The sequence below is a fragment of the Saccopteryx leptura genome, chromosome 9 (genome assembly GCF_036850995.1).
Source record: "Saccopteryx leptura isolate mSacLep1 chromosome 9, mSacLep1_pri_phased_curated, whole genome shotgun sequence".
Classification (NCBI taxonomy): domain Eukaryota; kingdom Metazoa; phylum Chordata; class Mammalia; order Chiroptera; family Emballonuridae; genus Saccopteryx; species Saccopteryx leptura.
The window spans coordinates 89506087-89648277 of NC_089511.1; the positions used below are offsets into that span (position 1 = coordinate 89506087).

At 46.8% G+C, this 142191-nt stretch overlaps 5 protein-coding genes across 8 annotated transcripts; 1 reads left to right on the forward strand and 4 right to left on the reverse strand.

Moving 5' to 3' along the window:
* Positions 1-13379: 13379 nt before the first annotated feature.
* Positions 13380-51087, reverse strand: ANTXRL (ANTXR like). Its single transcript, XM_066350235.1, has 13 exons — positions 50763-51087; positions 36276-36347; positions 34351-34439; positions 32589-32670; positions 32455-32488; positions 31362-31441; positions 31217-31285; positions 30820-30897; positions 25682-25777; positions 17115-17150; positions 15918-16004; positions 15031-15108; positions 13380-13640 (listed from the first exon to the last, which is right to left on the reverse strand). Exons 1-13 carry the CDS (start codon positions 50982-50984, stop codon positions 13380-13382), a joined length of 1284 nt encoding a protein of 427 aa, XP_066206332.1. The 5' UTR covers positions 50985-51087.
* Positions 50691-59463, forward strand: ZNF488 (zinc finger protein 488). Of its 3 annotated transcripts, none has more exons than XM_066349372.1 (2): positions 50691-50807; positions 58195-59463. In XM_066349372.1, the coding sequence occupies exon 2, from the start codon at positions 58356-58358 to the stop codon at positions 59328-59330; it is 975 nt and encodes a 324-aa protein (XP_066205469.1). In that variant the 5' UTR covers positions 50691-50807; positions 58195-58355; the 3' UTR covers positions 59331-59463. The 3 variants fall into 3 exon arrangements, with proteins under 3 accessions (XP_066205469.1, XP_066205468.1, XP_066205467.1); XM_066349371.1 differs by lacking the exon at positions 50691-50807 and adding an exon at positions 51101-51557; XM_066349370.1 differs by lacking the exon at positions 50691-50807 and adding an exon at positions 51101-51518.
* A 21677-nt stretch (positions 59464-81140) lies between these two features.
* RBP3 (retinol binding protein 3) lies at positions 81141-91789 on the reverse strand. 2 transcript variants are annotated; one of them, XM_066349136.1, is made up of 4 exons: positions 88624-91789; positions 86278-86468; positions 84364-84506; positions 81141-82067 (listed from the first exon to the last, which is right to left on the reverse strand). In XM_066349136.1, the coding sequence occupies exons 1-4, from the start codon at positions 91717-91719 to the stop codon at positions 81631-81633; spliced, it is 3867 nt and encodes a 1288-aa protein (XP_066205233.1). In that variant the 5' UTR covers positions 91720-91789; the 3' UTR covers positions 81141-81630. The 2 variants fall into 2 exon arrangements, with proteins under 2 accessions (XP_066205233.1, XP_066205234.1); XM_066349137.1 differs by lacking the exons at positions 81141-82067; positions 86278-86468 and having other exon boundaries at positions 84392-84506.
* Positions 91790-97058: 5269 nt separating this feature from the next.
* Positions 97059-102614, reverse strand: GDF2 (growth differentiation factor 2). Its single transcript, XM_066348692.1, has 2 exons — positions 102153-102614; positions 97059-99551 (listed from the first exon to the last, which is right to left on the reverse strand). The coding sequence occupies exons 1-2, from the start codon at positions 102496-102498 to the stop codon at positions 98605-98607; spliced, it is 1293 nt and encodes a 430-aa protein (XP_066204789.1). The 5' UTR covers positions 102499-102614; the 3' UTR covers positions 97059-98604.
* A 9565-nt stretch (positions 102615-112179) lies between these two features.
* On the reverse strand, positions 112180-123537 carry GDF10 (growth differentiation factor 10). Its single transcript, XM_066349695.1, has 3 exons — positions 122944-123537; positions 115446-116356; positions 112180-113200 (listed from the first exon to the last, which is right to left on the reverse strand). Exons 1-3 carry the CDS (start codon positions 123266-123268, stop codon positions 113009-113011), a joined length of 1428 nt encoding a protein of 475 aa, XP_066205792.1. The 5' UTR covers positions 123269-123537; the 3' UTR covers positions 112180-113008.
* Between the last annotated feature and the right edge of the window lie 18654 nt (positions 123538-142191).

The following is a 142191-nucleotide window of genomic DNA, read 5'->3' on the forward strand; positions in this document are numbered from 1 at the left end:
CAGTGCCTCACTCTGGGGCAAAGGCCCACACCACCTGCTCAACCTTCCCCCGCCCCATGGAAGCAGAATTCCATGTTTTCTGGATGGACATAAAGGTTGACATGGTGCTTTTGTGATGTGTGGTTCTGCTCAGTGCCCAGCCTATTGACAACCCCATAGGGGAGTCAGGTATTATTTGGAGGGGCAGAAAGAGGAGGTCTCCACATGTCCTTAGCTCAAACCCTCACAGGTGGGTGTTGATGTTCTTGAGAAACACTGCCTTTATGTAACCTGAAAGAGGGCAGCTGAGGTGAGTGAGATAAGGACATCACTGTGGGTGAGGAGGTCAAGGAATTAGGAGACTGAAGTGTGGTAATGGTTATCCATGTGGATGCTGAACACATTCAGTGGAAGCAAGTGTCTAAAAGGAGAAAAATGTTATATAAGATGCCAGTCCTTTGTGCACTAGGGACCTTCTAGTTACCTACTGCTGTGAAAGAAGTGACCCCCATCCTAGTGACATAAATAAGAACCATGATACTATGCCCACAGGTTCTGTGGACCAGAGATTCAGAGAGGACTGAGGGGAGATGGCTTGTCTCTGCCCCGTGGAAACAGGGGCATAGAAACGGAGTGAAAAGTGCTTCAACAACTCAGACTGGGGCTGGAAAAAGCCTTCAGAAATACCTCAACCAGTTTATTTTGACTTATTTCCTTGTTTTTGTAAGCACAAAAGAAGAATGATCTATGCTCAAAACCCTTCTCTAGTAAGTGTAAAATAAGCCTTTCAATATGTGTAACTAAAATTACAAATAATAAAGCATTGTAGTGGCACTTATTACTCTTTTTTGAGTAGTATTTAAAATAATGAGATATCGTAAGTAAATAATTTTATAATTGATGAAATTTGGTATATTCTTCCAATAGTATAGTAGGGTAAACTGGTTTTACATCCTTCATGACACTTAGTACTGTCACATTTTTATACATTTACCTATTAACTAGGTGTCTGGCTTTGGACTTATTTTGCATTCCCCTAATCACTGATGAGATTGGTCTTCTGTTCCAGAGATTTGGGGTCATTCGTTCTCCTCCTCTGTGAAGTGTTTATCCTTCCCAGTCTTTATCCATTCTCTGGTTTGGCTGTTTATATTTTTATATCAATTCTTTAAAATTCTTTACATGTTTGGGATACTAATTCCTGAACAACTATTTCAAATATCTTCTTCCAGTGTATGACTCTTTTTTTGCTCTATTTATTGCCCTGTATATAAAAAAACAAAATTCTAAATTAAAAAAAAAGAATTTGTCTCAGGGCTAATTCAGGCAGTTAGAAGAATAGTATGAGGATGCTAATTCTGCTTCTCAAGCCACATCCTGCAAAAGGGGCCCCAAGAAAATTGGCGATTGGCCCTTCTGACTTTGCCAATTGGATTAAAAAAAAAATAGGTCGGAGATGACGTCAGAGTAATGGCGGGGTAGGAAGCGATACCGATAAATCTCCCCCAAAACTCAACAAGATCTTCAACCAGAAACAGAAAAACCTATACTTGGAGCCTCCAGAAGCTTCGCAATACACCCAAAAGTATGGTCGAGTGAAAAATTGGCTAAATATATAACCAAACCCCGAAGGAAATAGGGAGTAAGAAATGCTCCGCATTCCTCACTAACCTAAACAGGGCGGCTTTCTCTAGTAACTGTGAATATAGAAACTGAGGCGGGCAAAGGGGATGAATAGATCCAGGCCGCGGCACAAACGGCCGAACCAGGCTGTGGCACAGAGATCCAAGCCGAGGAAAAACTGATCCTGTGGCAACCCGGGCAATACAAGCTAACACTCGCGCCAAACCCAAACAAAGAAAGACAAGCGGGGCGGCCATTTTACCCGGTCTCCTGGTTGGCGTGCACGCAGTTAGTGGGTGAGAGATTTCTTCCTAGGCCCCGAGAGTGGGTGCCCGTGTTGCCCCACGGAGAGGCAGGTTCAGAGGCCTTTCTGTGGGCCGAGGGCAGAGTCTCTGGGCAGCCCCAGCGCCCTGGGAAAGCCACGCACGGGAGGGAGTGAGAACTAATTCCAACGGTGGAACTTTTCCGTGCTGGAGGGGTTTCACTCAGAGGGAAACGCGGCCGGCCTCATATCCTGGTTTGCGCGCGCAGATAGTGAATGAGAGATTCCTCCGAGTGCCTCGGCAATGCGCACCCGTGTTATCGCACAGAGGGGCAGAGTCAGGGGCCTTTGTGTGGGCCAAAGCAGAATCTCGGGCCGCCCCAGCGCCTTGCAAAAGCCGCGCACGGGGACGGAGCGAGACTCAATTCCAACGCTGCAACTTTTCCCTGCGGTTAGGGGTTTCACTCAGAGCGTGAGACTGCAGCCAGTGAGTGAGAGTTTCCTCCAAGCACCCTGGAAGTGGGCGCCCGCCTGTGTTACCGGACAGAGTGGCAGACAGAGCCAGAGGTCTTTGAGTGGGCGGAAAGCCCGCCTGATTATGCTAGCAGCTCTGACTGACTGAGCCTTACCCAGAACCCTGTGCTGAGTGGAAATAGAGTGGGGAGTTGCCAGCTCTTTGAGCCTCTTATTATCCAGGCACAGGCAGCAGCAACCCCATAGCTGGATTATCAGGCTACTAATTGAGGAAGGAAAGACTAGGAGAAAGGCTCCAGGAACACGGACTCTCTCACTGTCGGAGCCTATAAATGCTAATGAGCCTCGACTGCCAACGAGACTAAAGCACAATACATGACATTGCCATAGAGACTTATCAACTGCAAACCTCTACCTGAGCGTGCCAAAGAGGCAGAACCCGGGGTACAGAGTCACCGACCAGGAAGAGGGAGAGAAAAGAAAAAGCAAGAAGATAACCTCTCAAAATCAAGAATAATCTGCAGACTTTATAACCTATCCCATTTTATTATATTTGTTCGTTTGTTTCTCTTATCTTCATTCTTGATACTTTTTTTCCTCCTCCAATTTGGCCGATTAACTCTCTGCCGGTCTTACTCTCTCCTCTCCTTGAACTACACTACCCATAAGTGTTACATCTCCCATTATCTTTTCTCTTCTCTTCCTTTCTCTCTATGAGGGTTGCACTCCAAAACCCTTAACTCTCTCTCTCTCTCTCTCTTTCTCTCTCCTTTCTTTTTTCTTCTTTTAGTGGTTCCCTCTTTTTCTCTCTCTCTCACTTTCTTTTCTCCCTCTATATTAGTTTCTTCCTTTCTCCTTTACATCTCCTCTCATTCAAACCTCAATAACAAACAAATTATCTTATCTGGGACTCAAACTTATGTTTGTGGCATTTTGGGGGGTTTTTACTTCACCTTTTTAACTCACTAGCAGTGCTCCCATCCCTGGCTCTCCATTTCATCTAGTTCTTGTTCCACTAAATACTATAGTAATTTTTTAATTTGTCCCCCCATTTTTTCGTTTTCCTCTTATTCCTCTCATCATAACTCTTAGACAACCAACAACGAAAAGCAAATCATTTTATTCTTGACCCAAATTTTTTCCTTATTTGCTTTTTGTGGGTCCATAAGCTCTTTTTTTTTTTCTTTTTTCTTTTTTTTTTTGCCCCTTTATTACTTTTCCCCAATTCAGGCCCTCCATCACAGGCATTGTTTGTTATAATTCACAGTTCACCACAAGATTTTCTCAAGAAAGAGGGGAGAGGAGAGGAGAGGAAAAAAGGAGGGGGGGAATAATTTCCTTTTTAAAAAATTTTTATTTTATTTTATTTTTCTTTATTTCATTATTAATTTTTTTAAAAAAACAACTCTTTTTGATTTTTTTATTATTTTTTTAACTTTTTATTCTTTATTAAATCTCATTAATACTATCAACAAAACCACCCTCAGATGCCATTAAGGAAGAGAAAATCGAATATCATGGATACAAAAGAAAGAGAGGTAACACAGCTAGATGAGGAAAAATCTATGGAGAAAAAATTTAATATATTGGAAACCTTGGAGCTAAATGACAGAGAATTCAAGATAGAAATCCTAAAAATCCTCCGAGATATACAAGAAAACACAGAAAGGCAATTTAGGGAGATCAGAAAACATCTCAATGAACACAAAGAATATATGTCCAAGGAAATTGAAACTATAAAAATAAATCAAACAGAGATGAAAAACTCAATTCACGAGCTGAAAAAACGAAGTAACAAGCTTAGTTAATAGAACAGGTCAGATAGAAGAGAGGATTAGTGAAATAGAAGACAAGCAACTTGAGGCACAACAGAGAGAAGAAGAAAGAGACTCAAAAATTAAAAAAAATGAGATAGCCCTACAAGAATTATCTGACTCCATCAAAAAGAATAACATAAGAATAATAGGTATAGCAGAGGGAGAAGAGAGAGAAAATGGAATGGAGAACATACTCAAACAAATAATAGATGAGAACTTCCCAAGCCTGTGGAAAGAACTAAAGCCTCAAGTTCAAGAAGCAAATAGAACTCCGAGTTTTCTTAACCCCAACAAACCTACTCCAAGGCATATCATAATGAAATTGACACAAACCAACAGGAAAGAAAAAATTCTCAAGGCAGCCAGGGAAAAGAAGAATACAACATATAAAGGAAGGCCCATTAGGTTATCATCAGATTTCTCAGCAGAAACACTACAAGCTAGAAGAGAGTGGACCCCAATATTTAAAGTCCAGAAAGAGAGGAACTTTCAGCCACGAATACTATACCCATCAAAGCTATCCTTCAAATATGAAGGAGAAATAAAAACATTCACAGATACAGAAAAGATGAGGGAATTTATCATCAGAAAACCCCCACTCCAGGAATTACTAAAGGGGGTTCTCCAATCAGATACAAAGAACAAAAAAAAAGCAGAGCCACAAGTAAAAGCTCCAAGAAGAACACAATAAAACCAAATTTAAACTGTGACAACAACAAAAAGAAAGAGGGGGAGAAGATGGAGATTAACAGTAGCAAAGGACGATGGAGTGCAAAAGTACTCACAAAATAGTTCGCTACAATGAACAGGGTAGGGACCCTTTTCATTACTCAAAGGTAACCACCATTGAAAAAACCACCACAGAAGCACATGAGATAAAAAAGATAGCAACAGAAGAAAGATGTATGGAATACAACCAAATAAAAACAAAAGATAGAAAAATGAAAGAGAAGGATCAAACAAGACACAAAACTAACAGAAAGCAAGATATAAAATGGCAATAAGGAACTCACAAGTATCAATAATTACACTAAATGTAAATGGATTAAACTCACCAATAAAAAGGCACAGAGTAGCAGAATGGATTAAAAAAGAAAATCCAACTGTATGCTGCCTACAGGAAACTCATCTAAGTAACAAGGATAAAAACAAATTCAAAGTGAAAGGCTGGAAAACAATACTCCAAGCAAATAACATCCAAAAAAAAGCAGGTGTAGCAATACTCATATCGGATAATGCTGACTACAAGACAGGAAAAGTACTCAGAGACAAAAATGGCCATTTCATAATGGCTAAGGGGACACTGAATCAAGAAGACATAACAATTCTTAATATATATGCACCAAACCAAGGAGCACCAAAATATATAAGACAGCTACTTATTGATCTTAAAACAAAAACTGACAAAAACACAATCATACTTGGAGACCTCAATAAACCGCTGACGGCTCTAGATCGGTCATCCAAACAGAGAATCAACAAAGACATAGTGGCCTTAAACAAAACACTAGAGCACCTGGATATGATAGACATCTACAGGACATTTCATCCCAAAGTGACTGAGTATACATTTTTCTCCAGTGTACATGGATCATTCTCAAGAATTGACCATATGTTGGGCCATAAAAACAACATCAGCAAATTCAGAAAAATTGAAGTTGTACCAAGCATATTTTCTGATCATAAAGCCTTGAAACTAGAATTCAACTGCAAAAAAGAGGAAAAAAATCCCACAAAAATGTGGAAACTAAACAACATACTTTTAAAAAATGAATGGGTCAAAGAAGAAATAAGTGCAGAGATCAAAAGATATATACAGACTAATGAAAATGACAATACGACATATCAGAATCTATGGGATGCAGCAAAAGCAGTAATAAGAGGGAAGTTCATATCACTTCAGGCCTATATGAACAAACAAGAGAGAGCCCAAGTGAACCACTTAACTTCACACCTTAAGGAACTAGAGAAAGAAGAACAAAGACAACCCAAAACCAGCCGAAGAAAGGAGATAATAAAAATCAGAGCAGAAATAAATGAATTAGAGAACAGAAAAACTATAGAAAAAATTAATAGAACAAGGAGCTGGTTCTTTGAAAAGATCAACAAAATTGACAAACCCCTGGCAAGACTTACCAAGGAAAAAAGAGAAAGAACTCATATAAACAAAATCCAAAATGAAAGAGGAGAAATCACCACGGACACAGTAGATATACAAAGAATTATTGTAGAATACTATGAAAAACTTTATGCCACTAAATTCAACAACCTAGAAGAAATGGATAAATTCCTAGAACATTACAACCTTCCTAGACTGAGTCAAGAAGAAGCAGAAAGCCTAAACAGGCCTATCAGTAGAGAAGAAATAGAAAAAACCATTAAAAACCTCCCCAAAAATAAAAGTCCAGGCCCTGACGGCTATACCAGCGAATTTTATCAAACATTCAAAGAAGACTTGGTTCCTATTCTACTCAAAGTCTTCCAAAAAATTGAAGAAGAAGCAATACTTCCAAACACATTTTATGAGGCCAACATAACCCTCATACCAAAACCAGGCAAGGATTGCACAAAAAAAGAAAACTACAGACCAATATCTCTAATGAATACAGATGCTAAAATACTAAACAAAATACTAGCAAATCGAATACAACAACATATTAAAAAAATAATACATCATGATCAAGTGGGATTCATCCCAGAATCTCAAGGATGGTTCAACATACGTAAAACGGTTAACATAATACACCATATCAACAAAACAAAGAACAAAAACCACATGATCTTATCAATAGACGCAGAAAAGGCTTTCGATAAAATACAACACAATTTTATGTTTAAGACTCTCAACAAAATGGGTATAGAAGGAAAATATCTGAACATGATAAAGGCCATAGATGATAAACCATCAGCTAACATCATATTAAATGGCACTAAACTGAAGGCTTTCCCCCTTAAATCAGGAACAAGACAGGGTTGTCCACTCTCTCCACTCTTATTTAATGTGGTACTAGAGGTTCTAGCCAGAGCAATCAGACAAGACAAAGAAATAAAAGGCATCCATATCGGAAAGAAGAAGTAAAGGTATCACTTTTTGCAGATGATATGATCCTATACATCGAAAACCCCAAAGAATCCACAAAAAGACTACTAGAAACAATAAGCCAATACAGTAAGGTCACAGGATACAAAATTAACATACAGAAGTCAATAGCCTTTCTATATGCCAACAATAAAACAACTGAGAACGAACTCAAAAGAATAATCCCCTTCACGATTGCAACAACAAAAAAATAAAATACTTAGAAATAAACATAACAAAGAATGTAAAGGACTTATATAATGAAAACTATAAACCATTGTTAAGGGAAAGCAAAAAAGATATAATGAGATGGAAGAATATACCTTGTTCTTGGCTAGGAAGAATAAATATAATCAAGATGGCTATATTACCCAAAGCAATATACAAATTTAATGCAATTCCCATCAAACTTCCAATGATGTTTTTTAAAGAAATAGAGCAAAAAATCATCAGATTTATATGGAACTATAAAAAACCCCGAATAGCCAAAGCAATCCTGAAGAAAAAGAATGAAGCTGGGGGCATTACAATACCTGACTTCAAACTATATTATAGGGCCACAACAATCAAAACAGCATGGTATTGGCAGAAAAATAGACACTCAGACCAATGGAACAGAATAGAAAGTCCAGAAATAAAACCACATATATATAGTCAAATAATTTTTTATAAAGGGGCCAAGAACACACAATGGAGAAAAGAAAGCCTCTTCAATAAATGGTGCTGGGAAAACTGGAAAGCCACATGCAAAAGAATGAAACTGGACTACAGTCTCTCCCCCTGTACAAAAATTAACTCAAAATGGATCAAAGATCTAAACATAAGACCTGAAACAATTAAGTACATAGAAGAAGACATAGGTACTCAACTCATGGACCTGGGTTTTAAAGAGCATTTTATGAATTTGACTCCACAGGCAAGAGAAGTGAAGGCAAAAATTAATGAATGGGACTACATCAGACTAAGAAGTTTTTGCTCAGCAAGAGAAACTGATAACAAAATAAACAGAAAGGCAACTAAATGGGAAATGATATTTTCAAACAACAGCTCAGATTAGGGCCTAATATCCAAAATATACAAAGAACTCATAAAACTCAACAACAAACAAACAAACAATCCAATAAAAAAATGGGAAGAGGATATGAATAGACACTTCTCCCAGGAAGAAATACAAATGGCCAACAGATATATGAAAAGATGCTCATCTTCTTTAGCTATTAGAGAAATGCAAATCAAAACTGCAATGAGATACCACCTCACACCTGTTCGATTAGCTGTTATTAGCAAGACAGGTAATAGCAAATGTTGGAGAGGCTGTGGAGAAAAAGGAACCCTCATACACTGTTGGTGGGAATGTAAAGTAGTACAACCATTATGGAAGAAAGTATGGTGGTTCCTCAAAAAACTGAAAATAGAACTACCTTATGACCCAGCAATCCCTCTACTGGGTATATACCCCAAAAACTCAGAAACATTGATACGTAAAGACACATGCAGCCCCATGTTTATTGCAGCATTGTTCACAGTGGCCAGGACATGGAAACAACCAAAAAGCCCATCAATAGATGACTGGATAAAGAAGATGTGGCACATATACACTATGGAATACTACTCAGCCATAAGAAATGATGACATCGGAACATTTACAGCAAAATGGTGGTATCTTGATAACATGATACGAAGCGAAATAAGTAAATCAGAAAAAACCAGGAACTGTATTATTCCATACGTAGGTGGGACATAATAGTGAAACTAAGAGACATTGATAAGAGTGTGGTGGTTACGGGGGGGAGGGGGGAATGGGAGAGGGAAGGGGGTGGGGAGGGGCACAAAGAAAACAAGATAGAAGTTGACAGAGGACAATCTGACTTTGGGTGGTGGGTATGCAACATAATTGAACGACAAGATAACCTGGACTTGTTATCTTTGAATATAAGTATCCTGATTTATTGATGTCACCCCATTAAAAAAATAAAATTATTAAAAAAAAAAAATAGGTCAGGAACGCCCTGAAATGGAACTAACAATACAAGGGTATAAATTTAAAGGACTTTTATTTAGTTTATTTTTTGGGGTTTTTTTTTTTCTATTTTTCTGATGTTGGAAACAGGGAGGCAGTCAGACAGACTCCTGCACGTGCCCGACTGGGATCCACCCAGCATTCCCACCAGGGGGCGATGCTCTGCCCATCTGGGGCACTGCTCTGTTGCAACCAGAGCCATTCTAGTGCCTGAGGCAGAGGCCACAGAGCCATCCTCAGCGCCCAGGCCAACTCTGCTCCAGTGGAGCCTTGGCTGTGGGAGGGGAAGAGAGAGACAGAGAGGAAGGAGAGGGGAAAGGGTGGAGAAGCAGATGGGCGCCTCTCCTGTGTGCCCTGGCCAGGAATTGAACCTGGGACTCCTGCACGCCATGCCGACGCTCTACCACTGAGCCAACTGGCCAGGGCACAATTTAAAGGACTTTTAGATACTGGAGCTGATGTATCTGTTATTGCTAAACTACATTGGCCTCCTTCCTGGCCCACTCATGCAGCAGCCACAGAATTACAAGGTATAGGGCAGAGTAAATCCCCTCAACAAAGTTCTAGTTTTTTACATTGGGAAGATTAAGAAGGTCATTCTGGATTTTTTAAGCCTTATGCACTGCCTGGATGGCCAGTTAATTTGTGGGGTAGAGATGTTTTGAAAAACACGGAAGTGTTGCTTGTCAGTCCTAATGGTTTAGTCAGTACTCAGATGCTTGATCGGGGATTTTTGCCCACTAAGGGACTAGGGAAAGAACAGCGAGGAATTCTCACCCCCATAGAAGTGGCACCCAATACCAGAAGGTGTGGATTAGGATATCAAAATTTAGCATAGTTGCCTTGGTAGCCCCTGCTACCCCAAAAATGCATTGTGCAGACCCAATTACTTGGAAATCAGATAATCCTGTATGGGTAGACCAATGGCCCCTTTCTCAGGAGAAACTTAGGGCAGCTGCTCGATTGGTACAAGAGCAGCTACAGCTTGGGCACATTGAACCCTCTAATAGCCATAGAATACACTTTCCTATTTTGATCTTGTCGCCTCCTTGATTATCAAGGGGCATAGGCGACCCTTACAGCTTATAGGTTTTGAACTTCAAAATTATTGTTGTTCTTTTTTCAGAGGATCAACAATAATGGCTCTGGGAAACTTCCACTAAATGGCAAATCGCCCTTGCAAATCAATGGACAACTTTATACTGAAACAGTCAACTTAAAATCAGCTCAAAGGCTAGAATTATATGCCATTATCATGGCTTTTCAGCAGTCACCATATTCCTCCTTTAATTTATATACAGACAGCAAATATTTACTTATGGTGTTTCCACTATAAAGTCTGCTGTCTTAGGGACAACTGCTGATGAACTATTTCAGCAGTTCCTCCTTCTTCAAAGACTTGTATGTCAACATAAAGCTCCATGTTTTATAGGACATACTCGAGCTCACTCCATGCTCCCTGGAGCTTTAGCACAAGGGAATGCCCTTGTTGATCAGGCTACTCAAAAGAAAATTATTTGGAGCAACCATGACAGATCGAACAATTCAGTCGCATACTATTCATCACCAGAACGCTGCAGCCCTGTGTAAACAGCTTCAACTTTCTCGAGAAGCAGCACGGCATATTGGTAAATCCTGTCCAAGGTGTCCTATACTACAATCTGTCCCTTCATTTGGAATTAACCCTCAATGACTCCTGCCAGGACAACTTTGGCAAATGGATGTTACTCATGTACCTTCATTTGGCAAACAGTCCTATGTTCACGTTACAGTGGATACCTATTCTGGATTTATAGTAACCTCTGCCAGAACAGGAGAGGCTGCTAAGCATGTTATAGCTCATTGTCTGTATGCGTTTTTCCATTATTGGATTTCCTAAACTGGTTAAACTGACAATGCTCTTGCATATGTAGCAAAAGCATTTACTGTATTTTGTCAAACCTTTCGAATTATGGGTATCTCTTACAATCATTAAAGTCAAGGTATTATTAAAGCGTACCCAGCAAATATTTTAAGGTCAATTTAAAAAAAAATTTAAAAGGGGGTAGTCATATCTTGGAACTCCTACAGGTCTACCATATCATGCTTTTTACTTAAAAATTTTAAAATTTCTTTTGAATGCTGATGAACAGGAGACGCCAAATCTTCTCCTGCAAACTTCTACCTTCTTTTATTTGATCCAGCTAATAACACTGTTTTCTCTTTTTCCAAATAGCTCCAGATATACGGAAAAGGTTTATATAGGCAGATGGGGATCCTCAAACCCCTCAGCGAGATCTTCTGAGCATGGCCTTTAAGGTACCAAGAGGCAGAAAAAGCCCAATAGAGATCAGGTGAATTACCAGCTTTTAGGATATGCCCTTAAAGGCTCCAACGCCCCAAAGAAGTATCATAGGAATCCACCTGGGTCCTGCTTCAATACTGGAAAGGAAGGTCATTGAGCTAAAGCCTGCCAGGCTTACAAGCCTCTGCTGTGAGGAAAAAGGGACACTGGAAGGTAGGCTTCCCCCTGCTCCTCTAAGGGAGGGTTCAGTCTCTTCCAGCCCTGCTCCAGCCACCTATGACCTAACCATGCCCAGAATGCTGGGGTTAGCCACTGAAGGCTTAAGGTGCCCAGGGCCGTTGGCCCCATCTATGACACTGTGGACGAGCCTAGGGTATTTCTTCCAAGAAGCAGGTAAACTGATCTCATTTGCACAAGGGCCACTTAACTATGTCTTGCCTGAATAGTCAGGTTTTTTATTCTTCCCTCGAAGATCTCTGTTGTGGGTGTTGATAGTCCTATTTTCTGCTGCTTTGTTCAATATATAGTGTTTCCTTTATTCCTCTTACCTCAATGCCCCACTCATATTTCAGGCTGGGACCTACTCTTAATTTAGAGCTCTCTCTCCACCTTTTGCTAACTTCTATTGTGAATTTACCTTTGCCACCCAGCTTAGTGTATTCCAAGGTTCTCTTTACCATGCCAAAGTTGCAGAGCTCCAGGGAAAAGCACCCTGGTCTCATCTCTCCAGGCAGAGGAGCACAGAGGCTCCATCTCCACACATGCTGCAGATGGCTTTTCCAGTCTACCTGAATCATTACCAGCTAGAAGCAGCGGTCATTGGGACTTGGACGTGAGCTGCAAAGTATAGAATTGTGACAATTCCAGTGCCATGCGGACTTTTCCTGGATGTGGACTTTTTCTGGACTCCTGCTCCATGTCACAGCTCCTAACACACTGAACTGGAGTTGGGTTGCATTCGCAGGGATTTGGAATGATATTGGTGCCAACTTGGACTTGGTGAACATGTTAAGGACACTACTCTTTTATGGATTCTTTCTGTATTGGCCAAGAGTTTGCTTAAAGGCTTTAATCACTGTAAAAAAATAAAATAAAAAAAATATATGTCTGGATAAAGATGTGGCACATATACACTATGGAATACTACTCAGCCATAAGAAATGATGACATCGGATCATCTACAACAAAATGATGGGACCTTGATAACATTATACGGAGTAAAATAAGTAAATCAGAAAAAACCAAGAACTGCATGATTCCATACATTGGTGGGAAATAAAAACGAGACTAAGAGACATGGACAAGAGTGTGGTGGTTATGGGGGGGGAGGGAAGGAGGGAGAGGGGAGGGGGAGGGGCACAAAGAAAACTAGATAGAAGGTGACAACGGAGGACAATCTGACTTTGGGTGATGAGTATGCAACATAATTGAATGACAAGATAACCTGGACATGTTTTCTTTGAATATGTGTACCCTGATTTATTGATGTCACCCCATTAAAATTAATAAAAAAAAAGACAGAGCAGAAAGAAGAAAGAAAAAAAAGCAAAATTCTTACCTTTCATATAGTTGAATTTGTGAATTTTTAAAAAACACTTTACTTTTATGTATGTTCGTAAGTCTCAGTTTTAAATCCCATCTATGAATGAAATAATAAATTCTCAGCTTTTTCTGATTTACTTTCTTTAGTATAATGTTCTCAAGGTCCATCCATGTTGTCGTAAATGGCAATACAATAGCCTCTCATTCTAAGAAGCAATAACATCTAACTCCTTTTGACTTTAAAGCAAATATTCAGTATTTGACTCAATATAGCCAGTGAAGTACAACAAGTTTTTTTTTTAATATTCTGTGGTTTTTAGGGAGGTTGGGTATGCGGGTAGGAATGAGAAGGTTGTTCTGTGCAGTGCCCGGGCAGTGGGCGGGACTAATGGCAGCATTCTGGGTGGAGGTGGGGAGCATATCTGTGTGGGGTGTTGGCACCATGAGCAGCGGCTGTTGTGGGGGAAGCTGGGCTCCTGGCTGGGTCCAAGGCAGATCTTTGGGCCACAGGGCCTTTGTGCACCTTGGGGGTCCATTAGGGTGAGGCTGAAGCACTTCCTCTGTAAGAGAGAGAAGAGAGAAGACCCCTGAGGCGTCAGTGGAATGGGCACCAGAAGGCTGTGGTCCCTTGGCTCTAGTGGGTCACGGTCAGGATCTATTAGGACTGAAGAGTGAACATTTGTGATGCCCTTCTTTTCCACGAGTGCTGGCCTCCAGGCAGGGATGCCCTTTGGGGACGTGGTTCAGGCGTCAGAAGTCTGTCCCTCCTTCTGGAGGCTGCCCCAGCGGGCTGACTCTGGACTCCCTATGCTGGAACTCATCTGCCCCGCAGACTGGGAGCCTGGGAGTCAAGGACAAGGGACCCTGCCTCCACATCTGCCCCAACATGGACGTTCCTTCTAGGAGAGTGCTGAAGGGAGGAGCCCTCTCCACAGCCCATTGATCGGGCTACAGGCCCTTCTGACAGGCGTTCTCTTTGGACCCTTTAATGAGTGACAGGCTGTGGAGGCTGCAGCACACAAAGGGACGACTCTGCCCAGAACTTCTAATGCCTATTGGCCCGTCCATGAGAACATGTGTTACCTGAATGTGGCCAGTGTAGCCCTCACTACAGACCTTGGGGCCCAAGGCCCTCCCCCCCCCCCCCCGGCCCAGTCTGTACAGTGGGCTGAGCAAGGAGAAGCAGGGTGGAAGCAGGCCTCATGGTCAAGTCCAGTCCTGCCACTCCTAGCCTTCGTGAACTGGAATACGTCACTGATCCTCTCTGTGAATCATGAAAAAACTGAAAAAGGAGATAATTAATACCTACTTGTACTGGAAGGATTAAAATAGTAAAAATATGTCAAATTCTGGGGTTACCAGCTGCCCCACGGAAGGACCAAGTGAAAAATAGCTGTGATTGTGCTTAAATGAAAAGGAGCAATATATAACAATTGGACTTCTCCAAGTTACAAGCAATGAGCTAAGGAGGAAATGTTCACTCCCTGGTCAAACCGCTGAGTGCTGGTCAGACACCATTAGAGGAGGGGATGGCACCCTGCCTGCCACCACTCCTGGCACCGTAGTGACCAACCCATGAATGCGTCAGCGGGGCTGGGAGAGCAGGCAGACCCACAGGAACGGTGTCAGTGGGGAGGGAAGATGGACTGGGAGGCCAGTAGACATTGCTGTCCTGCCCCCTTTCTGTAAGTGTGCAAATGCGAGGCAGCGCCCTAGATAAGAGTCTCCTGACCCTCTTGGGATGACCAGGTAAGGGAAATGCAGGGGTGCATGCACATCCAACATCAGACCTGAAGGCTCCCGAGTCCCCATTTCTCCACATCCTGAGCATCCTCCTTGGCAGATGCTGGGACAGAGCTCTCTGACCCACAATGCCAAAGAGCAAAGGTCAGGGGCTGAGAGGAAAGCAAGGACCCCAGTCCGTGGGGAACATCCCTACTCCCTGCTTACCATGTGTCTTGGCTGAGAGCACATCGGTGACACTTGTTTGTAGTTTTGAACAAAGTCACACAAGCTGTCCAGTTTGTCCTGAAAAGCAGATGTGGCAGTGAGGGGGCTTGGGCACGAGCGCTGCCCCCAGAGCTGGCAGCTGCCTCTGTCCCTCTGGCCGCTCCCCGCACTCTGTGTCCGGGAGCTGCTGACTCCAGTGCAGCCTCGAGCTGGGCAGGCGCCAGGCAGCTGTGTGTTTGGCAGTGTGGTGATTGAGGGTCACAGACTGTTTAGGATCTGGAGCAAATCCGTGTTTTTGGTGTGCGCGGCGAAGTTCAGGGCTCCTTTCAGGCCTCGTTTTCTCCGTCCTGTCATGCATGTCCCTGCAGGCTGGGTTCTCCTCATTGAAGAGGACCAAGCACTTCTTGGGGGAAGGACATGTCCTTCTGGCCCTCCCTTAGTGTGTCCCTCAGCGCCCCAGTTCAGAGGGTCACAAGGACAATGCCGTGAGCTCTTTTCCTCACTCTGCAAGAACAAGTACAGCCACTGGTGTTTCTGGGTATGTTTAATGGAGGTAGGAACATGGCCTAGAATATTTTTTTCTAACTCTGTTGGTTGGTTTGTGATTGAGTTTGTGTAGCTGACCAGCTCCTGCTATGACACCTAAGCCACTGTAGGAGCTCATGACATGTTCTGTGAGAACCAGAGGCGGCTGGTTGTGAGCCAGACACCAACATCCCTAAACCCAAGGGGAGGACTAGGGTGGTGCCCAGTGCTGACAGTCCAGTGACCATATATTTCACATCACACAAGCCACGCCCTGGGGGCCCAGGAGCTGGGAACAACAGCAGCCCTCCCCTCCCATACCACAGACTCGGGCCCAGCTCCCTCCCTAGGATCCTTCTCACATCCATTCTTTGTATCTTGTCTTCTTGGCACTCGCAACAAGGGACGATCACTGTGGGACATGTCTGTATGTGACATGTTTCTTGTTTCTATAAAGAGAAAACACTGTCAGCTTCCGGGTCTGGCAGCCCCTGGGTGCAGACACTTGTTATCTGTTGTCCCCACACCTCTCAGCTCTACGTGTCTCGCAAATGTTTGTGGAAGAAGCCAAGGACAAAGTAGTAGCATCTGCCCCATAACACAGTGCCCTCCATGGGAATCATAAGCAAAGTCACTTTGGTTTGCGAATACAGCTCTTCCCGGAAATACCAGGGAAGCCGGTCTGGTCATCGTGGCTTCCCTGAGGCTGCCCTTGCTGGATAAGCCCGTTCTTGGGCTGTGTAATGTAATGGAGGGCTGTCAGGGGTGTTGCATTAGCAGGTGACAGGCTGTATGTAGCTGACCCTGGCCGGTTAACTTCCCCAGATCACACTGCCACAGAACAGGGGTCACCAGGGCTGGTTGGCCTGTGTCCCTTCAGATCCGAGGACAAGGTCCTCCCTGTTCCCAGGACACAGTGCATCAGCTACAAGTACTTCTGAGGGGCCCTGACTTCACCCCCATGCTGGGTGAGGCACACCTGCTCTCCTGACCTCGTTCCCAGTGCTCCCCTGGGCTGGGTCTCCTTCTCAGCTCAGTGCAAGTCAGACCCTCGCCCTCCTCCACCCTGTGGTCTTTACAGGCCACCTCCAGCCCCTTACTCTGACAGGATCAGGGAGGACACCGAGGAAATGAAGCCCAGTGTACACCAGAGCCTGAGGGGGACCAGGTCCCTGACCTGAGCCTCCTTTTCCAAACGCTGACCTTGTCCTGGACAAGGGGCATCCCGCACAGTCCTTTGGGAACTGACCATACTTTCCCTTTTATTTGAGCAGTGACCATAGCAGTAGGTGAGACAGGCTCCCCCATGCCTCATGAAGTGATCAAGGCCCTTGGGGGGAGGGGAAGGTACTCTGGGTGAATTCTGTGAGTTGCATGTGGTCCTCAGGCCCCTCCCAGCCCGTGTGTCACACTCTTGTTTCTCCCAGCTCTCTCTGCCCAGGTAGGTGAAGCTGGGGGTGGGGGAGCAGAAATAGCCCCTTAGGTGGCAGAAGACCTCTTCGTATATGTCAGTGTGGGCATCAAGCCTGCTGACAACATCGTACCTAACCACAACTTACCTTTTCTGGTTGCACTCGTGGTGGCTCCTTAATTATCTAGAATGTTAAAGAGACGTAAGTACAGCTGGAAGGGGCAGAGGGTGATGGATGGACATGCAGACAGGGGGACCTTGCTCTGTTGCAGCAGGACAGAACAGCGGTTTGGGACAATATCTAGGTGCCCATTACTGAAGAGAGTGACCACAAGTTCCTCCTCCCCGAGCTGCAGACTCCTCAGTTATGAAAGGGGAACAGAAGCTCCCTCTGGGGTCTACAGGGACACAGTCAGACTAGAGGGCCTGGTTCCTGGTAGAACACAGCATCTGGTAGTTTTCTCTGCTGCCCACATCAATGAAGACAGAGCATAGGACCCGTCCCTTTTGTCTCCACACTTCTCCATCCTCCTGCAGCCCTCCCTGTCCTCTGAGCCCTTAGTGATAAGTCGCCCCAGCAACCCAGGGCTCTCTCTCTTCCCTGCTACCCCTGTTCCAGAAATCAGACCTGATGCCTCTTGCTGGTCTGCTCCATCCTCATCACCTCTGCCTCCACTTTCCTCACCCAGCTCTCTGGCTGTGCCCTGGAAGCCCAGCTGGCCAATGCCACTGCCTCAACCCTCCTTGCAGCTGGTCTCTGTCTTTTGGTATTGCTCTGCTTTCATTGGGCACTTGCCACAAACTAGGATGTTGACATTTTTCCTTTTTCACCCCCAGTTGGAATAAAAAGCAAGATACCAGACAATGAGCTCCTGGAAGAATGGAGGCCACTTCCTTTCTTTCCTTCTGTGTGCAGCATGGGGCCCAGCCCATCCTGGCCCTTAGTCATGACTGAAGATGCAATGACAGAAGGCACTAGAGATGTGCAGAGACCCACACTGGCTTTCAAAGGCACAGTTGCCCCGGAGGTTATGAATGCTCCCGGCCAGCGTCATTCTCCCTTTGGGTCACCTGTGCCTCGTATGGAACCACCTCTCTCACCAGCACAGGCTTCCTCTGCTGTCTCCACCTGAGTCCTTCAGAGTCCTGGCTGCTGTGAGGCAGCCTCTTTCTCAGGGGGCCTGTGCTTTTCCCCAGGGGTCAGGACAGCACATAGACTGCCTCCCTAAGGGAAGTCTGAGGAGGGGCTCCTTGGAAGCCCTGGCTGTGTCTCTGCCTGGGCATGGAGGTCAGAGTCTGTACCTCTGCCTGACATGTGATGATGATGGAGCTGATGGGAACCAGCCCATGGGCAGGGTCATGAAGTAAGAAGGCATGCTACTCTTATGGGTGGTCACAGGGCTGTGTGAACATGAGTCACTCACCCTCTTGCAACGCCAGATGCACCAGAGCAGCAAGGGGAACACGAGCAAGGGCGGGACAAAAACAATGAAATTTAGATGGCTGATAATGTGCAAGAATTGTGTGGTAGGAGGTGGGCGGTGAAGGGAGACAGGAGGCTTGGAGAGTGATGAAGTTGGAGGCCCGGGAGGTGGTGAGAGAGTTTGGGAAGCGGGTGGAGGGGGAGGCGGTCGTGGAGACAGAGGAGCAGGCAGCTTGGTAGTTTGGGAAGCGGGTGGAGGGGGAGGCGGTCGTGGAGGCAGAGGAGCAGGCAGCTTGGTAGGCAGAGAGGCAGGTGATGTGGTAGCTGGAGAGTCTGGTGGCTTACCCTGCAGAAAGCACAGAAGCCCGAGGCTCGCGGTGGGCAGGGGCAGCCCCTACCCAGTCCTGGGCCTGCAGCTGCCCGGGGCCTGCGCTCTCCCCACATGTGCCTGTGACGGGGGCTCCTGACGGCCAATGTCTCAGCCCATCCTGCTGGTTCGTGAATGGGTGTCGGGGCAAGGGAAGACAGACACGGAGGAAGGACTGTCGGTACTGTGGGAACCCTTACAGGCTGGCACTGGGCAAGGGTGCTGGCAATTAGGCACAGGAGTCCCTCCCCAGGCACACCTCCTCTCCAGCCTGACTCTCTGTTGCCCACGTCACGCTCCTGAGCAAGGTGCCAGATGACGTGAACTCTGGAAAGTGGGCACCTGAGAGCAGCCCCTCACTCCCAGTGCCTCTCCCTGAGCTGGGTTTCGGCCCGTGCTCCGTCCTGAGGCTTCCCCACCAACAGAGGGACAGGAGTCTGTGAAGTTCAGAGAGGGTCAGCAGAGAGGCCAGCTGAGGAGTGGGAGAAAGGCAGAGAGGCAGATGGAGGGTGATGGCGTCAGCTAAATGACAGCCAGTGCTCCCCAAGCAGGAGCCAGGGCCTGTGATGGTCACGAGTGGGTTCAGAGCCTTGCATGAGCTACATTAGTTCAATGGGACCACGAAGCGTAGGTCAACGCCGGTCCCGCCCTTCAGGTCCCTTGCTCCTGGACGTGGATCTGGAAGGCACGGGAGGCACAGAGGTTAGAGCACACTGCCTCCCAGCCTCCCCCACTCGCTTTAGCTGAAGTCCAGATGGACCTTGATCCCCCTGCTGCTGGACCTGGGCCAGGGGAAGTGGAAGGTGGAAGGCAGTGTTGGCAGAGCATCAGAACAGTTTCTGGAGTCTGCTTAGAGCTCTAACGTGTCTGTCCATGTGCTCCAGTGACACTTTTACACACAGAAAGCAAATGTTCTACAAGACCTGGTCGTGTGGCTGTACCCAGGTGTCTGTATGCACAAGGTTCTTCCCTTGCCTGAGTGGGGGGACAGCTCCCCAACAGAGGTCTAAGGGCTCCGAGTGGTCTGTGAGATGCTTCCCCTGTCTGCCCATGCTGCCTGCGGAACCTGCCTGGGGTCATTGTTCCCCTCTCTTGTCTCCAAGGGAGTCTCTCCTCCAGGACGGGGGCTTCGCACAGAGCCACCCTGACACTCACACAGTATTTACTGGTGATTCTCAAACTGGATAACTCGAACTTGCCACCTTTGTTGAGACTGTAATCCACAAACACCACCCTAAAGAACAGAAAGGGCTGATGGTGACTGCCAGCCTGGAGTGACACAGTTCGTGCACTCAACAGTAGCTATCCCACATCTCTCCTCGCTGCAATGGCTTTCTACATCAGGCACTGGGGACACCAGAGAGCTGACATCATGTCAGCAGAACTGCTTCTCAAGCACTGTAACGTCAGCTCTGCAAGGGAGGCTGACCAGACAGTGAGGAGCCCTGGAGGGCATTCTATGCCCTCGTGGTCATGGGCTAATGACAAGAAATGACTGATAGGTGTCACTGCCCCCACTCTTAGGTATTCACACAATACGTTGCCTTAGCTTCAAAAGGCTGCCCAAAGCAAAGGTGCCATCCCTGTGGCACATCCTTGTCCCATCCTGCCCTCCTCATCAGAGCCAGGCCACAACATGTACCTGAGCATTCTGGGTGACCTCCACCAGAGTGGTCGTGGAGGGTGCCCTGGGCATTCTTGGAGACAGATACATACTCTCCTTGCAGACATGGCATCTCATTTACTAGACACTCAGTGGGGCCCCAAATTGCCCACCTGGCTCCCAACCTGAAGCACTTACTGTGCTGGCTTCTCAAATATATGTCCAGGGCAAATTAGCTTTTCTTTTGTCACATTGAGGGCTTTCTGAGCTAAAAGAAAATCACAAGAATACTGTCAGTGGAAATATCCTTCCATCTAACACCCTGTCCCCTGCTTCTGGGGAGCAGACCTATCATTTTGGCAGGGGCTAGCTTCTCTTCTTTGCTCTCTCGGCACTGATGAGGCCTGGGCAGCGATGGTGTCTCATGCAAACAAGGCCAGCCAAGTGTCTGTCTCAGAGGTCCTCACCATTCGAAGAGTAAAGAAGGGGATCGATAATGATAACAGTGAACAGAATAAATGCCAGAGAGAAACATACTGTGACATTAAGAAACAATGGGAAGGACTGGGAATGAAGAGTGGGAAGGACAGGGAATGGACAAGGGCAGCTGCTTAGCAATGAGGGACCTGTCCTGTCTGTAAAGATACAATTTCTCTTTAGAGATACTGATGTATTATTCATGCAACACTTTGATGTCTGGGATTTCTTCAAAATAATAATGGTGAAGGTATCAACTAAACCAGATTCTTTGGGGTTTATAGATATTAATGGCACAGAGATAGCTATTTCAAGTTCATTTTGTGTTGGGGACCGCAAGCCAACAGGGTCTTTGCAGTTTAGATTTTTGGGAGACAGAGGTGTGGGGAACTGGCAGTAAGCTGACAGTCTGCACAACCCCCCACCTCACTTGCTTAGTGAAGTGGCTAAAGGCTGTTTTTTCTCACACCTCCATTATAGTTGTGGTGCTGGATTGTTTGTACTGGTCCTATCCTCCCTCAGAAGGACCTGAGGCAGTTTCCTTTTTATCCTTTGTTTTGTGAGGTTAAGATGTTATGTATGGTGGGTGTTTTCTGCACTTGGGAGAATTCTTGGGTTGCCTTAGAAATGTGACTTTGTTTTAATTATATCTTTGATTTGCTAATGACCTCACTTAGCCCTATAAATAAAGCAGGCAAGGGTGTGGAGACTCGCCTTTTGCAAGCTATCTTTTTGCATTGCAAAGAGTCCTCCCAAGCTCATCCTTTTTCTCTTTAAGTCTATTTTCTTAATTCCGGGCTATACTCACTCAGGACCTGGAATTACTAGCTGCGCTAGTTCGCAGCAATTATGCAATGTTTGCTACTTTTGTGTATTATTGGAAATTTGTACTAACAATAAGGTCTCTCTGAGGAGGCATACTGGAGCTGAAAACAGAAAAGGGAAAGCCAGGAAAGGTAGCAGGAAAGTCCCTGCAGTGGGAGCACAGGTGCCAATGTCCTGAGGTATAAACTAGCTGTACTGCTGAGTAGGACAGAAGAGAGTGAGGAGAAATGAGCAGGGCTTCGTGGCCCTGGAATAGGGTTCAAGTTTCATTCTAAGTACAATACACCTGACCACAGGCCAACCGGGTCCGGCTATGTCAGGGACACTGCAGCAACAGGAGGTGGCAGTGGACTGGATGATGTGGGTTAAAAATGAAGGGGAATCAGGACGATGTGCAGGTCTGAGCTGAGTGACCAGGAGGGTGGTGAAGCCGTGCATTGGGGCAGGGAAACCTGAGCAGGGCATTGGAGCTTTCTGTTTTTGTTTACTGTAGTTGGTGGGGTCTGGGAGGTGGCACTCCAGTGGCTCATAGCATTGGTTATGAGGCACCTTCTCATTCTGAGCCTGGTACTTTTTATATTCTTGAACTGTGGCGTAGATAAGGCTAGTCTCTACATGATGGCCATTTCTAAATGAAGCTGCATTTTTATCCACCTCAGTTTTTTTGTTTTGTTTTTTTACAGAGACAGAGACAATCAGAGAGAGGGATAGACAGGGACAGACAGACAGGAACAAAAAGAAATGAGAAGCATCAATCATTAGTTTTTTGTTGTGACACCTTAGTTGTTCTTGATTGCTTTCTCGTATGTGCCTTGACCGTGGGGCTGCAGCAGACTGAGTAACCCGTTGTTCGAGCCAGCGCCCTTGGGTACAATCTGGTGAGCTTTGCTCAAATCAGATGAGCTCCTGCTCAAGCTGGCGACCTCGGTGTCTCAAACCTGGGTCCTCCGCATCCCAGTCCAATGCTCTATCCACTGCCTCACCGCCTAGTCAGGCTCCACCTCAGTTTTTGCATTAGCCATGAAGTTATGAATTATTTTATGTCTTCAATGTTGTTGGTAAAGAAATAATCCCCAGGTACAGTTTGGAAAAGTAATATGTGTCTGAGGGTCAGATGGCTAGTATTGGAAGAAGAGATTTCAAAAGGTAAAAGATTTTCAGTACAAAGTCTACAGTCCAGAAGCAGGAAAACATGGTGATGGCTGCTACCCTACCACCTGGGCTCAGGAAACCACATTTGAATGGAAAGGAATTTCCTTTTCTTTGAATTTAGAAAAATAAACTTAACAGGTTGACATTGATCAATAAGAGTACATAGGTTTCAGGTAAACATCTCAATAGTATTTGAAATGTTGACTGTATTGTGTACCCATATCCAAAGTTAAATCACTGTCACCACATACTTGTCACTCTTTACTCGCCTCACCATTTCCTCCGCCATAATCCTATGGACATTGTAATCAATTCACTTTTGACAACCTTTACTCTAGTGCCCTTTAAATATATTTATAAAAATAAAAACATTACAGAGGAAAACGGACAGCATAAAACATACTGAAACACACAATTGCATTTTCTTGTTTTTTATGCTTCTCTAAATTTTCAAAATTTTTTATTTATATATCTTATCAGAGGGGAATGTAATTAAAAACTGACAAATTAATCCTCTTTAGTGCATCAGAACTCAACAATAATCAGCTCTGACTGGCCACTCAGGCTAACCTTAATCAGGTAGAGACCAGCATTCTGGTCCTACTTGGAGAGGAACACTGTCGATCTCCGGGGTGGCATTTAGCCCACCCACACACCACAGAGGAAGTGCCTAAACACAATTCCTGGAAGACAGGCTATGTCCCATCTCCCTTAAGATCTGTCACCTCAGGGAGATGAAGTCCCAGACTAGCATTCAGGTTACCGGGCTCTGCTTTGTACCTCTTCTTGCACCAGCTCTGACTGTAAGGAAACCTTTTAATGGCTCCTCTCTGGTTCTAAATCCACACAAAGGAGCAACCCCTGGTCTCCTTTGAGAATGAACTGCGACGTGTATAAAAGGAATTAGATGTAGTAAGTGCTCAATGAACGTTAGCTCCCCATGTGAAGGAGATCCTCAGCCTGGGCGCTGCCAGGTCTACCAGATGGCCCTGAATAAGAAGCCATGGATCACAATATAATCACATTAAATGATTGTATCAAGTACTAAAGGGGAGAAGTGAGAAGTGTTCAGAAGGTCCATCAGGACCCCAGGATTCTGTGGGAGATCATTGCTACCTCAGTGCCGCCATCATGGAGGTCTAACTGATGTCTGAGTATTTTCATTAATTTGTGTATTTCTATATTAAGACTCAAAATCTATATGTTTTGGCTAACTATGTCCTCCCAATATTAAAATTAACTTAAAAACAGACCAGAAAGAAAACAATCCAATTAAAAAATGTACAAAGAACATAAATGGACACTTCTCTAAATAGGACATACAGATGGTCAAAATATAGGAAAAGATGCTCAACATCACTAATCATCAGAGAAATGCACATTAAACCCGTAATGAGATATCCCCTCACACCTGTTAGAATGGTTATCATCAATAAATCAAAAACAAAAAGTGCTGGCGAGGATGTGGAGAAAAGGGAACCCTCCTGCACTGCTGGTGGGAATGCAGACTGGTGCAGCCATGTGGGAAGCAGTGTGGACTGTCATCAAAAATTTAAAAATGGAACTGTCTTTTGACCCAGCGATACCATTTCAGGGATTATATCTGCAGAACCCCTAACAGTAATTCAAAGATTATATGCACCCCTATGTTCATTGCAATGTTATCTACAATAGTTAAAATATGATAAATTCCAAGTGCCCATCAGTAGACGAGTGGATAAAAAAAGCTGTGGTACATTTACACAACAGAATACTTAGGCCATTAAAAAAAAGAAAAAAAAAGAAAATTTTACCCATTTTGCAGTACGGGTTTATTTTGCTAAGTGAAATAAGCCAGGCAGAGAAGACAAATAGGAAATGATCTCACTTATATGAGGACTCTAAACAGCAAAATACTGACGAAGAACATAGAAACAAAGACGGGGACACATGGAACAGAGAGACAGGTGTCAGAGCGGAGTGGTTTGCGAGGTTGGATGAAAGATGGTGAACGCATTAAGCAAAAAATAAATAATAATAAATGGACAAACAACAGAGAGACATAGACAACAGTGTGGCGATGGCGAGAGGGAAAGGGCATAGGGCTGGGTAGAGGCGAGCAAGGGGGTTAAATAAGGACAAAAAGAGACATAATCTGGGTGATAGACACACGATGTGGTGTGCAGATGGTGTGGTGAGCTGTACACTTAAAACCTGTATTGTTTTGAGAACCAATGTCACCTCAGTAAAGTCAATGAAAGTTAAAGTAAAATGAAATAAAATAAAGCCCTTTCATACATTAATGTTCTACATATCTTATTATCAAGCCTAGTTTGTACAACTATCATATTGGCCCCATTTTATAGAAGAGAAAAAAGAATCTGAGAACAGAACACTCATCTGGTCAAGGTGATGTTTCCTGTGCCAAACTGCAGGCCCCGGCCCGGCAGATGGCACGTCCTCTCAATCCAAGGTGATCACACGCTCCGGGGGAGCCAGCGGTGCACCTGCACAGACCCGGGCCCTGGAGCTGCCTCCCCTGCCCACCAGCAGGTTTGGGGGATGACTGCTCATCTCTCAGGGAACTGAGAGCCGAGGGAAGGGGGCGGCAATGCCACGGGAAGGGCAGCCCAGAACTCAGACCACCCTTGGCAGGGCACCTGCTCCTAGATGCTGCCGTGCTGCCGAGGGTTGATTATCTGCCCTCTGTGCCTATGAAAAGAGAGGTGGTCAGGCTTCCTGGCCAGTTCTTCCACATGTCCAAGCTGCCTCTGTCCTCACAGCATCCCAGTCAATGGTCAGCAAGGGCTTTGAGGGTACGGCTGGCTGAGTGAAATACAGCCTGGCCTTGGAAACTTGTCACATAAAGACACCAAGGAGGCTACTTACTGTACACCGTGGTGTTCTCCAAATTATATCTGCAAACATACTCTTCCAACTGATCTCGTCGTACGGCACTATTAAAAAACCCCAGTTGGTAGTTTTCTGCAAGAGTAACACCCAAAGGTCAGGGTGAGGAGGGGCTGAGCGCTGTGTTCCCTCTGATCTCTCTATCATGGCAGGCCACCCTCCAAAACAGAAACCCCTGGGGACTCCTATGAGGAATCCTGTGTCTGAACCACCATGTGTGCTCCACCTAAGCCAGATCCTCACCTGGTGTCCCTGGGGGTCCACAGTGAGGAGTCAGAGCTGAGCTCTGAGCACTCAGGGGTTTTCTCACCTTAGTCTCTGACTATGGAGCACATTAAGGCCCACAGGCTCAACCCCTCCACAGGGACTGAAAGGGCCGTGAGTTTCTGACCTGGAAGTCCCTGTCCCGCCAAGGGGTGTACTCAGTGCCCCCCTTACATAAATGACAAAGAGTGAGAACAAGGCAGCTGGAAGACATCCCTGCCTCCTGTCTAAGCCGAGCACCAGGCCTGGGTGCTCCAGAATAGTCCTTTTCCCTGTCATTCTGTGTGTCTGTCGCAGCCTGGGGACTCGGGGCCTGGGCTGCAGGTAGGTGAGTCAGGAAGGAGCTGGGGGCCCTGCAGAGGAGGCTCTGCCAGGGAAGCAGGAGTCCTGTCTTAGCCGAGTTCCCAGACTGCCGGTAACTACTCTTTTTCTGACTCTTCCTGGCCCCCCATGGACCTCACCCATCCACCCTGGAGTCACCAAGCCCTTCCTTCTCTCCGTGTGGATACATTGGTATGAAAGATGTAGTTGTGGGCCCTCGCCTTCCCCAGGAGGTTAGGCCCCGGGCAGGGCCACAGTGAGGGCAGTTAGCGGGCCAGCCCCTGAGGAGTTAGGCAGGAGAACCTGCAGGTCCTCCTGCTGCCAGCCCAAAGTCGCTGTGTTCCACTCTTGCCTCCTGGCTCGGGGCTGGCTCATTCCTGTCCCAGATGCTCAATTTTCCCTGGGGTAATCACTTAAAGAACAAGGCTGAGAAATGCCAGTACTACAACTTGGGCCCTGGAGTCCTGATCCCTCCTGTTTTAAGTTTTCCTGTAGCAACCCTTCAATGAAGAAAATGACTGCAAATTCTCTGCCTTAAAGAAAATCCATTCTTATGGTGCGGTGGAATCAGCATTTTAAGAGTTTAAATTTTTTTTAAAGGGACCCCCTCCCCCAATAAAGTCTCCATATTTCCCCTAACAACCATATTTCTAACTTTTTTGGAAAGTGGAAACATCTGGCACTATGGATTCATTTCTGCATTCATCCTTAGTGTTAGGGACCACCGCCTTCGTTATGTGGGCAGCTTCCCTGGCCCAGAGCCTGACTCCTCCAGGAGCCCTCACTGCAGCCAATAGTCCCAGGCTTGGCCTGGCCTGGCCCATGGCTGTCAATCACTGTATATGCCTGCTTCCCGAGGGTACCTGATGGCAGTGATCTGGCCCCAATAAGATCTTGAGCCACGTGAAATGGCATGGACGGTGTGGAGGGCACGGACGCTTTTTGCTAGAATGAAAAATGCCAGCAGATGGCGCTCTGCTGAGAAATCAGCTGTGTGGCCCATTCTTGGCGGGCTCCATATTCCCAAAGCTATGTGCCTTCTCCCATGCATGGTGGTTAATAGCACAATGCTGCTCTGGCCCATTCTGCCAGGATGAACACTCATAAGGGCCCTGCCCACCATGACAAAGGGCTCCATAGTTGCTGGGCTAGAGCAGCATGACCTGTCTCCTGGACGGCTCTTTTGCTGGCCCAGTTGGGGCCAGGCTGACTAGGTCTGCTGCCCCTTATCTTCTCAGAGCGTGTGTGCAATTGATATTTAGGGTTATGAACCGTAAAGTTGTGTTTTTTTGCGAGGCAGAATCTTAATCTAACAGACCATACAGTAATTAGATATGGTCTGAAAGAAAGTTGAGCTGCTGAGTGTGGAGAAATCAGCCTCCAGATGAAGCTAAAATAGCAAGAATAATCTTGCCACACCAAAAGACTTTGAGAAACCAAAAATGGGCTTATTTGTGCCAGATCAATGCATTGGGCTTGAGTTCCTACAAAGTGACATTCACCAATGAGTATGTACTATGTGCCATTGTTTAATGTTCTCCCTAAAGCTCACAATGATCCCTACACTAGGCATTATGATCCCAGTTTCACAGAGAAAGAATCAGGTGCTTAGAGAAGGTAGGTAGCTTCTCCGACCCCTTGTAGGCAAAGGACCAGGATATGACCTCTAGTGGCAGCTCTTCTGGGGACAAGCCCAATCTGGTACCCAGAGGCATGGTCTTCAGCTTCCCAGAGCTGAGTGCAAGCCAGAATGCTGTGGGTGGTCACAGCCTCGTTGTGAAGGGTGGGCCCAGCCTCCTCCTACAGGGATGGAGCAGGGATGTGACAAGGACGGTGGCAGCTGAGGGCAGGCCCACCTGACATCCCAGAGCACAGCCTGGGCCTGCCTTGCTCAGAAACAAGGCACACTGCCCCTCTGCCCAGATGTTCCTCCTTCCTCCCTTGTGCTCCCCAGTGCACCTCATGCCTTGTTCAAGTGCCACTTCACCTTGGCAGGCAATCCCCTCTGTCCCTAGCTGGCAGCTCTCAAGACAGTCCAGGTAACTCTGCAGTGTTGGTAAGAGGGAGGCAGGGGGTCGGCCTGGCGTGCGGGGGACCCGGGTTCGATTCCCGGCCAGGGCACATAGGAGAAGCGCCCATTTGCTTCTCCACCCCCCCCCCCTCCTTCCTCTCTGTCTCTCTCTTCCCCTCCCGCAGCCAAGGCTCCATTGGAGCAGAGATGGCCCGGGCGCTGGGGATGGCTCCTTGGCCTCTGCCCCAGGCGCTAGAGTGGCTCTGGTCGCGGCAGAGCGACGCCCCGGAGGGGCAGAGCATCGCCCCCTGGTGGGCAGAGCGTCGCCCCTGGTGGGCGTGCCGGGTGGATCCCGGTCCGGCGCATGCGGGAGTCTGTCTGACTGTCTCTCCCCGTTTCCAGCTTCAGAAAGAAAAAAAAAAAAAAAAAAAAAAAGAGGGAGGCAGGGGGAGGGTTTCAGATTTTTCAGAAAGAGGAGACTTGAAGTTAAAGAAGTTTTGCTTTTCCACAAAGCGGTTCAGTTTTCAGCTCCCAGAGCCCCAATTCCTCGCTCTATCCCTGCCTACAACTCTGACGCTACTCCCCGTACCCCCCACGAGTGACATAGAATGTCATCGTGATGAAAAGCGTCCTTCCAATTCGTTTGGGGTCCAGAGTTCTGCCTTGAGATTGTCCCCTGTGATTGTCGCAATGCGTGGCAGCTAGCCACAGGACAGCTACAGTTCACATGGGCAGAGCAGAGATGCTCGGCCCTGCTGGGCTATTTAGCTAAAGGTGTGTGGCAGGGGCCTGACACCTCAGCTCGGCCACCACTGGGGAAGCATAGCCAATGGCATCCTGACCTGCAGTTTCGCATACTGATCAGACACTAAGGCCTGCATATGTCCATGGGGCATAGTCAGAGCACTGAGACAGTCAGGCCCGTGCTGGGCTGGGCGGATAAACCAGGAGGAACAGGTAGAGACCCTAGTTGTGGCAGAGGATCTCTAACCCATTTCCATGCCTCTTACTGCAGGTGCCAGGTTCAGGAGACAGGAGGGGTTGAACAGCTGCTACCACCAGCAGGACAGGCTGTCATCCGGCTGGTCCAGGGCTCCGCCTGGGGAGCGGGGAGAGCCAAAGAGCAACAATGGGAATATCAGTGTCTGCCACTGTTGGTTAGGGCATGCCAGCTTTTAGGTCCTGTGCCAGTCACTGCAGATCCACCGGCCTCTCGCAGCGCGTCTGACGGTGGGGGACCGTTCTTTCCACTAGTCCACACGATGGATCCGGCAGAGGCGGCAGCACCCAGGTTGCCCGCCACAGGTGGAGCTCAGCTGTGCACACAGCCTACTGCACTGCAGCCTAACAGGGAGACCTAGAAGCAGAGTCAGCCACCTGGGTCTGAATCTAGCTGGGTCTAGCTGTTTGCTGTGACCGGAAAATAGTTCAGGTATCCATCCGCCTCAGCGGCTCGAGTGTCATGATGTGGACGCCTGAGTCCGCACATCCTGAGCTTGCTACACAGGGAGAGCCCTGTGCCCGGGCATGCGCAGGGGCCCCTCAGCACCCTGGTGCCCGCCCCGCCGGTGCCCGGGGGGGTGGAGTGGGGAGGCCGTCCCTGTTAAGTTCCAGTAGACGTCAGGGACAGTGCTCCCAGTAACCTGGTGAGATGTTCGCCCCGAGTATTAGTGTGGGTGATGCCTTCTGCCTGGCTCTGTTCCTCGTGTGACACTGACAAATCTTTTTCTTCATCCGTGAGATCATCATCTTTTTCCTTTCCGTTTTGCTGAAGTGGGAAATTACATTGATATTTCAAGCCAGGTATCAGGCTTGCATTTCTGGGGTGACCCCGAAGTAGTCGTGAGGCATTGTCCTTTATTTATGATGTTGGATTCCATTTGCTAGCTTTTTGTTTGTTTGTTTTTTGTGGAGTTTCTAAAACATGTTCTCTATTCTTCATTAAACTTTTGATTTGAATTCTAAATATTAATTACACTATATTTATTAGGTAATTATTTCACGATAGTGTAGGCATGTCAAGTCATTATGTGGGATACCTTAACTTATGCAGAGATCTATGTCCATTTCCTTAGAAAAACTGGAAAAAATGTAATTACTCACATACCTACTCCAAAGCCTCTGCCATTCCACCCCAAAACAAACAGCACTTACTTATGTGCACAGAAATTAATCCCATATGCCTCTCAATGTGCATACGCACCCAGAAAGACACAGCACTCATGACACGCACCCTACACGCTAAGATCACTCACACCACACTTATACACACGTAGACCACACACTCTCTCTCCACATACCAAACACCCTTCCACACACACACATGCCCACTTCTGTCTTAAATAGTGACTGTAGGTCTTACCTCTTACACAAGCATAGAAAGTCTTTTTTCCCATAACATGCACACAGGAGTTCTGCACGAGCTGAGACACAGAGCAGTGTGTCAGGGTCAGGAACAATGTCTACAGAGTCATGATGAGAAACTACTCTATTCCCTATATCACCTTGAGCTCATACTCACCGAGTTAACCAAGCCATTCATGGAGCTGTAATCATCTCTCGGATACAGTTCTTTGTTTTTTCCTACAATAATCTTCAGCTAAAAGAGGAAGCCAAGTGTTGGGACAGAGAAGATCCAAATTCCAGGAGACAGTCTCTAACTTCAGGCCATGTTAGACTCCAAGGACCAGACCCTGGTCTGGGCCAGTAGTCCAGCATCAGGGGGCAAAAGTCCTCCCACCCACAGCTTATGTATTGGATTTCATAGAACACTTGTTATTCATGACTGCAGTGGCAATCTGTTGTCCAAACACTTGGGGTGAGATAGAAATATACTCTGGGCAACCCTGAGAAAGCTGACTTTGATAATGTTCTCCAGATGGGCTCAGAGGTGACCCTTGTTACCTGTTCAGAATTACCTGGCTTCGGTCATAGTCTTTTAAACCCACACTGTAAACCTTGGCCCGCATAATTCGAGCGTTGTCAGCCTAAGAGAAAAAAGGCTTTGCAGAGAATCCACCAAATTACATGGAACAAAGAGGCATGATGGTGAACCAAACTCACTTCTCTCCTAGCTGCCTGAAGTGTCTCATGGCGCAGCAGTCCAGCTGTCAGAGTGATAATGAGGCTGACAGCCTTGTGGTCTGCAGAGGAAATAGGTAAGGGCCTGGTCAATGCAGGACCCCAGAGTGACCTGCCACACACTCCAGGGTCTCAGCACTGTCCCTCACACCTCTGTCTCCTGGGGAGAGGTTGCTCAGCCCCACACCCACACAATTCTGAGCTGCTGGAGTGCTTTGCTGCTGACTCTGGAAGGAGAGGGAGCCTTGGGCCCATTTTAGAGATGGGGAGACTGAGCCCAGCTCAGGGCTCTTCCTGTAACTCACTGTTACCAGATGGAGCAGCCATTGCCCTGAAAGACAGCTCTAGCCATTTCAGAAAACAAGGGAAACCTTGTCAGATGAGCAAAGGGAGGAGAAGCAAGACCCACTGGTGGGGAGGCTTGGGTCCCACTCCAGACTCTGCCTGTGGGCATTTCTGTAGGCATCTGCGGTTCCCGAGGCTCAGAACCCAAGGTCAGAGGCACTAGGGCTGCAGATGCCACACCCAGCTCAACGCTGTGCCCCACCAGGTCAGCACCACTTTCCTGACCACAGCTGTGACCTTACAGTCTAGATGAGCATGGTTCTGGGCTGAACACAGCCTGTCTCACTGTTGGAGACACTGTCAGAGGACAAGAGTCAGTCAAAGGGAAGAAGCTGAGCGGAGCACTAATTAGAGCCAGAACTGTGGCAGAGACAAACGTGTGATCAGTACGGGGACCCAGCTCTCTTCTCTGTGAACCTAATTCTGTCTGTTCCAAGTTCCTGGCTTTCCCTTCCTCTTTCATGCCCCCAATTGTAGGTCAAGCACCGCACATATACTGAGAGCAAGAATGTACCCACAGGACCCCATGTGGTTCTGAGAATCATCACTGGAGTGGTTTTACCCTCTGTGCACAGAGGAGGAGCCTGCAGCACACAGAACCAGCAACTTGTGCCAACATCAGTGCTAGGAAGTGAGCAAGGTGAGTCTGCATGCAGACGTCACTGAGGCCCTGCCTGGCTCTGACCCTCAGCCCCACCCTGAGTTCACTTTCCTCTGGACTCCAGCTTACCTCTGGAGTACACTTGTTGAATCTGCTCATTTGCCTGCAACCAGATAAAAGAATGTTGAGGAGGAAAGTGAAACAATCGTCATATTCTTAAGAATGTGACAGAGCGGAGTAAATAAAGCTCTGGACATATGTACCCTTTTAAATCCTTCATCCAGGTTTATGTCTCCTCCTGGCACTGTACTCTGAAGTTGGGTAAGACCTTCCCGTATTTTATTTCTGAAAAAAATTACAAAAATGGGATTACTGTAGAATGAGGAGCTGATGATTAAAATACCTCAGGCTGTCCTGGTGCCACTCTGTACTGTGCAGACCTGCCTGGACGGGAGAGGACACATCCAGCAGCACTGTGACGTCCCCTCTGTCTGTGTCATTGAAATGGACAGGACTTGTTCAGTCCTTCTCTGTCGCCAATCTGGTGAGCACCGGATAGGGCTGGGTGATACTTTGCTGGTTCCCAGGGGAAGGGTTCCCCGCTGTTTCTTCATGCCTGTCTCAGGCACACAGACCTCAGGGACCTCAGCAAGGGCTGCCATCACCGGCCATGGTCGGAGCGGGCAGCACCCATGGATGTGCAGTGTGACCCTGCACCCACAAAGTGTCGGGAGGTATTGAAGCTGCTAAGGGGCCCTCAAGTGGACATTTCTCCACAACAGGAAAGGCTGAGTTTGGAAAAGGTCATGGTGATGCCCCGTGTCCTCCTCCCTTGCCACAGACCCTGAGGTTGACAAGGTCCCCCAGCCACTCCAGCTTATGAATCTGTTACAGGAAGTAGCAAGCTGCTCAATTGGAGCACCAGGGTTCATGGCCTCCTTGTGCTCCTGATGAACATGACCATTCTGGGGCAGTGGACCCGAGCTCTGTCCACGCAGGCGGAAGGGCCGTCACCTCAGGCACCTTGGGTGCGTGGCCTGTCAGCTGCTATTAGAGCAGAGAGGAGGTCTGGGACGGGGACATGAGGGCTGTGTGCTGTGTTCAGGCTAATCCCATGTGACAGGGAGGAGCTGCACAGAAGGGAAGCTGAGCTGGGCCCTGAAGGCCGGCGTCTCACCTCAGGCAGAAGAGATACTCTGGGGTACAAGTCGGCCCAGCCGAGGGCGTGGGGAGGACTCGGACCCCGGCCAGCGGAGGCGAAGCCTGGCCCTGCCCAGCTCAGCCCAGCACTGACACCTCCTTTGCCAAGACCACACTTTGGAGGATTTTTGTTGTGTCCCCAGCACCCAGATATGCTGGAACCTCCACCCTCCCCAGCGTCCAGTGCAGGACCCAGCTCACGAGGCTCTGCTCTTTTTGTGGCTCTCAGTGGGGCTGCCAGCCCAGCCCTCCTCCCAGGCCTGCTCCTGGAAGGAGCAACAGGCTCCCGGGGCCCTCAGCAAGCACTCGGCTCTGTCGATGGTCCCTCCCTCACACAGGATTGCACACTTTTCCTTCGCCTGAGGCCTAGGCCACTCCTGACACCGTTTCCTTGAAGACTGCACTATTTCTACCCTCCCGAGTGGTCTCAGCCGGTACCCCGAGCCTCCTCACAGCTGTCCCGGTGGCGCCCTGAACCCCGTGTGCTGGGGGAGGCGGTGGTCCCCTCTTTCCCAGAGTCAGTCTTCCACCAGATCCAAGCTCAGGCCCCATTGCCACTCTCTCTGCCACCCTGAGGGCCCCTCCCTGTGGGCTTGCTTTATCCACCTGAGTCCCACTTAGGCCTCTCCCACACAAACCATAAGCACACACAAAACCTCAACTTCCCTTCCTTCTGTGAAGGGAGCTGCGGGCCGGGTTGAGCACTGGGGGGCCTCGCCCAGCCTGCACACCAGCATCCCCCACTGCAGTCTCAGGGAACCCCTCATTCCCGGCTCTCCTCTCAGCCCGGCCCACTGGGCCTGTGTTGCGCAGTTAAGCACTCACCTGTCTGAGGTGAGCTTCATGACTGTTTTCCCATGTGTGGCGTAGGTGATGAAGGAGATCCGCAGCTTTGGGCTGGGGAGGAAGCACTCCTGGTTCAAAATGATGCTAATGAGCAGCCAGAGAGCGGGTGGGGGACAGCTACCCTGCTCCCACCCCAACTCTCCCACTTTGAGACACATTTCCCAAACCCCTGGCATTCCTATAACTTTAGTGAAAGATCCTGAGAACTTGATTGTCTTTTTTTGGAACAGAGAGCCTGGCTGGCACCCTGCTGCAGTCCTGTGCTCCTAACAGCCAAAAGTCTCCCACAGTCGTACACATGCGAAACACACGCACACACACGCACACATACACACACACACACGCACACAGAGGCATGCACATGGGACATATGCCCCTAGAGACATAGACTTCTAGGGGTCCAGCATACTGGACCCTCCCATATTGTCTCTACTACTGTAAAGTTCTTTAGACCTTCAAAGCCCTTTCTTCCTCACTCGTCTTCCTCGGTCTTTTTAATCTCCAAGAAATTAATGTCGTTCTCGAGATCCATTTATTATATCCCAGTCTTCCCACTACCTGGCCTCACTCCTCATTATCTTGTAGCTAAATGTCTACCTTAAATTCTACCTCTGCACACTACAGTTCCTGGCTCTTGTTCCAAATCAAGTTAGTCACAATTAACAGACTTTTTCTATAGATTATAACTTTGATTACTTTTTTTTTCATTGTGAACTCTTTTTGTTTATTTTTCAGAAAGTTAAAAATATTTTTTTGAATTAATGTGGTGACATTAGCTAATAAAATTATATACTTTTAGGTGTACAATTCTATATTACATCTGTATTTTTTTTTTTTTTTTTTTTTTTTTTTTTTTTGCATTTTTCTGAAGTGGAAACAGGGAGAGACAGTCAGACAGACTCCCGCATGCGCCCGACTGGGATCCACCCGGCACGCCCACCATGGGGCGACGCTCTGCCCACCAGGGGGCGATGCTATGCCCATCCTGGGCGTCGCCATGTTGTGACCAGAGCCACTCTAGCGCCTGGGGCAGAGGCCACAGAGCCATCCCCAGCGCCCGGGCCATCTTTGCTCCAATGGAGCCTTGGCTGCGAGAGGGGAAGAGAGAGACAGAGAGGAAGGCGCGGCGGAGGGGTGGAGAAGCAAATGGGCGCTTCTCCTATGTGCCCTGGCCGGGAATCGAACCCGGGTCCTCCGCACGCTAGGCCGACGCTCTACCGCTGAGCCAACCGGCCAGGGCCTACATCTGTATATTTTATTGTGTGTTTATCACCCCAAGTAAGGACAACCTTCAGCATTTTGAACCCCTGGTCAATAGTCATCTGCTGCTCCCTATTGTCCACAGCAGAAAATTCGAGCCTGGCATCTGAGCCTCGATGACCTTAGTCCTAAGGTGTCCGTCCAACCTCTTCTCCCAGTCCTCCTCTGAGTTAACCTCACTCTCCAGCCAAGCTGACCACTTGCTCTACAGGAAGCCTCCAGGGTGGTCCTGTTGTCCAGAATATTTTGTTATCCTAGACTTAGTTCAAATTTCCACGTCCTGTCTGAGGTTATCCCTGGTCTTTCCAGGAGTCTTGCATTTTCCTTAAGTTGCCATGTAAGTTGTCTGCCCTTTTCCTTTGTCCCTTGCCATCATTTAACTCTGTGTTTAGTGACTTGGAAACTGGTGTTGGTGTTTCCTAATGTGTTAGGTGTTCAAGGGCAGACTGTGTCCCTTGTATCATGGCATGACCTCTGGGGAGGATCCATGAGGAGCTGCGAGACCTGGTGGAAGCAGTGTGACCAGTCCTTCCTTCCTGCTTCTGACACCGTCTGGGCTCTGTGCTCCTGACCTACCGGACTCCCACGCCCATTGAGTCTAACAGCTGTGTCCTCTGCCTGTGAGAAGAAAACCCCCAGCGTACTTTGTGTGCTTCTTCACCAGCTCTTCCACGTATTTGTATGTGTCCTCCCAGCTGTTCTTCACGCTGTCTGACCTGAAAGCAGTAAAGACCTGAGTTAGAGGGACGATGCAAATCCATGGAGTGGGCAGGTTTCTGCCTCCCTCCCGTCTGGCAGGCCCTGTAGTCGTCTCCTTTATACCTCATGTAGCTGATGCCGGGCACACACCCTCAGTGGCCTCACCAGTTCACCCTGCAGTGTCTTTCATCAATGTGAGCTAAGGGGATGGTACCCATCCGACCTGTGTGCTTGTGGGTGAGGACTTTGGTGGAAAACCTGGAAGATTGGTCATGTGGGATGGGACTGTTTGATGAGAATCAGGGAGGATGTATTGACTGAAAAATGCATTCTGATTCCGATATGTTGGCTCTCCTTTTCCTCTGCTTACTGACACCCCGATAAGGGGTCCCTGGCCTGAGGTCAGGGAGCATGGCTAGTAAGCCATTTTATTTCTCTTCTTGCTACTGATCAGTCCACAGAGCTGAGGCACTGTGGACATGAGGGGCCTTCTCCACCTCTACTGTCAGCTGTCATGGGAGGGCACAGGCATGACATTCCTGTCCTGCTCTCATCATGGCCTGACCTGCAGGCCTCTCCTGTTCCTGCCTTCAGGTCATCGTGGCCATTGCTTGCACTTGACTCCCTACATGCAGAGTGAGAAAGAGGGAGGGTGTGGGGTGAGGACCCCTCTGTCTAGGAAGGAAGCAGGTACATGAGACCTACTTGGCCAAAGTTCAGTCTTTGCAAAGCTACCTTCAGAAAGGGAAACTAAGAACACAATCTTGTTTACTATTGTTTAAAAAAATAGCCGAAAAAGAAACAGCGACTAGGAATAAATTTAAACACTATGTAAAAGGCCTGTATTTTCAAAATATAAAACAGTGAAGAAAAAATGCGTGTTCATGAATAGAAAGAATTAACATTAAACTGTCCATACTACCCAAAGCAATCTAGGGATTCAATGCAATTTCCATAAAAATACAATGATGTATTTCACAAAATGAGAAGAAATATTCCAGAAACTTTATGAAGCTACAAAATACCCTGAATAGACACAGCAGTCTTGAGAATAAAAAACTAAGTTGAAGAAACTAGGCTACATTACATAAAACTAAACTGTGAGGCCATAGTAATTTAAACAACACAAAAACGGACACAGATCAATGGAACAGAGTGGAGAGCCCAGAAATCAACCCATGCCTATTTTGTCAATTAATATTTGACAAAGGAGGCAAAAACATAAGATAGGGTACAGGTTGTCTGTTAGTAAATGGTTCTGGGAAAATTGGACAAATACAGAAAAAAATGCAAAACAAATACCCTTCTTCCACCATACACAAGAATAAATCAAAATGGATTAAACCCTTAAACATTAGACTCAAAACCATAAAAGGTATAGGGGTAAATGAGGTATGAGGCAGTAAAATCTCAAACACTTCTCATGACAATATTTTTTCTCATATATCTCCTTGGGCAAGGGGACAAAAGAAATGAACAAACTGGACTGCGTCAAACTGAAACGTTTTCGCACAGCAAAGGGAGCCACCGTCAAATGAGAAGACAGCCACTGAATGGGAGAACATATTTTGCTAATACATCTTATAAGGGGTTAACATCCAAAATTTATAAAAACTTATGAAAAACTCAACACACACAGCAAAAAATACAATTAAAAATGGGCAGAGGACCTGAATAGACATTTCTCCAAAGAGGACATACACACAGCTAATAGACATAGGAAAAGATGCATAATGTCACTAATCATCAGAGAAATGCAGATTAAAACCACAATGAGATACCACCTCACACCTGTCAGATGGTGCTCATTAACAAATCACAAACAAGTGTTGGCAAGGATGTGGAGAAAAGGAAAACTTCATGCACTGCTGGTGGGAATGCAGGTTGGTGCAGCCACTGTGGAAAGCAATGTGGAGTTATCTCAAAAAATTAAAAGTGAAACTGCCTTATGACGTAGAGATTCCACTTCTGGAAACTTATGCAAAGAAACCCAAAACAGTGGTTAAAAAGAATATATGCACACTTATATTCACTGCAGCATTGTTCATAATAGCCAAGATTAGCAAGCAGCCCGAGTGTCCTCCAGTAGAAAACTGGATAAAAGAGCTGTGGTACGTGAACACATGGAATACTACTCAGCCATCAACATAAAATCTGATCTTTTATGACAGCACGCATGGACCTAGAGAGCATTATGCTAAGTGGAATAAACCAGTGAGAGAACAACCAATACCATATGATTTTACTGACTTGTGGAGTCTAGTGAACAAAATGAACTAACAAGCAAATTAGACTCAAAGATAGAAAGTAGGCTGACAGCTGTTGGGGGTGGGGATTTGGGTGAAGGGGATGGAGAGATTGAGCAACAGATTACCCCCCCCTCCGAAAAAAGAGAAAATTTCACTTACACAAACAACAGTGAGGTGACTGCTGGGAAAATGGTGGGGGAAGATATAGGATAAATGGCGGTGGACAGAGACTTCACTTTGGGCGGGGTGGTGAACACACAATAGGTGTACAGAAATATGTTGTAGAATTGTGCACCTGAAAGCTGTTTAATTTTATTAACCAGGGTCACCCCAATAAATGCCAGTTAAAAAAGTATTTCTACCCGGTCATTTTTCATAACCGTTTTATGCCTTTACTTTCAGGGTGTGTATGTCTTTTGACATGAAGTATGTCTCTAGTAGACAGCATAAATATATTATAGGGCTTATCCATTCATATGTCTTTTGATGGGGGCATTTAATCCATCTCCAATTAAAGCAATTTCATATTGATTGGTATGTAGTTATTTTCATTGTATTATTCACATATTCGGTCTTTTTGTTCTTCCTCTTAAAGGAGTTACTTTAACATCTCTTGTAATACTGGTTTGGTAGTGATGAACTCCTTGAGCTTTTCCTTGTTTGGGAAGGTCTTTATCTTTGACTCTATATGATAGCCTTGCTGCATAGTGGATACTTGTTTATGGGTCCTTTGAATATTTATGCCAGTAAAGTTTCTTTTGAGAAATCAGCTGACAATCTTATGAGCACTTCCCTGTAGGTAACTAATTGTCTTTCTCTTGCTGTTTTTAGGGGTCTCTACCTTTAACTTCTGGCATCTTACTTACGTTATTCTTGGGTGTGGGCCTCTTTAGGTTCAATTTGTTTTGAAACTTCTGTACTTCCCGGACAGATATGTCTATTTTCTTCACCAAGTTCAGGGAGTGTATAGTCATGATTTCTTCAGATAGGTTTTCAATCACTTGTTCTCTCTTTTCTTCTTCTGGTATTCCTAGAATGCGAATGTTGTTAGGTTTGATAGTGTCCCAGAGGTCCCCTAAACTACCCTCAGCTTGTTTTCCCATTTTGCTGTTTTGATTTGATATTTTCTTCTACTTTGTCTACCAAATTGGTTTTCTTCCTCTGCTTCTTCTGTTCTTCTGTTGATCCATCCAGTCTATTTAGTATTTGAGTTATTGTATTTTTTTATTTCTGATGCATTCTTTTTATGTTTTGTACTTTTCTTCTGTTGTTGTTATTGAAGTCCTCACTGAGATCATCTATTCTTTCTTCTAAGTACACTGAGCATCATTGAAATGAATGGTTTGAACTCTGTCTCTCACAGATGGCTTGCTTCCATTTTTTTATTATTTTGTTCGGTTCTTTTTTCACCCTGTTCCTTCAGGCGGGACATATTTCTTTGTCTCCTCATTTGGGAAGTATCTCTGTGTTTCCTTCTGCGTACTAGGCAGAGCTGCTCAGTCTCTCAGTCTTGGAGGAGTGGCCTGATGTAGCAGGTGTGCTGTGGAGCCTCGTGGCACAGGCTCCTTGCTCACCTGAGCTGGGTGCTGTAGGTCTGTCCCTTGTGCGCGTTGTGTGTGCTTTACTGTTGTCATTCAGTTTGACTGCTGTTGGAACATCGGTGAGTAGGACTGTTGTAGTAATATAATGTTATAGTAATTAAATATATAGAAATATAAAAAACAAAAATGTGGAAGATACATAAAAGTAATTGATATAATATTAAAATTAATTAAGAAAATTAAATAAAGTTATGCCATCTGGATAGGAGCTAATATAGTGTGTGCAGATGTGATAAACAGACTCTGATTTTCAAGTAGGGCCCAGTTAGTGTGTGTGAAGTTATACATAGATAAAAAGTGGCTTGATGTCATAACTTTGTAAGTTAACATAAATAACAACATATTAAAAAGCGGTTAGATGTAACATTTTAGTAGATTAACATTAAAGGGGTTCCCTGTGAGGAACTCCCAAAAAGGTGGTTTGAGGTGCTAATCCTGTAGATTGACACCTGTTAGAAGGCGTTGGCCAGAAAAGGTACTAAAGCTGAGGGGCCCCCCTAATTTAGTCGCCCAGACTCCAACATGAATGTGAATTGTCTCCACGCTGCTCTGAGCTCTGACCAAAGACAGCTGAGAGGAGCACGCTGACTGGGCCCCCTTAAGCTGTACCCAGGCACACCAAAAGGATTTGTGAGTAATAAATTGCCTGTGTGATCCTTGCAACTAACTCTGTGTGTCTGTTGTGTCTTTCCTCCGGTGGCCGTTAGCATCGGCACTTATTAGTAGCATCCTCATAGCCGCCAGAGGAGTAGTCTCGGGGAGGCTGCCAGCCGCGCTGATAAGCAGAAGTGTCCCACTGCACGGGGAAGTTGAATCAGGAATGCCTCATCGACGTTGAGCTTGGGCTCTACTGGGACAAGGACTGTCCTTCAGACTGACTGGCTGTGAAGAGTGGCCATGACTATAGCAGAGAAGCTACCGTGTGTTTGAGGTGATGCCATGGAGTAGAAATTGCTTTACTGGGACTTTGTGCCTGCTGAGTCCACCCGTTCTGTGTATGGCACTAATTGGTTGGTACTCTGGTGTGGTCTGAAGCCAAACACAGGGTGGGTTGGTTGTTCTGGGGCCTCTTGGGAGACACTCTGATGCATTCCATGGTCAGTTGCTATTTGTGTCTGGCCTGGGTCCACATGGTAGGAGTTAGAAATAACCTTCCGTTGAAGGCTGCTTGTGGTGAGCTTGGAGGTGCATGACAGTGGTTTTGCTGTGAACCAAGGCCGGCTGCCAAATCACCTGAATGGAGTCACTTAGCAAGTGGCATAATGCATGCAGAAACTAGCTACTGTTTGAGGTTTGTGGACAGTAACAAGTTTTTAGAAAAGTCCAAAGCATGGCCTGAGCTTGCTGACCATTTCTGAGGAATAGTCAGTGCAAGTGCTTCTGTGGTTCCCACAAGTGGGGCAGGGTAGCGACTCAGACAATGGTGGTGTTAGCCTGGTTAGTAAAGACTCAGCTTTTTGCTGTCTGTACCCACAGGCTCTGTACAGTGACACCTCCTGGACAAATCTGCCGTTTTGTGCCTCATCAGACAGCTCAGGTCCTCCCTGCATATCTCTTGTGGTTTTTGAGCTGCTGTCCCTGCCCGACACGTGGAGTGAGTAAGTGTGGGAGCGAATGAGTTTGTGCTCAGGCCATTTAAGGAGAACACCTGGGACTCCAGCAGTCCTCCTCTTACTCAGACCAATTCCCTGCTGATTTTTACACCCAGCTGATATGGAGACTCCTCTTCCTAGCAATGGTGTGAGGTTACGACCCCTCGCTGCTCAGGGGGGACCTCTGCAGCCCAGATAGTCCTGCTGATATTTAACCAGCTCATGTGAGCATGAGACTAGTCTGTTTCATGTCTCCACCCCTCCCACCATTCTTGCTGTGACTCCTTCATCCTTAGTTATAGGGCTTCTGTTCAGCTAGAGTTCAGGTAGTTGTCGAGAGTTTTGTTGCATAACTTAGATGTAATTTTGATGTAGCCATGGAGGGAGGTGAGCACCTAGTATGCACTCTTTAATTGTTTCTAAAGCAGTGTTCCAGGTACACAGTCTATTCTTAGGTGGCTGTGTGGGGGTCAAAAGATTGCCCACAAGATACTGTCTTTTCCAAACAACTCCCAAAAAAGATAAAGTACAAAAATATTAACCACTAAACTATCTACTTTTGCCTTCCTATTATAGAGGAATTAAAGGTATTTGGATTTGTGAACATGTTCTGAGTCTATTGAATAATTTACTATGAGGAAAAGTATAATTCTAGAAGTTATGTTGTGTATTTTAAAAACTACCAATGTACAGAATTATGGTGTAAAAGTTCGTAACTACTCCCTTCTTAGTTTTCACTAGAAATTAAGATTTGAGGGTTAATAATTTTAATCAATGTATATAATTAAAACTGCTAGAAATAATAAGGAAAACAATTCTATATAAGGGGGAATAGGATATGTTTTTGGCATGAAAATATATGAGGTATGAAAATGCATCTGTGATTTTCTCCATAAGTAGAATAACTGGTTGTTTCAGAATGAGAAAGGGGGATAAAGGGCTAAAGCTAAATGAAAATAGAACACAAGAAGGTTGGGGAAGGAAAATTACATGGTAGAGTTTGCTAAAATTGAATACACTTATTATAAAGGTGATACTATAGGCTTTAATATCAATATTAAATTGCAAAGTTAACAGATAATTCTCTCTTATTTGTTAAAAAGACAAAGTTTTGTTGGACTTTTAGTCTGGTCTTTAGAGAGTATTAAAGGTTTTCCTTAGTTTTGGATAATCTACCTGGAAAGCAAATATTTTATGTCTTACTAAAATCATCCCTTGTGCTTTGTTGGGTCCTTGCTACCTGGGAGAACAAAGTCTGTATTAAAGAGCTGAGGTTTTCTGTAAGAACGAAGGTGTTTCACAACTATCCAGCTCTCTGTGTTTGCCTCAGAGCTCTTTGTCTCTTAGATTGAATATGTAACCAAGATCATACTTAATAAGGTACTTATAACTTTTGATATTATTTTACAAATTTCCCATAATCAAATTCTAAATGAAGTCTTTTGACCTTTAATGAACTTCTGAATTTTTCAGAGATTCTGGAATACCCCACAAAATTTGTTCTGTTCTTATAAAGAGAGATATTCAAGAAATTAGATTTGATATGTTAAATTACACAGTAAGCATTGTTCAGTAAGAACTAATACTAAACCTTCTTTATGTAGGTTGTTCATATGTGTTACAGAATGTTTGTAAAATTTTTAGAGCTCTAATATGGCTTATGATGTTAAAGTCATAAATTTAATTATTGTAAAAAGTTATATGTTAAAATAAATTTTCTTGTAAATTACATTGTAATGTACTCTCATTAGATTTTTAACCTTGGCCACTTTGAAGTATTCTGACATTTAAAATTAGTTACTGTTTTGCTCTAATGCAGGGATCCCCAAACTTTTTACACAGGGGGCCAGTTCACTGTCCCTCAGACCACTGGAGGGCCAGACTATAGAAAAACTATGAACAAATCCCTATGCACACTGCACATATTTTATTTTAAAGTAAAAAAACAAAACGGGAACAAATACAATATTTAAAATAAAGAACAAGTAAATTTAAATCAACAAACTGACCAGTATTTCAATGGGAACTATGCTCCTCTCACTGACCACCAATGAAAGAGGTGCCCCTTCTGGAAGTGCGGTGGGGGCCGGATAAATGGCCTCAGGGGGCTGCATGCGGCCTGCCGGCCATAGTTTGCTCTAACGTTATTGCAAAAGTCCTTATTCTTCAAAAGGATACATGGATACGACTCCGACAAGTACACAATTTTGGTAGGTTTTAGGTCATACAACTGAACTGGGTGGCAATGATCTGAACTCTACCTGCTACTTAAAGATCAGACATTGGCTTAAAATGACTTACATGAGATCAGAATGAACTGATGAGAATAATTATAATTTTCATGACTCTATTTGAAACATTTCTGGTTCTTCTATGTCTTTTCACCAGACTTAAAGAATATTTTCTTCCTTTCTTTCTTTTTTTTTTTTTCCTGTATCCTTCTGAAGCTGGAAACGGGGAGAGACAGCCAGCCAGACTCCCGCATGCGCCCGACCGGATCCACCCGGCACGCCCACCAGGGGCTACGCTCTGCCCACCAGGGGGCGATGCCCTGCCCCCCCGCCCCCCCCCCCGCCCCCTGGGGCGTCGCTCTGCTGCGACCAGAGCCACTCCAGCGCCTGGGACAGAGGCCAAGGAGCCATCCCCAGCGCCCGGGCCATCTTTGCTCCAATGGAGCCTTGGCTGCGGGAGGGGAAGAGAGAGACAGAGAGGAAGGAGGAGGGGGTGGAGAAGCAAATGGGCGCCTCTCCTATATGCCCTGGCCGGGAATCGAACCCGGGTCCCCTGAACGCCAGGCCGACGCTCCACCGCTAAGCCAACTGGCCAGGGCCTTTTTCTTCCTTTCTTTAAATTTATCCATAATTTACAGCAATTCATTAGTGGTAACATTTGTAAAGAAAAATGAAATAGTCATCAGTTTCTCTCTCAGAGCCCTCTAATATTCAGAAATTCTTACTGACTTATTTTTCTGACAATATCAGTATTGGTACAAGTTCAATAAAAATTGTTTTTTCTTGTAGCATGATAAAATTGGGAAATTTTTGGTTTGTCCTTTTAGCCTAAAATAGCTTTTAAAAATCTCATCTGAGATTATTAATGACCAGTTTTAAGTTTTACCAAGGCAGACTTCATGGTGACACCATAGCTATCACCAAAGCTTTTACAGAGAGAGCATATTCAAGAATGTACTTGATATGACTATTCTTGCTGCACTTATATAAATAATCAGGCCAAGTTTAATGAGACTAGACTTATTTTACAAACAAGTTACTCTTACTGTGATCACTTTTGCTAGATATTGGGGTAACCATAGAGAGAAAATTATGTTGTTGTGGAAAACTCTACCACACCGTAGCAGATAGCAGATTCTAGTCTTGTCACTGTCCTGAGATTTTGTTATCCTTGTGTAAGATGGACTGAAGCCTAAATTCTAGTTTCTTCCAAGATCTGGTTACAACTCTCCAAACTAATGTCTCTAATTTTCTTCCACACTTCTGACTTGACATCACTATGAAAAAAACTCTTTTCCCACCCAAAGCCCTGCAAACGGAAGCTGATGACTTAATATAAACTTCAGAGACATTCTCTACATAGGCTCCTATACAGACATGTTTTAAAACAAGGTCACCCTTAGGCCAACGGGCCTCTAGATTGCTTAGCAACCTACATACACAAACCAAAAACGAACAGCAAAGCAGCGTTTCCCAGATATCTCAACTGTTTAAGGTACAACCTTGCATATAATTCTATGAATTCTTCCCACATCATGTCTGCTAAAACCTTGCTCCTGGGTCCTGTCATTGAGTGTTCCTAACAACTTTGATCAAATGCAGCCTGGTATTACTCCTCTTTGACTGGCCCACTGCAGCCATGCTCTGGACACACGCCTCACTGATGGCCCAGCGCTGTGAAATGGACGTGTTAGGACACTTTCTGGGATGCCGCAGCACTTCCTTGCAGTTGCAGAATCCAGCAGGAGTCTGCCCTGCCCGAGGAATGGCACATGTCAAGACTGACAGTGCTCAGGGTGATGTGGACAGTCTCTGTCCTGGAGCCTGACAAGGAGTCCAGGGGACCTGAGTTGCTCACCTATCTCCTCTGGCCTCCAGTCTTCCAGTCCATGCCCTTGATATGGAGCTACAAATGCAGCCAGCTGTGGTCAGAACAGCCTGGGCTGACGCCCAGCTCTTAAAAAGCCAAAGGGCAAGGTGTGGGCTTGGGAGGATGAGAGGGCGAGAAGTAAGGTTACCCTTACCAGGAATCCACTTCAATGTTTTCCAGCAAAATTCTTTGATTGAGAACATAAAACAGAGCTTCCCCTGGCTCACTTTTGTCATGCTATTATAAGGAAATAGAACTTATTTCCTCAAGCTTTTGGGAGGCCCCAAGGGGTTAAGACATTGCCTGTCACATAATAAGTGAAACTCATATCATTTCACATGTACCTCCTATGCCCAGGGTTCTTTCTCATTCATCTCAGGGTTGAGCTATGCCCGTTCTGGTCCTAAAATTAGAGACTGGGGTTGTGGGCAGGAACGCTGTAACAGAAAGGCATGTTGGAGGACTCCTTAGGGTCACTACCACTCTCTAAAGAGACCGATCCAAAGAGGCTTAAAGTTCCCCACCAACCGCTTATCCACAAACCCAATATCCAATGGGAATCATCACCCTTTGTCTGTAAGAATGATCAACCAGTCAAGACTTGTCCAGGTATGGATTCTTGCTGTATTGGCCAAGAGTTTGCTTAAAGGCTTTAATCACTGTAAAAAAAAAAAAAAAAAAAAAAAAAAAGAAGGCTGGATGGAGAGGATGCAGTGCATGTACACCGTGGTGTACTGTTCAGCATAAGAAATGATGACATGGGATCATTTACAACAGAATGGTGGGATCTTGATAACATTGTACGGAGTGAAGTGGGTGGGTCAGAAAAAACCGGGAACTGCAGGATTCCATACATTGGTGGGACATAAGGATGAGACTAAGAGACATGGACGGGAGTGTGATGGTTACAGGGGCAGGGGGAGGAGGGAGAGGGGGAGGGGGAGGGGCACAAAGAAGACTAGATAGAAGGTGACGGAGGACAATCTGACTTTGGGTGATGGGTATGCAACATAATTGAATGACAAGATAACCTGGACATGTTTTCTTTGAACATGTGTACCCTGATTTATTGATGTCACCCCATTAAAATTAATAAAAATTTATTTATAAAAAAAAAAAGACCTGTCCAGAGCATCTTAGATGTCCCTCTGTGGAGAGTGATGATGGCCTTCTCTTCTGGTGGGCAGGGTGGCTCCCAGCTCTGCTGACTTTGCTCAGAAGCTGGTAGGCTGGTCCTCTCTCCCTCCTCCCATCTTCCTCACTTTCCCCCCAATCATTAGTCTCTCGGGAGAACCGGTGGAGCCATCGCAGTACAACATGGGATGCAGGATTGAGGCAGCCCGGGAAGTCCTAATCCTGGGGCCACCACCAGTCTATGGGTTACATAACTCCACCTATAGGAGCCGGCCCCTTCCCAGACGATTGTATGTGGAAACACCCTCCGAGTCTAAATCTCAGGATTGCTTTGAGGGTGGCAGAGGCTCAGTGACAGGCCCTGGGAACTGTCCAGAGCTCCAACGATACTACTGGCTGTCACGTCACAGTCACCATTGAGTAATAAGATGTGTTCTCAACACAGCAGAGGGCTTGAAAATGGAACCGAGGCAATCTCTCTAAGCCGACAGCCCCACCCCTCACATTCCTGCTTGGAGGGCCAGAGGTGACCGGTGCACAGCCCAACATCCCAGGGACACGCCCCCACAGGCCACACTGTTCTCAAAGGGAACACAAACTGCACCATGGGTCGCCAGGAGGTTGAAGAAACAAACAAAACACTCAGCAGCAGCAAAGGAAAGAGCTTTCTAAGTAGTGACACTGTGATGAGCCCCTATGCTCTGGGCCCAGTAAAAATTGAAGTCATTTGGGAAAAACAAACATCCCACAGTGAGCTTCTTTCTAACAACTGCTGAGAGGAAGCCCTAGCAGTCACCTGTCCCTCTAGCAGTATAGGAACACGTAGGGGGGTCACGGATCTTGGCCAAGCTGATAGAGGACTGAGAGTCATTGAAAATCCTCTGGTTTGTCTTTATTTTCTTACAGAAAAAGCAAACCCCAAAAAAACAAAAACAAGAACAACAAAAACAGAAAACCAGCTCTGAGGGCTCTAAGCCTGGGGCATCCCTTCTGCTTTGGAATAAGAAGGCCACCGGGACCTTGTTGCTTTGTTTTGACGAGACTGACCCTGCCTCTCTACTCTCAGAGGCTGGAGTCCCCTTATAGCACTTCCTGCCAGCAGTGACCCTGGGGACAACAGTGCCCAAAGGGACTCCCTAAAACAGGCCACTCACACGTCCACCAGAAAGTAGAGGTCGAAGGCACCATCGCATGTTCGGTTCTGAATGTCTCTCTGGCGTCTGTGGTAACCAGCAGTCTGGTCGAAGCCTTTCCACGCTTGTCTGAGGTGGTGCTTCACATATCTCCAGCCCAGCATGCTGCGCCTGAAGCTCCCTGCACTCAACAGGTGGGGAGGCAACACCAGCAGCAAGAAGAGCATGGGGCCCAGCACCCTGGGGTCATCAATCCCCATTTCTGGGGCTGTCACCTCAAACCCACTGGATGCCGGGCCACTTCAGGTTACTCTAGGCCACAATCTTCACTGCCTCTGCCTGCCACGGGGCCATGACCCCTCTGCCCTTTCAGCAAGGCACCCTGTGAGCCTCTGCCTGGTATCTGCCCTTTAAGCAGAGGAGGCCAGAATCTAACTTTGGAGCGAGGGCCTCTACCACCAGCTCAGCCCTTTCCCCACATCATGGAGGCAGAATGCCCTGTTGTTAAGATGGACATGAAGGTTGGCATGGTGCCTTTGTGACCTGTATCTCTGCTCAGTGTCCAGTCTATTGGCAACCCACTAGGGAGTCAGGCATCTTTGGAGGGGCAGTGAGAGGAGGCCTTCCTTTGTCCTTTGTCCTTTATCCCAAACCCTCACAGACGGTCATCAGGGTTCTCGAGAAACAACTGCCTTTTATAACCTGAAAGAGGGCAGCTGACGTGACTTAGATGAAGACTTCACCGCAGGTGAGGTGGTCAAGGAATTGGGAGACCGGAGAGCTGTCATAGTCATTCATATAGACCCGGAGGTCACCCAGGGGTGAAGGATCCAGAAGGGAACGGTCATACAAAATGCCAGTCCTTTGTGCACTAGGGACCTTCCAGGTATCTACTGTTGCAAAAGAAGTGACCCCCATCCTAGTGACATAAATAAGAACCATGATACTATGCCCACAGGTTCTGTGGACCAGAAATTCAGAGAGGACTGAGGGGAGATGGCTTGTCTCTGGCCCGTGGAAACAGGGGCATAGAAACGGAGTGAAAAGTGCTGCAACAACTCAGACTGGGGCTGTAAAAAGCCTTCAGAAATACCTCAACCAGTTTATTTTGACTTATTTTCTTGTTTTAATGATCACTGAGAGTTGTGTTAACACCAAATTGTTGGACATTGCCTCATGTAGGGGATGATGAACAAAGGGGAGGAATTGCTAAAGTATTTAAACAAGGAGGCCAGTAGGTTGATGTGGCTCTCATGCTTGGTAACGTATGCAAGCAAACCAAAAACAAACAGCAAAACAGCCTTTTCTGAATACTTCAACCATTTAAGCTGAAGTAAGCTAAAATGAAAAGTGATGTATGCTAAAAACCAGTAGTGGATTCAAATAATTTAACAACCGTTTCTCTGCCCTAATGATCGTTTTAAGTATAAAAAAATGAAATACTAAAAAGTAGTTTATTATTTCATGCATTTAATACTTAAATAAGAATAATAAGAGATATACAAAACTAGATTATAAGTTTTAAAATATTAATAAAAATATATTAAATCATATCTGAAGAAAAACAAACTCTTATTTAAGGTATATCCAGTGACAGCTTGTCACCCCCTGGTTGTTTGGCACTTTTTCTCTTTACGTTAAATGATTGTTTAGTGAAGTAACAAACACGAGGGAATGAAAATATCATATTTCATCAAAGGTATAATGAGTTTTTATGAAATAAATTTTACAAGCATAGTTCCATCAAATTTTTTTCACCTATGGACGGAATGAACATTACTATGGCATTTAGAATACGCTGTTGAACAGATGAATGTTAAAAAAGAGTAAGCAGTGGAAGAATTCAGCCAGTTTGCACAGGTTTGGCAGAACTGATACCCATTTTTTTGTTGAGGTCGTTGAACTGATTGTTAAAATGGCACTTGTAATCAGAGTTCTCTCTAAGGTTAAAATGGCACGTGTAATCAATGTGGAAAACACAAATTTACATTTCTTACTGTTTTTTAATGTTCATCTGTGCAACAGTGTATTCTAAGCACCTATAATAATGTTCATTCTATCCATAAGTGAAAAAAATTGCAAGTGAGGACACCAATCAAGAAACAATATGGAAATATCTTACATAACTGTTTTATTGTTTCTTTTCAGGTATTATTTAATATTTTTTGTTAATATTTTAAACTCTTTCTTATAACATAATCTTGTTTTGTGTACCTATTTTATTGTTATTTAAGTATTAAATGGATGAAATAATAAACTACCTTTCAGTACATCATTTTTTTATACTTAAAACGGTCATTAGAGCAGAGAACCAGTTGTTAAACTAGTTGAATCCCACTACTTCTCCAATCTAATTAATATGCTCTGCATCCCCACTGGGCTCACATGATGTGATTCACACACTTGGACGCCACTGCAACCATTCCGGTTTTCTGAGACTCTACTCCCACCTTCTCTCACTCCTCCCTACCAGGCAAAACAAAGCTCAGAGTGCTGTAAACACTGGCACGAGTGTCACACCGTCAGAAGCCCTCCCTCCCCCTGCCAGTCTTAACTTGTCCCACCCTCGTTAGGTAGTTAACTTCTCAGCACCTTTGCTTTCTATGAGGTCGCCGAACTCACCGTTATTGGACATGATGCTTTCATCTCGCAACTGAGGAGTCCTGGGTGAGGCCAAGGGCAGAGGGAAAGCTCCAGGGGACCTGGGAGGTTCTGGGGCACCACAGAGGCGCGGCTGGAGCCGCTGCTCTGCGGAGCCGGAAGGAAAGTAAGCAGCACCGATCGGGTCTTTGGGCAAAACCAGAGGATCCGCATGCACAGAACGCGGACCGCCTGGGCTGACATCCTTGGCTGTCGCCTGGGTCCCACACCGACCCAAGAAAGAAGTCGCAACTCACAGGGCGAGTGAATAGTGTTAAGTTCCGGCGCCACCCCCACGGGCAGCGGGGGCAGGACTCACCGTGGGGGCGACTGGAGCCAGGATGCGTCCTCAGTCCCACAGCTGCCGGGCACCAGGCAAAGGCCGAGGCAGCGGGGACGGCGGGCCGGGACCGCGGAGCCGAACCTCTGGAAGGGCCAGGTCCCGCCACTAGCCGGGGTGCAGGCGCGCTCAGAGTGCGGAGCTCGGGCCAGCAATCCCAGGAAGCCAGTTCAGTTTCCGCCCTCTCGGCGCGTTCACAGCCCGGCACGATCCTTGGAGAAAGCCGGGGTGGGCCCTCGGGTGGGCGTGGCCCGGGTCTTCCTCCGCGTGGCAGGAGTAGCGGGAAGGAGGGTCCCCCCACGCTCACGGCTCCCATGCCAGGTGCTACCTGGGTGGCTCGGCGCTCCGCCCGGAGGTGGCGGGACTGCAGCGCGTGCCCAGCGCCGCGGACAGCCAAGGTGATACGCACTATCTTGCCCCTAGGGATCGAGCCGCGAGTGAGTGTGGGGGTCGGGGTTTCTCCCAATTTCCACTGGCCTTTCCCAGGGTGTTTTAGTCCTGCCTTTGGCTGCCGGGTTCCTCCTTTCCCTCTGCCATCTGTTTTCTCCATCTCTCTTCTTTTTTCCCCATTGCCACCCTACCCTGTATCCCTGCCCTCTGCAGCTGTCTCCTGTTCTTTGTCTCTTTGTCTTTTCCTGTTTTTCTCTCTCATCTCTCTCACTTTCTCTGGTCTACCTCTTCTTTGCTACCCATGGCCCATATGCCCGGGCGCTTTCTCTCCCCCCTCCCCCGGCCCCGCCCCTCTCCCTTTCCCACAACAAGTCTGCCTTGGATTCTTTTCCTCCTAGGTTAACTTTTTGTTCTGCAATTCTTTTCGTCTCTTCATCCAGCCAGCCAGGTCATGCACTCACTCATCCTGAAGTGCTCCCTTGTTCGTAGCCAGGGTTGTGCTGCACTTTATGCTAATGAAGGTGCACTGTGCCAGATCCTTTCTCTGATTCTCTGCAGAGATCTGGGCATGTAACTTGTTCAGTGCCTATTGTGGGGAAAAGACTCAAACGATCAAGTTACAAATCTCTGAGTTTTCAGGGTGAACTGAAAAAGAAACACTTGGCTTTAGAGACAAGGCAGTGATTTAATTCTTTTCTTGATATTTGCCTTTAGTAATAGGCACAGACGGCACCTAATGAAGCTAAACCTTGCAAGGAGATTTATGGGATGTTGTGGCCCATGCCATCCACCCCCACTGTGTGGGGCAAGTGCAAGGCCAGGAAGGGGGGACAGACAGGTTGGATTCAGAGCTCAGTTGTGAGGAGATAAATAGGGAGGTCAAGGCTTTGCATATAAAACATTTTAGTGAGACTTAAAATAAGAAATTCACTGTATATTTTCTAAATATACTGCTCACAAAAATTAGAGAATATCTTATCGTTTCTTATTCATTTTGAAATCTCCCCTAATTTTTGTGAGCAGTGTATATACTTGCCAATGCAGCTGGTGTGTAGAAATTAACTTACATAATTAATGTTGAATAAGACATTTTATAACAATTATTTTGACATTTAAAATTAATGTTTTGTGTAGGACCCTGGTAGAAATTCTTCATCTAAAATCAAAGATTGTCTTAGACACATTCTAAATGAATAAAACTAGATAAACAAATCTGAGTCATTTTAAGGAATAAAATAGAATTTGTTAAAATTTAATTTTGTCAGAGAGACATAACTTCATTGTTTAATGATATTTTTAGGAAATATATAGCTATATGTTCAAATACACATATAATTAAGTTACACACACACTAAGTTGTAAAAAGAAAACTTGTTTGTTTGTAAAGCTATTAATTACCACCTACATTTGAAGCTTTGGGTTCTTATAAATAATTTAACCTTCAGTTTTAGTTTATTATGATTTTTAATAACTCAGTTTATTTAACTGTTTAATAAATATAGAAAAGGATATTTGTCAGTAGATAAATCACACAGAAGTGAACAGAAATAAAATATGATGGAAGAAGGTTGCGGTGTGATTATTGAAAGAATCTTTCATTTTATTATAGATCAAAGAATGTTGGACAGACTCATAAGTGTATACATGGAGCATTGATTTGGGAGACTATTTTCTTGAGTGAGCAGTCAAATTGTCTTTTAAGTTGTTTTAACCACTGACTTCTGATGTATGAGATTTCTGGGATGAGGTGGGGTGAAATGGATGCTTTTCAAATTATGTGGAATTATCATGTGTGCTTTGTTTAGATTTATTTTTCATATCCCCAGGAAGTGACCACTTCCCTTTAAAACAGATAACTACACTTTTTTATTTTGAAATATAATGCTTTGTTTTCTTTAAGTAGGCTGTTACTATCTTTTCTAGTAGATGACACTGTTGTTAGTATTGCTGCCTGGGAAATCTGATGGACATTTCCCCTGACAGCAGCCACTGGAATTAGTCTACATGGCCAAGTTAGGTCTCCAGCTGACCTCATTATGGGCCTGATGGCTGACTACATCCTGGGAATCCTGCATTTGGTTTCCTTGAATGCAGCAGGCATTGATGCTAGAGGGGTGTAGGCATAGCTGGACATGGAGCCTGTGGGAGCTGGCCTGGAAACCCTCTTATCCCCAGCTCCATGGCACCACCGGCTAGCCTCCCGGGAAGGCTAGGTAACTCTTTGATTTTTAATTTTCTCAGAGTTCCAGGGTTAAGAATATGCCTAGAAAACATGTATGTTTCTCTTTGCAGGAAAACCCAGGATCTCACAATCCATAGGTAGAAGAGGCTGATAGATGATTATCTTCTGAAACCTTCCATAAGGGTCTGAGAAGCGTCTTCAGGGTTTAGTGAACCAAAGGGTTGAAGCACAGGAAATATTTTCTGCCTTCATTTGTTTTAGCTGAAAAGGAAGGCAGACATAGGATGACTCTGGCTGGTGGTGTCACTAAATAAGGTCTAATTTCTGAGCCGCAGCTTGAAACTGCTGGAGGCTAGCTAGCTGACTCAGGGTAGGGATAGCTCAAGAAAATTAGGCCACCCAGTTGTTTGCTAACAGATCTTTCTCCTGTAAGTGGAGGGAACAGGAAGAAAGTGTACTCATTAAACACTATTGTGCACTAGACCCTGGGTGCACAAGAGTAGAGGGCAGGCAGCCATGATTTTGACTCTTACTCTTTGCATTAGTGTGTTAACAAATCGATAAACTGTGACCGCCTCATGTTTATTGAGCTAGGCTCTTTAGTACTTAAGATATAGTAATTCATCTAATCTTTACAACCAGGTAATGAAGTGGGAAGCAAGGTAATCCTTTTTTAGCAATGAGAAAACAGAGGCAGAGAGAAGATCAGCACCTTGCTAGGGTCACGTGTTTAGTAAGAGCAGAGTCAGGTTTGATCTAGGCATCTGACCCAAGAGCCTTTGCTTAATGATTACATGCAATTTTGCAGTTATGACATGGAAAAGGAAGTAATATGGGAGAATGTGGTCAGGGTTCTGCAGAGGAATGAATGATTAGAGTCTACATTCACTGTCTTGGGAATGGTAATACACAAAGAAACGTGTTTTTTTAACACCACTGGATGGGTGAGGCTTCATTTCTCAGAGTGTAGCATTTCCTGTGTTGGTCAGTAGAACCCTGGTTGGTGGCCCAGAAGAGTTGAGAACCTGAGGGAGAAGCATTCCCATGGTAGGGAAGGCTGGGTGTGATTGGACATCCTGTTGTCTTGGCAACTCAGGTTTAGGTGGCTTCAAAGGTCATCACTTAGTAATTCCCATAATCTAAGGGCTCAGCACTTGGAGAGTTTGAGATTGAAATCAGGTTCTTTTAATAGAAAGAAGATGGGTGGTACTGAAAGATGTCTACATGGCTCAGAGGGTGTGTTACTGAGTTCAGATTGAAAGATCCGAAGAGAACAAGAAAAATCCCTTCTTAGGACACACATTATAGAGAGTGATGAGGACCAGTAAATAGTGCCAGGGGGTGACATTCCAGGGTAAATTGGGCTGTTGAAGAGAGCAGAGGATAACAAAGTGTTCATTAATACTGATTGGGAACAAGAGATGCATAGACCCATTGGCTACCAGGGCAGCTGGTGTCTGTGGGAGGAGAGATGGGAAGAAATAGCTTCACTTTGCCCAGGGACAGAGAACCATCCCCCAGTTTTAAAGGATATCAGTAGGTCCAGGAAGGAAAGGAGGAGTGAGACAGTGCATGTGGTCTGTGCATGAGGTCTCCTGTACCAGAACTCACTGGCCAGGCATGGAGTGACCCCAAGGATGACATCGCATATCAGCAGAGGTCGTTTGGGAGGTGTTGGGGTAAATGAAAGAGGTGCATGTAGCCTGAAGCTGGATGAAACTTCAAAGTTGAATGATGACCCAGGAAAAAAGCCTGGGGATGTATGAATAAGAAGAGATGTGTATTCAAAGTAGGCAGGGGCCCACGGGCAACCAGCCATGTCACACATCCTTTTCCATTTTGAGAAGTTAGATTTGGTGATTGATACAGACTGAGTGGACTGAGGTTAGATTGATTTTGTAGAACATTCTTTGCACTTGCCCGAATGACTGAGGCAGGAGGTAGGTGCCCCTCAGGTAGGTGGGAGTCAGGCCAAAATTCTGAGTCAGCATATTTATTCACTCCTTTTCTTCTTCCTCCTTTTCCTGCTTCTGCTCCTTCTCATTATTATTATTTTTATATCATCTCCTTTTCTTCTTCTCCTTCTCATTATCATTATTAAGATTTGTCTTGTAGCCTTGATGGAGGGTGAAGTTGGATGGATATCTAACAGTAGGCAGAATTCAGATCCACAGTGGTCCCCCAAAGCTGTACTGCAGCATGGAGTTTAGCAACATGTTATTTGGTAGATTGAAGACACATACACTTTGGTTGAAACACACAACTTTCCTCATATGATGGTTGTGAAAATTCCATGAGGTGAGGTGATTAAGTCTCTGGAATGTAGACACTTATGCAGTCCATAAACAATGACTTTTATTCTTATACCATGAAAGATCCTAGTAGCAAATGGTCCATCCTACAGGAAGGCCACATGTCCGGAAGTTCAGTGCTGAGAAGTGGGTTATCACGTCTGTGGCTCAAGGCACTCTGGCAGCAGGATCCACATGGCAGTGGCTGGCTAAGGTTGCCTGAGCTATGAAAGTAGCCCAGTTGGGCTGTCTACAGAAGGTGTCGTGGTGCAGCAGAACCAGGGGGACAGCAAGAAGGCTCCTACCCAGGGTTGGGAAAGACATCATTATAGTTCTAAACTGTCATTATCTAGGGAACTATCAGAGAAAGAGAAAGAGAGAGAGAGAGATGGAGAGATGAGTATGCAAGTTTGTGTATGTGTATGAGTATAAGTGTATGTATATGTGTGAACATATGAGTGAGTGTATGTGCATGTGTGCGGGTAGGAATACACCGTGTGTGTGTTTCTTTGTAGAGCTCATGGAAGCCCAGTAATAGGGCTTCAAGCCAAGCAGCCACTCTGAGAAATGGAGAGAATTGGCTCCACTCCAGTTAGAGCCATGCACCGGTAGATCCGGAAAGGACTGTGAAGTAATTTAGCCCAGCCTTGGTTTATAGATAGGAAATTGAGGCTGAGAGAGCTGGGATGGTCCGTTGAGGTGTACTCACTGGCTTGGCCTGGCTGCCTCTGTCTCTTCAAGAAACCTTGGCTGGCACTAATTTGTGATGTCAGGGCATCCATTTTGAGGAATTAAGTTGTAAAGGATGTTGAGAAAGGCTCAGACTCCCCTGGAAGCAGTTTGGACTTGGCACTCACTACCAGGGGCACTATGAGTATATGTGGGTAATACAACCAAAGCAGGCTTCGATGACAGGCTGTTGGGTTTCAACCCTGGCTGTACCTCCTACTGGCAGGGAACATGGGGCAGGATGAGCAACTTAGCAAAACTCATGCCTTCCTGTCTGTGAGAAAGGGTGAAGATGGTAGAAGGTGATATGTGTGACACACCTATCACAGACTCCAGCCATTGAGATCAGAGAGGGAGGGCACGGTGCCTGGGCTTCCTGCTCCATGTGGGGCAGGAGGCAGGGCATGAGTAAGAAGCGGACATCAGCCGACGTGGTATTTATGTGTAACAAGCCTGAGAAAGCACCTGTAGAGAAGCTCACCTGTCTACTCCTCAAGGCCCTCCTGGGCCTGGGGATAACTCTTTTCTACTGATGAGAGGATGGAGCACTGCCTTGAGTGTGGCCCAGCAGTACTGCTGACCAGCTGAGGTGGGGCACTTAAAGGTAGCTTTCCCAATTCCTAGAACTTGCTGACAGGACTGATTAGGGAAAGGCAGGGATAAATATCTCCCTAGCAGGGCTGATGGCACCCTTTCCTCCCGGTGTCCCTTCACATATGGCCAGTAGGTATCTCCCTTTAAAGCCTTGGGAGCAAAATGGAAGCAGGACCACCTGAGTATGCCCAGAAGATGGGCACAGAAGACAAGTTTATAGTTGCCAAGTGAGCAGAAAAAAAGCAAGGAAATTAATGTGTGAGAACTGAGTGTTAGCATTTCCAGAGAGTAGAAACAGGAAAGACCGCATTGCTCTAAGGCAGTGGTTCTCAACCTGTGGGTCGCGACCCACAGCTTGAGAACCGCTGCTCTAAAGGTAGGACCAAATAGAGAGGTGATTACCCGCTCCCCTCTCCCCAGGCACAGCCCCAGACCCACCCTGTCTTGCCTGGGTATTTATTGCTTCACCATTATCTCTTTGGACATCTATACTTGCAGGAGCTCCTGTTCCAAAGTGCTTAAAGTTCTTGGCACTGCTGATGATTTGGCTGAGGTGGAGTGAGGGATTGGCATGCTGTGTAGCAGGAATGCACACTGCCCTAGATCAGCGTGCGAACGTGTTAAAGCTGCCCACAAAGTCAGAACTGGCTGGTGGATGTCTTATGTGCTCTGCTAACACAGCTGCTACTGCCGGGCCCTGGCAGGTATGGAGACAATGCTTGCACTGCTCTGTGCAGTCCTTCCTAATGGAGTCCTGGAGGTGAAAGCCAATGGCACAGAGTTCTGGGACAGGCTGAGTTGCAGCGTCTGTCATAGTCAGGGTTCTTTGGATGCAAACAAGGAGTGAACAGTGCCTTCTAAACTGCCTTCTGCTTCCTCTCTCTGCAGAGTCCTGTGGTCCAAGTGTGGCTGGCCCAATCATCGGGGGGAGGGGGCTGTCCAGTGTCACGACTCTTCCTTGGGCGGAGCCGTCCAGAATGCCAAAGCCCTGAAGACAGCAGCTGTTGGAGGCCCACCTTGCTCAGCTGCCCCCAGCCCTGCTAGTCAACATGGCTACTGGGAAGGGGGTTCCACGGAGTCCTTCAGCTGAAAACAGCGGGTGGCTCAGTGAACCCAAGCAAAGCTGGGGTGGCAAACCTGTCCTGCTGGAGAAAACAAACTATCTGGACTCTGAGGCTGCTGCTGGTGGGAGTGGCCAGGAGGAGGCCTGTGCAAAACTGGCACTGTCCACACCCCCAGGCAAGCTTAGACTGGGAAAGCCACTGGCCCAGAAGGTGTGCTGGGGACAGGGGCACAGTGCCTTCATAGAGGTGCCTCAGCTCAAGAAAACATGGCAGGGCAGGCAGGCTCAGGGGAAGGAGCACCATGACCTTACAGGCCAGCCTGGCTCCCAGAAGCTGACCCAGGACATCCCCAGGGAACCGGTTGACAGCGCAGTCTTCTCTGCATGGTCCAGCAGAGCCCGAAGGGAGCAGAGAAGTGCCTTCAGCAAACCAGCCAGGTGTCCATCAGGGAAACCTGGGTCAGCCTCTGTCTTCCAGGCAGGCAGAACTGCAGATGCCCTGGGGGAGCTGGTGGGACTCATCAAAGTGGTAGACATCCCTTGTTGGGGTTGCCTTTCCAATGCCAGGCTTCCAGTGGATGATTTCTGGAACCTGTCAATGCTGCCACAAACTGCCCCTCTCTGCAGTGCTGTCTTGGGTGCCCCAAAGTTGTGGCTAAGGCATGCCATGGCTCAGATACCCACACCCTTGTCATCTTCCTCTACGGCCTCTTGGGCCTTCCTGCCACCCACATCCACGTCCCTGGGTCTGCCCACCCAGAACTGGTGCGCAAAGTGCAACCTCTCCTTTCGCCTGACGTCTGATCTGGTTTTTCATATGCGGTCCCGCCACAAAAAGGAACACGCAAAGCCTGACCTATATTCTAACCCACTGAGAGAGGAGGCACTCGCATGCCCCATTTGCCATGAGTACTTCCGCGAGCGCCACCATCTCTCCCGACACATGACTTCTCACAGTTAACAGGTGGCTATGACACTCCTGAGTGCAGTGTCTGAGGTCTGGATGGGAGGCAGGAATGGCTCACTGGAGCTCCCATTATGAAGGCTGTTTGTAGTTGTCTGTAGGGCTTTCTGCATGGGAATGTATGGATGAAGAGTTTGGTCATAATTAAAAAAACAAAAACAAAAAAAATCAGTCCCTGGCTGTGATGTATCTTCAAGTAAATAAAACCGTGAAATAAAATGATGCACTTTGCATACTCAGGGTCCTGAGACCACTAGGCACAAGGTGTTACGAGAGTGGAGACCCTGCTCTTGTCACTGTTCGTTTGGATCCATACGGCGCCAAGTTTGGCACGGAAATGGGGCATTGGAGGCAGACAAAACTGGAGTTGAGACGTGGCTCCTTTTTATACTAGGCCTGACCTTGAACAAGTGGCGTTAACTGTCTGGATCTCAGTTTCTTATCGCGAAATGGAGGTAATGACACCTGTCTAGGGGACGTGTTGTCAGGGAGATGTGAAGACTGGCCAACATGCACGTGGGACAGTGTGGTCATGGTGTAAGTGATATTTAGTATCATCATCTAGAGTAGTTGGCTGTTGTTACACAACAAACTCTGGGTGGCAAAGACCCGGAGTGCCTGTGTCTCCCTAGTGGGCCTGTGGGCTAGAAGGGGAGGAGGACTCCTTGCAGCTCCACTGTCACAGCAGAGCTTGGAGGACCCTGCTCTCCCTGAGGGAGACTAGCAGTAGTCTGCAGGCCAGGCCCTTTGGGAGCTGTGTGGGGGCAGAATCTACCCTCAGAGAGACCATGCCCACATCAGGCTGAAGCGTCAAGGAGCCTCCCTCCCCTGCTGTCCCATATAGGGCAGAAAAAGGCACCTCACAAGGTTTGAACCTTAAGGCTCCACAGCACACTGACACATGATTGTTCCATCTGCATGATGTATCTAGAAGGTAAGACTTTAATTCCCCTCTACAGAAGAAACTAGACTCTGAGAGGTTAATGACTTTCCTAAGACCATGGGGACAAGAACAAGACCACAGTACCCCATCCTTCTTAGCTTACCACACACCTCCTCCCGGGCTCACATATGGAAACGAATAATTAACAGGGAGGGGGTTGTGGGGGAGGGGAGTAAAGAGGGACAAATATACTGTGACAGAAAATGATTTGACTTTGGGTGGTGGGTACACAACACAATCAACAATTCAAATGCTACAGAAATGCTTACCTGAAACCTATGTACTCTTATTGATCAGTGTCACCCCACTCATTACATTTAATTTTTTAAACAAAATTTTAAAAATAACAAAATTAAAAAAAAACAAAAACAAACTAGAACCAGGGATTGGCTTCAACTTGCACTCTGCCCTACTACACACACACATTTCTTACTCCCTTTCTCATTAGTGCTTCTCATGGTCTTGCGTACTGTTATTTTACTGGTTTGTCTTGTTTACTCTGCCTCCCATCAATAAGATGTAAGCTCCACACGGGACTTCTGCTGTTTTGTGCACTGCTGCATCCCCAGCCGCTAGAACAATGCAGGCACATACAGGTGTCCAACCAGCGTTTGTTGAAGGAATGAATGGAATGCCTCTTTCCAGCTTTGCTGCTGACAAACCTTCCACCAACTTCTCAAAAGAGCTCTGACATTTGTCCTATGGTGTGCATAGCCTTCCTCCTCTGAAGTATTGGATTGGTCCATACTTTCTGCAAAGTCACTTTGAAAGGCATACATGCATTATGCTAAGACAAAATAGAAATTTAGAACAGAGAGAGACTGCAGACTTCAGTCCATTTCCTCATTTTCCGGCAGTAAGCACTGATGTCCACTGATGAACTAACCGGCAAAGTGAGGTAGGCAAGTGGGGTGAGGGCCAGGCTATGGCTCCTGAGATATTCACGAGATCTAGGTCTGCGCGTCTTCCTGGCCTGCCACTCATGTGAGGAACAATCGCTGTGGCCTCAAATGGAACTACAGTATCATGAGCAGCAACCACAACAATCACAGGCAAGAGAGATATTTTGAAAAAACAACAACAACAACAAAAAAAACAAACCAAAATTAAATTGATTAAAGTTATGAAGAATCACTAACAAACCATCTTTGTTCAACTCAGTTTTTAAAATGAAATTCAGTTTAGTCAAAGTTGCCTTTGAAGATGGAGTTTATTGTGTCTAAGACCTATGTAAATGCAAGCTGCTTTTTTACAGACATGTGAATGGACACACTGAAAATGGCTCACAGAGGTGATGGTGTACAGCGTATGGAGGTGGCAGTTACTACTTGTCACCAGGCTGGGCTCCTGAAATCCCCTTGGCAGTTGAATCTTATTCCATTCATTCTTCTCTCCTGCCCTCCTGTATCCACTGGACAGTAGTCACTTTTACTCACGACTTTTCCCAACCACTCTCTGTCACCTTCCACACCTTTTACGGGTTGGCCGGTGATGTTGCAACAAAACATCACATCAGTAGGTATGAAATTTTTTTCTACAATTCTTGGGTAAAAACTGCCACATTTTTAAAATTCTTTATTCCAATTTAATCTTCTCTGCAGCCCAATCCATTGGCTTTGAAAAGATAGGTAATCTGTCTTTTGGAAATTCCTTTCCTGCTTCTCATGTTCAGAGAAAGTTCCCCAGCACCTCACTCCTAAGAAGGTGGCCTCTTTTGACGTCATGCCAGCTCCCCATGTTGCCTCGGTGCCTTTGCCACTATTTTCCGATGAGCTCTATCTTCTCTCCTTCACCTTCCCCCGTGACCTGGGTCTTGCTGATTTTTTTGGCAATGCCATCATTGGGCAGGTAACACAGAAACCACCAAGTCAACAAATGGAAAGGCTTGGCTCACTTCTTAGACAAGGGGAAGGAAATACCTACAGTGGCAGGGAAAATGGCTAATTATATATTCTAATAAATTATCTCCCAGCAGCCATTCAATGAAGATTTGTCAAAGTCCTCAAGATGTGCTAATGAGGTTAAAATAAGACTTTAAAAAAATTTTTCAGGTCCATTTTATTCCTCAATTTTAATTAACCTCTGTTTTGCCTTCTATCTGGAAGAGAAGTAAAACCTTGATAAGACTGAGATCCTGGATTTCAACTTCTGGTCAATTTCTAAATGTTAGGCCATGAATCCTACTCAAATGACTATATCATTATTTAATGAAAGTGAGTGAACCCCACTCAATTTGGTGGGAGAGGAGAGAAGAGAGATGAAAGGCAGTCCTGAGAAGCAGGAGCTCCTATGTTCTGGGCCAGAATCAGGACTGCATGTGAAATTAGAGGTCAACTAATTCTGTTTTTTTTTAAACACTGATGGACAAAGTGGACACACGGACTTGCTGGACCACATCAGTGGTGGTGGTGATGAGCAGAGACAGGAACCACCAGCTGGAGACCCCTAACTCTATAGACAGAGTCTCAGTCTTTGCCCAGGCCAGGTGCTGAGCTGGCACTGCCATCCTCATGCATGCTGCCCTGTTTCTTGGGGCACAGGAAGAGAACCTCTTTAGGACGAAAGGTAGCAGGAGCTGTTCCAAGGTGAACCATGCATCCTTCCTAATTTTGAGAGTCTTGAACCCCCTGGAGGCAGCAGGCTTCCCCTGTAGTGTGCTAATGTTGTAAAGTACTGTACCCCAGATTCTGAAAAGTACCATACCTCACTTCAGCTGGTTTACGTAGAGACACCAAGTCCAGATGAATTTTGAAAGGTTTTATTAAAGGAGAAGATTTATTAAATATGCCAGCCGCATATGGCTGACGCGGGGCATAGCAGACCCAAATCATGCACGCCAAGTATATTTCAGAGGCTGGTTATATTATATACCCTTTGACCACATACAGGTTGTGGGGGCATGATACCATGACATGATCATTAACAAGATTATAACATTTGTCTAGGAGATTTATAAAAAATGTTAAAACTTTCAAGGTAATAAAATCAAAGACATTCATAAACCTTTCAGTATCTATCTCTCTCCTCCTTTGCATGAGGTACACGTTAATCTCAGGATTCCAGGAAGGGAGGGAGAGCTAAAATCAGTGTAGGGTGTTATGTTTATTTTGTCTCTTATTGAAAGGGAGTTCTTCAGATAACCTTAATCTTTTCAGAGAACTTAAAACCAAATGACCCTAGTTGTCCTTGTATATTCTTTTCCCTCCATTTTCCAAAGAAAGGACAAGACAGAAAGCCTGACTTTTCCTCTTTAAAATGGCATTGCCAGATCTTCGCTATTGTGAACAATGCTGCTATAAACATGGGGGTGCATTTCTCCTTCTGGAACCATTCTATGGTGTTCTTGGGGGTATATTGCTAAAAGTGGGATAGCTGGGTCAAAAGGCAGTTCAATTTTCAATTTTTTGGGGAATCTCCATACTGTTTTCCACAGTGGCTGCACCGGTCTGCATTCCCACCAGCAGTGAAGGAAGGTTCCCTTTTCTCCACATCTTCGCCAGCACTTATTCTGTGTTGTTTTGTTGATGAGCGGCATTCTGACTGGTGTGAGGTGATATCTCATTGTGGTTTTAATTTGCATTTCTATCAATATAATGATTAGTGATGTTGAGCATTTTTTCATATGCCTATTGGCCATCTGTATGTCCTCTTTGGAGAATTGTCTATTCATTTCTTTTGCCCATTTTTGATTGGATTGTTTGTCTTTCTGGTGTTGAGATTTACAAGTTCTTTATAAATTTTGGTTATTAACCCCTTATCAGATGTACTGTCAAATATGCTCTCCCATTGTGTAGTTTGTCTTTTTATTCTGTTCTTATTGTCTTTGGCTGTGCAAAACTTTTTAGTTTGATATAGTCCCATTTGTTTATCCTGTCTTTTATTTCCCTTCCCCGTGGAGATAAATCAGCAAATATATCACTGTGAGAGATGTCGGAGAGCTTACTGTCTATGTTTTCTTCTAAGATGCTTATGTTTTTATGGCTTACATTTAAGTCTTTTATCCATTTTGAGTTTATTTTTGTGAATGGTGTAAGTTGGTGGTCTAGTTTCATTTTTTTGCAGGTTGCTGTCCAATTTTCCCAACACCATTTGTTGAAGAGGCTGTCTTTACTCCAGTGTATGCCCTTATCTCCTTTGTCAAATATCAGTTGTCCATAGAGCTGTGGGTTTATTTCTGTGTTCTCTGTTCTGTTCCATTGATCTATGTGCCTGCTCTTATGCCAGCACCAAGTTGTTTTGAGTACAATGGCCTTGTAGTATAGCTTGATATCAGGAAGTGTGATACCTCCCCCTTTATTCTTTTTTTCTTTCTTTTTTTTTTTTATTAATTTTACTAGGGTGACATCAATAAATCGGGGTACATATGTTCAAAGAAAACATGTCCAGGTTATCTTGTCAATCAATTATGTTGCATACCCATCACCCAAAGTCAGATTGTCCTCTGTCACCTTCTACCTAGTTTTCTTTGTGCCCCTCCCCCCACCCTTTCCCTTTCCCCTACCCACCGTAACCACCACACTCTTATCAATGTCTCTTAGTCTCGCTTTTATATCCCACCTACGTATGGAATAATGCAGTTCCTGGTTTTTTCTGATTTACTTATTTCACTTCGTATAATGTTATTGAGATCCCACCATTTTGCTGTAAATGATTCGATGTCATCATTTCTTAGAGCTGAGTAGTATTCCATAGTGTATATGTGCCATATCTTCTTTATCCAGTCATCTATTGACGGGCTTTTTTGGTTGTTTTCAAGTCCTGGCCACTGTGAACAATGCTGCAATGAACATGGGGCTGCATGTGTCTTTACGTATCAATGTTTCTGAGTTTTTGGGGTATATACCCAGTAGAGGGATTGCTGGGTCATAAGGTAGTTCTATTTTCAGTTTTTTGAGGAACCACCATACTTTCTTCCATAATGGTTGGATTACTTTACATTTCCACCAACAATAAATGAGGGTTCCTTTTTCTCCACAGCCTCTCCAACATTTGCTATTACCTGTCTTGTTAATAATAGCTAATCTAACAGGTGTGAGGTGGTATCTCATTGCAGTTTTGATTGCATTTACTAATAACTAAAGAAGATGAGCATCTTTTCATATATCTGTTGGCCATTTGTATTTTTTCCTGGGAGAAGTGTCTGTTCATGTCCTCTTCCCATTTTTTTATTGGATTGTTTTGTTTGTTTATTGTTGAGTTTTATGAGTTCTTTGTATATTTTGGATATTAGGTCCTTATCTGAGCAGTTGTTTGAAAATATCATTTCCCATTTAGTTGGCTGTCTGTTTATTTTGTTATCAATTTCTCATGCTGAGCAAAAACTTCTTAGTCTGATGTAGTCCCATTCATTAATTTTTGCTTTCACTTCTCTTGCCTTTGGAGTCAAATTCATAAAATGCTCTTTAAAACCAAGGTCCATGAGTTTAGAACCTATGTCTTCTTCGATGTACTTTATTGTTTCAGGTCTTATATTTAGATCTTTGATCCATTTTGAATTAATTTTAGTACAAGGGGACAAACTGTAGTCCAGTTGCATTCTTTTGCATGTAGCTTTCCAGTTTTCCCAGCACCATTTGTTGAAGAGGCTTTCTTTTCTCCATTGTGTGTTGTTGGCCCCTTTATCAAAAATTATTTGACCATATATTTGTGGTTTTATTTCTGGGCTTTCAATTCTGTTCCATTGGTCTGAGTGTCTATTTTTCTGCCAATACCATGCTGTTTTGATTGTTGTGGCCCTATAATATAGTTTGAAGGTTTGAAGTCAGGTATTGTAATGCTCCCAGCTTCATTCTTTTTCTTTAGGATTGCTTTGGCTATTCGGGGTTTTTTATAGTTCCTTATAGTTCCTTATAAATCTGATGATTTTTTGTTCCATTTCTTTAAAAAAATGTCATTGGAATTTTGATGAGAATTGCATTAAATTTGTATATTGCTTTGGGTAATATGGCCATCTTGATTATATTTATTCTTCCTAACCAAGAACAAGGAATATTCTTCCATCTCATTATATCTTTTTTTATTTCCCTTAACAATGGTTTGTAGTTTTTATTATATAAGTCCTTTACATTCTTTGTTATGTTTATTCCTAGGTATTTTATATTTTTTTGTTGCAATCGTGAAGAGGATTATTTTTTTGGGTTCGTTCTTAAATGTTTCATTGTTGGCATATAGAAAGGCTATGGACTTTTGTATGTTAATTTTGTATTCTGCGACCTTACTCTATTGGCTTATTGTTTCTAGTAGTCTTTTTGTGGATTCTTTGGGGTTTTCGATGTATAGGATCATATCATCTCCAAAAAGTGATACCTTTACTTCTTCTTTTCCGATATGGATGCCTTTTATTTCTTTGTCTTGTCTGATTGCTCTGGCTAGAACCTCTAGTACCACATTAAATAACAGTGGAGAGAGTGGACAACCCTGTCTTGTTCCTGATTTAAGGGGGAAAGCCTTCAGTTTAGTGCCATTTAATATGATGTTAGCCGATGGTTTATCATATATGGCCTTTATCATGTTGAGATATTTTCCTTCTATACCCATTTTGTTGAGAGTCTTAAACATAAAGTTATATTGTATCTTATCAAATGCCTTTTCTGCATCTATTGATAAAATCATGTGGTTTTTGTTCTTTGTTTTGTTGATATGGTGTATTACATTAACCATTTTACGTATATTGAACCATCCTTGAGATTCTGGGATGAAAACCACTTGATCATGATGTATTATCTTTTTAATATGTTGTTGTATTTGATTTGCTAGTATTTTGTTTAGTATTTTAGCAACTGTATTCATTAGAAATATTGGCCTGTAGTTTTCTTTTTTTGTGCCATCATTGCCTGGTTTTGGTATGAGGGTTATGTTGGCCTCATAAAATGTGTTTGGAAGTATTGCTTCTTCTTCAATTTTTTGGAAGACTTTGAGTAGAATAGGAACCAAGTCTTCTTTGAATGTTTGATAAAATTCACTAGTATAACCGTCTGGGCCTGGACTTTTATTTTTGGGGAGGTTTTTAATGTTTTTTTCTATTTCTTCTCTACTAATAGGTGTGTTTAGGCTTTCTGCTTCTTCTTGACTCAGTCTAGGAAGGTTGTATAGTTCTAGGAATTTATCCATTTCTTCTAGGTTGTTGAATTTAGTGGCATAAAGTTTTTCATAGTATTCTACGATAATTCTTTGTATATCTACAATGTCCATGGTGATTTCTCCTCTTTCATTTTGGATTTTGTTTATATGAGTTCTTTCTCTTTTTTCCTTGGTAAGTCTTGCCAAGGGTTTGTCAGTTTTGTTGATCTTTTGAAAGAACCAGCTCCTTGTTCTATTAATTTTTTCTATAGTTTTTCTGTTCTCTAATTCATTTATTTCTGCTCTGATTTTTATTATCTCCTTTCTTCGGCTGGTTTTGGGTTGTCTTTGTTCTTCTTTCTCTAGTTCCTTAAGGTGTGAAGTTAAATGGTTCACTTGGGCTCTCTCTTGTTTGTTCATATAGGCCTGAAGTGATATGAACTTCCCTCTTATCACTGCTTTTGCTGCATCCCATAGATTTTGATATGTCATATTGTCATTTTCATTTGTCTGTATATATCTTTTGATCTCTGTGCTTATTTCTTCTTTGACCCATTCATTTTTTAAAAGTATGTTGTTTAGTTTCCACATTTTTGTGGGATTTTTTTCCTCCTTTTTGCAGTTGAATTCTAGTTTCAAGGCATTATGATCAGAAAATATGCTTGGTACAACTTTAATTTTTCTGAATTTGCTGATGTTGTTTTTGTGGCCCAACATATGGTCAATTCTTGAGAATGATCCATGTACACTGGAGAAAAATGTATACGCTGTCATTTTGGGATGATATGCCATGTAGATGTCTATCATATCCAGGTGCTCTAGTGTTTTGTTTAAGGCCACTATATCTTTATTGATTCTCTGTTTGGATGACCGATCTAGAGCCATCAGCAGTGTATTGAGGTCTCCAGGTATGATTGTATTTTTGTCAGTTTTTGTTTTAAGGTCAATAAGTAGCTGTCTTATATATTTTGGTGCTCCTTGGTTTGGTGCTTATATATAAAGAATTGTTATGTCTTCTTGATTCAGTGTCCTCTTAACCATTATGAAATGGCCATTTTTGTCTCTGAGTACTTTTGCTTTCTTGTAGTCAGCATTATCAGATATGAGTATTGCTACGCCTGCTTTTTTTTGGATGTTATTTGCTTGGAGTATTGTTTTCCAGCCTTTCACTTTGAATTTGTTTTTATCCTTGTTGCTTAGATGAATTTCTTGTAGGCAGCATAGAGTTAGATTTTCTTTTTTAATCCGTTCTGCTACTCTGTGCCTTTTTATTGGTGAGTTTAATCCATTTACATTTAGTGTAATTATTGACAGTTGTGAGTTCCCTTTTGCCATTTTATAGATTGCTTTCTGTTAGTTTTGTGTCTTGTTTGATCCTTCTCTTTTGCTTTTCAACCTTTTGTTTTTATTTGGTTGTGTTCCATACATCTTTCCTCTGTTGCTATCTTTTTTAAGTCATGTGCTTCTGTGGTTGTTTTTTCAATGGTGGTTACCATTAAGTAATGAAAAGGGTTCCTACCCTGTTCATTGTAGTGCACTATCTTCTGAGTACTTTTGTACTCCATCGTCCTTACTGTTAATCTCCATCCTCTCCCCCCACTTTTTTTTGTTGTTGTCACAGTTTAAATTTGGCTTTATTTTGTTCTTGGTGGAGCTTTTACTTATGGTTTTGTTTTTTTTTTTTGTTCTTTTTATGTGGTCAGAAAACCCCCTTTAGTAATTCCTGGAGTGGGGATTTTCTGATGATAAATGACCTCATCTTTTCTGTATCTGTTAATGTTTTTATTTCTCCTTCATATTTGAAGGATAGCTTTGATGGGTATAGTATTCGTGGCCGAAATTTCCTCTTTTTCAGGACTTTAAATATTGGGGTCCACTCTCTTCTAGCTTGTAGAGTTTCTGTTGAGAAATCGGATGATAATCTAATGGGCCTTCCTTTATATGTTGTATTCTTCTTTTCCCTGGCTGCCTTGAGAATTTTTTCTTTGCCGTTGGTTTGTGCCCATTTCATTATGATGTGCCTTGGAGTAGGTTTGTTGGGGTTAAGAAAACTCGGAGTTCTGTTTGCTTCTTGAATTTGAGGCTTTAATTCTTTCCACAGGCTTGGGAAGTTCTCATCTATTATTTGTTTGAATATGTTCTCCATTCCATTTTCTCTCTCTTCTCCCTCTGATATACCTATTATTCTTATGTTATTCTTTCTGATGGAGTCAGATAATTCTTGTAGGGCTATCTCATTTTTTTAAATTTTTGAGTCTCTTTCTTCTTCTCTCTGTTGTGCCTCAAGTTGCTTGTCTTCTATTTCACTAATCCTACCTTCTATCTGGCCTGTTCTATTAGCTAAGCTTGTTACCTCGTTTTCCAGCTCGTGAATTGAGTTTTTATATCTGTTTGATTTGTTTTTATAGTTTCAATTTCCTTGGACATATATTCTTTGTGTTCATTGAGTTATTTTCTGAGCTCCCTAAATTGCCTTTCTGTGTTTTCTTGTATATCTCTGAGTATTTTTAGGATTTCTATTTTAAATTCTTTGTCATTTAGCTCCAAGGTTCCAATATATTATATTTTTTCTCCATAGATTTTTCCTCATCTATCTGTGTTATTTCTCTTTCTTTTGTATCCATGATATTTGATTTTCTCTTCCTTAATGGCATCTGAGGGTGGTTTTGTTGATAGTATTAATGAGATTTAATAAAGAATAAAAAGTTAAAAAATAAAAATAAAAAATAGAAAATAATTTTAAAAAATTAAAAATTGAAAATAAAAAAAATTATTTCCCCCCTCCTTTTTTCCTCTCCTCTCCTCTCCCCTCCTTCTTGAGAAAATCTTGTGGTGAATTGTGAATTATATTGTACTAAATAGAACAAACAATGGCTATAATGGAGGGCCTGAGTTGGGGAGAAGTAATAAAGGGGCATAAGAAGGGGGTATGGACCCACAAAATGCAAATAAGGAAAAAATTTGAGTCAAGAATAAAATGGTTTGCTTTTAGGTGTTGGTTGACTAAAAGATATGATGAGAGGAGTAAGAGGGAAATAGAAAAATGAGGGGAAACATTAAAAAATTACTATTGTATTTAGTGGAACAAGAACTAGTTAAAATGGAGAGCCAGGTGGGAGCACTGCTAGTGAGTTAAAAAAGCGAAGTAAAACCCCTCCCAAAATGCCACAAACATAAGTTTGAGTCCCAGATAAGATAATTTGTTCATTATTGAGTGTTGAGTGAGAGGAGACGTAAAGGAGAAAGGAAGAAACTAATATAGAGGGAGAAAAGAAAGACAGAGAGAGAGAGAGCGAAAAAAAAAAAAAGGGGAACCACTAAAAGAAGAAAAAAGTAAAAAAGGAGAGAGAGAGAGAGTTAAGGGTTTTGGAGTGCAACCCTCATAGAGAGAAAGGAAGAAGAAAGAAAAGATAATGGGAGATGTAACACTTATGGATGGTGTAGTTAAAGGAGAGGAGAGAGTAAGACCAGCAGAGAATTAAATAACCAAATTGAAAGAGGAAAAAAAATAATCAAGACATGAAGATAAGAGAAACAAATGAACAAATATAATAAAATGGGATAGGTTATAAAGTCTGTGGGTTATTCTTGATTTTGAGAGGTTATCTTCTTGCTTTTTCTTTTCTCTCCCTCTTCCTCCTCGGTGACTCTGTACCCCAGGTTTGCCCCTGTGGCACGCTCAGGTAGAGGTTTGCAGTTGATAAGTCTCTATGGCGATATCATATATTGGGCTTCAGTCTCATTGGCAGTTGAGGCTCATTAGCATTTGTAGGCTCCTACAGTGAGAGAGTCCGTGTTCCTGGAGCCTCTTTCCTAGTCTTTCCTTCCTGAATTAGTAGCCTTATAATCCAGCTATGAGGTTGCTGCTGCCTCTGCCTGGATAGTAAGAGGCTCAAAGAGCTGGCAAATCCCCACTCTATTCCCACTCAGCACAGGGCTCTGGGTAAGGCTCAGTCAGTCAGAGCTGCTAGCATAATCAGGCTGGGCTTCCGCCCACACAAAGACCTCTGACTCTGCCACACTGTCCAGTAACATGGGTGGGGTGCCCACTCCCGGGGCCCTCAGAGGAATCTCTCGCTCACTATCTGTGTGCACAGACTGGGATATGGAGCAGGCCATCTTTTACTCCAAATGAAACCCCCACCCACACGGAAAAGTTTCACCGTTGGAATTAGCTCTTGCTCCTTCCCCGTGCACGTGTTTTTCAGGGCGCTGGGAGGGCCTGAGATTCCACTTTCAGCACACACAAAAGGCCCCTGACTCTCCTCCTCTGTCCAGGAACATGGGCACCCACTCCTGAGGCGCTTGGAGGAATCTCTTGCCCACTCTCCATGTGCACCGACCAGGATATCAGGCTGGCCGTCTCACACTCTGAGAGAGACCCATGCCTGCATGGAAAAGTTCCAGCATTGGAATTAGCTCTCACTCCCTCCCCGTGCACGACTTTTTCAGGGTGCTGGGGCGGCCCGAAGATCCTGCTTTTGGCCCACACCAAGGCCTCTGACTCTGCCTCTCTGTGGGGTAACACGGGCGCCCACTCCCAGGGCTCTAGGAGGAATCTCTTGCCCACTATCTGTGCATGCCGACCAGGAGATTGGGGCAGATGGCTGCCCCACTTGTCTTTCTTTGTCTGGATTTGGTGCAAGCATTAGCTTGTACTGACTGGGTTGCTACAAGCACAGTTTTTCCTCAGCTTGGATGTCCGTGCCACAGCCTGGTTCAGCTGTTTGTGCCGCGGCCTGGATTTATTCACCCTCTTTACCCGCCTTAGTTCCTATACTCTCAGTTCCCAATGAAAGCAGCCCTATTTAGGTTAGTGAGGAAGGCAGAATGTTTCTTACTTCCTATTTCCTTCGGGGTTCGATTTTATATTTAGCCAATTTTTCACTCGACCATACCTTTGGGTGTATTGCGGAACATCTGGAGGTTCCAAGGATAGATTTTTCTGTTTCTGGTTGAAGATCTTGTTGAATTTTTGGGGAGATTTATCGGTATTGCTCCTTACCACGCCATTACTCTGATGTCATCTCCCCTTATTCTTCTTTTTTAAGATTGCTGAGGCTATTCATGTTCTCTTTTGGTTCCATATAAATTTTTGGAATATGTGATCTATATCTTTAAAGTATGTCATTGGTATTTTAATTGGTATTGCATTGAATTTATAAATTGCTTTGGGTAATATAGACATTTTAATGATGTTTATTCTTCCTAACCATAAGCATGGTATATGCTTCCACTTGTTTGTATCTTCCTTGATTTCTTTTATCAATGTTTTACAATTTTCCGAGTACAAGTCTTTAGTCTCCTTGGTTAAATGTACTCCTAAGTACTTTATTTTTTTGGTTGCAATAGTGAAGGGGATTGTTTCCTTCATTTCTCTTTCTGAATTTGGTACATATATACTATGGAATACTATGCAGCCATAAGAAATGATGACATCGGATCATTTACAATAACATGGATGGACCTTGATAACATTATACAGAGTTAAATAAGTAAATCAGAAAAAACTAAGAACTATATAAACCCATGCATAGATGGGACATAAAAATGAGAGTCAGAGACATGGACAAGAATGTGATTGTAACGGGTGGGGTGGAGGGGTGGGGAGGGGGTGAGGAAGGAGAGGGAGGGGGTAGGGGGGAGGGTAGGGGCACAAAGAAAACCAGATAGAAGATGACAAAAGACAATTTGAGCCTGGCCTGTGGTGGCGCAGTGGATAAACCTTTGGCCTGGAATGCCAAGGTTGCCGGTTTGAAACCCTGGGCTTCCCTGGTCAAGGCACATACAGCAAGCAAGCAATGAACAACTAACGTGAAGCAACTAGGAGTTGTTACTTCCCATTCCATGCTCCCATTTTCTCTCCTGTCTCTGTAAAATCAATAAAGTATTTAAAAAAAAAAAAAAAAAAGACAATTTGACTTTGGGTGAGGGGCATGCAGCGTAATCAAAGGTCAAAATAATCTGGAGATGATTTCTCGGAACATATGTACCCTGATTTATCAATGTCACTGCATTAAAATTAATAAAAATAAGATTAAAAAAATAAAATAAAATGGCATTGCCAATACTAAGTTTTACAGTTCTCTGACACCTTATCACATTCCCCACTGGCCTTATATCCTAAGTCAAATCCTTAATTTACTGAAGAGCATGAGGCTGTTGTGGAGCGATATTAACTTATAACATGTAACAGATATTTAACAGACAGCATTAATAGCAATAGGCTTCATTAAAGAAACAAATGTTACTGATCAATTTCTTATAAACTGCACAAACCTTTTTGCAATTTACATAAAAATAACTGGCTTTTATAACAATTTACTTTTAGTCAGAACTCTTAATTTTAAAATCTTTAACCTTTAGTGAAAATTAAGCTGGCTTTTGTTTTACCCTAGTTTCCCTTTTCCCCAAAGTCTGATTAAAAAGGGAGTCCTTAGTGAGTTTCTTCAGGTATTAGCCATACGTAGACCAACCAGCTTCTGGTTTGTGGTTGGAGCAAGGCATGCTGTCCTTCTCAGGGTTAACTTACAAGGACTGGTGGGGTCTGTCTCCTCTGTCCACGAGGGTGCCTCTGCTGAGGCTGCAGGCTTCAACTGGCTATTGTGGACCCAGGCTGGTATGCCTGCTACCTTAGCAGCAGTGGGAGTTGTCAGGATCATGGTGTGTGGACCTGTGCACATGAGAGTCAGTCTTTGGGTGATGTACTTCTTTACCCAGACTGAGTCCCCAGACTGAAAAGGATGTATTGGATCTCCTGGCAATGCTAGAAGTGCCTCCTGGGCAGTCTTTTGAACAGCTTTCTATGTAACCTGTTATCTCTGCAAGTACTTAAGGAAGGGGTGGTCACGTTTTCTTTACGATTTGATTTATGCATTTTACTTGCCCTGAACATTTTGGGGGTCTGTGGGCACAATGTAACTTCAAATTAGTTATTTTGCGTAGTATTCACATGCTCCTCCTTGGGACAGTGTAATACTTGCCAGGACTGCAGGGATGAGGGTGGTGGCTGAGACCCCATGTGCGTGGACTGATTCCTGGACTACGATCGGAGTGGGCACTGGTTCCTTTGTTGGATGGACATATGGATTTTGGACAATGTGAAATACCTTGATAGGGGTGGGGGTTGGCTTTGCTAGAGGTCCTCCCCCTGCCCCGGGAAGCTTTTCCTATGGCTAGAAAGAAGGTTGAGGACATTTTGCAATTTTGGCAAAGTGCTCAGAGACTGGTGAAATGTATCTTTGCAATTATTGAAACTGTATGATTTGTGCTGTTGTTGCAATTTGTGTAATGTGCTTTATTTCCTTGTGCAGGAATACCTGTGCTTTAGATTGTAAGCAAGCAAAAGGGGTGGAATGTCAGTCAAATAAGTTTGCAAATATGATCTATATGTTTGCTTGCTTATAGTTTGCATTGGGTGTGGGGGACAGGCTGTAAGCAGACAGGATCCTTATAGCCTACAGGGGTCCCCAAACTTTTTACACAGGGGGCCAGTTCACTGTCCCTCAGACTGTTGGAGGGCCGCCACATACAGTGCTCCTCTCACTGACCACCAATGAAAGAGGTGCCCCTTCTGGAAGTGCGGCAGGGGGCCGGATAAATGGCCTGAGGGGGCTGCATGTGGCCCGCGGGCCGTAGTTTGGGGATGCCTGGTAAGGTTTAGTTTTAAGACTAAGCTTTTCCCTACACCCTTGACTGATTGCATGATGTGGGGTGGTGCACTCTCATGAGGAATCTCATTATGCCTCAGATAAGTGACTTTGTATAAGAGACTTCCTTGTTTGTATATTGGATTAAGGGTTTTGATTTCTATACTATAAAGTGGGGCAGATTGGGAGCTTGCTCTCTCTCAGTTCCTGAGATTAGCATTAGAAAGGAGAGCAGAGAAGGGCCATGTAGAGAAGAGGAGAAGCAGCCAAAATGGTGGAGTGCTGAAGGAGAAGCCAGTTTGTGCAGAGAGAAGGAGATGGGGAACAGAGGTGAATAAGGCTGGTGAGGTACAAACCTTTGATCCTAGGAAAACTCGAATGAGTCAGTGGCTTTGGGAGCCCTGAATGGAAAGGGAAGTGTTTTCCCACTGTGTGTATTTCTTGCCCACTGGGTGCAAGCTAGGATTAAAGCTAATGGCCCAGCAGTTCTTGGCTCTGTTGTTTCATTACCATCTGTCCAAATTACATGCGAACCTGCATGGGCCAGGCAGCTGTGATAGTGGCCGTGGCTACTGGCTTTACAATATATAGCCAATCTCTGAGATATATTTGGTGCACACGATTTGGATCTGCAAATACCCTGTATCAGCCATATGTGGCCAGCATATTTAATAAATCTCCTCCTTTAATAAAACCTTTCAAAATTCATCTGGACTGGGTGTCTCTACATAAACCCTCTGAAGTGAGGTATGGTACTTTTCAACCTCTGGGATACAGTACTTTACAACAGTAGGCCACTTCTTTTCAGAGATGTGGTTTACCCACCCTGGCTATTTGCATAATTTTTTTTTATAGAAGTCATGTGGAGGTCTAAAGACCACAGAGCAAGAGATGAATCCCACAGAAAATAAAACTTTTGTTTAAAAATAAGTCATTTTCTTATGTGTTTTGATTTGTGCCACTTCTTAGGAGAAAATAATTTTTGGGAATTGATTTTGAATGGTGACTGAGGAGGCCGTGCCTGTTGGGAGGAGGGCTGGGTTTCATTAAATTTAGCGTTCTCTTCCCTGGCCATCCTGTGTTCTCTTGGGGCCGGAGACAAGAAGCCAGTGGCCTCTGATACCCTTGCTATTCTAAGCTGCTTGGATTAGTAGACTATTTTCAGCACCAGCTGCCTTGGTCAGCAAAGTACATGAATAGGTCCTTGGACCAATCGTCACTAATCCTATAGGGACCAGGAGGTGCAAGATGGGCACGAGCCAGTGGGAACTTCAGAGACAGTCATTTCTCCACAGTTGTGATTTGAACCACATCGTTGTTCTGAGCTGCTCTCTCTCCTTGCATTAAAATAGTGTGGGTAGTCAGGGCCCAGAAACACGGCCCCCGGTTGTACGTTGGGCTGTGTGGGCAGGAGCAGGGACACAGGAAGAAGCAGGGTGGGATGGGAGGAGAGTTGGTCCTCTCCTCTGATGCTCCAGCCCTCTTTAAAGTCAGACTACCTATGGGGTCTCTCAGGTGTCCCCATCACACTCTTTCCTGGATAGGTCCCAAGTCCCTACTTCCCAAGGTGTGAGTGAGCCAAGTGCTAACAAGAATCTTGATGGTGAAGGCCACCTTTTCTCTCCTCTTCTAACTACAAAGAATCTGACAGAAGCATGGCTTGTTTTTGTCAGACAACACGTGGCTGTGGGCCCCTGGAACCCAGACCTCCTCTTTTCATCTTGCCCACCCTCATCTTGGCCTATCAACCCTTGGTCAGGGAGCAGATGTGCTCCACTGTGCTGTTCCCAGCCCCTGCTGCTCACATCTGGTCCCCAGGTTGTCTCTGCCTCTACCACCTGCCATGGCTGACCTGATGCCCTCAGGATCTGGCCTGGTTAGGAACAAAAGGAAGAGACAAACCCAACATGCCACCGTGTTCTTTTTATCCAAATCCTGACCCCATGGTTGGGTTTCCCAGAGTGTGGTCTGAGTTTGATGTTGTCACAGCACAGCCCAGCTGGAGTTCTGCAGCGGCTCAGCCCCTCTGGGTGAAGGTATAAAGGGCTCACTCTTGGCCAACCTCCCTCCCTACAACGTCTCCAGGAGGGCCAGAGAAGTAAGATCTCTGTATATGTGCACCAGATAATAATGCCTTTTCAGTGGAGAGTGGCCCAATTCATTCATTTATTTATGCATTTATTCATTCACTCATGGTGTGCTGAACTCTCCACCTTCAGTGCCAAGCCTGTGTGGGCTTGGAGGAGCAGAGACACACAGTCTAAATTTCCACCCCGAGTGCCCCACAAACAGTTATGGAGACTGATGATACAAAAGAGACAGACACTGAGACAGAAACTGAAGAAGTGCACAGAGAAGTCAGGGACTTCATCTGACCAGGCAATATCAGAGCATGGGGTGTTAGAGAGTGTGGAAAACCTAATACACCACAGGCAGTTTGTTGAGGTTGGGGTCCAGGTTGTCACAGGCTAGAGAAAACCAGGGAGAGACAAGAAGATAGACAACAGCCTGGCCCAGCCCCTCTCACTGCTGCGCAGTGGGACACATGAGGGGCTCCAAGCAGGAGAAGACCCGAGAAGGTTACATAGCAGAGCAGTTGTTCCAGTTTCAGGCTGCAGTACAGAATTAGGGAAGAAGGCTGTGGTGAGTATTTAGGCATAGATCAGGGGTCCCCAAACTACAGCCTGCAGGCCGCATGCGGCCCCCTGAGGCCATTTATCCGGCCCCCACCGCACTTCCAGAAGGGGCACCTCTTTCATTGGTGGTCAGTGAGAGGAGCATAGTTTCCACTGAAATACTGGTCAGTTTGTTGATTTAAATTTACTTGTTCTTTATTTTAAATATTGTATTTGTTCCCGTTTTGTTTTTTACTTTAAAATAAGATATGTGCAATGTGCACAGGGATTTGTTCATATTTTTTTTATTAACAACAGTCTGGCCCTCCAACAGTCTGAGGGACAGTGAACTGGCCCCTGTGTAAAAAGTTTGGGGACCCCTGGCATAGATCTTGGACCCCAAGACAGTGGAGGAGAATTGTAGGTGGGCGTAGAACAGAGTAGTGTTAACTCAAATAACTCTTCTTGGGTCCTGATGATTGTGTGAGCACAGGGCAGAGGGGTAGAGAGGCAGAGGGCAAAGAAGAGAAAGTCAGAGGTGGCTCCCAGATCACTGACCTGATTTTTGGAGAGAGGTTTGACTGTGTGCAAAATGGGGATCTGGAAGCAAGGGCAGGCCTTGGCCAGGCAGTGGTGGGGGGACGGAAGGGATGAGTTCACACTGTGACATGGAGAGTTTAAGGGGCCTGCAGTCACCAGAGCAGAGGCTGCGCGGCAGCTGTTGCCCACTGGGCTCTGCCACGAGAGAGATCCTGGTAGGACCTTGTTTTCCTGTCTCCAGTCTTCTGTTGCTAAGCAGGTAACAGTGCAAGACGCCTGGCAACAGGATTGTTGATCCTTTTCACCTGCTGTGCTTAGGACTTGAGCTTCTCTCTCCTCAGTTCCTCTTCCAAGTGCAGGCCCAAGGCCTGTTCATAATGTGCTGGACACAGTAGGGTCTTTGGAACCAGATGGATGTGGGCTCACATCTCATCCACTCCCTCCCCAGCAGCCCAGACAGTGTACTTTGTTGTAAGAAAACAAGGCCTGTGGCTGGTTGAAGTAGAAAGGAATGTCTTAAGAGGAGCCTGGGCTGCCCCCAATGTTGGATAGTCAGACTGGAGACCCAGGTCAGACTACGGGTAGGGACAAAGAGCTACTCAGTGGGACCAAAGCCATGATCAGGCAGGAGGACCCTGAGTAGGGGTACAAAGGTATGGCTTTACTCACTGAGTATCTGGGCACTGCGGCTGCCTGATTCCCTGGGTCACTTGCTCCAGATTTAACATCTAGTACAGGAGCCTCTGATTGACTCAGGCAGGACTATATGCCTAAACCTTGCCTTCAGGGAGCTGGGAAAGTAGGCTTCTAGATTGTTCAACTTCATAGTGGGAAAGGGTGACAGGTGACATTGTCTGGGCATTAAATTAACTCACATAATCTTCTAGCACCCAGAGGTGCTATTATCTCTCCTATTGCAAAGATGAAGAAACTAAGGCCCAGAGAGGTGAAACAAATTGCCCAGAGTTATACAACTGAGAAATGGCTGGACTACCTTCCTACCTCATTAGCCTGGAACTGGATCCCGGGCTCCCAACTCCCCCCCTGCTTCTTGGTAAGTCTGTTTCCACAGGGTCAGATAGGGACTGAACATCCTAAGGGGGTGCAAATGCTGGACAGATGTCCATTGTGCTAGACGTGAGGCCTCCTAGGGATGATTGAGCTTTCCTGAGTCTCACTGACTCTAGCGGAGATGATCATACTGGCTGAGCCTGTGCTGGGAAGCGCAGGAAGAGGAACGAGGCACATCACCCAGCCTGTGAGCTTCTCTGCTACCTCCCCTCTTTAGGACCCACCAGAATCTTTGTGTCTGTAACCCTTCAACACTCATCCACACTTTAAATACAATAAACTGTTAGAAATGCCAGCAGAGCAAATCAAGGAAATTCAAAGGACAGGACGGTAAAACCCATGGAAAAAAATTAAACTACCACTAATGATCCTTAAGGTATGTCTAGTGACTCAATTGTGTGATTTACCTTATTTATTTTATTTTTGAAATAATGACTGAAGTATTTGAAAATAATGTTATGCACTCATTATAAGGATTTAAGAAAAAAGAGAATAAAGTTAAAATATCACCCTTGCTTCAATGACCTAGAGGAATTATTGTTTGATGTAGGTGATTATCAAATAGCCATATATATATATATAGTGTGTGTATATGTGTGTTGGGGGGAGAGAGAGAAGGAAAGAGAGAATAGAGAACCCCTAGGATGTAAGCATATCAGGGGTATCACCTATTTTCCAGGATATTAATAGGTCTAATGAAGAAATAGGTGAACTTGCAGCATATGATACTGCTAAAACTCAATCATGCACTTCATCTTTTTTGAATTCAGCAGAAGGACAGGGACTGAAGTGAAATCTTGCATTCCATTTGGACTTGCCCATTTAGACAAGTATAGTTCAATGTTTTCCAGTGGCAAAACTCTTCGGTATTGGTGGTGGCCCAGCAGTGCACCCAGATTTCACAGTTCTTTGGGGTCTGGGAAGGATGCTGGTAAAGTCAGTTCAGTGCCCTGGGGGAAGCAGCTGCATCTTGGACTCAACAAGGAGCAAAGCCAGAAGGCACCAGTACCATCCTTATTCAGACATCTTGGAAACTGGGGCTCCAGCTGTGGGAGCTGGGGTTCCCTCTGCTCATTCAGCCTCACCCCACCCTGCTTTGGACAGCATCATAGAGGTCTATTACTTTTGGGTCCCTGGTGACTCTAATAAAAGCAGGTTGCATGGCTTCCCAGGCACCAGCCAGGGACCTCATTGACCCAGGTCAACCCTGAGCTTCTCATCACCTTCTGAGGCTTGTTTAACTTTGGAAGAGATCTTGGGGTCTGCATGCGACAAGCTTCTCACCCTGTTAGTAGGGGGCCTTGTCACCAGAGCCAGCATGGTTACAGGCTGTCCTTGAGTAAACAGCGCTGGCACCAGACTGTTGTCCAGGACTGTTTTCCTCTCTGCAGCAGCTAGGCATGTCCGATGCTGCATGCATCTAAGGTTAGGGGCCTTGGCAGAGAGGGAGGACAAGGGCGTTGGAGAAACGTGTGAGGGAAAGACAGACTTGCTACGCAGAACTTGATTGGGAGGGGTAGGGGCAGAGAGCAAAGGATCCTTAGTGATCTGGACTTCTCTGCAAGTGTTTGAGGGCTGCCACCTGAGGAAAATTAGAACTTGCAGCACGATGTTCAATTGTGTTCACAGGGTATCCATCTTATGCACCAGGCACTGAAATTGGTGATGGGCAGTAGGAGACAAAGCTGAGCAGGACAGCTCTTGCCCTCGAGGGAGACACAGCAAGGTGGGGACAGAAATGCTCCTAGGGCAGAGTGGGACAGGGGCTCTAACAGGGAAGATGCGGTGTAGCATTGGCAAAGCAGGAGCAGTGTTCTAGGGGAAATGCAGGCCCCTTATCTCTGGGCCTGAGCTGTCCTACACAAGAGCCACCAGCTACGGATGGCCACTGAGCATTAGACGTGTGGCACACGAGAAAGGGAATGTACTGTAAGATTTCAAAGACTTTATACAAAAAACATCTCATTCATTAATAATTTTTATATTGACTTTGTAGTGAAATGAAACTACTGTGAATAGTGTGAGTTAAATAAATTATATTGTTGAAATTAATTTCATCTGTTCTTTTTTTACTTTTCTAAATGTTGCTACAATAGAATGTAAATTGACCCATGTGCCTGGCATTCTGTGGCTCACCTTATAAACTGATGGGACAAAGCTATTCTAGTTGACAGCCCTGATGGGACAGGGCTGGCGATTAAGAAGCACGGGTGGGGGTAGGTCTGGACTTCACTTGCCTCCCGGACACCCCCCCCCCCCAAAAAAAAAACAAACCCAACTATTACAGAGAAACTCCTTAGGTTTCCAAACAGAGAGGAAGTTGGATGTCGTGATGAGCCCGGATGGATGAGCTCCAAGGGTACTTCCAACTCTAAGCCTAACCAGAGCTCAGCAGGCTCCTCTCCTGCCTCTCAGAGCCCTCAAGCGAGACCAAGTATCTGAGCTCCCTCGGTGAGTGGCCCAGACGTCTCACCTGCCCCAGAGCTCTGCACACGGAGTCTCTCCAGGGGGCCCTGCTGGCCGGGGCTCCGCCTCGCACGCCTCAGCATGTGCTGGAGCATCTCCGTGGCTCTGGTGAGGGCTGCTTCCGCAGGGACAGCCACGTGGGGCGCCACACCCACTCCTTCCCAGGAGCTGCCATCCGCAGCCCCCACCGAGCGGGCCGTGGGGATGGTGATGTAGAGGTGTGTGTCATCCACGTGGTAGGTTTGTGGAGGCTGGCAGCCCCCGCTGGTCACCTCCCCGATGACCAAGGCGCGGCCCAACCTCTTCATGATGTAGGTGAATTCCTCTGCAGCACCCGCCGTGACACCGCTGGTCAGAATGACCACGCTCTTCTTGGAGCCGTAGCGCTCACCTGCAAAAGAGAAGGCCCTTCAAGATGGGGAGTCAAGCGACCCCCTCCCAGGATTTTTCCATAGCGTCTGAACCTATGGAGAGGAGAGCCTGGGATGCAGTTCTGCATCCTTGTGCTGAGCCCAGTTTCTGCGTCTGAAGGAGGGATGAGAACCGGTGCGTGGTCTTGAGCATGCCGGTGCTTCAGAGCCCGCTCACTCCCATGCAGATTCTTTTATCATCGAGTAGTGGGCTTGACTCTTCCGAGAAAAAGGCATGTTTCCTTAGTAATAATAAAAATAGCTAAGCTGATCAGACCCGTTTTTCATTTTGGACCCTCAGAAGAGCCAAATTTGTGACTTGACCATCAGCCTTTGGTACAGTGATGTCCAATAGAAATGAAACGTGAGATAGAATGCAAGCCACAGATGCCATTTTAGGTTTCTTAGTAGCTGCATTAAATAGGTTAAAAAAAACAGATGAAATGTATTTTAATAATGTGTTATTTAACTCAGTATAGCCAAAATATATTCATCTCAAACATGTCACTAATAAAATTATTTTAAATCCTTTTTTTTCATAAAATATCTTCAGATCCTGACATTTGCTTTGCTCTTTGCTTATCACAATCACATGAGCCACATTTTCATGCTCACAGGCTCTCTTATTGACGTCAAAAGTCCTGGGACTACATGATTTGCAGATCGGAGTCTATTTTTAAGTCCTCGTCTTGAATGTCTATTTGAATTTAGAATTTACCTTGTTCTGATTTTTGTTTACATTTTGCAATATCTTTGAATGTGTGTACTGGGAGGTTCTCCCAAAATGCTAGTGTAATACGAAAATGTACAAATGAACATTTCAGGGTGCTTTTCTGGCCATATGCACACCCCCATTGGTCTCCCAGCATTCTTTTGTGGATGGGAGTAAAGGTTCCTTGGTTTTGGGCACTGGGCAAAGGGGATGGAGTGAGACTGCCCACTAGCGACAGGGCTGGGAGGGTCATAGCTCTATAAAGCATAGCACCTGCGCTGCTCCTCTGGTCACTGCTCTGGGTGTAGGGCAGTTAACGGAGAACTTTCTTTAGGCCCGTAAGCTGAGCTGCTACTGGGAGTTCAGGTAAACTGAGCACTAGAACCCCTGTGGGGTCTGGTGATGGGCAGGGGCTCCTTCTAGTTCTGCATTTGTCTTGCAGGCCAATAGGTATAGTGGGGAGAATGGGAAGCATTTTGGTTTTAGACAAACTTATATTTAAGTTTTGGTGCTTTCACTTATTAGCTGATAGTCTAATAATAAGCAGGATAGTCTACTCAGTAGAGATTCATTTTCCTCCTCTAGAAAAATGGGCATAATGGTCCAAGTTGTGCAGGGATTAAAGATCATATGTGCAAAGTGCATAGCAAAGAACAGAGTCTTTATATTTGTGGGTAAAGAAAAAAAAAGGACCATAGACTAAACCTGACAAGCCTGCGTAGTCTCTGAGCCTTGCAGACTCAGAGACCTAAAGTAACCACACAGGATGGTCTGAAAGTAAAACTTTCTTGAGAACAGTTCATGGTGGGTAGTCCTGTCCTAGGGAGGTATTGTTCTCTAACAAATGCTTACCTTAATTGAGCCTATCTGTTGTTTTTTTGCATTTAAAATAATGTTCCTGATGACATGTCTTTGAAATGTAGGGTCATCTTCTTTCCCTACCCCTCAGGGCAGACATCCCACCAGAGCGAGAGCCACAAACCCACTCATTTTTATTATTTTCATGTTAATATAACTGTTAACTATCTTATGCCTGCCTAAGTAAAAGAAGTTTCAGTATGTATATGCATTTTTTAAGACTTTATTTCTCTTCATTTTAGAGAGGAGGGGGGGGGGAGAGGGAGAGAAGGGAGGAGGACCAGGAAGAATCAACTCCCATATGTGCCTTGACCAGGCAAGCTCACAGTTTCAAACCGGCAGCCTCAGCATTTTACTTTTTATCCAACCCCAGAAGTTTCCTTGCTTTGCTTCCTTCCGCTGCCTTCCTAATCTATCACCAATCAACTTCATGTAACCCCCTTACATCTTCCTCTTTGATTCTAATGCATAAAACAAGTAGTAAAACTATCGTTTTTCCAGAGCATTTTCTCAATCCATTGAGATTTTGCTTCCTGGCAATTGACAGTCTGGCTCAAGTAAACTCAAAAAATTCTTGCAGGTTTGGAAGTTTCTTGAGTTGACATATTCCACTTACTATTACTTATACCTGAACCCCAAGCTGTCTTTTCCTCATTTTCCAGAAGATTTTAGAACGAGAACAGAAAGAAAGAGGCTGCTGCACATACCTGCCAGCCGGGTGTGGGTCCAGAGCTCAATGACAGAGTCATTGGGCCGGCTGTAGATCTTGTCCAGCAGAACAGGAGGGCCTTCGTCAAAGAAGTAGGAGCACAGGGCAGAGATGGAGGACATGGGGCCACCGATGTTGAACCTAAGGAAAGGGAATATGGGTCACTGAGAGCATCTCTCACAGTGAGGCCCTTGGTGCCCCCTGGGAGGCCTGGCCCTTTCTCTGGGCAGGGTTCTTATTGCAGGCAGCTCAGTCTAGTGCCCCTTCCTCATCCCACAGAATTCATTGGTCAGAGTTTCCCAGAGTACAGATCACTTGAAAACAAGAGACTTTGTGGTTAAATTCATTTAAAATATACTGCATACCATACCCGCCCCTTCTGATACATTGTATGATACATACTGTATATGCTACATTGAAGGCTCTGACAAGTCCTGCAGTCAGGAACTTGATAAATTTTACCCACTTACTGACCATGGACTGCTCCCCTGCTTGCGAGTGCATGTGAATAGAACACATCTTGGAAATACTGTCTTCCCCAGTCGTATTCTCAATATTTTCACAAAACCCACTAGGTGTCTTAGGTGTGGTGTTTTCATGAGGCAATTAGTGCGACAAAGTGCTCAGAGTTGTGAAATGGCATGAGAAGTGAGGGAGACTGCGCCTGTCCCAGGCCACTTAGATTTGCCCGTGTCACAATCTTACTGGGTTTCTGTCTCTTCATCTGGGAAACAGAGTGCAGGGCTGGTCGTGTGTTAGCAGCCTCTTCTGGTTGACGGTCTAGGATGGCCTGGCTGGGTTTGGGCACCATGACCTCAGCATTTGAACCTTCAAACCTAGAAGGGTCTTTAAGCAAAGCACGCTTGTAGGCTGGGCCTTCTTTTATTAAAAAAAATGTGGATGGTGCAATTAAGTAGATAGGGACTTAGCATGGAGGGCATTCAGATGTTTTATAGAGCATTTGAAGAGTGACAAGGTTAGAGGTACACACAGGAGCCCCCAAGCTCAAGTTCTGGGTACACACTGGAGCCCTGGGAGAAAGTTTCTCTTCCCAGGGATAGGAACCAGCCTCTGGGATCCAGAACCATCCAGTGATGGCTAAGAACCATGAGAATGTTGCGGGCCAGCTACCTGAGCTGGATGCTCCAGTTCAGCCAATCCCAGCAGCATCTGTCTAGCAGCCTGCTGGTGAACTGGGGAGTCAGTGGGAGCCTAATCCTCGCCACTGCTTTAGGGAAATCTTCTACCTCCCCCTGTTCTATGGGGGACACACACCTCTATCAGACACACGTTTACAGAAGCAGAAGGGAGGTGACCAGCTGAAAGCATCCCTTCAACAAACATTTTGGGAGGCAAAGAATTCTTTTTGCAACAACAGTGGCAAATTGGTAAATTTTCTCTGGGGGGGCTCTGGCTTTATGATTCTCAGGACCTGAGTGGTGTGGGTTGATTTGGTATGACATGAACCACAACTACAGGTGGAGATCTTGTTGTCATTTGGCCTAATGACATGAGATGATGCCTGTCAAATATGCATTGGGCTTTGCCCCTGGAGTTTTGAACTTAGGAGAGCTGTGTTGGGACACTGGAGTCAGTGTGCTTCATGTTTCCCTTCTCTCCTCCTCTTCAAGGAACCCCATGACTGGGCACACTGAGGAGCCCCGACTAGCTCTGTGCTTCTCAGCCTGGAGTGCACACGGGGATCATCAAAGTAGCTTTAAAAATCCATCAGTGCAGGAGTCTCACCTAGCCAATTATACTAGAACTCCCAGGCTACCAGGCCAGAGCCCTGACACCCGCTTGAGGTGACCTAGTCCTTTGCAACTCTCATGCTGGGTCCTAGGGTCCCCTTTCCTCTCTACTGGGCCTGCAACTTTGTCTTCTAAGAAGCGCTGACTCCGAGCCCACTGACCTCATGTCAATAATCATGGCATTTGTGTGTACAATCTTCTTCCAGACATGCTCCACCAGCAGCTTGGAGACCTGGGTAAGCAGCTCACAGTCCCCAAACATGTCAAACCGCAAGTAGCCAATGTTGTCTTCAAATACGTTAGTGTGGAAGGAGAACTTAATTAGGTCTTCAAAGGCTTCAGGGGAGGGGATCTGAAAGATTGAGAGGTCTGACTCAGTGTCAGCAGAGAAGCAGAATTTAGAGCTTGGAGAAGTGGACCCTAAAGACTTCCTTCATACCAAGAGAAACATTAAGGGTACACAAAGGGAACCAACATTTCTGAAGAAGGTAGCCGGTACAGAATCTTTTCTGACGGTGCTAGGAGGTTATGAGGACGGTAACCCTGGGTTATGAAACCATGTGTGGTTGGCAGCCTCCTTACCAAGGGTGCTCATGTGTGCCAACCCCATTCCCTGGTGTCCAGAGCTGAAAGGCCCAGTCATGGTCACCATTCTGTCTACCCTGGCTGCACCAGACTCTTCTTAATGTCCCTAAGCTCATATTCCTCCTCCCCTGGGGCAGGGAGGGATGACATCAGCAACTGGGCCCCTCACTCTACCAGGGGCCTGACCTTTGAAGCACTCACTATCAGCCTCATGGCCACCATGTAGGTAGAGGAGTCAATTAATCACAGTCTTTTTAATGAGGAACTGAAACACACTGTAACTAACTAGCTTTCCCAAAGTCACAGAGCCAAGAAGCAGTAGAGCCAGACTCTGAATCCACATGTGACACCATACTATGAACTCTGACCAGCCTGGAATAGCATGAGCCCCCAGTTTGAATCTGGAGGCACGGTGAGCCTACACAGGACAGGCACAGACTGGGCACCCCCATCATGCAGGGCCTCCCCCTTTCTCTTCAAAGTGGCCAGAAAGCCACAGGCTCTGTGGGCTGGACTGAGGGCAAGGTGCCATCAGGGATGCTACTGCTGACCAGGACACCCAGCCTGCAGGTCACACCCTTAGTAACCAGCTGCATCCTCCCAGGCGTCGGGTCCTGTTTCTGTAACATAGAATGGCAATTCTGTGTTAGATGCTTTTGGTGCCCTTACCTGCCCACCTCTGATTTCAGCTGACTGGCTCTGCCTCCAGCACACCCCTATGTTTTTTCACTCGCTGCTTCAGAACCTTCTCCAAGCTTCCTCAGGGTTGGAGGGAGATCATGTCCCCTGGGGAACCTTCAGCCACAAGAGAACAGGGGCTGCACAGGGATAGCCCCGGGAGAAATTCCGCACACTTGTCAGGTTCCTGCGAGCCAGTGATGCACCACTAACCTGTCAGTTCTTCCTCTTTCCCTCCAACTGTTCCTGCTCCCACATAAACTGCCTACACCCAAGCCCTGTCTCAAGCCCTCCTTTTAAGGGACACTAAGATATCTGCTTCCCTGAATACGCAGTGAAACCATAGATGATAAAGGATGTAGGGAGATGTTTTAAGTGCTGCTCCACATGGAGCTCTTAGAGCTGGGAGCCCTGGGTGCCTCTCATGGCTGACCTTGGCCACTGGTCTGGAGAACTTGCCTTCACACGCCCAGCAGCAGGGCTCTGCAGCACTGACCCACCTCTCCAGGGCTTTCTGAAACATCCATGCTGGCTTCAGATGTGGTGACCACAATAGCCTGGCTCAGAATGTTCCATCCAGCTGGCCCTGGGGTCAGGCCCCACGCCCACTGAGTGCCGCTCCTTCAGGACGCAGTGCTTTGCACTGTGGGAGGGGTGGGGGAGGCAGCGGGTATCTCACCAAGAAGAACTCACTGCTGAGGCTCCCTGGACTGTGCTCTACCACCCCTGACCACTCCAAGGCCAGTGTCCAGGCTCCACACTGTCGCTCCAAAGCACTGTGGGGTCAGGGCCTCTCCCTGCTTCCCTGTCTCCATTCCCTCAACTCATGCATGCAAACTGTGAACCCCTGAGGCAAGCAGGTGGTATGAACACAAACTCACATTTCCAGAGGAGGAAATTGTGACCTCCTGTGACTTACTGGCACTTTTTCCCGACACAGTCAGTGAGGAGCCCTGCAAACACTTGTCTTCCACCCAGACAAGAGTGCAGCTCCTTCTATACCCAGGGCTTTTTGAACTGCGTTCCTGTGGATATCAGTTTTCTACAGAGGTGCTCAGGGACCCCATGAGCATAGGAGTGGATGGGATGACAGAGTGAGAGAGAGAGAAAAAAATGTAACTGGTAAACATTAACATGAAAACAAGTCTAGAAGCCATTGTCTTGCACCATGCACGCTGGATGAGCAGACAACGGGTCAACTCCCTTCTGGAACCATACTGGGCCAAGTCTACCTTGTATCTCACCTGCATGGGTACAATCCCAGGAATGCGGTCCTTGGCATCCTCAGGGATATGGGCTGTCTTCAGGTGTGGGTCCCCAGATAATACCTGCAGGTCAGCCCCCAGCATCTCAGCCAGGGCTCCTTCAGAGGTCACTCTTGCATAGCGGCTCTGCAGATGGTTTAGCTTGGCAGCCATCTTGGCCCCGAGATCAGGGGAGGCATAGTTATCGGCGACCAGCTTCCTGGTTGTCTGCAGCACAGTGGGCACCTTGGCACGCAGGGTCACGATGTTCTGGGCGGTGGAGAGGGCTTCGCTCATGGGCACGGTGATGTCGGGCTCTACCCCAGCCAGGTCCCAGGGCTCACTTGTGCTGGCGCTGAGGGCCATCTGTGTGGGCATGGATGCATACAAGGGGCTGCTGCCTACCTGGTAGATGCCCACTGAGAGAGCCCCTCCAGCTGTGGGCTCCCCAATGACTGTGGCTCGGTGCAGGTCCTGCATGGTGTGGGCAAAAGCCTCAGCTGCTGACCCGCTTGTGTGGCTCATCAGGATGTAGAGGTCCTTGTGGACACCATAGCGCTGACCAGCCACCTGGGGCAGGGTCCATACTTCAGTGACCCTGGAGGTGGCCCTGTCGAAGACAGAGTAGAGGTGCCGACGGGGCTCTGCCTCAAAGAAGTAGGAGCAGAGCAGGGGCACCACTGTGGTGTAGCTGCCAGAGTTGTAGCGCAGATCGACAATCAGCGTGGCCGTGTCCACCAGCCTCTGCCACACCAGCTGCACAAGCTGCAGCCCGATGGCCTTCACCGTCTCCAGCTCAGCCATGGCATCAAAACGCAAGTAGCCCAGCTGGCCAGGAAGCACCTCTGTCTTGAACAGGGCCTCAATGAGGTAGGAGAGTTCCTCGGGGGAGAAAGCAGCAGGGGCTGGCGGGGGCATCTCCTCTGCGGCCAGTTCGCCTGGACTGTGGAACACCAGAAGACGGTGGTCCCCAGACATCTCCTGCAGGTCAGCCGTGAGCTGGGAGGCCAGGGACTCCAGGTCCACTGCCGTGCGGTAGGCCCCCTGGGCCAGCTTGGCTCGTAGCAGGTCTCCTGTCTGCCCAACGACCTCTGGCCGTGCATAGTGGGCCTCCAGCAAGCGCCCCGTGCCCTCGACCAGGGCCCCTAGGCTGCGGTGGAACTCGAGCACCTCCTGGGCTCGGCCCAGGGCATCCTCGGCCAGCACAATGGCATCGGGCACCACCCCACCCCCCAGCCAGCACTCGCCATGGTTGTCGATGAAGGTGAGCACGGGCACTGTGAGTGCCAGGCTGCCCTCTGGGGTCTCCAGCAGGGGCACAGTGCGAGCATGGAGCAGGCAGCCTGCGGTGATCTCTCCCACCAGCGTGGCCCAGCCCAGGGACTGCATGAGGAAGGCCAGCTCCTCGGCTGCGGTGGCGGTGCGGTGGCTGGTGAGCAGGTACACCCCGCGCTGGGAGCCGTAACGCTGCCCCAGCAGCTTGCTGTGGCTGAAGTGCTCCTGCGTGACGTTGGTGTGCCGATCGTAGGTGGTAAAGAGGCGCACGGGGCTGGTGTCAGGACCCTGGAAGTAGGACAGCAGTAGGGGCACAGCGGTGGACGGTCCCCCAGGGTTCTGGCGCAGGTCCATGATGAGGTGCTCTGTGTCCTGCAGAGGCTCCCACACCTGGCGCAGGATGTACGGGCCCAGTGTCTCCAGCACAGAGGCATCGGCAAACCTGTCGAAACGCAGGTAGCCCACGTTGCCTGGTAGCACCGACACCTGGAACACAGAGTTCACCAGGGCCTGCCGGGCAACTTCATCCTCAGGCACTTTTGGGGCCACTTCCAGGGGGTCATCAGCTCTAGCTTCAGGCCCAGAAGGAGTTTCTTTTTGCTTGACGGCCCTCACCAGGAGCCTTGGGTCCTCGGACACAGCCTGCAGACCAGTGTTGAGCTTAGTAACCAGATCCTCCTCAGAAACTACTGTGGAGAAGTCCATGCTGGCCAGGTGGTGCAGTAGGGAGGGCACGCGGTCCACCAGTGTGTAGTAATCCTGCAGGGCCTCCTGCAGGCGCCTCATGACTCCCGGCAGCGCCCTGCGCAGTGTGAGAATGGCCAGGGCCTTCTCTAGGGCCTGTTCTGCTGGTGTCCCCACACAAGGCAGCACCCCACTGCCTTCCCACATCTGGCTTCCCCCTCCCAGGGGCCCCAGGGACCTGGAGACAGGCACGGTCAGGAAGAAATCGGACTGGCCTATCCTCAGCTTCTGGAGGTCCAGGGCACCCCCCACAGTTCGCTCACCTACCACAATGGCCCTGCGCATCTGCTTGAGGATGTAAGCAATGTCCTCAGCCACTCCTCCAGTGTGGCCACTGGTAAGGACCACCACATCCTTATCAGCACTGTACCTCTCTCCCAGGACCTGAGGCAGGGTCCAGATCTCCGTGGTCGTATTGGAGGGGCGGTCATAAATGGTGTCCACATGCAAGACCGTGCTTCCTGGGTGTAGGTAGGAGATGACGTAGGGAATGCCGGAAACATGGCCCCCAGTGCAGCGCCGGAGGTCCAGGACCAAGGCAGAGGTGCCCAGGAGCTTCCTCCAGACACTGGCTACCAGGAAGCCCCCGAGCTTGCTTGCCACCTCCTGGCTGGGGATGTCGTCCACCCGCAGATAGCCCACATTACCCTCCAGAACGTCGTGGCGGATGCCCTTCTGCAGCCGGGCAAGCGCTTCCTCTTGTGTAAGGTTGGTGAGTGCTGAGACTTGCTGGGGAGCTGAAAGGGCACTGGGCTCATAGGAGATGACCAGGTGAGGGTCATTCAAGGAACTCTGCACCCCTGCTGTCAGGACACGAGCTAGTGTCTGAGGGTCTGAGATGCCCAGGATCTCGCGACTCTTGATAGCTTGCTCGATGGCTTCCTGCATCCCCATCAAGTTTTCCGGAAAGCAATAGTTATCCAGGAGGACCTTGGCCATGTCCAGTACCAGGCTTGGCTGGAAGAAGTGTGTGGGGCCAGCCAGGCCACAGAGCAGCGTAGACAAGAACAGGACCCATTCTCTCATCATGGGGACCCAGAAGGAGGGCTGGCTCCTACACAAAGCTCTCTTGACCATGCAGAAGGCCACAGTGCTGCTTTGTGTGTCTACCTTCCTTCCCTGTCCTTCTCAGCGGGCAGACAGAAGGTCTGAGGCTAAACGTGGAAATTGGGGTGCGGCTTCCTCCTCCGGTAAGCCTTTAATCCTGTCTAATTCAAGCTCATCATCCCTGGGGGCTGGGCAGAAGAGGTGGTTTGACCCATGTTGAATCTCATCTTGCTTTGTCACCTCTGGGCACAATATTTTTAATAATGACCATTTATTTTGTGTCCCTGCCCCATGCCAGCACTATGCTCCATGCTGTATAGGCTGATAGTGTTCCTTGCAAAATGGAATTATTCACTGGCAAGTAAATAGTGTTTCCCCACTACATTGGGTGATACATGGCTCTGGAAGTAGGTAGAATTTTTTGGAGGTCTGATTCTGCCACTCTTTGCTCTGTGGCTTTATTGTATAATTAAATGAAGAAAGATGTATAAAGAACTTCATAGTTTCAAGCCAGAAGAAAGCACTCAATTACTGGTAGAGATATTATCTACTCTGTGAGATATTATCTCTGTCTTACAGCTAAAAAAAGAGTTTAGTAGGTGTGTGTGTGGGGGGTATGGGGGTGGAGAGGAGAAGCCTGTGGGGCTTGACTTGAAGTTGATTCCTGAGTCCCACTCATGCCTCCAGGGAGCCAGCACAGTCCTCCTGACAGCTCTCAAATGATCAGAATGACATGTTTTCACTTCAGTGTGGGGCTTGATGAGTGAGGAGGGGACGTGCCTTCCAGACATCACAGAATCAGTGATGCAAGTCAGGTGAAGTTAGCTCCGAGATCCAAAAAGCATCCATTCTCCTGTTGGCTGAGTCCTCAGCCCCCAGCCCACTGCTCACAGAGAGAAACGAGTAGTGGAAGTTGGGTTCCTGTGGTCCCAGGCTCCACTGGCATCCAGAGCACCCGCCCCCTGCACGGAGCATGTGAGCCAGTCCCAGGGGAAGTAGCAGCTGGACTCTCAAGTTCCCAGTTTCTGTTCCTTCACATGGAAGTGATATGGGTCCTCCTAGAACCTAGAACCCATGTTTTGTCTTTGCATACCCCCAGAAACAGGCATTTCTCTCACTAAATAGATGAGACAACTGTGGCTTAGAGACAGCCACTGCTCTAAGCACGGTCACACAGCTGGGGAGGAGCCCTGGGAAGGTGGCCTGGCCCTGCTCCTCAAACTTCACCCTGTTGTCTGCAGCACACATTTCTGGGGCTGTGCAGACAGAAGGCAGTCAGAGGAAGTGGTGCTAGAAATGGAGGTGAGGGGCTTTCTCAGCGCACTTGAGAGCCACAATCTGCTCTCTGGAAATTATCTGAGGATGTTTACCAAGTGGTTTATAAAGTCCAAAGAGGTCAATTAGCTAAAAGAAACATATTTTTAGCTCATTAGGATTTGTTTAATGCCCAAGTGACATATGGTCACATCACTCCACCGTTTGTAGCCAATGAAGTAAGCCTGATTTATAATAATAAAAATATCTCCTTAGTCCTTTCTGGGAAGACTGGTCCTTCCATTTCACCTTTACTTGGGGAGTCACAGCTCTGAGCATAGCTCTAAGTGTATTTGAGTTTAAGTCATTGTGTCGACATACTTTTTTTATTTTTGGGAGGACAGGAATGCATGTTAATAATGTCTTAAGAGCCTGACTACCTGTTTTCTAAAATTTTAATTTCTACCAGCCATTTTTGAAACTTCAGTTCTTCCACGTCCATACCATGCCAGTCTTCTGAGGGTGTTTCCATTGCTGCTTGACCCCTGACAGAGGCTCTGGGCCAGGAAGGGTGGGGTGGAGCGTAACCAGAGTAAACGCTCTCCTGGGACTCTTACTACAGTGCAGTTGTAAGGCAGGGTGTCCAGAGCTGTTGCTGTGATATGATTTAGGTGGATGGCTGAGAGCCTTGTGGAGGAGAAATGAAACTAGAGTTCATTGCAAGTCACTGGGGTGCCTAAGTTAGATAGTTCCTGAGAGGAGAGGCAACCTGTCCTCCTTGGGTGTGTCCTGAGCTCAGTGGGAGAAAATTTTGTCCCTAGAGTTCTCCATTCTCTCTAAGAGCCCCGGGTGTCCTGGCTCCCAGGTGGCAGGGGCTGAACAAGTCCCAGAAGGAGACCCACCTGCAGTCTTCTTGTCTTTAGGCTTTGTTATAAAGACAATGCTCAGCTCATATGATGAGTATTGTCTTCCCCCTAGTCCTTCATGTTTCTATTTTATGGAACAGGTTATATAGAAGTAATATTATTTTAATTATTTGAGGAGGGAGAAGTATGGCTCTAGGCAAGGAAGGAGGGCTGGTTCTGTTATTTCATATTCCCACTGCTCAACCAGGTACGCTAGCAGTTTTGTGCCATTAAAGGAAAACAATAACTGAAGTTCTCCTATAATATAGGCTGTTCTGGCTGTCAATCATTCATATGACAAAGTGTTCACAACCCTAACGATGACATCATTTGCCTGTTAGAAGGCAGCGGGCACTGGAATTCTTGTAGGTGCAGCTCTCTCCAGTGGGCATGTGGCCAACTTGCTTTCTCTACAGGACGGAAACCTCTGGGAAGAACACGGTTGTCCTGTCTCGTCCCAGCAGCAAACACTTTCTGAGTTTATAGACAATGAGATTAAATGGTGTCCAGAGCCATCCTGGAGTTGAAGCACAGGCATGGAAGTTCTACAGAAGTTCTGGAACACATGATTTTCACAAGGAAATGGGAAAGTCATTTGCATCTGGAGAGAATTTGTGCCTAAGAAATTGTTTTTACTGGGAAGGTAACAAGGTAAGGATAGTAACCAAGGTCAAGTCAGATTCCTGCTGTCCAGATCCATGGGGCCTGCACAATATTTGTTCATAGGTGATGCCTTTTGTCACAGGCCTCATGCATACTCCTCATCTAAGGTGGTGTCTCCTAGGCTGCTATTGTCTTGTTGTGTGGATGAGGAAGCTGAGGCTAGGGGAGTTTACAGAGCTCACCCAAGTTCTCAGAGCTGGAGAACCTTGGGTCGGTGGAAGGAAGGGAGGACATCATCAGAGATTCTGCACCTGCTTACCTGGGATTCAGCTCCTATCTCTGTATCGCAACTCCAGGCGCGACTCATGGTGGGTGGAGGGGCAGCACCCACAGATGTGGACTTGTCCGTGCTCCCCACTGCATGCCCTATGCCAGCATGCCTGCCACCCTGGGCCTCTGCTTCCTCATCACCCTGCTGTAAGGACCACCTGAGATGATGGTGTAAAAGTTGTCTAGAACCTCTTAGATGGGACCAGATGCAGAGACCTCATTGGCAGGGATAGTAGAATTCTAAGGGACATTCTGGGAAGAAACTGATTGATGTCCAGGACAAAGAGAGCTGATCAGATGAGCTGGTTATGGAACACAAACCTTAGAATATGGAGAAAAAAGGTACAGATGGATATGACCTCCCACCTTTATGAGCCCAGCTCATATGGTTGTTCCTAAGTTGGGCTCAGAAAAGTGACAATTGCAGTAAGAACTCACCCGGCAATTTGTGTCTCGCAATTGGTAGAATTCTGGAAGAGGTGCGAGCCATGGTATTTAGTGACCCTGTTAATAGATTATTAACTGAAGGGAAGAGAGGGTGTCCTTCTCCTTCTCTAGTTACCAGTACCACATGGGTGCCTGGCTGAGCGGAGGATCCATGCAGGCAGGACAGGAGCCCAGGGGAGGGTAGTGCCTGTCTAGGAAAGCCTAGGCTCTGCCTGGTTCATGCCATAGCTTTGATTCTTCCTGCCACGGTGACTGTGGCCTTGACTTTGAGGGAGGTTTTAGAGCAGAGGCCAGTGCAGCAGAGAGAATGTAGGCTTGGTGTCATAACTGGGGTTCAAATGCTGGCCCTAGTCATTCCCGGCTAGTGGCCTTGAGCCAAATGAGGGGCCTTCACATGCCTCCATCTCCTTTTCATTTGTGAAAGTTGGGATGTAAACATCTATTATCATATGACTGTTGTCAGAACCACTGAGTGCAAGTTCCAAATGCAGCCTGGTGCTCGGGGTGCCCCAGTCTCCCTCTGCTGTCCAGCAGCCTCTCCGTGTCACTGCTCTCTCACTGTGTCTCTGTATCTGCCTGTGGGTTCTGCTCGCCATCCCTGAGACACTCTCTCCTAACTCCTGGTCCAGAGAGCAGGTCACACGAGGGGCACGGGACAGCCATCACTCTTGCAAACTCGTCACTTTGCTGTGCTTCAACTGCGTGATGGCGATCATATCACTGCCCTGATGTGACAAATGTGAACACACGTTAGGACACATGACAGATGCAGCCGTGAAATGGGGGCCATTAGGCAGAGGACTAACAGGCTGCATGACTGTCCATGGGAGGCACTGTTGCCCTCCAGCTGCTGGCTGTGGGCCCAGCGCTGGGGAGGCTGGCGGGGGATACGCAGGGCCGTGCAGTGGCTCCGGAGCACATTTCTGGGGGCACTCCTTGCACGCTCTGTTCCAGCATGCTCATCCACATCCGTTTGTCCTGGGCCACAGGTCAGCTCAGCCCTCCAGGAATGACCGATACCAGAGGCTCTGGGACCTTGTCCTGGGGGACTTGCTGCCATAGTGGGCTTAAGACAAGAGACTCTAAGGTCCCTATCACCGGCCAGTGACATCTGTGAGAGAGGAACACTCCAGGGCTGCTCAGAGCCAGAAAGAGCAGAACCAGAGTGTCAGGAAAGGGACTGAAGGGGGGTGACACCAGAGGTAGTCCCGGAGGAGGACTTGACTGATGCTGGGAGTGGGGCAGCTACAGAAGACATGTGAAGGATGAGGACAGGGGGTGTCTTTGAGGGTATTTGGCTGGAGTTGAGCAGCTAGCAGGGGCATAGTGAGGGCAAAGTCTCAGATTGTGTGGCCCCAGGAGGCCAGGAGAAGATGACTTATGGCCGAACGTGTTTCTTAGCAAGAGCCAGGGCCCCTCTTCCCTGACCTGTGGAGAGGTCGAGGGTGGCATGCTGGCTAACTACTCTAGATCACTTGTAAATATCTATCCTCACACTCATGCCCATGCCCACATACCCACACGCATGCCCTTACATAGGCGTGTTCACTCACCCCCATCATGCGGGAATGCTGGCCACACATGTCCACCGCCCCGGCAACCCGTCTCCATCCCCTTCCTGGCCCCTGCTCTGGAAAGAAGGGCTTGCAGGGAGCGTGGGCCGGCTGTGGGGCTGAGGGACCATCAGGACCAGGCCTCACACACACAGAAGGCCACAGTTTAGACATTTGACTTTATTTCCATGTAAAACTTTGATACAGGCACAGAAATGCACCGTGAAGATTGAAAGATACCCATGGTCTACCGTGAGGACTGAGCAACATTGTCGTACCAGGAATTAGTATTTTCTATGGCTCCAGTAATTAAACAATGATGTTCTATTGCAGTTTTATGTTAAAGTTGTTTGTTGGTTTTATGTAAACATTTAGCACAAACCATTTAAAAATATATATACTGGGAGCTTCTGCCGGTGGGGATGGCTCAGGTCTCAGGTCTTTGTGCTCTGCTCTGGCCACTGGTCAGAGGGCCAGGGAGTGGAACCTTCACCACTTTGAGACTCATCCCCATTCCATTCTATTCCATGTGTGCCTCTAGAGTCAGAGGAGAGGAAACAAAATTTGTCCTCTTTTGGGATCAATGAGGGTTGACCACGGCCCATGCCCAGGACAGGGCCTAGATGTGCACTATGCAAGAAAGCCAGAAAGGCAGACAGAGCCAGCTGTGGCCAATGAGGACCTGAGTTCTCCTGAGGCCCGTGTCTCCCATGGAGTCCCTGGGGATAGAAGCCCACAGTGTGTCGTGCTGGTGAGCTAGTTAGGTTGAGTAAGTAACTGTAGAGATGGAGGCCATAGGCCACCCCAGCCCTTGGGGTAAACTGTGTTTGTGTCTCCCAAACCAACACACAGTTGAAGTCCACAGGCAAAAAGTAGCCTTTTGTGGACTGCTGTACCCGCAGGTCAAAGTTGCTCCAGCCTCAATGTATGCTGTGGCCGACACGCTGCTGTCCTGCACTCTCTCCATCCTGCAGTTGGTTTCGGGAATAGTTTTGAGTGACTCTGGGATTTTCTTAAAAAGCATTTGGCAACTGAATCAGCACAGGCACTGAGCAGTTAGAACGTGCCCTGGATGTGACAGGCAGCGAAGTCACACTGGTGAATCCTGGCCAGTCTCGGCCCAGTGCCCCACTCTCCCCACCTCCTGACATCTGATTGAGCTTTAACTACAAGGCAGCCTGCTATGTGGCATTGGGATGCTTGGGAAGGTCTTGGGCTTCAGACATAGACAGAGCTGTGGAAACCTGTGAGATGGACTCAGGTGATGGACTGGTGCTACTGGATCTGCCTGAGTTTTGGGTTCTGCATTCATAAATTGGGGGTCATAACACCAATCTCGCTGGGTTGTGGGAATATGTGAAATGATTGGCATAAAGCACATAGTCCTTTCTTTCCCTTATATTCCCAGAGGCTATTGGAATAAACCCATCCCCCTCAACTCCTTTAATTTCTATACATCTCTACACATTACCTAACTGTCTGTTCCCCCATGGCTCACCTTGCTTAACGTTCTTTTGATTCTGGTTTATTTTTTTCTTTTGTCCCCTTTACATCATCTCCCTTTCTACCCCAACAACCCTTCCAGGCTTCCCTCTTCTCCAGATCCTTACCTCCCCCTACCATTGTCTTCTCCTGCAGTGAACCCAGCAGCATGCTTGGGTTGGGCTATGAGAAAGAGAGCAGGCCTTTACCTCGAAGACGTGACAGTTTCCTTTCCTTCTCCAGGCTGATGTGTAGATTGACTTAGTCCCTGTCATGCCCAGGAGGATGCAGAACCTCTCATTATGACCCCCCAACCTGGCTTCTCCCACCCACAAGTGACACTACCTGCATCCACACTCTGCCACACTCATTCCTTCGTAGTGGTACTTGAGGGTGGGCACCCCATTGTCATCCTTGTAGAGGATGGAGATAGGGCTCAGTTTGGTGGGCACACAGCAGGGCTTGCCCACCTTCATGGGGAACTTGAGATGCACCAGGGTCTGCACGATGGCATGTTTCGTGGGGGTCACGTCATCAGCCAGGGGGAAGAAACAACCACCTTTACACTCATAGGCGTCGTACTCCTTGGGTGCAATGATCCAGCTGTCCCAGCCGATGTCCTCAAAGTTCACCCTTAGGGAGGTCTTCTGACAGTGATTGTTGGCCCCAGCACTCCTCTTCCGTCTGGCTAGAGATGACCCCACCGCCGCATGGCTTTCAACATCCTCTTCCTCATCCTTGTTGTCACCTGCCTCCATGGGGCCATTGCTGGAGAGCGTCTTCAGCACAGTCTCCTGCTCATGGCTGATCATCTCCCTGAGCTCCAGCCTGGTCTCCTTGGTCCCGTTGCTGCGGTCGTTGGAGAACACAACAAAGAAAGGCAGGTTTCTGGAGCCTGGGGGGACACTGATATCCAGCTGGTCGCAGCCTTTTCTGTGGCTCTCCACGGTCACTTCCAGTTTATTTTTGCTCTTGGTGGAATCTGCCCTGACCCATCGCTTTACCGCACTGGAGACCTCGAAGGTCTCCCAGCCCTCATCATGGACGTCCTGGGACACTAGGAAGGTCTTGGTTCCTGCAGAAGCATCCCACGTGTCTGCTCCACCCAGAACATCATAAATGACCACGTTTCCTTTCAGCTCATGAGAGGAGTCCTCGTGACCTTGGCAAGAGAGGTAAAGTCGGAGCTCTGCCCTGGTGATCTGCTCATGCCTAGGAATGGAGATGTTGAAGAGCAAGATGTGTTTCTGGAAGGGAAAATCTTCCGTGGCAGACATTGAGACAGCATCTGAAATGCAAACAAACAATGATAGGCATCTGGTAGAGAGGTCTGGTGTCATGACGCCAAGCTCAGATTCACAGCTTGGACAAAAGGTCATCAGGGTTGATACTGGTCAAATCTATTTGGTTTCACTTAGAAGGGTTTTTGGAAAGGTACATTTAGTATCTTCAAAAAAAAAGCAGATGCAAGAGATGCCTTGCATTAGAGCAAACAGGTCCAGGTGTTCACTGAGCACCTACTTCATGCTCAGCATCGCACTGGAGCCTTTGTGTACTATATTTCACTTGACTCTTCACACTGACCCTGGAGGGGGACCTAGTTATTATTTCTTTTTTACAGCTGAGGGGACTGGCTTTAGGGTGTTTAAATTCCCAAGGACACACATTCCATAAAGAATCCCCCCTCCCCCCCCACACACATGGAAAAAAAATCAAACAAAACAGCAATAAAGCTATTATCTTTTGAGTGCTGATCCTGTATGTATGATACGAAGGGGAAGACCTAGCAGGAAAGGTGGATTCTAACACTGAGACAATATTAAAAATCTCAGCATCTAAATGGTGTAAAAATCATTGGCAATTGTAACTTCAGAGCAAAATGAAAGTGGATGATTTAAAAAAAATTTTTGAGAAAAAACAATTAGCCTCCACTGCTTTGTAATGTCAGGCAAAAATGAGACTTTCCTTTTGGCCATGCTGTTGTGTCAGCTTCCCACTTCTCCTGGCTGACATGTGGCCATTAGATGTCTGTATTATACCACAACCCAGTCACAGAGAGGGAGAGAAGTTACATTTTCTGAGCACTTGTTATGTGCCCATTGAAGGGAGTCTTTGTGTGGTCATGAACACCAGCAAGTGTTGGTGTCTGACAGACTACAGTGACAATCCTGACTTTCCTCTTCCTAGGCTTCTGGCCTTGGAGAAGACTTGAGTCTCTCTGTGCCTCAGTTTCCTCATCTGTAGAATGGGGTTCATCCTTCTTGTTTCCCAGGGTCAGTGTGAGGCTTCAAGAAGATGGCACATGTAAGTTACCTGACACTGTCCCTGGTTATACTAGGAGCTCATCAGTATTTCTGTGTTCTCCTCAGTCTCTCCTCTCCACAAAGGCACGTGCTGCCTCCAAAACATGTGGCCTTTCACACAGTGTTCTGTGGTCCCCTCCCAGCTATTCCACCTCCCGCAGAATGTGCTGTGACGCCTTGGCATGCCCGAGTAAAGAGCAGTGCGTTGGTGACCTCATGTGCTCTTACTGTGACATGACTTGACATTGGCCATGGGACTGCTGTCAGACATCTCCAAAGCAAACTCCCTTCCACCCTGAACCACATGAGGACTATCTGTCAAGTCTGTGCAGGGAAGTGTACTTGGCCTCCACAGGAGTGCTGGCCACAGGGCTGAGATCGGGTCAGAGCACTCACTTCCAGAACGTGGACAATGCTGGAGCGTGTGTGCAGGGTCATTGCAATGACTCTCCATGCTGGACCCCCAGACTGTGGGACTTGATGATGAGGTACACAGCCAAAGAAGCCCTCTAGCTGAAGTTCCAGACCCACCCCACAGGCTTGGTGAGGTGCTGGCAGCTGGTGTTAAGAAAAATGAATAAATAAAACTAGCGTTTTAAAAAATCAGGAAAGTTCACATAAAAACTTGGATTTTTCTTTTTTGGGGGCAATCAGAAAATCTGACCCTGCTGAGCTATTGTGACCACAGTGTTCTTTATTTAGATGGGGCGTACTGTCTGTGGGGCTGATAGGTCTGGCCTGCCATGGCACCACGCAAGGACTGTTAGGGGCTCACAGGGCTCCAGCCCGGTAGCAGAGAGGCCCCGTGCCTCTGGTTATTTAGAGACAGGCTGCAGTGGCAGGAAATGCATGGGCTATGCACACAGGTGGGCCTGGGTCCGATTCCAACATCTGAAATAATAGGGACCTGGGCAAGTTCCCACAGGTCCTGCAAGCCTTGCTTCCCTGCTCATAGAATCATTCGGCCAATATTGTGTGAATTAGTGAGCAGAGGCCCCAAGCTGATGTTTGTCATTGTCTAGTCCTTCTAAGTCAGAGAAATTATTTTACAGTTTGAAACTAATTAAGTAGCTCTCCAAAGGTTATCTCTCAGGGGTATTCATCTGAATTTTGGACACCTTTTCATAAGAGAGATATTCTTTCAAAGTTTAAAAATATACCGGCAGGTAGAGGCTAAGTGAGTGATCTGTTTCTCAATGAGAAGGGGACAGTGAGAACAGGGGAGGAGGGGAGGGCCCGAAGAAAGGGAGCTCCCGCTGAGTTAACTGTGATGCTGGGCCCCAGGAATGAGAATCTTCTAGAACAGAGCTGTCCATTAGAACTTTCTGCAATGACGGAAATGTTCTGCTCTCAGCATGGCACTCTTAAGTAGCCTGTAGCCATGCATGACTGTCAGGCACTTGAATCAAAGCTAGTGAAACTGAAGAACTAAGTCACTAATTTTATTTCATGTTAATGAATTTAAGTTGAAACTTCAAGAGCCTCATGTGGCCAGTGGCCACCATACTAAGCAGTGCAGCTGTGGAGCACTGAGTTCACCCCTCCTCCACCCCAACCCTCAGGTGCCCTGGTGGAGTCGACTCTACCTTCCACGCTGAAGCTGCGCACAATGTTGGATGCAGGTGTGGACGACTTGTCGGTGGTGTATCTGTTGTACAGGTCGATCATGTACTGCGGCGGCTCTGCTCGGGCTTTGTCCTGCGGAGGGACCCCACTCAGGTTGAGGCTGCGCAGGAAATCCACCTTCATGTTCTCCAGGAACATCCTCAGGTCAAAGGTGCCTCCCACCTGCTCACCTCCAGCCCCTCCCAGCAGTCGGTGGGCATCTCCCCTGGCCAATGCCCGGACTTGACTCTCCAGAGGTTTCCCCTGCCCAGAGCAAGCAAGCAGGGAGAGCACAGGCAGGGCCACCCACAGTGCCCCGTGGCACATCTTGGGACGGCACGCTTCCCCTGGACAGAGCACTGCCGGCGGCCACCTTGTGCTAGTGGGTGTGGGGAGGAGCCTGAGAGGAGCAGGCCTGCATTGTCTTGCTGACTACTCCGCACGAAGCACCCTGGCCAGTTCCCAGGCTCTCACCCGCCGTCCCAGAGTGTCCTCCACTTGTTCTTATCTGGTCCTCAAGCTGTGCTCCAGTCTCTTATCTAAGGGAGCTCTCTGTTAATGAAGGCTCTATAAACACTCAGGCTTTCAGGAAGAACACAGCCTGCTGCAAAGCACCCGAACTTCTCCATGGGGTTATCGCCCCCTAATTAGGATCTTTCCTCTTTTCCCTTCCAGTTCCGTTCAAAAGAATCTCAAAGACAGGGTGACATATGCTCTATATCTCCTGGGCCATAGAAACAACGAGTCCAGGAGACAAACAAGACCAAAACGCCCTCCAAATATAGAAGCAACACAAAACTCCCAGAAGTCCCCGCAAACTTCGGGCTGCCCTGGGTGGGGGTGTGGACCACACTAGGGTTAGTAAGATGCTTTCCTCCTGTGGAATCGGGATCTTCACGTGTGGCTTAAGCCTTCCATATATCGGGTGCTCAGCCACCAAGGCCGTTCCTGGGCCTTAGAGATCATGTGTGAATGTGGCACACAGAGCTCAGTGAGGTGATGACGACTTCGGAGTCAGACAAGACGAGGGTTCAAATCCCAGCTCCCTCACTTATTCCCCATGAGTGGCACCTGGAGCAACTCACACCACCATTTTTAGCCTCCAGTTCAGAAGAGAGTTGAAAGGGTTCAGAGGATCATGGGCTAAGTGTCATGCCAGTCACTGCAGACCCTGCTTGGCTGAATGGCTGATTTCTGGCTGTCACTTCTCGGCCCAGGTCTGACTGAATGGGGAACTGGGGGGAAGCCCTGTGCCTCCCCGCCTGATCTCGGGGACACCACACACACACACTGAAGCTTGCCACTGGAATCCCAGAAGAGCTCTGTCACTGGTCTTGTGTGTCGGGGGTTGTCTTTGCTCATGTTGGAAGGTTGGCTGCCTGGACCATATTCCTCAGTCAGGGAACCATGCAGCCTGGGGGCCAGGCAAGGCAGTGGAGCTCTGAGGCCAGTGTGTGCGCAGAAGATGTGGCCCTGGCCCAAGGAAGCTAACAAACCACAGCCCAACAGTGTCTGGCAGGGCCCCAGGGTCTGTGTTCTTTTAAGAGCATCATGCCCCCACTTAGGATCTGTCCATTTCCATCATGAGTGGGTTTGAACAAGGTGAAGCAGAAGCATAGTTAAAAATACTTTGAGGGCTACTCTGGGGCAAAGTCGACCATAAAGGTTTTCTTGCTGGTGTGCTCCTGAGAAGGGGGCGGGGAGCTGAGCAGGTACAGGGAGATGGGGGAGGGGCCACAGCAGGCTGAGGTCAGAGAGCCCAGTGAGAACCCTCTCTTCTTCTACCCCTGGTGGGCAGGGTAAAACCAGGAGCCCCCAAGTGGCCAGGCCTAGACAGAACTTACTGTCCTTATCCTTTGGGGACAGTGCCAGGGGAGGATGGAGAGGAAGGGTGTATCTTCAAAAGTGCTGCTTGGAAAGGGGCAGGGAGCATCCTGGACACTAAGCCAACTCAAGGCAAAACTGTGACATGGAAGAAGGGGTGTGCAGCCAGGGAAGGAAACCAGGCTACAAGGGCTGGTGGCAGGACCTCCCACCATGCTCCAGTCCCTGGTCGCAGCCCAGAAATCTGCCACGTTGGAGAAGGAGCCAAGGAATACCTGGGGTAGCCCGAATGTGCTTGGGGAAGCTCGAAGGGCTGCTGCCAGATGTTTTCTTAAAAATGTGACAAGTTTTATTTTCTGATTATAACAGTAATATATAGTGCAGATAACTTGGGAAATGAAAAACACTATAACAAAGAAAATAAACTACAATCTTGTCATTCAGTGATGTCCACAGTTAACATTTTGAGATATACTCAGCTACACAGTGCACTATTTTTATTTTATTTATTTATTCATTTTTAGAGAGGAGAGAGAGAGACAGAGAGGGAGAGAGAGGAGAGAGAGACAGAGAGAGAGAAGGGGGGAGGAGCTGGAAGCATCAACTCCCATATGTGCCTTGACCAGGCAAGCCCAGGGATTCGAACCGGCGACCTCAGCATTTCCAGTTCGACGCTTTATCCACTGCGCCACCACAGGTCAGGCCGCAGTGCACTATTTTTAACCTTTGTGTTTTCTGATTCAAAAAGCTTCAGATTTTGGAAATAGGGTGCAGTGTACATACTGTCATATCTCCAGTGGGGTTGGGGACAGGACTCTATAATCAAATGTGTGAATAGTTCTGCACTAAAACAAAAACATACATCTATTCAGGTCAAATTTTGTCATGAAAGGAGTTAAAAGAAACTTGAGGTTTTCTGATAGTCTCAAGTTTGGAGAGCTCAAATAAAGAATGGTGTACTTTTTCACACATGGACTCACACATCTGGACTTGGAGGCTACACATAAACAAGACTTGGAATCATTGGTCACATACACTGTCATGAGGATGGTGTCCCCAGCCCTGTGCAATGCAACATGCTTGTGAATTTCTGGAATTATCTGCCCTAAAAACTCAAGAGTATCAATATGTCCACACTGCCTATATTATTTTTAAATAATTGTCCAAGAACGTCTGATCCCTGTTATTGAGGAGTCTAGTCCTCACCCCACCTCCACAAGGGCAACTCTTTCCTGCATTGTCCAAGTGCACTGTAGGCTTATTTAGTCCAAAAGAAGTGGAGTGAGATGGTATCAGTCTAGTTTCTCAATGCTGGAAGAGGGAGGAAAGGAAGGAGTTCCAGCAGGTCCCACCTGCTGTTGATTCTGCATGACACTTGGTTCAGCTGTTGGGAATGGGCTGAACACATCTAACAGCTGTTTGTGCACAGCTGCATGGGTACCCTGGCTGGCCCAGGTCTTCACCCTGGTCTCTGTGATATCCTCCCATGTGCATCAAGGTAACAGCTTTCTTAGGCACACTCCTAGGTTTTAGCATTCTCCAAGAAGGCACATCCTTGTCGCAGGTGGCTGAGCTGGAAGAAGAGTCCAGCTGTGGTCACACTCTGATCCAATCCTGCCTTCTTTCACAAAACTCTAGGTTTTCATGAGAAGCCTGGGTCAGCAGGCCAGATTCCCACTTCTCTCAAAGTCATGTGATTTCAGGGATCTTATTTCCTTTCAATGAGCTTTGATCCATTTGGACATATCCCCTTAACTCTGACTCCTAGGGAACAGGTTTGGCTCCTGGTCTGCGTTTCCCAGATAATGCTGACCTCCTCATACAGAAGGACCAATTCCTCTCTTGCCAGTGGCGCTCCATTGCTGGGGCTTCATGAAGGGGCTTCCTTAATTGAGCCATAAAACATCCCATTCGCCTCTCCTTTCCTCCTCTTCTCCTCCCCTAAATTGCATACCATATGACTGGGCAAATCCATTTTTGTGTACATCTCCAAAAGAATTGAAAGCAGGGTCTTAAAGAGATATGTGTATATCTACTTTCATAGCAGTGTCATTTAAAATAGTCAAAAGTGTAGAAACAACCCTAGTGTCCACTGGAATGAGTGGTTAAACAAATATGGTCTATATATGCAATGAAATATAATTCAGCATTAAAAAAGGAATTCTGACCCATGCCACAATATGAATGAAACTCGAAGACATGCTAAATGACATAAGCCAATCACAAAAAGACAAGCATTGTACAATTTCACTTATATGAGATGCCTAGAATAGTGGTTGCCAGGGGCTTGAGGAAAGGATTGGGGAGTTATTAATTAATGGGTACAGAGTTCTAGTTTTTCAAGGTTAACAAGAATTCTGGAGATGGATGGTGGTGATGGTTACACAACACTGTGAATATGCTACTGAACTGTACAACTAAAAAATAATAAATTTTATGTTATGGATATTTTGCTACAATTTAAAAAAATGTAAGTGTGCCATACAGATAGAGTTCCTTTTGTTGCCATTGACAGAAAAAAAAAGAATCTTAACATGCTTAAGAAAAAAATGGATTATAAAAAATATAGATTATGACTAACTAGTGAAAGCTGACCAGTTCAGCCAAGGTTTGGCTTCAGCACAGGCTGGTCCACAGGACAGGCAATGTTGTAGTGATATTTTCTCCACTCTCAAAACTGCCTTCCCCTTTGTGGTCTTAGTGCTCCAACTGCGTCTTGGGAAGAAGAATGCTGCAGGTCTGAAAGCAGTGGGGAGGAGCGAAAGCCTCTTTTTCAGGAAGTCTCAGTTAGTCTCATGGTGTCTCCTCGGGTCATCTGCCCACACTTCAACCAATCACTGGGGCCTTGATTGGCTTAGGTGGGGAAGATGTCATTGGCAGCAAGAAATGACTGTCACATTGGGATCTAGGTTTGGTCACCAAAGAAGATACCACTAAAGGAGTGTATAAAAATTTTTCATATACATTTTTAATGACTTAACAATATCCAACCACACGGATATATTTTAATGTAGTCAACATTTGCCAACTACAAGGCAATTAGATTAGCTATTAAGATAATGTTGCAAAGCATATTATTATAGTTTATATTTTATACTATTTTGTTAAGACAGTGGATCAGAAGTGGAATGTCTACATCAAAGTATATGTAAATGTTTTCAAAGCTCTTGGTAAACATTGCAAAGTTTCTTTCCAGAAACTCTCTTTTAATATTCATTCCCATTGGTGGAGCCTGAATACACCTGTCTCACTGCCCCTCATTGGTAGTTCTTTCTAGTCTTTAGTCATTTGATGAACAAAAATATGTTAATTCATATGGCTAGTTGAGCTAAGCTAATTGTTCCCACTGGTTTTGTCTTGTTTTGATAAGCCACACCACAGTGTCTGGGCTTCCGCCTTCCAGAAGGCGCAGCAGTTGCAAGCTCTCACCCCAGCTGGGCAGGGTCATGCTCAGGAATTGTATTGGTGGCACTTGTTGTCCAAGGAGAGCACAGGGAGATCCACAGACACCTGGGTGTTCCTCAGGAGCACTGAATGCCTTTAGCGAAGAGCCTGGCACATGGTAAGCTCTCTTTATTACTCTACACAGTTGGACTTTTCTGTCACTTTTCCTATCACCCCCGGGGGAGTTCTGTCCCTCCTTCTGCAGAGCTCCTGCTTTGGCTGTGCCCTCAATTCAAAGTGCCTCATGCTCTCCTCCCCACTGTCCTCTGCCTGGGCCAGTCTTGCCTGCCCTTCGGTTTTTGCTCAGGACTCCCCTCCACTGCTCAGCCTGTATGTTTATTGGATTTGTCTGACAACCACTACAAAGGGCCTTAGGACTGACATCTGCTATTGGCTTGAGTTGGCACATCCTTGCAATTTGGTGTGCCCATGAAGACAGCCCTGCACTCATAGGGAAACTGAGCTTCCTTCCAGGCAGGCCTCTGTGCTCATCTTTGTATATGTCCTTGAACACTTCAGGGTGCTCCATGGCGTGTTGGTCAGGATGACTAGTAGCTGACAGCTCAGCCTTGTCCCTGTCTATCCTTGATGCCCAGACAGTTAAACATTACTGTGCTCTAGTGATTTTTAACAAAAACCTCTGCAGCATCATCTCTCCCAGGACTTGTGAATTACAGAAATAGAGTCATCACATGTAGTTGCTATAGCGGAAGTAAAATGTAATGATTAAGAGAGGCGGACAGGAGTCATCCATTAATTTCAGGGATTGCTGGAGCTCACCCCTCTGGCAGACGGTGATTTCAACCTTTAATCATGGAGATGGGACACAATCTGCCTGAATTTCTGTGATACAGCTGCCTCCAGGTGGCTAGGAACTCCTCTGTCTTCGTCATGCCTCCAAGGACGTTGCCAGTTCCTCTGTGAGCTTCTCTAGCTCTACACTCACCCATATGTTGCTCAGAGGAGTCAAAACTGGACCCATCTAGAAGCTGGAAGGAGAAAGCACGAGCCAGGCAGAGAGGGGTAGGTCACTTCCGGCTTCAAGCCTCGCCTCCCTGGAATCCTTTTTCCATTTGGCAAAGGATAAGTCCTCAGCTAGTGCGAACTCTCTGTCTCAGAACTGTGTCCAGGTGGGTTACCACATTTATTAGAACTGTGGTTCTTACAGTGTGGTACCTGGACCACCAGCATTAGCAGCATGCAGGAACTAGTTAGACTACAAGTCAGAAACTCTCAGAACAAGCCCTTCAGGTGATCTGATGCATGTTCAAGTTTGCACATTGTTTTTTTTTTTCTTGTTTTTTTTTTTTTACAGAGACAGAGAGACAGAGAGAGGGATAGACAGGGACAGACAGACAGGAAGTGAGAGATGAGAAGCATCAATCATCAGTTTTTTGTTGCGACACATTAGTTGTTCATTGATTGCTTTCTCATATGTGCCTTGACTGTGGGCCTTCAGCAGACCAAGTAACTCCGTGCTCGAGCCAACAACCTTAGGTCCAAGCTGGTGAGCTTTGCTCAAACCAGATGAGCCTGCACTCAAGTTGGCGACCTCAGGGTTTCGAAATGGGGTCCTCTGCATCGCAGTCCGGCGCTCTGTTCATTGCGCCACTGCCTGGTCAGGCTGCACATTGGTTTTGATGAGCAGGAAATTCGTATGGGCCTGCCAAGAGATAAAGTATGCAGATATTGTCTAGGTTGTATTTGGCACTTGGTAGGTACTAAAGAATTCAATAAATAAACGAAGTCCACCCCCTGCTCACCCGTCCCCTCCTCACACAACCAGGATGGCTTGGAGACATGGGGAGAGTATAAGATTGAATTAGACCTGAGGGAGAAGGAAAAGCAGACCAAAGCTCGAACAAGCAAGCATCATCACCTCCTGGAAATCTCAGGAGTATCACTTTATCAGGGAAGAGTCTTGTGGTTCCAGCTTTGGTAGAAAGAAATAGCTTTGAAATGAAATTTCAGTGTTTTGGTGCACAATTTTATTCAGAGCTGTTTCTGCCCTCTGGTCTTTGCAAAGCCCCACTCAGCCTTCCTTTGCATGGGGGCCATCAAAAACATTCTGCACAAGATGGTAACTGCAATGTCCTCGTGTCACCCGAGAATTCCAGCTCTTCCGTCCTGGCTGAGCCATCTCTTTCTTCTTCCCCGGGAGCTCCCTCCTCACACCCTCTCACCCTGCCCGACTCCTGTGGATGCCTCCAGTGTGGCCTGTCTCTGTCCTGGCCAGAGAAGACATACTGGTGGCAGGCTACAGTTCTGACGAGGTTTATGAGTGAGTTAGACATACAGAGGCACCTATTGGGACACTGTAGGCAGGTAGGGTACCTGGTGGTATCAGGACTCAGTTTCCCTACCTGTTCAGTAAGATGATTGTATCAGTTTTCCAACATTTTCTCTCAGTCTTAAATTTTCTACCTCCCAGTTGTACCGTTTATATCTGTCACTTGAACAAATCTGTAAGGTCTACCCTTTCAGAAGATGCATAAGTTCAGGAATGGGGCCAAGTATCAGGCCTCCACGCTACTCCCTCCAGACAAACACAGACTCAGCTGAGTGACCTCAGGGACCCATGCACATCTGGACTGTGTGCCAGAACCCTTGCTTTTGTGACAATGTGATATTGATATTTAGTTTTCAAGAAAATATAATTTTTTAATACATACATTTTTTTTTAAATCTTGCTTTACTGCAAGGCCATTCAGTGCCATTGGGCCAATCGTAAGAGGCAGGTAGTGAGATCACTGGTCAGAAAGCATGTGGGCAGCACTAGCCACGAAGTTTTGGATCAGGCAGCCTTGGTGTCAAGCTGACATTGCTTCTGGTCTTGGTAAGACATAGTGGCCATATGACTCACCCATCCTGAGCCTGTTTTTCTGAAGCACCAGCTGGGTGGTAAATTACAAGGTTGTTGTAAGGCTGAACGAGGTGCCACGTATGAACTCCACGGTGCTCTGTAACTATAACGGGATGCTGGTGACACAAGTTCCTTCAGCATACTTCAAAGTCATCCCCACTGAGTACCGTCCATCCCCCTGCCCATGGCTTGTCTCAGGGTGGCCTTCCCAGGCTGCTCCCTCCACCCCCAACAAGCCAGAAATGAACAAAGGAGTTCTAGGCTTTTAGGGTGACTCAGAAGATCTCCCAGAGACTGCAAGTGACAAAAAGAATAAGACAAGACTATTATATGACACTTTGTTTTCATTAAGTAATGGAAAGGGAGCGATTTGATGAGAGAAAATAGAAGGGGAGAAGGAAAAATAAGAAAGAATCTGATATTGAGAAGGCAAGCATTTGGAGCCTCATCAAGCCCCAATATTTTGTACTTACATTTTTACTATCTTATATCCTGTTATCTTCCAAAAAGGATTAGACATGGCAAACCAAGTGCTAAGTTAGCAGGATCCATCTGAAATATCCCAGCAATTCACTGCAACTTGAAATGGATGATACAATCCCAGTGCAATCCTGTAAGAAGAGAATGGCTCCCCTCATTCCACCTGATCTCTGCCAAGAGCCAGGGCCCTGTACCCAGGGCAGCTGTTCACACATATGTCCCAGGACCATTTGGAGTATCTTAAAGGAGATGCTGAGCAGACGCTGATGGGCTGTGCCCAGGTATCCTCAGAACCTCTTACCTACCTGTTCTGGGCACTCTCTCCTGTCAGTCACTTTGTGTCCAGTGGCTCCACTGGAGTCTTCTTCAAAGGCTTCCTTGGATCCGGGAGCTAGCTTGGCTGCTGTGCAGAGGGTCAGAGACTTGGGCGTTTTCTTTCCTCTCTGCTTCCTCCCCCCTGAGGCAGCCTGGGGAGGGGTCTGAACTTCCAGCTCCCTTGTCGATGCCAGACTAATCTTGGGGTGTAACCAAGCTTCACAGCTCCTCACAGGTCTAGGTGGAGCTGGCCACTCAGCTTCTTGCCCTCCAGTGTTGCTTTACCCCTTCCGTGCCTGCCTCTCCTGGGAGTACTTCCTCGTACCATCTTGGTGTGGAAACCCTGGTCTCAGGCACCCAACCTAAGCCAAACACCATGGGTTTCTTTTCTTTTTCTAAGTCCCCTCCTAGAGGACTGTTCCTGGTGTCTCAATATGCTCCATGGAAGCCTGGGGACCTGTCACTTTCTCAGGTCTCAGACAAATGACTGTTAGACCCCCAGACTGTCCTTCAGAAATGCTGGTCAGTTCGCTTCTGACACTATCGCTGTAAACCAACGGCAGCCTAGAAGTGAGGGAGCCACGTGGTGGAGGGCATTTGGGGATATGTTGCCGATGAGGACACAGGGTGGCCTTCCTACAAACATGCACAGGGAGGAGCAGACATTGCAGTTCCTTAGGAGCCCATGTACCAGAGGAGAGACTGTGATTGCTGAGGCTGCCTCTCCTGCTTGAACTGTGACCGGGCAACCATAGATGTTCCTTGTGATGTCTCAGATCCCTTCCAATCATTCAATGTCCCGTCTGAGGCTAAGAATGTGAGAGACCTCTGTAAGGCTACCGCGCTGCTGGGCCATGTCCTACCACGACGAGAGTGGGGGTGGGGGTGGGACTCTGGAAGGCAGAGGAGCCGCTGGTTTCCCAAGTTTGGGGCAGAGAAAAGAGAGTATGGAGATTGTCTAGGGGAGCCTCAGCTCACCCTAAGGGAGGCTGTGTCCCCAGCAGCCACCAGATGGCATGCTGACAGATGGGATGAATCAGTAGTTTGGAATGGGTGACACTCAGCTTTCAAGATACCGCTGTACCTTTAATTTATTAACTTTCTTTAAAAACACATAACATATACAATCTACAGTATAGAAAGTATAATTTATAAAAATATAAAAATCTTGATTATTTTTTAGTATTCCAAGATATTACTGCAGGTGTTATTTTGATAAGCATGTTTACACAATGCACACTTAATTGGTGTGATTATCTCTGTGGGGAATGGTTACAATTCCTTTCCTTTTGTTTTAAAATAAAATTATATATTAAGAAAAAGAAACCAAAATTGGTTACATGTGCATATTGTATGTAGCAAAGGTTTTGCAGTGGAGTTTAAAAGAAAACATCCATTTTTACCACCACTGATTGAGCCCTTTTCCCAGAACGTGCGGCCGAGAGTCTTCACGGGTTTGTTTAAATGAAGTTACTTCACGTGAAGGGAGCTCATGTCTTCAGATGTGCAGTTATCTCCCAAGGTTATGAGAGGGTGACCACAACAGCCAACGGTGTGGACGCGCTCGGCTTCCAGGCCTTCAGGGCAGGGGGACGGGCGGTGGGCAGTCTGCAGGCTGCGGTTGATGCCCAGAGGCCTTCAAGGGATTCAGACTGGCATTTTATAGGCTCAGTCACTAGCAGTAAAAATCCCAGAGTGATGCCCGGGGGACAGATCCTCCTCGGACACAGCAAGGCTGCCCGTGAGCTCTGTCCTGCCCGTGAGCTCTGTCCTGCCCGCGAGCTCTGTCCTGCCCGTGAGCTCTGTCCTGCCCCTGCAGCTGCACCTGTAGTCAAGCTCTCAATGCAGGGGCTCCGAGGATGCTGCCCGGTGGGTCTGGGGCGGAGGTGCCCTCTCATCTGGAGTGGCTGGTTATCGGCAAGCACAGGTCTCCACAGACATATTGGGGTATATCTTCAGAACCACGTTCCGGTTCTCATCAAAGAAGAGGACGCCAAGAGAGTTCATCTTGTCGGGCACACAGCAGGGCTCTGGGATGCCTGGGACAATGCCCACGGCCCTGACGATGCTTTGGATGGTGGCGTGATTGGACGGGCGGACGATCTGCAAGGTGGGAAAGGAGAATGGTTATCTCTGTCTCTGCCTCACCCACCCCTGCGCTACCGGCATGTCCTCGACTTAGCCTTTGGAAAAGGCATCGACCTAGAAGAAAAGGAGAGATCGCAGGGCTGAGTTCCTGGGAGGTTTGCAAGATCCTCAGGCCTATCCGCTCCTCCAACTCACATTGCCTTCACAGCACTGGCCACTTGGGGGCACCTGATCATCACACTTCCCTGAGGAGCGCCTGGAACTGGGCAGGAGTGTTTAGAAGGAAGGCCTAAGGAAATGCCGAGACAGTTGGCCTGGGGCCACGGCTGCCTAGCCTTCCCTGTCCGAGGAATACAGACGTTCTCCCGTATAACCGTGATCTCAGCGCTCAGGGGAAGGCCCGCACACACATGTGCGTCAGCGTGATGGGGCTGTACTGGATGTTTCCTGGTGAGGTCTGACTGTGGTGTCAGGGGCTGCCCTGCCTGCAGCGCCCACCTGTCATCGTATCAATCTTATAGGGCATTATCTATCTTTTACTGGTGAAGAGACTGAGGCTTCAAATGACTAGGAAATTTGACTGAGACCCCTCAGGTAGCATAGCTGGGCTTGAAAACCAGGGTCACTGGGACCTCGCCAGCTCTGTCCCCCACCAGGCAGCCTGTCACATCCAGAAGGCTGTGGGTCACAGCAGCAAATGCAGCCTGCTGTTACCTAAGCGCCTCTGACAAGATGAACAGGGCCAAGCCACGTGTGCTGCAGCTCACTGCTGATCAAAGAGAGTTTTATATACAGTGTGTCAAAGAAAAGGGCTTCCTGCATGGGGAAGCAGGGAGAAGAGGGAGGTGGGGACATCTGATTTGCGGGATTCAGGCTGGTGTCAGGGAAGGTGGGAAGGCAGCCAGCCAGACAGACAAGGTAAGTTCAGGGTCAGCCAGCTGGAGCCTGCTGAGTGCTCCTCCTGAATATGCTAGAGCAGTGGTAGTCAACCTGCTCCCTACCGCCCACTAGTGGGCGTTCCAGTTTTCATGGTGGGCGGTAGCGGAGCAACCAAAGTATAAATAAAAAGATAGATTTAACTATAGTAAGTTGTTTTATAAAGATTTATTCTGCCAAACTTAATGAAAATCCGACATAAAGTACTTGGTAAGTAATTATTATTATATGCTTTAACTTGCTGTAACTCTGTTTTATAAATTTTATAAAGTAAAGTTACTTCCCTACTTTATAAATCACCATTACTGTGGAACTGGTGGGCAGTTAGAAAATTTTACTACTAACAGAGATACAGAAGTGGGCGGTAGGTATAAAAAGGTTGACTACCCCTGGGCTAGAGCCTTCCAGCAGACGCCTGTCTGCAGGGTACCTCCCTCCCTCTCTCTTGTACATGCACAGCTTTGAGGAGAAGCCCCTTAATTCCCAAACAGGGTGATGCTGCCCTGAGTCTGGGTCTGGGATTTCCCAGCTTGCTGATTTATTTAGGTTTAAATTGGATTTATGCGCTGATTCCTTTTTTGGAAGAGAAGGCATGACCTGGAACTCAGCAGAGGAGCTAAGCAGAATTATGCGCTGTGAGCCGACGACATCAGCTGGCAGCCAGCCGGTTCGGGCAGTGGGGAGATGGACAGGTGGAGCTGCAATCTAGCCTGAAGGGAAGGTGAGAATCTGAAAACATTTCCAGCATAATAGATAGAAATGGCCCCATGATGTGTGTTCTGCAGATTCATGCAGAGAGAGGGAGTTGTCCTGCAGGTCCCTGCCCTGAGTGGGAGGAATAGAGGAGGGAATCCTCATGGAGAAGTCACTGGCACCAGCTCTGTGCTGGTCATAGACACCCGTGCTCCGAGGTCCAGGCCAGGGACAAAAACAAAAGCCTTGGTGTGGAGGGTGTTTTGAAGAACTGTCCTGTCCACAGGGGACATTATTTACTCAACTTCTGTAGCATGTTGCTTTCTGAGAATACATACCTACGGAGATGCTTTCTCCCCTTTCCAAAAGAAGTATCCTAATTTAAAACTTAAATTCAACCAAGTCACCATTTTCTAAAGCACAGCCCAACTGTATCTGTCTGTGGGCTGTACCCACTCAGCAGGCTGTCACATTGGACCTCTGTCTACCTACCTTTTCCTAGCCTCTAAAAGATGGGAGGTGCTATTGTCCCTATTTTACAGACAGGAAACAGAAGTCACAAGGCAGAGGGACTGGCCATGACGGGTAAAGCTGAGAGTCACAGTGAGACAGCGGGCGGAACACCCCCTACCTTGGGCATGGGGAACTCGCAAGCGCCAGCACAGTAGTAGGCATCAAAGGATTTGGGTGAGATGATCCATTCGTTCCAACCAATGTCTGCAAAGTCCACCTTCAGGTACCTGCGGGAGCAGACCCTCGGCTCACCCCACTGCTTTCTCCGGGCCTTCTTCATTGTCTTTTCATCAAAGTGCAGCACCTGAGATGAGGCCATGAACACATCCTGGCCCTTTTTCCTGCGGTCCTTGCGCCCCGGCCGGGGCTTCAGTGTCCGGAAGGGGCTGGGCCACAGTTTGTGCTTGTGGTAGTGCTGAGTGTGGGTGGCCTGTGCTGGCGTCTCATCCAGCCCTGGCAGCTCATTGTCCTGGAGGGGCCCAGTGGCCTGTGTGGCCCTCCGAACGCGGGGGTCTGCGGAGCTGTTCGAGGCTGCACTGGGCTCTGGGTCTCCAGCCTGGAGGGGGTCATACCTCTGTAGTGTGACTGCCACACTGTTGGGCTCTGAGATGGCCAGGTCATTGGCATAGATGAGAATGTAGGGTGCATGGGGGCTAGGCCTGGGCACTCCGGGGTTCTTCTCCCCAGAATCCAGCTGGGCAGAGAGAAGCAATTCACCGTTCCGGCGTGCCGCCTTGACTATGGGGGAGATGTCCTTGGTCTGCCACAGGCCCCGTGGCATGGGCACCAGGGCCATGGCCCCTCTGAGCAGCCCCTGTGTGGCTGTGTTCTGCGAGAGACTGCGGAAGAGCAGGTGCTGGCGTGCGGGTGAGATGCAGGAAGCATTCTTGGCCTGCTGCTTACATGGCATCTCATGTGCCCGGGGCCACCATGGCTTCGAGTAGAAGTGGAATGTGGCTGTGAGAATCATTTCTGAGTCCTGTATGGAAGTCAGGTTGAAGAAATACAGGGTCTTCTGGTTGATCACTTCTGCAAGGGAACGACAGACCACAGCCTGTTAGGTTTTCTCCTCCATGGGCCCCATGCTCATCGGGTCTCCTGCCCAGGACTGGGATGGAAGATGACCACCCATACAGGGAGCACTTCCAGGCCTGCCAGGCTGTCCTCACCTTATGTCATTCTCACATTAAACTGATGAGGGCGCCCTTTGTTATCCTCAATGAATAAATTGAGGATAAATGAATAAATTGAGAAATCAAGGTCATAGAGGTCAGGGAGTGTCAATATCCCACTGCAGAAAAGGAAATGTAGCAGTAGACAATGTAGGTGCTCGACACCCTAAAACTCCTGTCACCCACCCCGCACACATACTCCAGTGTCTTTCAATAAACAAATGATCTTTGACACCTTCGTTAATGAGATAAGGTGGGATCAGGCATTTGGGAAGGTTTGGGGTGGGCCCAAGCACCTCTACGGCAGTTCCTCCTGCGTTGTCAAAGCCCTCGCCCTATTCTGCAGACATGACATGCGGCCGTTCTTCCCAATGAGATGCAATAAGTGGACAGCCGCATACTTTCCTAGCATCCTGAGTGCCTGCTGGGGGCAAAGGGCCTAAGAGCACAGTCATGTGGGTGTCTGCTATTTGTTCTGCTTAACGGCTTTTAAGGTTGTTTTATGAAGAGCAATTTTACAAAGAAAGTAATCAGGGTTGCACAAGGTCATGTGACAAAATTTCCAACATCCAGGTTGCTCCAGAGGCCCAAGCCATGATAGGGACTGGCTTCCCTCAAATGGCACATCTGAAGCTAGAGAGTGCTCTGGGCCCTGTGTCCTGGGACTGTCAGCCACCCCTTGGTTTCTTCTTTTATGGTTCTACCAAGTGTACCCCTAGGGCCCCAGAGCCAAGCCCCCTGGTCTGCAGTCCCAGGAAGCTGTCTGGCCTGGCAGCATGAGTTCCCTGAATGGCTAAGTCCCCTCTATAGTTTGAATGGGAGAGTAGAGTCATTCCCAAGGCTGCCCTGCGTGCTGTGGACTAGCCAGAGACCAGAGCTGCCCGGTCAGCTGCATCTCTCCTGCTGCCTCTGTCCTGCTGCCAGCCTCAGTCTGCTGGGCGGACCGGGAGGGGACCGAGCTCCAGGGTGTAGGAATGTGTGTGTATGCTGGGATGCTGGGGCCACATGTTCTGACTTGTGCACCCATACGGTCAGCTGGATTTTTTTTTAACTAAAATCTTCAGTTTAAGGTTAAGTATTTAAATTGGGAAAGAGGTATAATTCAATCGAGAATTTTCTCATACTCTTAAGGGACTATGAGAGAAAGGAAGGAAGGACAAAACCACATTTAAGGAGGTCCTAGAAAGTGCCACTTAAGGCTTATGTAACATTCTGAAGACCTTGCCTTATCTAGTTCCCAGAAAAGCCTCACAGAGCATTGTGGTGGCCCCCACACCCCAGCGAGGTGTAGCCTGCTCCACCCCTAAGGAGCAACAGTCTTCATGCACATTTAAACTTGGCTTCCCCAAACTCTGCCATCTTGAGTGTCATATCTGGAGTCCAGCACTTCCCAAACTTCCCTGGTCACTGTCTTCCTCCCCTGGATGGGGAGAGTCTGGGATTGAAGAGCAGAGAAGTTTGAGAAGCTCTGGCAGCGGTGGCTGTGTACCTGCAGCATCTGGACTGACCTGTGGTTGGCGTGACAGTTCACCAACATAGCTTCCCCACCCCAGCACTAGGCCTCTCCATGGTACCCAGCTTCATTTGTCCTCATGTCACTTCCCGACACCTGATAGCTATTTCTTCATTACTGTTTCTCTTTCCCCCAGAACACACACAGAGAAAGCTGGGGCTCTGCCAGCTTTGTCCACAGCTGGACCCCTGGGTCTCAACAGCAGGCCCGAGTGATGGTCAGTGCTCAGAAACCCATGTTGGATGACGGGGGAAGGGTGGAGTCTTTGCTAGCTCTGTCTACTTCAGTCAGTTAGCAAGTGAGCTCTGTCCTATAGAAAAAGAACCCAAGCCACCTGGAGATTTGCTCCATCACCCATTGTCCTTGAAACAGCCACCAGGGTGACTGAAGTGAGGACCTCACTGAAGACAAGCACCACCCACCATGAGCTGGAGGAAGTAGCTGCTGGTCAATGCCTCCACAGAGAAAGGATGAGAACTAACAAGAACTGAGCAGGCCCCACAGTCTGGGTTAAAATCCTGCTTGTATCACTTACTAGCTCTGGGGCCTTAAGCAAGTCATGGAACCACCCTGTACCTCAGTTTCCTCACCTGTAAATCAGCTATAATTATTTGTACGTATCAGCTGGAGTTGTAAGATCATCTCTGTGGAGACTGCAGCATGGTGCCTAGCACTTAGCACATGCTCAGAACATACTGGTACCCTGGCTGGGTGGCTCAGTGGATAGAGTGTCATCCCGGGCCATCTAGGTCACCAGGACAAACACATATGAGAAGCAACCAATGAATGCACAACTAAAATGGAACTAAAATGTAATTAAGTGGAAAAACAAGTTGATGCTTCCTTCTCTCTCTCTCTCCCCCCACCCCACTCTCTGTTAAATCAATGGAAAAAATAAAAAAATAAAATAAAATAAAAGAACATACTGGCCATGTGGCATCATGAGCTACTGCTGCAATCATGACTTTGCTCCCTACTTCATGCCCAGTGACAGGCATTGCCACCTGTCCCCTCCCTGCATCTAACCAATCCTAGTTCCCCTTGGCTTTGTGTCCTGTTTGTCCATAACCACCCTGAATGCTGCACTCCTCCACTTCTTCACCTGTCACTGTGACCTCAAAGCACCATCACCCTGCAGGTCACACATGCTTCACAAGGAAATCATTCATTATAAATGAAAGTGTAATGTCTTTAGTACATAAAGAACCTCCACAAATCAGTAAGAAAAAGACAAGAATCTCAATAACAAGAGGCAATTTCTAAAAAAAAAAAAAAGAAATTGCAAATAGCCAATAAAGCATAAAATCTAGAGTGACTGATAATGGAAAAGAAAAAGGTATCTTCAAATGAGGATATAACAAATTTTACCCACATGTTGAAAATATGATCCTAAAAGCCATATATTGACATTGGCTATATCTGGGTGTGTGATTAGGGACTTCTTTTCTTTACTGTGATGTTTTATGATTTCTAGATTTTCTCCAGTAAGTAAGAATTTCTTTTATAATCTTCTCTTCTTTTTCTTTCTCCTCCCCTTGAATCTCTCCTTCCTTCTTCCTTCCCTTGCCTCTCTCCTACTCTTGCCTCTTTGCCTTTCCTTCCTTTTCTCTGTCTCCCTATCCCTCTCCCCCTTACTCGCCCTCTCCCTCTCCCCATCCCTACTCCCCTTTCTCTCTCCTTCTTCTCCCCTCTCAGTGTATATACCCACCCCTCTGCCCCACTGCCTATATGAAACTCAAGGCTCTTGATGGCCTGGTTATAGCCCATTGGTCCACTTCCACCCCTGCCTCTCTCCTCACCTTATTTTCTTATTGAAACCAAAGTCCTCCCAGTTCCACGCACACAGTGGACTGCTCAACTTCTACAATTGCCTAAACACCATATGCCCTTTCCAAGTCTGTCTGGGGTCTCACTTTTTGTGAAGGCTTCTCTGACCCTGATGCAAAGCCCCTTCCCTGCTGTCCCTTGGGGATCCTGAAGAATACCCCCAGCCCCAGCCCTTTGTCACTCCATCAGACCTTCTGTCCACAGCTGACTCCTACCTCCCGCATCAGCTCCCGGGCTTCCTGGGCAGGGCCAGCAGTCTAAGCTCCTTTGTGTCCTCTGACCCTACAGCAACTGCCGCCCACTGAGGTACTCAGAAAAGACTTGGGGAAGTGAAATGAGTGTGATTCTTGACAGATTGACGGATAGGTTTGTATTATTACACTTCTTTTAGAGATGACGAAATCAAGCCGAGAGTGAGTAAGTAACTTGCCCAATATTACACAAGTAGGTGGAAAGATTAGATTTAAACACAGGTCATCTGGAGCAGGGGTGTCAGTCTCAGAGGCTCTCTCTACTACTGATGTAGACTTTATAAGGTACAAAAGGTACCTGAAGGAGCAATGGAAGGGAGGAGGGCTGCCTGGAGCAATAACAGTAGCTGCTAATAAATTACTGACACTTATATGTATCAGGCATTGTCTTAAGTGCCTGACATATTTTAGATTATTTAAAAAACCTTATAAGAAGGGGAGAATTATTAGCCCAATTTTAGAAGTGAAAAAAGTTGAGTCATGGGTAAGTTCAGTTCCTCATCCAGATCACAGACTCAGGATCTGGAGCCTGCCAGACCAGCTCAGAGCCTGCGCTGGGCACTTGAACTCTATGGCCTAATGGCAGCGAGGACCACAGTGCCACTGCAGCCGTTCAGGAAGAGGTGCCAGCCCACTGAGGCAGCAGTTCCAGAACTGAAGCCCCCACTCTTTCGCCTCACTTGTAAGATGCAGGGTCCCTGCCCAGGTTCACACCTCCTCACAGCTGGGTCAGGAAGCAGCACCTCTGAGGGCTGCTGAGGGGCTGCGCAAGAAACAACTGAACTGAATCAGGGAGGGGGTGAGAACCTAGGCTGCAGGGGCCTGCCGTATGCCTGGCAAAAAACCCGCCTTGTCCTACTGAATCTTCATGTGCCCACTGCACACACAAAACCCCCGATGCTCAGAGAGTTAAAGTGAGGCACAGCACAGCACAGACCCAGTGGCTGGCTGCCGAGTGGTTCCAAACAAGAATGTTAGATTTGTCACAGTCCCAAATGGTCCAGAATAATCTCCCACATTGTCTGTCCCACACTCAGTCTTCCCAACCCTGGGCTTAGTTCTGATGCAGCTGGGGGAGGAAGATGACAGTGAAAATAGCACTGTCCTAGCAGATGGGAGGCAACAACCATATGCACTGTGAACAGCCCCGTTCACTGCCTCAGTTTTCTTCTTTTAAAGTGGGTGGGCTGGATCTGAAGGACTGTTTCCAGGCCTTTTTCAGGGCTCACATCCTGGGTTTCACTGTTCCTTGTACTGCCTCCACTCAATGAAAACAGAGAGATAAACTGTGTACCTCCAGCCCAGGAATGCAGCAAGTGGGTGGGTTCACTGGGGGTGCTTGTGCAGTGACCTTGCCACCTTGCTTTCCTCAACTGCAAGGCTTTGAGGGATGACGTAATGGGTGCAAAGTCAAGTCTACACCTCTATGAACACAAATGCCTTGTACTCCCAGGGGAACAAGATGCTCCAGCACCTAATCAGGCCAAGGCTGCGTTTAGCATATACACATGACCTCATCTCATCTTCCCGCCAACCCCAGAAAGAAGATACTGGCATGCAGTCTCTATTTTGCAGGTGAGTACACTCAAGTCCACAGAGCTTTAACGACTTACCCAAGGTCACACCCAAGCCAGATCAGTCTTGAGTGGCTTAATTTAATAATGATGCTGCAGAAATGGACACCAGGTGGTGAGTAAAAGGGACCAGGGAGGATGCACTTGGATCTGGCTGACTTGGAGCCCATGTAAGCCTGCTCAGTGCTAGGTGGGGGAGCAGGGCCTATCTGTGGCAGGGGCCCCCAGGGCATGCTTCTCTGAGGCCAAGCTCACCATGCCTGGCTAAGGCCACAGATGCTATCCTGAGTCACAAAGCCGGTGATCAACAGTGGCAGATCTGACCCCAGGATGTCTGGCCCCAATGTTGATGTTATACTTGATGGGCTTTCTTCTAAAGAATGGCCTCCTCCCCCACAAGGGCTGCAAAGGACCCTTACCCATATTTTCTAGAATGGCACTCTGTGACCATGAGTAGTCTCCATGACAACCAGGGTCTTCACACCACCCCTGCCACCAGGTCTGCACCACAGGGTCTATAGGGGCGGCCCAGCCCAGGTGGACAGATGGTTGAGGCTGTAATCTGGTGGAGCTCTCTGAGTGGCACAGGGAAGGCTGGGCAAATGGCTTCTGTCCAGATCCATTCAAGTTGTGGGCAAAGTGGAAAGGATCTATTCAGAGGGGTGGGGTGTCCCCTGCCCAAGCTTCGGGACCTTCCTCAAACTCCCATAGTCTGAATACTTCATGCCAGGGCCCTATAGGCCCTGTGCACCCAAGGCTAAGCACCCAAGGCCCTCTCAGTCCACTCTGCTTTCCCGGCCCCCAAACCACTGTCCCCAGCTACAGGTTCACACCCTCCATCTGGGTCGAGTGCTTGGAACTTCTAGCAGGGCTGCCTCACGCTCACCTGCCATGCCTTCCTCAGTGCCCTCCTCATCTGTCAAGAGCCAACACAACTGATTCCTATGACCTGGGTCCCCAACCCATCAGCTTCCCCAGTCCAGTCCCATCTTCACCCTGTGCTTACAGCCTCATGTATGGAGTGGTCTGTGTCCAGCAAGTGTGACACCCTCCCAGGCTTGGCAGCACCCCAGATGCAGGAGCTCTGTGCCATTCTGTGCTACTTCAGCGTCCCCGCGGGGGCTCAGGGGCTGGCATAAGGAGCTTGGTGAAGAGTAAATGAAAGAGTAAATAAAGGAGACAATGAATAGAAGAGGAAAAGCAGAGTAGTTGGGGTAGGCAGACAAGTGAGGAAATGGGAGAATGAGAAGGGACCCGGGCGGGGCGGGGGTCTACTTACCCAGCCTGGGCCTGAAACTGCGGACTGTGTTGCCCCCTCCAGGCCGCGCGCCCCTTCGGCTGTATTTCTCATAAAGCCGAAGCATGTGGACAGCAACCATGTCCTGGGCGCCGGGGCCCAAAGCGATGGGAGTGACCCCCATGAACCGCTGGGGGTCCTTGTCCCTGAGCAGGCCGTCGGTGGCCACGGGAGGGGCGGCCCGCGCGGGGACTGTGTGGCTGCCGCCCGCATCCTGGAGCAACAGTAAAAGCAGCGGCAGCAGCGGCAGCAGCGGCAGCAGTTGAGATCCTGGTCCTGGGCTGGGCTGAGCGGGGCCACGGGCCATGCTGGCTGGTGGCGGCGACGTGCCGGAGCCTGCGAAGAGGGAGAGCGCGGGCGCACTGGAGGCTGCGGGCCGACCCTGCGGATGGAGAACGTACGGGCAGCCGGGGGTCGCGGGTGCGGGACAGAGCGTGGCGGCCGGCAGAGCTCGCGGTCCGTCCGCGCCGCTGGAGCTCCAGGCCAGCGGTCAGCGTGGTCCGGAGAGGCGCGGAGCCCAGCCGTGCCCGAGCCGGCGCGCTGCCTCCACGGACTCGCGCTGCGGAACTTTGCAGCCCACGGAGTGGCGGGCTCGCCGGGTTCGAGGGGCGGAGCGGGGCGGGGCGGCCAGCAACGCCTTTGGGGAAACGCGGCTGAGCGTCCCGACGACTGGGGCCGCCGCCTGCACTGCAGGGGACGTGCGCCCAAGTGGTGGCGGGGGACGGCGGGGGTGGGGGCGTGAGCGTGGGCTAGCGAGCTCCCCGCGCCACTGCTGGAACCCGAGAACCCCGACTCCCGCGTCTCCTGTGTGTTGGCGCCGCAGTTTGGCCGTGGCTACGCGGGGGCTGGGGGTTGCTTATGGAGGGCGGCCCGCCTGCCGGGTTGCCCCTGCAATGGCATGCGATGACAGCGCTTGCAAGATGACAGCTGCCCCGTGAGGACCGGAGAGGGGATGTGTGTGAGCCCAGTTGCCTTTGAGCCACAGTGCAGAAGCATGTGTCCAAAATGCAAGCGGGAAGGAACATGGACTGACCCTCCTGGGCAGCCTTGGAGAAGAAAAAATCCTAACCCTAAAGCTCAACCAACTGGGGCAACTGGAACAAGGTCTCGATTAAAGTTCAGAATTAGTAGATTAACTGCCCCTGGATTTGTAGACAATGGTTCTAGTTGTTGAAGAAACACATCAAAGGTCCTTGCTAATCTTTGGACTTGTCGTCAGGATTGTCTTGAAAAAGGACGTGGTTTCAAATGGCTTTACAGAACGTTTCTAAAGCATCAGGACAGGAAATGGGAAAGCAGTGGCTTTCCCAAGAAGGTCTCAGGATGAAGTGAGGGTGTCAGGAATCCCTGGCCTACTGCCCCTCCGCTTATCCCCGGGGAGACCATCTTGAACTTCATCTTACCTTTAACAGGATTTCTTGTCTACGGATAGAATTTCAGGGGTTCTGGGAATTTGGGTGGGGAAAAAATTACATCTTTATTTTCACTAACCAGTAACGGAAACTTAACATTTTTTAATAGGACAAAGGCAGGCAGCCAAGCACAGTGGTATTAACCATACCTGTGAGTTTGTTACAAGTAGACACCACCAACAGAGTTGTTTCAGATTTCTCAAAATCTGGTTTGTCACAACTCTGAAGTTAGAGTAATTGTTAAGCCCTATGCTAGTTATTTAATGAATGAATTAAAAAGGCACATATATCAGATATTATTGCATTGAAAAGTTGTTTTAAAAAATATTTTGAAAACTATATTTTAACGCATTTGGCTTGCTTTATAACCTAGCATGTTAAAAGTGTTCTTTTGAGGAAGGCTCCACACATACCTCAGATTGAGAAACGAGTCTAACGCCCACACAAAACTTGACAAATCCTTCTGAGAAAAGGGAAGGACCTTTTTAAAGCTGTGTTCTTCCAGTAGGTCCAGGATGCTGTCTATGCTACTTTTCAAAGGACTATTTGCAAACTTGTGAACATGCTGTTCCTTTTACTTGGTAACTTTGGGCTTCCTAAGCCAAAAGGGTTACTTTTCTTGGAGGGCTCACAGTGCAATAATTGAAAAATGGTTGGGAAAAGCTTCTGTTGGTGTGTAAAACACAACTCATTTGTAATTTTTAAAAACCGTGCAGTGTCAGAGGATACACCAGGGGTAGTCAACCTTTTTATATCTACTGCCCACTTTTGTATCTCTGTTAGTAGTAAAATTTTCTAACTGCCCACCAGTTCCACAGTAATGGTGATTTATAAAGTAGGGAAGTAACTTTACTTCATAAAATTTATAAAGCAAAGTTACAGCAAGTTAAAGCATATAATAATAATTACTTACCAAGTACTTTATGTCGGATTTTCGCTAAGTTTGGCAGAATAAATCTTTATAAAACAACTTACTATAGTTAAATCTATCTTTTCATTTATACTTTGGTTGCTCCACTACTGCCCACCATGAAAGCTGGAATGCCCACTAGTGGGCGGTAGGGACCAGGTTGACTACCACTGGGATAGACCATTCTACTGAGAACCTCTGAACCTCAGGTTTGTGGCTTTTGGAAAACTTTAGAGAAGCATTTCATTTATTTTGATAATTAGCACACATTGCATTCAACTTCCCACTCCCAGAGTTCCCATTTGTTCTGGGAAACAGTTTCAAAAATGGTTTGCTGGAGGTGAGATGATCCATTACCACCAGTCTTGGTCTTGATGAATCTCTCCTTATAAAATGGTCCACAGCACCTTTTACTGTTCCCTCCTCCATCCACCTCACTTCCCTCCTTCTTCATGTGCCCCTCACTTCCCCTCTGCCCTACCTCCTCTTCTCCCCCAGAATGCCTCTGACCTGTACCAGCTGGGGGTGACCTCTGCCCATGGGTAGTTTTGTCTCTGTTGGGGCCATACACAATTGAGGCCTGTGAAAAGCAGAGTGAGTCTGCAGGAGGCCGGGACAAGCTGGGCTATTCTCAGTCTGTGTCCATTAAAGCTTCCTTGCTCTCCTTAACTCATTCCCGTTCCATTCAAGCCAGCTGGAGGGTCAGGCTTTAGCAGGCAGTAAAACCTGTTGGGTACAGATTCCCTGACATTGTTGGAAAAGAATTAAGGCATCAGCCGGGGATGGCTAATATTTCTTGCCTCATTTTATTGCTGAACAGCGGGACTATAAAGTCTTGAACACTGGAGCATTCTGGCTCCCTTTCATGTAGCCGAGATGATGGGCTAAAAATGTGTTTGGTGAAGCAATTCAGATTACCACCGGGTCACATCCTTGCTGGCTTCCAGCACGGCCTGCAAACAACATTGCTAAGACAAGAAACAATCTCTGTGTAATTTCAGCTCATGCAGAACAGCTCGTGGAGATGAGGCTAATTGTAGAGCTTGCCAATGAGAATGTTTTGTTTTTAATAGTTAGGGCTGCAGCTCAAAATAAAAGTTGAGATGGTAGATTGCAGACTCAAATCCTGAAAGCTGTGATCTCTGACAGCTTCCTCCTAAAATAATCTTAGTCCTGGGAGTATCAGACACTTGTCTTACCAGGGGTGTTGAAGTTTTGAACTTGTCCATTGTGGTGGAGCATGCTTTCTCCAGCCAGAGGTGAGATTTTTTTAAAGGGGGGGGCCTCTCTCTACTGCACCCTCTGGGATAGCAGGTGTTCCTTAAGCTCAGCAAACCCTGAGGAAGGAGTGGAGGGGCTTGCCGGCACAGAGCTCTCCGCCTCAGTGAAGGAGGACACGGACTCAGAGACAGACAAGCACTTGTTTCATCCGGAATCTTTCCCCAAGTAACACCTCATGAAATATTTCTGAATAATTGTTTCATGCTGTTGTCCCAATAATTTGTGGAAGAGTTTGTTTGCGGCTCTAAGTAGCTCTGTCACCCTGGGTCAGCCTTATTGCCTCTTTGGAGTCCTGGTAGCCTCCTGGGTCTCAGTACAGAGTCAACATGTATTAGCAGGGTTGGGAGTGTGTGATTGGGGCTAGATCCCAGGCATGCTGGAACAAGGGGGCCCCATTAAATGAAAAGTCTGGCACCCCAAGCTCTGTTGCAGTTCTCACACTCTAGGCCTGGATCTGTGGCCCATTTCAACCAGTTCTTGAAGTGAGAATCTATATAGTCTTTGGAGTCAGTTGGAACAAGGATTGTGTCCTTCTTTTCACTTACATACCTATCTATATTACCTCAAGCACGTTACCTGATTTCTCTGGACCTTGCTTTCTTCAAGTCTACAATGAGGACAAGGTCATCAATCATATTATGAGAATCACTGATAAGGTTTTAGCATGAGATAGTAACAAGTAGTATTGACCCTTGTTCCTCTTCTTTTTTCTTTCCCATGTGTTCAAAAGAGATTTTAGCCTACTCAGATTCTAGTAGATTTGATGACAAGCTCAGCCTGGTTGTTTCTTGCCCTGCAGATGATATGCATTTCTTAGTGTATAGTGCCAAGAGCTGGAGAAAAAAAAGAACAAAAAGAAAGAAAAGGAAAGGGAATGTTTCCTTGATCAGGAAGTTATAGACCTCTACTAGTGAGCCTTTATTATCGGTATCTGTGGGTCCCTGTCAATTAGGAGCATGATTTATATCGCGATACAGTTTCTCAAAGCTCATGGCCCTTAGGATAAAAGAAATGCCAAAGAGTCCCTGTTCCCATTTAGGGCATGAACTGCGAAAAAGCAGCCAGAGGATTTGCTTGCTGGAGCTCTTGAGGCAAGCAAGAATGCCAAGGCCGCCCAGGCCTCTGAGCCCAAGAGCAATAAATCTGCGAACTAACTGGCACAAAGGGCTTTATAATCAGGGACAGCTCTAACTGCTCTCGTGCTCTCCGTCCATGAAGTTACCATCTCAGAGGGAAATAACTGCCCCTTTGTGACTCCTCCTGAGCCCATATTCTCCCGCGTAAAGTTGGGGGAGAAACAAAGTCAGCTCCTTGGAGAGCTGTGTTGGGAGACAGCGTGACTTCCCTTGGGTGGAACCCAACTCTCCCGTGACTTCCTAAGGTGGCTTGAGCCATTCATTTATGTTTTGCTAAAATACCCGTGACATGTGAATAAACCAGGATTACAGAACATTGTCTCGGTCAGTAATCTGAGCCAGCATGGGCTATGGTTTGATAAAATATGGTGCTCTCTGAGCACACATGGGAATTGGTATTACTTCTCGTTAAAGCTGAACAGTGGGACTATTTAGAACTGACGCATGAATGCTGCACTGTGGGGAGTGACACTCTGAAGGGAGCCGACTTGGGGGGGGCAGTGGTGTGTGTGAGTTGGCCGGAGCAAGCCAGTTAAGAGATGTCTATGGGGGGAGGCAGCGAAGGGACACTTTGAGAATTGGGATCCTGTAGTGGCTGCACAGTGTCCTTAAAACCCCAAAATAATCTTCAGAACCGTTGCAGTAGGTACAAAGCCTTCCACCTTTGTCCTGGCATTCCAGTCCCTGTCATCTGGGCTGTCAGTCTCAGTCTGTGTCTCGGGGGTCCCCTCTTCAGTCCCTCCCTACCAGCTCTTTCGTGCCCCAGAGTCAGAAGAGCCCACATCCCTTCTCTATGCTTCCCAGCCCTCCTGCAGCAATTCCCTCAGACATGCCCCTTCTAGGAACCAACCCTCCTTCTCCAGCTGCCAGGACAGTTGTCTGTGGATGACTAGCACCTGTGCCTGTCCCCAAGAATTGCCTGAAAGGGAACCCAAAGCTATCCCCTTCCGCAGGGCAGCCCAAATTCAGTGACTGGGCCCTGAAGGGTGCAAAAGCTGGTCCCCTTGCTCCAAGGCAGGACAGCTCTGCAGAGGCATCCTGGTCCAGGACTCCCCATGGGCTCTGCTGAGACCTCTGCTTCACATTCACCTTCTCCCTCTGACCAATCTGTTTCCCATAAACACTCTCACACAAATCTCTGCATGCCCAGTTCTACCTCAGTGTCTGTTTCCTAGGCTACTTGAGGAAATAGGACAATGTCAGAAGTGAGGTGAGAAATTGGCTCTAAGATGAGATCTGGAAGCTGAGACATCTACTTCCCAATGGCAAAAAGGACTCAAATGCTGATGTGGTTGGAATCTGGACAGCCTTCATATCTCCTATTTTACAGGTTCATGGGAAGTGATTATTAGAAAGACAATGGAAGTGGTTGGGATGGAAGCATCTTGGCTGATACACTTGAATCCTTAAAACCTGATGCGACGCCTGCTTGCACGTTCTGGGCCTGAAGAGGGGGTCTGTGCCCTTTTCTCCCACCTTGCTTGAAGATGGCCCAAACCTAACACATTTTTCTCTCATTATCTACCCATACCACACTACCCAGCTAGGAAAGTGCTGGGTCCTCCAAGGGAGAAAGTTGCTGTAGACTGAAGGTCTCCGTACAGAGTCAACATGTATCAGCAGGGTTGGGAGTGTGTGATTGGGGCTAGATCCCAGGCATGCTGGAACAAGGGGGCTACATTACAACATCAGAGAAAGGAGAGTTTATCAATATAGAAGTGCTTGTCCATGATGTAGGATTTATACCATTCCAAGGGCCCTAGGACATGGGTCTCATATGCTTATGGATTGGCACTTGGATACTTAGAAAAAGCAATGGCTTGCACTAAGTGGAGTTTCGATGCCAAAATTGCTGAGATAAATGATAGAGGAATGAATTAAAGGCTCTGAGAGGTGAACATGATAGATTGGAAATAGTACATTAAACCAGGAAACCATGAGCCTATATGTGTGGTGGAAGACCCAAAGACTCTATTTACCCAAGTAACAAGGAATTCAGTGGTTATAGGGGCAACAATGTCATGAAAAGTTCAGTGCAAGGTTAGGCTCAACGTAGGAAATGCTATTACTAAACTGATATTCCTAGCAGAAATGGGATGAAAGGATTCCACAATAATGGAGTACTTAATTGTCCAAATCAAAGTGAATGCAATTATCAAAATGAGAGACACAGTCAGAGTGCAGGATGCCTAACTCACAGGGAGCTATGGAGCTGTGTACTAGAACATGGAGTCGCTGAGGTGTAGACAGATAGGCAGCCAACAAGAGGACTATTCCATTTGTGGAAAGCTAAAACAAGGATGGATGAATGAGGCTGAGAGCAGCCATCGTAATGCAAGTCACATCCTTGGGCCCAATTTCTAGACTTGGGCCAGGTTTTAGGCCTGGGACACAATAATGGAGAGGCTGGGTCCCCAAGAGGAAGAAACCTGCAACAGCACAGTAATCATAAGGGGGGGGGGTTCCCCCAAAGGGACCTATGACCATTCACTCAAGGAACAACTAGCTGTCCAAGGGAGACAAACATTCAGAATCTTCAAGGATGGATAGACACAGGGTCTGAGATCACATTGATACTGGGTGCCCAAAGCATTAACTTCCTACTAGAGTAGAGTCTTATGGGGCTAAATAATAAATGGATCTCAGTGCAAGCCCCACGCACTGGGCTCATGCCTCAGATGCATCGCTGAAATAAATACCCATGATAGCTGCCAGAAACTGACTTCGAGGCGTTGGCTCCTTAACCTGCAGGTAAGAGATATGGCAGCCGGGAAGGGTTACTAAGGGTGGGAAGTCTAAATGGAAGCCTTTGAAACTGTTTCTGCTTTTCTGCTCTGCCCAGAGTAAAATCTTGAAGTCAGTTTTGTGTCCCAAAGAAAATAGCAGAGATTAGCACCATTTTAAAAACATGAAGGTGCTTCACCTGTTTGGCCCCCTGCAGAAATTGGACAGATGCTGAAGAATGACACTGGACCACTGCAAACCCATCCAAGTGCAGGAATAATTGCCCCATTGCAGCATCAGTGCCAAATGTGGCATCTTAGCTAGGGAAGATTGGCCTGGACTGAAGTGTCCTACATGTAGCCTTTGGTTGGGTGAGAGCAGCCATCGTAATGCAAGTCACATCCTTGGGCCCAATTTCTAGACTTGGGCCAGGTTTTAGGCCTGGGACACACTCTAAATCAGTAATCAATACCTGATGCTGTATACCCTTAACTGGTAGAGCAGGCGGGTCCAGGAACTAAGGTGTAGAATTAGGGTGGCATTACTGCCCATTTCTCTCTGTGACCTACTCAGAAAAACTGCATTCCCGGAAGCCATAGATCTAGGCACCACAGGTCTGATGTTCCTGGCGCCCAGAGAAACTCCCACCAGGCCACCTTGCAGGACGCCCTTCCCACATTTCATGATAGGTGCTTTAACACCTCTCTTATACCTACTCCTTCTTCTTTTTAACCAAGAAGAGCAAGTACAGGTGATTTAGGCATTTATAAATTGGTTAAATTAAGCTCGAGTTGCTGTTATTTATTTTTATGGTTAATGTCTATTTATAATACGGAATGCTGAATTTCCATTTTTTTGAGTACCCCCTCCCTAGATTTTCTGCTTAATGAGCACTTGTTTTTACCCACCTCAGAATTCTAGTATTTATTACATTTGCCCACTCCAGCTAACATTCTCAGTATGTGTTCCTTTGTGTGGCTTTGTGTTTCTCTCTGCCCACCTCTGTGCAAGACTTTGGTGCCCAGCCCTGCTCTGAACCTGTCAGTTCTTCCTGACAAAGCAGAGGGGCTTTCTTTTAAGGCTGTAAGGAAGTGTGGGATGCTGTGATGCTCCCTGGAGCCCTCCAGCAGAACCATGCCATGGAGGGACAGCTGCACACCCGGATGCCCTGTGTGGTCTGCCTGTCATCTCTGCATCCCTGTGCCCCGGCCCATTCTCACAAGCCCCAGCCTGGTTACCCAGTCCCTCTGGGCAGCAACTCTTCCAGAGTGGGGTCTGGTGGGAAGGACAAGAACTCAGATCCCACATGCCGATGATGGGAGACTAGAGCAGAACACTTCTCCGGAGCAGCTTCAGAAGGTCCAACCCTGCCTCATTCCAGGCTGGCGCATAGCACCCTTGGGAATCCTGAACCCAGTGCGGTTTGAAATTGTCCTCTTCAACATCTATTTGACAATGTTTCCCAAAGGCCTGCAATGAGCTGAGCACCAGCGCACGTGGTTCTGGGGAAATAGAAAGAAAGCAGGAGTGCCGAGGCTGTGAGGATGTGGGAGTTTCTCGTCACTGAGAACAAGGTGTGTGTGAGTGTGTGTGGGGTAGAAGATGAAGATAGAGATGGAGGTATGGAGCAAGTGGTAATGGTGGAAATCCTAACCGAGTAGAGTCCCAGGAGAACTTCCTAGAGGAAGTAGTAACTGAGCCAAGAAGGAAGTAGCACAGGGAAAAAGAAGGAAGGGTATTACAGGTCAAAGGCTGAGACTCTAGGAAGGCAGACAAATAGAGAGGGATAAGTGTGGTCTTTCCAGGAAGTGTAAGCGGCTGGGTAAGGAGGGAGGCAAGAATAACCCTGGACCTTGTAGACTTTTCAAGCAATCATAGTCACCAAGACCACTGAGATAGGTCATTGGGAGAGACGGACGGGGAGTGTGGCAGCTACTGAAGCAGAGGCATGACACTGCAGGGCAGCTCAGAGGAGGACAAGAACCATTCATTGGCAGCAGCATGGGGCCCAGGGCCTCTCTGCAGGCAAGGCAGTGGGCCAAGCAGTGCGTGAATCTGGATTTGGGTCTGCTCTTGCTACCCGGCCTCCTCCCAGAGCCCACTGCCCTAGCAGGAGCTGGCATTCTGTAGATGACAGCTCTCTGCTTTCACTGGATAAGGGGCTCTCAGAAGCCTGGTTCATGGACCATGCAGGGAGAGGGGTTTTCCCCAGCAGACAGCAGGTGGCAAAGGACTAGCCTCTGCCTACCTGAACATGTGACCTTGGACAACCTTCATCTGCCCAAACACACTGTCTGCGCTTGGTGTACATTGTTCTTTCTATCCTTCTGATGATGTCAGGTCTCTTCTGCCTCCAAGTGAGAGGGCAGCCAAGTGGAGTTCTTCAAACCGACCACCAGAGCCATGCAGCAGCTCCTATCTGTGCCTTGGTGCCAGGCATCTGGATGCCACTGTGTCCTAGATCTTTACCATCTCTGTCTCAGTGCCTCTGTGGAGACAGCAGAGGCATCTGTGGGGTAACAGGAAGTTTTTATGTGCCAGGTTAGGGTTACATGGTGGGCCAGGCAATTTTGTGTCTAACGAGACTTGTGAACAGTGAATGGCTGACTCTGTGCTCTTGGCTGGGCCTCTCCTAACAGCAGAGGCCACCAGGCCACCCAGCAGGCCCACCCTGGGGACTGCGTCCCCAGGCTCAGTCATAGAACAGGGGTATCAAGCCCTTCCCTCAATGGCTTTCCCTTCCTGAGACACTTGTTTCCATTGATTCATTAAAGGGCTGGGGGGAAGCAGGCCAAGGGGGTGGAGGATGTGGTGCGGACAGGCCCCTGGTTGGGAGGCCTCTTGTTACTCTTTCCTGAGCAGGCAGAGAGCAGACTTCTGGGTACCTGGGGTGACCAGAGAACTTCAGAACCACAAGCATTTCAGAGCAAGAGGGTGTTATTGGTCCATTCAACCAGCTTCCTCAAACCTTTCCAGTGCCTGTTGTAGGCACTGCGAACTCAGGGACAGGTAGCAGGGTTCTCCTATGAACTTGAATCCTAGTGGACACAACACAGGACCATTTCCAGAAGAGTGGGCTCCAGGGAGGTAGGAAAGTGTGACCACGGCAGGTGTCAGGGTCTTTTCTGTGCAGAGGAGACATAGTGAATGAAGCTGATATATCCAAATGGCTGCTTCTGGAAGAATCAAACTGTGAGTTGAAGATAAAGGGAAACACAGCCTGAAACAAAGAGGAGCTTGCAGGGACCAATGGTGTCTCAAACTAGGGCTTATGATGAACTCAGATTTGTCTCTCTAAAGTCAAAACAACTATAACATTAAAATCCAGATGGAAGCACCAAAACTAATAGAAAACTCTAGAGGCAAGATGTGCTGAGGCAGGGTGGCGGGGAGAGGGGCTGAGGGCTGGGGACGGTCAGAGGAGGAACTTCCGAGCAGTGTGACCACGTGGAAACTGACCATTCCATTGGGGAACCCAAAACGTTGGTTTATTTTCTCACGGTCAGATCAGGAACCCTTCTGTCTTCTCTCCGAGGAAGGGTAAGTGTGGCTGCCAAGGCTGAGGAAATGGAGCGCAACAAGGGACTGAGGATATGAAAGTTCATCTGTAGAAGTTTGACATCTCCTTCTTTTCAATAAGATGCCTCACCTGTGTCCTTAGCAGTAACTGCTGTCCTTGAATTCAAAGCCTACCCTCTCCAGAGTCCCCAGAATGGAAGGGTGTTCTGAGGGCTCTGGGAGAGAATGCACCTGGCTGTGCTGGGTGGGGAGCAGATGGGAGAGTATAACCTTCTTTATTCAGAGTATTCATAAAACCTCTGTGCTCAGCCAGCCCTCATCCCCACTTTGTAGTTCCTGAGACCCCCAATTCTAGAGCCTTCCAGTGTTTCATTGGGATGAGTCATCTAACTTCTTATTGTCTTCCTCATGGTAAAGTTACCTTTCACCTTTCCTAGTTTCCCAAAATTATACAGACATCTCTAATCATCTGCCATTCCTTTCTTCTGTTTTCTGTGATAGGTTATGACTTCCATTCTCTTTTGGCCATTTTGTTGAAATTTGGGGGGAATAAGAGGACACAATGCCATGTTTACCTACTGTATTTGATTGAAATCAACACCCTCCATTTTTATGGATCTCAGTTTTCTCTCTAATGTGGAAACAATGGCCCCATGGTCAAAAGAGCTCCTGGCAGCAGTCATCTGGAAGAGGTCAGATGGGACCTGAAAGTCAATGATCCTGGATCATTGCTTTGGATCTTGGCCTACCACATGCTGGCTGGGTAAGTTTGACCGAATCCTTCAATATTTCTGAGCCTCAGTTTCCCTACAGTAACATGGAGTTGTTCTCCTTGCCCCTTCCTAATGCACTGGGCACAGGAAAGTGCTAATTCTCTACTGCTCTCCTTCTCTAAGAAAGATGTAACCTGGGAGTCTCAGCACCACCATGGGAGATTTGGTATTGGCTCAGTCATGGCACTGTGATCTGGCTGAGTATCTGCAGCAGGGCCGAGTCTGCCGAGGTCTCCCCCAGTCCCTGCCAGCTCTTCCACTTCCTCGCTTAGAGGCAGAGGCAGATTCTAGACATGACATCTGAATTTTGGGGCTATCAGGAGATTTCTGGAAGAAGGTGGGCTTGTTTCCACACAGGAAACCCATAGCCTGAGCACCCTGGAGGACAGCAGGGAGGGACACGATCTTCTTTCCTTTACCTGTCATGAAGCAGTATGCCAACGGTAGAATGGACCTTAGACCTTATCTTGGTCCTGCCAGTACTCTGGGCCAGCCACTGCCTCTCTCATGCAGCCTTAGTTTCCTACCTATAAGAGGAGCAAGGGCACAACACTTAGATTCCTCACTACACAGCACTAATGACTTTTGGACAAGTGGTCCCATTCTCTGTCAAAGTCAACATCTTACTTAGAAACCCTTGAATCTTCCTGTTGCTCCATGTGAGATGTTTGTAGCTTATCACTTTGCTGATGGTTCTTAATCTTTTAAGTGACTGATGCCCTTTTGGGATCATGATAGTATTTTTGCACATGCCTCTAGGGCAGGGGGTCCCCAAACTTTTTACACAGGGGGCCAGTTCATTGTCCCTCAGACCGTTGGAGGGCCGGACTATAAAAAAACTATGAACAAATCCCTATGCACACTGCACATATCTTATTTTAAAGTAAAAAAACAAAACGGGAACAAATACAATATTTAAAATAAAGAACAAGTAAATTTAAATCAACAAACTGACCAGTATTTCAATGGGAACTATGCTCCTCTCACTGACCACCAATGAAAGAGGTGCCCCTTCCGGAAGTGTGGCGGTGGCCGGATAAATGGCCTCAGGGGGCCGCATGCAGCCCGCGGGCCGTAGTTTGGGGACCCCTGCTCTAGGGTCTGGAAAGCACACCCAACTCGAGGACAAAAACAACCTCCTTTGGTCAGGATAACAAGAAAACAGAGGTGATGAAGAAAAACCAAGGCATGCGGAAATCCCCCCCCCACACACATGTGAGTCATCTCATCACTCATCTGGCTCGAGGAAGGTCAGTCCAGAAAGTCTCTAGGGCCAGTACATGGGACACATGCGGTAACTGTGTCTCTCTGCCCTGGGGCCAGACACATGGGAAGTATAAGGAAATCTTTCATCTTTGTGACCATCAGCGTAAGAAGAGGAGACAGAGTTAAGAATAGGGGACTAAGAATACATTGTCAGCTAGCAGCCTGGGTTCATCAAGCATGGGCCCCTCCAGGAAGGCATCCAGGAGAAGCACGCCCCCACCCATGCATCTCATGGGGGTCCGAGCCTGCCCTCTGAGGAGTGGTCTCTGGGGGCTTGTAAGGACTCCTGTGGAGTAGTGCTGGGTGAAACTCTGACCACCAGCTACATCATGGCACCAGCACCTTCATTCTCAAGCAACTTTCCATGAGTTGTAAGTCCAATCCTATCAATTCCAATCAAACTTTGGAAGCTCCTTTCCCTCACCGCCCGTGGGGCCACCTGGAGGCCTGACAGGCTACCAATTTGTTTTAAACCAGAAGTTACTTTGTAAAACATCAACATGATGATCAAACATATCCTTTCATTGGAGGCAGTTTGAAAAATATCAAAAAGAAAACAATATACAATCTTCATTCTTATCATGCAGAGTTAACTACAATTTTGGCACATGGCGGTCATGACTTTTCCTGTATGTGTTTGCCCTTTCACAGGGCTACGGTTGTACAACAGCACATTTTCATGGCAAGGATTTATAGATATTAATATATATACACTTCTCACAAAAATGAGGGGATCAGAGAAGGTGCAGATACTCCAGTACTTTCAGCCTTTTGTATAGTGCATTTTCACCAATGAAATAAAAGTTGTTTTTGCATCTCATTTGCATAACTAAACAACTTTCTTTGACTTGTCCTTGTTTTTCTGATGTTCTTCTTTAATTAAAAAAATGCTTTTTTTATCACTTCATATTCATTTTGAAATATCTCTAATTTTTGTGAGCAGTATGTATAACTGAAAAACATGAACACATTCCCACCTGATTATAAATTTTCCCAAATATCAAAAATCTTAGCTGAGGATGTGTAAGAGGTTATTTAAACAACCCCTTCTTGTTGACTAATTAGTTCCCTTTTAACTTTGGCTGTTACATGTAATAGTACAGTGACCATCTTTTGGTGGTCTGTTCTTTAACTCTGGGATCAATTTTTCAGGGTCAGTTCCCAGAGAGAACTGTTATTGCAAAGGGTGTGAATGCTTAGGTTCTTGATCTTCTGTGAGAAACATGGACTTTAAGATTCTGCCTTCCATGTGCCCTAAAGGAGCAGTGAGCGTCTTCTGCTTGCAAAACCCTTGCCCACTTGTCCTAGACCAGTTGATTGGACTGAGTCTGACCATGAAGTTCTCTGTGAGCCCCTCCTCCTCTCCTGTTTCCTTCCACTCTCCTCCCTTGTCTAGAGCTGCGTGGCTGTGCAGGCCTTGATGAGCGTTTCAGGCTAGGGTATTTTGTTAACCTTGGATGATGTCACCAGAAGCTATTGCTTCTGACTGTGCCAATGCTCACCTATGGGGAGGCCTATAGTGCCTACATACGAAAGCAGGCTTTGCTCCCCAGTAAGCCCCCACAGAAACACGGTGACTAACCAGAACACCTTCCTGTCGCCTCAAAGTTCAGCCCAGGGGTCCCAGTTCAAAGATCTGTTGCTGACTCATTTTTTCCTCATGCCCCAAAGGCTACTGAAACTTAAAAATACTGAAGGCACCTTCCACCCTGCCCACACAGGAACCCATCTCTGGAGTTCACTCAGTCCAGGAAGAGCTGATAAAAACAACATCCAGGCCAGAGAAGTCACAGACTGCTGCCCCAGTCCAGGGCTCTTCCCCAGCCCAGGGACCCCTCCCCAGCCCAGGGACTCTTCCCCCACCCAGGGACCCCTCCCCAGCCCAGGGTCACTCAGGGCATTGGAGACTCTTCTTTCAACCTGCTTCGCCCCTACTCTATTCATGCCAGGTACTGTATTTTCCACTCTTGGCTTTGATTTTCCTTTGTATGTGAGCACTGGAGAGAAGGTTGGGTTGGGAGCCCCTTTCAGCCTGATGGTGGGGCCAGGAGCCTCTAGAGTTCACTGGGGCCTGAAGGAAGATAGAAAAAGTGACCTTTATTAAAGGTCCCAACCAACTCTTCAACCTCACAAATATGCATGTGCAACTGAGGTCAGCCCCAGCACTGACGACACTGAGGAGCAGGGTAAGGCAGGTTCTCTGAGTCCCCAACTATCAGGAGTGGCATCTGCACTTTTAAGCCAGGATTGCAGGTTCTCACTCAACAGAGGCCTCCGCTTTGGAGCTGCCACACATGGCAACTACAAGAATGTCTCAAAAAGCAGCTTGCTGCATCGGGGGACCACCCTGTTTCTTTTATTTATTTTACATTTTTGTTAGAAGAAGGACAGGCATAGGGCATAGGTAAATAAATACAGTCCTCCTTATGCAAGCAAATCACCTGTTTCCCAGATAGTTCAGCCACTGGTCACTCTCCTACCTAAAGGGGCTAGCGAGGCTAGAACTTTCTTCACATACAGTGATGCCAAGGTTTGAAGACTTTTTAAGTCTCTTCTTTTTTAGATAATGTTCTGCAGTTGTTTCCATATGGCCTGGTCCTTATCTGCTTATGTTCCTAAGACAAGCTTCACTTTTCCATTTCCTTCGAAAGAAAGTCGTGTGAAGCACTAAACAGTTCTTTAGATAAAGCCACAAACGTGGGAGCTGTTGATACCCTCGTCCTGATATGTTGTCCCTCCAGACTCCAGCTGCTGCTGCAGGAGCAGTGTGGAGAGTCGCAGCCACCTTGACCTTAGACCCAGCTTGCCATCATTAAAACCCTCGAGGCCTTCATTTTGAATGTCAGAGCAACTAAAGCCAAGAGAAGACCCTTCTGTCCACAAAGAATATCCAGTTTCTCTCAACTGTACTTAATTTCAGTTATATTTAAAAGAGTGGCTCTATGAGATTAAGTCTCTCCAACAGGTGTCTCTGAGTGTCATAATACAATTCCCAGAGCTGCTGCCAGGCCAAGTGATGCTTGTCACTAGGAGAGGAGAGGGGACCTACACAGAGCTTCTAAGTGTGTGTATCAGATGGGAGGCCAGGAGTAGCACATGCCCGGTGTAGCTGTTACTTCTTTATAACACACACAGCATTGGTATTAATCCATCACAGTTCTCTACTTATCAAGAACAATTTCCATGCTTACAGCAAGCTTTAAAGAAATACAACAACTTCAAATAAAGTTCCCTCCTCCAAAAAAAAAACAAAAAACCACCTTTAAACTTTTTAGAGTGTATAACATTGAGAAACTTCTCCATGTGGGTTAATTTCCTCTCCTTGTGCTCACTCAGAACTCCCACTTTGTGCAAAGCCACCAGTCTGGAAGCTGGTTTTGATTATGCACATTGACAGCATGGTTTTCTCTTCCTAGTAACTAGGGGGTTGGAAAATAACATGTATGAAGTTTCTACTAGGTGAACTCCTGCTAGGCATTATTTGTATCTTCTTCCAAGCAGTCCTCACCATGGCGCTGTGAAATACAGTCTCATCTTCATTTCAATGGAAATAGGTTTAGTCATGTGCCCATGTCTGCAAAGCTGGTAATGACGGCTTTTGGATTAGAGAGTTGAGCTGTTGGCTCTCAAGCTCATGCTTTGTCTACACTTCAGACACCAGACTAGCATCATCCAATAGAAATAGAACATGAGCCACAAATACAAGCCAAATATATAATTTTATATTTTCCCATAGCCACATTAAACAAGGGAAAGCCAGGTGACATTAATCCTGGTCATATGTTTAATTTAACTTAATGAATTCAAAATATTAGTATTCCAACAGGTAATCAATATAAAAGTTATAACTTTTATATTCCTTTTTGTAATGAAGTCTTTGAAATCCATTGTGTAATTTATACTTAGCACATTTCAATCTGGACTAGCCACATTTCAAGAGCTCAATAACCACATTTGGCCAGTGGCATTACACAAGACAGCTCAGCTATTACATATAAAAATAGATGTTTTGTTGTTTTTTTCCCTTAGCTCATCTTTAAAGGGAATTACATTTTTTCCTTGATGCTTTTAAATACTGTACATTTGAATGTTACCAAAAAAAAAAAAAAAAAGAGGCAATGAATTCCTAAGAAGGTAAAACTGAAATAATTTCTTACTTGTTTTAATCAGTTTAGGCTGTCATACAACATACTATGGAATGGGTAGTTTTAACATTTATTTTCTCACAATTCTGGAGGGTATAAATATGAGATCAAGGTGCCAGAGGGGTTGGGTTCCTGTGAAAGCATCCCTCCTGGCTGATAGTTGCCTTCTTTTTGTGAATTCATGTAGCAGAAATATTGAGCTCTCTACTATCTGTTTTCATTAGAGCACTAATCCCACCATGAAGGCCCTACTGTCATGACCTCATATAATCTGAATTACTTCTTAAAGTTATCATCCCATCTCCAAATACCATCACAGTGGAAGACAGGGCTTCAACATACAGTATAGATTTTAGGGAGACACATCAAGTTCATAACATCACTAAATAAAATGCAGGTGGGAAAATTTCTGAGTGCTCAGTGATGTGATGTGTCCTTGGCATCACCTTTGAGAACAACTTGGAAACTTGGTGTATATGGTGAGTCTTGCACTGTTGCAAAAATGATCCTGCAAAGTAAAGACTTGGATTCACACTCAGATCTTTGCAATTCTCTGCTGTGCTTAATTTCCTGCAGTCCTTATATAGCATCAAAAGTTATCCTGGAAGATGGCAGCAGAGTAGGTAGACACACAGACCCCAGCTCACACCACAAAAGTGGATTACAAACTAATTTATGAACAATCAGTGTAAAAAACCAAATCTGGACTATAAGAACAGCTTTCAAAAACCAAGGAGCAAAGAAGATGCCACAACAAACTGGATATGGAGTGCCTGAATCTCCACTGCTTACAGGAACAGAGGCAGGGTGAGGCTGAGAGCCCAGAAGGGATCTCACTTCAAGGAAAAGAGCAGTAAATACTGCTCACAGCCACTTGTCTGGTGACCAGGGAACGAGGTGTCTTCCAAAAAGAAATGGGAGAGAAAGAGACAGACAGTGAGGGGCAGAGTAATGTAGGGGATGACCTGAGAAGCTGACTCATCCAGTGCTGGAAGCAGCCATAGCTGGAGGAGGGGATGATCCTTCCACAAAACAAAAGTCAAAGTGCTTCCAGGACACAGATCTCCAGACATCTCTCCAGCTCCAATCAGTGCAACAAGACACAGCTGAAAACAAGAAGTAGGGAGGAGGGGCAGTAACTCAGGTCTCCATGGAGATCTGAGATACACCTTCCCCTACTGAAGCTGAGGAAGCAACCTGCCCCCAGAGAGATTAACTGGCAGAAGAGAACTTCAGAGTCTCAGGTTACATCCACTGCATTCCTGGATACAGTTTCAAATAAGCCCCATGTTGAAATCAGCAAACAAGACAATCACTTGTAAAGAAAACAAATCAAGACTTCAAAGTGGCCCAAATCTGAAAGTGGATTACAAATAATAGCTAATAACAACCCAAGAAGACCTAGAAATAACACAATTGAAAACTGAAGGCAGACAACACCAAGCCTAGACTCAACAGCTCTACAAACAAAACACCAAAACACACAGATATAATGAGAATACAGAGGAGTGCAATTCAAATGAAACCACAAGAGAAACCTCCAGGAAATGAACTGAGTGCTATGGAAATAACCAAACTTCCGGATGCGGAGTTCAAAATAATGATTGTAAGGATGCTTAGGGATCTTATAACAACAATGAATGGTCACTATGAACACCTAAATAAATAAATAGCAAGTATAAAAAAGGATATTGAAATATTAAAAAAGAATCAGTTGGAGATGACAAATAAAATATCAGAAATGAAGACCACAATGGAAGGAATTAATAACAGGATGGATAGAGCTGAGGATCGAATCAGCGAGTTGGAGGACAACCGGAATGAAGGCATGAAAGCAGAGAAGAAAAAAAAAAGAGACTAAAAAAATCTGAGGAAACTATTAGAGAGCTCTGTGACAACATGAAGAGAAATAACATCCGCATCATAGGGGCCCCTGAAAAAGAAGAGAAAGAACAAGTTATAGAGACTTTGTTCAATCATATCATAGCTGAAAACTTTCCTAAATTAATGCAGGAGAAACTCTCACAAGTTCAAGAAGCACAGGGAACTCCATTAAAGAAAAAC

Bases quoted from the DNA above. Each gene is read 5' to 3' on its own strand.
- GDF2 (XM_066348692.1), bottom strand. From the start codon at position 102,498: ATGTGCCACGGGGCACTGTGGGTGGCCCTGCCTGTGCTCTCCCTGCTT. The intron at 99,552-102,152 runs GTAGAGTCGACT...TTTGCATTTCAG, and splicing joins GCGCAGCTTCAGCGTGGAAG to ATGCTGTCTCAATGTCTGCC.
- ZNF488 (XM_066349372.1), top strand. From the start codon at position 58,356: ATGGCTACTGGGAAGGGGGTTCCACGGAGTCCTTCAGCTGAAAACAGC.
- RBP3 (XM_066349136.1), bottom strand. From the start codon at position 91,719: ATGGTCAAGAGAGCTTTGTGTAGGAGCCAGCCCTCCTTCTGGGTCCCC. The intron at 86,469-88,623 runs GTGAGATACAAG...TCAATCTTTCAG, and splicing joins CTGGGATTGTACCCATGCAG to ATCCCCTCCCCTGAAGCCTT. The intron at 84,507-86,277 runs GTCAGTGGGCTC...CCCTTTCCTTAG, and splicing joins GCCATGATTATTGACATGAG to GTTCAACATCGGTGGCCCCA.
- ANTXRL (XM_066350235.1), bottom strand. From the start codon at position 50,984: ATGTCAGCCCAGGCGGTCCGCGTTCTGTGCATGCGGATCCTCTGGTTT. The intron at 32,671-34,350 runs GTGAGTGCTTAA...AATTTTTTTCAG, and splicing joins ATGAAGCTCACCTCAGACAG to AAATAAAATACGGGAAGGTC. The intron at 16,005-17,114 runs GTAAGTTGTGGT...TTCTCTTTATAG, and splicing joins CACGAGTGCAACCAGAAAAG to AAACAAGAAACATGTCACAT.
- GDF10 (XM_066349695.1), bottom strand. From the start codon at position 123,268: ATGGCCCGTGGCCCCGCTCAGCCCAGCCCAGGACCAGGATCTCAACTG. The intron at 116,357-122,943 runs GTAAGTAGACCC...GTTCCCTTGCAG, and splicing joins CAGTTTCAGGCCCAGGCTGG to AAGTGATCAACCAGAAGACC. The intron at 113,201-115,445 runs GTAGGGGGTGTT...CCCACCTTGCAG, and splicing joins GCGAGTTCCCCATGCCCAAG to ATCGTCCGCCCGTCCAATCA.